General features: G+C 51.7%; 9 protein-coding genes across 10 annotated transcripts; 7 read left to right on the top strand and 2 right to left on the bottom strand.

Moving 5' to 3' along the window:
* Positions 1-380: 380 nt before the first annotated feature.
* Positions 381-41,571, top strand: MAN1C1 (mannosidase alpha class 1C member 1; the record flags this gene model as incomplete). Its single annotated transcript, XM_079545933.1, has 12 exons — positions 381-917; positions 13,364-13,460; positions 25,970-26,085; positions 27,663-27,743; positions 29,833-29,936; positions 33,277-33,400; positions 34,885-34,978; positions 37,330-37,445; positions 37,595-37,814; positions 39,764-39,936; positions 40,695-40,810; positions 41,448-41,571. The coding sequence occupies 12 exons, from the start codon at positions 381-383 to the stop codon at positions 41,569-41,571; spliced, it is 1,902 nt and encodes a 633-aa protein (XP_079402059.1).
* Positions 41,572-47,939: 6,368 nt separating this feature from the next.
* Positions 47,940-60,959, top strand: SELENON (selenoprotein N; the record flags this gene model as incomplete). Its single annotated transcript, XM_079546078.1, has 12 exons — positions 47,940-48,047; positions 50,715-50,832; positions 51,614-51,741; positions 52,392-52,604; positions 53,251-53,375; positions 54,424-54,561; positions 56,185-56,266; positions 57,222-57,410; positions 58,351-58,456; positions 59,315-59,427; positions 60,113-60,214; positions 60,789-60,959. 12 exons carry the CDS (start codon positions 47,940-47,942, stop codon positions 60,957-60,959), a joined length of 1,593 nt encoding a protein of 530 aa, XP_079402204.1.
* Positions 60,960-64,146: 3,187 nt separating this feature from the next.
* Positions 64,147-72,001, top strand: MTFR1L (mitochondrial fission regulator 1 like; the record flags this gene model as incomplete). The annotated part of the gene is made up of 6 exons (XM_079546151.1): positions 64,147-64,161; positions 65,045-65,149; positions 66,532-66,641; positions 67,646-67,857; positions 70,498-70,807; positions 71,888-72,001. 6 exons carry the CDS (start codon positions 64,147-64,149, stop codon positions 71,991-71,993), a joined length of 858 nt encoding a protein of 285 aa, XP_079402277.1. The 3' UTR covers positions 71,994-72,001.
* A 2,245-nt stretch (positions 72,002-74,246) lies between these two features.
* Positions 74,247-75,399, top strand: RAB42 (RAB42, member RAS oncogene family; the record flags this gene model as incomplete). Its single annotated transcript, XM_079546186.1, has 2 exons — positions 74,247-74,461; positions 74,982-75,399. The coding sequence occupies 2 exons, from the start codon at positions 74,247-74,249 to the stop codon at positions 75,397-75,399; spliced, it is 633 nt and encodes a 210-aa protein (XP_079402312.1).
* A 1,247-nt stretch (positions 75,400-76,646) lies between these two features.
* On the bottom strand, positions 76,647-81,117 carry TAF12 (TATA-box binding protein associated factor 12; the record flags this gene model as incomplete). Its single annotated transcript, XM_079546244.1, has 6 exons — positions 76,647-76,682; positions 78,158-78,246; positions 78,406-78,520; positions 78,781-78,858; positions 79,427-79,678; positions 81,049-81,117. The coding sequence occupies 6 exons, from the start codon at positions 81,115-81,117 to the stop codon at positions 76,647-76,649; spliced, it is 639 nt and encodes a 212-aa protein (XP_079402370.1).
* A 1,685-nt stretch (positions 81,118-82,802) lies between these two features.
* On the bottom strand, positions 82,803-89,411 carry LOC306954941 (discoidin, CUB and LCCL domain-containing protein 1-like; the record flags this gene model as incomplete). The annotated part of the gene is given in 16 exon segments (XM_079546149.1): positions 82,803-83,242; positions 83,486-83,602; positions 83,798-83,835; positions 83,973-84,063; positions 84,231-84,335; positions 84,413-84,581; positions 84,656-84,777; positions 85,293-85,487; positions 85,576-85,613; positions 85,729-85,862; positions 86,038-86,110; positions 86,216-86,267; positions 86,698-86,847; positions 86,850-86,864; positions 88,092-88,313; positions 89,321-89,411. Coding segments are annotated over 16 exon segments (2,052 nt in total).
* Positions 89,412-90,976: 1,565 nt separating this feature from the next.
* On the top strand, positions 90,977-99,159 carry GMEB1 (glucocorticoid modulatory element binding protein 1; the record flags this gene model as incomplete). Of its 2 annotated transcripts, none has more annotated exons than XM_079545993.1 (9): positions 90,977-91,109; positions 92,051-92,133; positions 93,018-93,142; positions 94,051-94,154; positions 94,520-94,674; positions 95,467-95,595; positions 96,253-96,390; positions 97,492-97,614; positions 98,453-99,159. In XM_079545993.1, 9 exons carry the CDS (start codon positions 90,982-90,984, stop codon positions 99,157-99,159), a joined length of 1,692 nt encoding a protein of 563 aa, XP_079402119.1. The 2 variants fall into 2 exon arrangements, with proteins under 2 accessions (XP_079402119.1, XP_079402118.1); XM_079545992.1 differs by having other exon boundaries at positions 90,982-91,109; positions 92,021-92,133.
* Positions 99,160-101,332: 2,173 nt separating this feature from the next.
* Positions 101,333-113,174, top strand: YTHDF2 (YTH N6-methyladenosine RNA binding protein F2; the record flags this gene model as incomplete). Its single annotated transcript, XM_079546125.1, has 5 exons — positions 101,333-101,359; positions 101,557-101,581; positions 101,852-101,931; positions 105,128-106,711; positions 113,053-113,174. The coding sequence occupies 5 exons, from the start codon at positions 101,333-101,335 to the stop codon at positions 113,074-113,076; spliced, it is 1,740 nt and encodes a 579-aa protein (XP_079402251.1). The 3' UTR covers positions 113,077-113,174.
* Positions 113,175-116,298: 3,124 nt separating this feature from the next.
* On the top strand, positions 116,299-118,045 carry LOC306954940 (peptide methionine sulfoxide reductase MsrA-like; the record flags this gene model as incomplete). Its single annotated transcript, XM_079546148.1, is given in 7 exon segments — positions 116,299-116,371; positions 116,478-116,546; positions 116,635-116,754; positions 116,926-117,030; positions 117,556-117,662; positions 117,888-117,996; positions 117,999-118,045. Coding segments are annotated over 7 exon segments (630 nt in total).
* Between the last annotated feature and the right edge of the window lie 2,516 nt (positions 118,046-120,561).

Here is a 120,561-nt window from a genome sequence, read left to right as displayed (position 1 = left end):
CCTCCTCCCCGCAGAAATGCCGCAGCATGAACCCACCGCCTAAAGGGACGGGATCGCGCCTGCCCGGCACCTCTCCGTGAGCCGAGTCTGGAAGCCGCCGTCCGGCGTCCGCCCCGGGATGCGCTGCCCGCCGCCTTCATGCCGGGCGGGGGGACCCTGAGCCGCCGCCCCGCGAACCTCTCGGGCAGCGCCGCCGCCCCGCCTCGCAGCGCCCGTCCGCCCGCAGGACCTCCGGGCAGCGGCGGAGCCCCGCGGCTCATCGCGCCCCGCACCCACCCACGTGCGGCCCCGTGAAGGCGTCCGCGGCGCCGCGTCTCTGAGCCCTTCGCTGCGGTGGTGGCGGCGGAGGGTCCCACCCGTCGGCCGCGATCCGCCACCCCATGGTGCTGCCGCGGAAGCTGCCGGGGATGCCGGGCTGGCCGGCGGCGTTGGGGCTGCGGCTGCCGCAGAAGTTCCTTTTCCTGCTCTTCCTCTCCGGCCTGCTCACGCTGTGTTTCGGGGCCCTTTTCCTCCTGCCTGACTCTTCTCGTTTCAAACGCCTCTTCCTGCCCCGCCGGGCCACCTCTTCGTCCTCCTCATCCTCCTCATCATCGTCATCCACGCGGGACACCGAGCTGCCCCGCAGCCCGCCCGCCGCCGCCGAGCCCCGCCACGCCAGCCCCGCCGCCCCGCGTCGCCTTCGGGAGAAGCTCCGAGCCCGCAACGCCGCCCCAGCGGCACACACGGCCCCGGCATCCCGCCCGCAGGGACCCGATGTCGAACGCCCGGCCGAGGTCGGCACCGGGGCTCCCCGCGAGTCGAGAGCTCCGTTCCACTTCGACTACGAGCGGTTCCGTCAAAGCCTTCGGCACCCGGTGCGGGGTGAGCGGCCCGACCAGGACCCCGACACCCGAGCCCGAAAGATGAAGATCAAAGAGGTGAGGACTGCACGAACCGCTCTCCTCACAGAATCGTGCCCCAGCCCTGCCCTCACCTCAGAGCCTCGTGTCCCCTGTGCTGGCTCCTACCCCTCATCCCCCTGCCGTGGGCACCCTCGCAGCCTTGCTTCTCCTCCTCCTCCTCCATCAGGCTTCATCCTCACCTCACAGCTGCGTTGTCCCGCTCACCGCCTTGCCCACTCAGTCGCTCCATGCATCCCTCCACTGTCCTGTCCTGATCATCCCTTGTCAGCCCATGCTCCTCACCTCTCTCATCTTGCAGTTCCCAAACCAGGCCCCATCGCCTTCACTTCTCCCTTCTCCATCCAGGGAGGGTGATGAGTTAGAGAAGGGAGAGCATCTCTGCCTGTGGGCTGCTCCCGTGACACGTTGGCAGGTGTGATGTTTGTGTACACACACACACCTCTTGGTCTTAGGGTAACGTAGGGTAATGTAACAGCGTGAGGCTGGAAAGCACTGAATTCAGGCAAAAGGGGAGATTTCAGCTTTAGTGTTATTCAAGGGGAAAAACGAAACGTGATTATGTGGTTGTTGAAGAGGTTCCCACCCGAGATGTGGTGTTTGAAAACGTGAAAGCTGGTGGGAGATGATGGAACTGTGCCCGACTGTGGGGATGTACAGATGGATGCGCCTTCGTGGTCACGGAGAAAAGGCTTTACTGGGAGATGAGCTCCTTGAGAGCAGCCCTGCGGAGAAGGATGTGGGGGTTCTGGTGGGGGAAAGCTGGATGTGAGCCAGCAGTGTGTGCTTGCAGCCCAGAAGGCTGGCAGTACCCTGGGCTGCATCAGCAGAGGGGTGGCAATGGGCAGGGGAGGATTTACCCTCTGCTCTGCCTTCATGAGGCCCCATCTGCAGTACTGTGCCCGTTTCTGGGCCCCCAGCACAGGAGGGATATGGAGCTGTTGGAGCAGGTCCAGAGGATGCCAGGAAGATGATCAGAGGGCTGGAGCACCTCCTATGAAGGAAGGCTGAGGGAGTTAGGCTTGTTTAGCTTGGAGAAGAGGAGGCTGTAGGGAGACCTCGCTGTGGCCTCTTCAGTACTGAAGGGAGGACAAGCCGGAGGGGCACTGACTTACACAGTCTGATAGTGACAGGACAAGTGAGAATGGCTTTAAACTGAAAGGTGGGAGATTTTGTTTTGGTGTTAGGAAGAAATTCCTTACTCAGAGGGCGGTGAGGCACTGGCACTGCTGCCCAGAGCTGTGGATGCCCCATCCCTGGAGGCACTCAAGGCCGTGTTAGATGGAATCCTGGGCAGCCTGAGCTGGTGGGATGCACCCAGCCCATGGCAGGGGTTGGAATTAGATGATCTTTAAGATTGCCTCCAACCTCAGACATTCTGTGATTCAATAAGGCTTGAGTCCGACTGTCCTGTAGGCTGTTCTGTCGCTTGGTACTGATGGAGTTGTCCTCAGGGCAATGCTTGCAGTCCTGAGCCTGTGCTCGTTCGGACCCCAACAAGGCTGGTACCGTCGTCAGCAGGGTGACGTGGGTGTGATGGAGGGGAGAGCTTGGCCCCGTGCCCACATTTGGTGCGTAAAAGCCTGGCAGCCTTACAGACATTGCACTGCAATCCGTGACCCAGTTAACCAAGAACTATAGATTCTGTTTTTTCACCACAGTGAAGGGGGGGGAAAAAAAAGAAAAGAAAAAAAAAAGAAAGTGATAATGCATGCTTGTTTTTGTTTCTCTTTCCTCTGTAGATTTCTTAGCGATATCCAATTGCAGCACTCCCATTCTGGCTTGAGATGAACAGGCACAATGACATAAGGCTACTGAAAACTTCCAGCAGGTTATTCTAGTCCATTGAACTAAAGAGTGCGGCCACGCACACGCGTGATTAAGATAAAAACTCATTGATTTAAGGTATTCTGATAGTATTTCTTCAGGAGGAAATGAAATGTGATGATGTAGCTTTGGGCACAGGAAATATGCAGGAAATGTGTTCAAATTGCTGGAAGAGCAGTTCTGTGTTGGAAGGGCAGAGTAATTTATAGCAAAAAAAGCCCTACGTGTTAAGTTATTGTCTCCAGAACAGGTTGTTATAAATCAAAATCATGGACAGGCGCAAAGCTGTGATGCAAGAAGTCCTGGGAATTCATCAGTAATGTAGCAGGGAGGGGTTTGGTCTCTTCTCATTTATCAAGACCCAATGAAACAGCCTCAGATTGCATCGGGGAGGTTTGCTTTGGGTATCGGGAAAGATTTCTTTGCAGAATGGGTGCTCAGGTGTTGGAACAGCCTGCCCAAAGAGGTGCTGGAGTCCAGCCTAGAGACGTGTGGCCATGGTGCTCAGGGATATGGTTTGGCAAACTGGGTAGCACTGGGTGATGGTTGGACTTAACGATCTTAAGGCTCTTTTCCAACCTGGGTAATGGAGTGATTTCAGATTGTCCTCCTCACCGCCCCACACCTAAACTTCATGGTGCTCTATGAAAGAAGAGGATGTGGTTGTCGTGTTGAGGCTATGTGTAAACTGCCAACTAATGTTGGCTAGATTACTGCTAGATTTTATTCTGCTTAAAATATAATGCTGTCTGGAGTGTAAAATTCACCTCTGCAGCATCTTCTACTTGGCTGCTGTCTGGGAGAGCTCTAGGCAGCAGTAGGAGCAGCAGAGCTGTCTGCAGATTGATTCTGAGTAGGGGGTACATATCCTCTTCGACTCTGTGCTTTGAGTGCTGTGTTTTTAATGGTGGTACAGAATGGAGAGGAAGTAGATTAGTAAGTTTAAATGAGGTGTTGAAGCCTGTTAGGAGAAAGTACTGCAATTAGCTGAGCTGACATGTGCATGTAAGTGTTCTCGTTTGCACTGGAGGGTAACTTAGCAGAGTTGTAGGCTTCTTAGGTTCAATTTGTCTTGATAAAGACAAGTCTGGCATCGATAAGCAGTTGTTTTCCTGAGAAGGAAAATGAAAGCACCTGTATTGCACAGACTGTTTTCTGCAAAAGGTTGTTGGTCACCTGGCGGATTGCCTGCGAGGTGCAGCTGTGAGAGAGGTGGGCACTCAGACTTCTTGCAGAAAACTTCCAGAGAAGCAAATAACCACCTCCCCACGTTGGAGGTTGGGAAATTTTAAAGAGGTCTTTGATTGTTCACCTCTTAAACTGATGTCCGAAAATGTATTAGTTCTGTAATCAGTCGTGCATGGCTTCAGAGGGAATAGCACATCATATGTGTCAACAGCATGTGCCAAAAACCAGCTAATAACAGGTATTCAAAAGACAACAACTACAACAGGCTGTTTGTAGTCAGAAAGTGACTGCAAAAACGCCACAGTGGGATTCCATATTTATTCACTCTCAACAATTTTCAGATCAAATTGCTTCAGTGAAAAGTCAGAATGATTTCCCCTCCGACTGCTGCTACTGCAAACTCGGCCTCAGATCTGGGAAAATCATACTGTGTGGTTTCTGCCTTTCGCATCATAACAAGTAATAAAGGTTTTGCTGTTGGAGCTGAGCTGACAGTTTTGCTGATGATGGATGAAGCAGAGCAGACTGTTTCCTGCAGTCGTGCTCCTGTGCGTCTCATAGGTGAGGAAGCGGTGGGGAGAGAGAACAGCATTACTGTAAAGTATTTTTATACCAACCCTGTTAATACCATCTAGTGCTTAAGAGCAACCACTGCAAGCAGCTGGACCAGAAAGTGTCTGTGGATGCCTTGGAACAAGCTGGCTTTCTTCCAGTCACGAAGATGGAGGAAAAAAAATGCGAGTGGCGAAGTAGATTGAATGGTTCTTTTACTCTTCAGGTACAAAAGGAAAGTTTCTTTGTCTGATGTCAGAGCATACCTCATACTTTAACCTGACAGTGTCCTTTCTCCCTTTTGAATGGGGAGACAGGCCAAACTCAGTCAGTTTTTCTACTCCTCCTCTGGAGTAGAGCTCTAGGGTTTGACACGTGCCTTCATGTCCTCCAGGACTGGTAATACTGAAACCCATTTGTTTTACGCAGCAATTCCTTTCATCCTGGCTTTTCTTCTCGTCCTCACCTGCATTTGCCTCCCCTTGCTGTCTGCTGGCCTCTTTTAACGCTGCTCTAAAGATGTGTTTGCTTTTGATAATCAGATCCCAGGGGAGAGAAAGCTGTCAGAGCCCATGCACGCAGTTATTCTGCATCGCTGCAGATTAGCAAGCACATACTAAGGTAGATCAGTCTTCTAAACGCAAATATCTTGACAGTTTGTCACTAGAGGTAATTGACAAAAATAGAAACGTTCTCAGGACTTGCATTTTGGTGGAAAGTGATTTGCTGTTGGTTTGCTGCCTTTCCAGCGTGTGGTTCTGACAGTCCTGAGCAGCGTTCCCTTCCTCGCCGCCGAAGAACATAAAAGAGGGCAATGTTGCTGTCAGGTGCTCCTTCAGCTGTTGTGTTTTTTCTGTTTGTTTGTTAGTGTGTGGAATGATGCAGGAGGAAAGCTGCAAAGATAATTGATGGAAGAGATTCAGAAATTCTACGGCATTTCTTTCTCCAGCAGCACTTGCATACTTGCATGGGGTGATGCTGTACAGTGAGGCTGTTTGGTCAGTTCCTCCCAGAGGACGTCTCCTCTCTAAGAGCATCTGCAGAAATCAGTGACCTAACTCCCATTTATGGAGAGCATTTTATGGAGCAAGATGGCTCTGGGCAGTCTGTGCTTAGAATTGGAGCCGCAGTAGTGTCTGTGCGATGCTTCAGAACAGGTGATTTCTCTAATTGCATTAACGTGATTTTTTTGGTGCTGTTTTGGCTTTCTTGAAAGCCTTACCATATTAAGGTGCCTCAGCCTTGAAATGTCATAATTGTGCTTGGTTATCTTATCTATCAGGCATTTGTTCTGAGTGTTGTGAGCCTTCCAACAACCAGGAGGTCGTTGCCTGCTGGGTTAGTGATGCTCGTGTGAGAGCTGACTGAGGCAGCGTTGGAATGGTGCTGGGGCCAAATCCGGGTCCCTCTTGTGATGGGAGGCTGTGTGAAAGTGATTCCTCTTCATCCTGCCAGCAGCATTCTAACATCCACTCCACCAACTCGGTTTCTATTAAAGATCCAGTCCTTGCAAGCTCATTTGTGTGATTTATTGTTGACTGAGGGTCTCTTGAAAGAGTTTATCAGCTTCTGGCTAATAAACTTGCTAAGAATTTCTTCAAGTACTTTTGCACAAGAAGCTGTAGGAAGGCTGTGACTGAGTTTCTTGTACGTTTTATTAGCTGTTACCTTTGATAAATCATTAGACTAATCTCTACTGACTACTTAATGCTTAAGAATTGCTCTGTTCCTATCTTCTGAAGTTCGAATCACAAGTAGTTCTTGAAAGGGGAGGAGGACAGCAAGACTTCAATCTGTCCCTCTGAGCAAGGACTGCAAAGACAGATGGACAGCAGGTGATCAAGCAAGAGATGGTGAAACTCAACTCTTCCTCCCAATCTCTCCTGTTAAGCCATCCCGTAGTGAGATAAAGCACCAGGTGTGCCAGCAGCTCTGCACTTCCCTCTTCTCTCCTTTTCCAGTGGCTGAGGCTGAGACGAAGACAGTTTTCAGACACGTTTCTTCTGTTCCTGTGTCAGTTCTCGCAGTGCAGAACATTGTGTGCAGTGATGCAGGGTACCTCTTGTATTTACCCTTTGTTTTTTTTCTTTCCTCCTTCAGCTCTCTCATCTGCTTATGACTCTGTGCTTTTTGGGCTTCTGAGTCATTTGTGTGTCAAGCAATTCACAATTTGTTAGTGTTGGGAGGAAAGATCAAATACTTGGTCCTGAAATGGAAATAATGAAATGTGTGTTGAGCCATTGAGTGAACCTGTGACTGTGCTAACCTTTCTTTTTATTCCCCTCAGTGTAGAAGGACTCCTTTCTTAGAGTGTGGATCAAAGCTCCATTCAAAGCTGTGATTTGCTTTTCCTGATTAAAGGATGGGAAAGGTTCAGTTATTTTAGATTGTCATTGGCTGAGGCTGCGCTTCAGGCTGTGACGTAAATCACTTCTGTTTATCACCTGGCTCCCTGTGCTGACTTCCACCTCTCTCCTGTTCAAAAGCGATTTGTTGTGTCCCAGGCTGAGAATCTCTTCTTCCTGAGAGAGGATGTGCTTAATTGTAAGGGCGGGTTTCACTTTTTACATATGAAAACACTTTGGATATGTTGGCTTCTGCTGCACTAGAGCTCTGGGCTGCTGATTTCAGAGCCTCCTGGTGCACTGTAATTTTCATAACCATGCTTCACAGTGACTGTATGGATATTTTTGCTGTGGGCAAGGAAGGCTTTATTGACTGACTTCAGTATGGCTCAGGGGCAGATTTATGCACAGATCCTGGCCCCTGTTCAGTCATTCTGGTGGCAATTATATTCCATACCAACAACGCACGCCAGTTGTGGTCGCACATCCAAAGCTCAGGAGTACAAAGCTTTGTATCTTCTGTTTCTTTTTGTAATTCATCTGTTTGACATCTGTCCCCCAGGCTGTCCAACAGACAGGCCTGATACCTTCTACAGATGAGTTTGTTTGTTTTGTTTCTTTTATTATTTTCCTTCTAGAAAGAAAATAAAAGCATCCCTGCCATTTTTTTTCCTTGCAATCTGCCCATTTTTGATTAGTGACGGCAACAGCATCTTTTAGAGCATCCCCTTGGGCTCTGGCTCTCCAGAAATGAGAATCTCTTTCAAATGGTGTCTTTAGGGAACGTGAAAATGGCTTGCCTTGTTGTAATGCATGTCTGGAAAAGCAATCTTGCTCAGTGTTTGTGGTTCCACCCACCTTGCCCATGAATGTGGGGGTACTTGGTGAGGAGCAGATGGATTCTGGCTTGGTTCAGCTGCTCGTTGTATGTAATCCATCTGGAATGTTGGTCACTTCTGAAGAGAATTTGTAGTCTTTGCGTGTAACTGGGATTTAGGAAGGCTGTGTGTGTGTGTGAAGGGATGAACTTGAGATGTAGGAAGCCTTAAGGCAGCCTGCGGGTACAGCGCAGAGCTGGGGGGTTCCTGCATGACTTGTACTGCATGCAGAGAGCTCCGGAGGGGAACTTCAAGGTGACATTTGTAGAAGTACAATCACTGCCCAACTCATTGCTCAGGTATTCCTCAAAGCATGCTGGAATCAAGTAGTAGTCACTAAGAAAAGCCATTACCGAGCGGTCCAACCTATAATTAAGAAAGGAACCCGTGGAACATCATCACACAAAGCACATTGCTCACTTTTGGGTTCTGCCTGCCTGCCTTTGTACATCCACCCCAGCAGCAGCAGTGGAAATAATCGTTGCTTGTTTGACAGGCATCTCCTGACACGTGACTGTTAGCAAAATAAGCTTGTGAGGTGAAGCATCACATTAGCCTGTAAAGGTAATGGTTTCTGACGTTGCAGTAGTGCTGGGCAAAACATTTGCTTGCTATGCCTCTTTGTCCATGAAAGTCTGTAGGCATTCATGTGGATATATGGCACCTTTCCTCTTGGAAACAGCAGCACACGCAGTAATTCCTGAGCCTAGCATCACAGGGAGGCATTGCACAGTGTGGTGTGGCTCATAGGTATGTTCTCACAATTTAAAATACCCTCTTGGTAATGGATGTCCTGCTTTCTGCTGTTACTTCTATGCATTCTGCTATCTTCTTCCTCTGAAAGCATTTTGTTGCGCTGCAGATGGGCACAACTAAGAGAGTTGGTTCCTCTGGGTGCAAACTGTACATCACAGAGTGCAATCTCATGCAAGTCCTCTGAACGTCCTGACAGCAAGTGTCTGAGCAGCAGCCTAAGCGCAGGGCCAGAGGAATCTTCATCACTGCTGTTTTTCATAGAATGGCCTGGGTTGCAAAGGAGCACAGTGCTCATCCAGCTCCAACCCCTGCTGTGTGCAGGTCGCCAACCAGCAGCCCAGGCTGCCCAGAGCCACATCCAGCCTGGCCTCGAATGCCTGCAGGGATGGGGATCCACAGCCTCCTTGGGCAGCCTGTGCCAGTGCTTCACCACCCTCTGGGTGAAAAACTTCCTCCTCATATCCAACCTGAACCTCCCCTGTCTCAGCTTAAAACCATTCCCCCTTGTCCTGTCACTATCCACGCTCATAAACAAAGTTTGCCTTTGTTGTTACAGCATCAGCTTTGATTGCATTGTGGAATATCAGGTGTTTGATCTGTTGTAGAAGCGTGGAGGAAATCAGCTGGTGGTATTGGAGGGGCCAAGAGCACAAGTAACTTTTGTTTCTATAAGCTTTCTTATAAGCTCTGATTCTGTGAAGTGAAGAAGGGGAGACTGCAGCTTTTCTCCTCTCTGTACGGTGCCCTGTGCTTTGGTCCAGGCTTGCAAATTTGTTTTCAAACCCATTGTCATCCTCTTACAGCCCGGCACCTCGTTAAGGGACTGTAACTGCAGAATCAGCTGCTCTTGCTGAGATGCTTCCAGATTTAGATGCAGCTGGATCCAGCTGGGTCTTAATGCCTGAGATAGTCCCATCAAATGGTGATTATTTTTTTTTCCCTCTTGACATGGTTAAATCTAGTTGCATTAAGAGTTTAATTAGGAGCTAGTTTGGTTCTGTTTTTCTGTTCTCCCTCCCATTCAGCTTTCCTAGCAGAAACTGTGCGTCAGGAAGAGACTCTTGAGTTCTATTTCTGTCCTTGTTGCTGACAGTAACAGCACTGGGCTACTCTGTGCTGTTCTCCCTTTCTTCCAGTGCAGAGCAGCCTGCTGGCCTTGCTTTTGTCCTGACTAAAGCAAATAAAATAGAATATCTGTTTACCATCCAGCATGAAATGACAGGCAGATAAATGTCCCTCGGTGAAGAAGGGTTTGAGTTGTGCTGTAGAACTATTAGGAGGAGCTGGAGCACCTGGCTGCAGTTGGGTACTCAGGCTGGGGCTCTGGGTATGGAAACGTGAGGTTTTGGTTCGTGTTTAAGGCCAAGCTGGGTAGAACGATGGCAAAAGCAGCTGTCTGAGAGGTAGCTCAGCTTTGTTGCGGATTTGCAGATAAATTCTAGCTGCCTTCCGACGTGGTTTTTATGTGGGTATTTTAAACTCTGAAGTAATACTGAAAAAACAGCAGATAAAAGTGGTCCCTGGAGACTTTCAAGGCTAGGCTGGATGTTCTCTGAGCAACCTAATGGGGCTGTGGATGTCCCTGCTCATGGCTAGGGAACTAGATGGCTGTTAAAGGTCCCTTCCCACTCTAAGGATTCTATGGATCTATTCTCATCGGTCAAATTACCTTTTTAACCCAGTTGGGGAATCTATTTGACATTGTATAGCAGGGTCTGAGCAGGGCTGTGGGGCAGCTGGCAGGGAGATGGGGAGGAAATAGGAAAGAGCAGGTCCTGGTTTTGGAGCTGGTGTGACAGCTGGCTTTTCTGCAGCTGCAGGGGAGGAAAGAAAAGCTGAAAGAGGGTTGGGGGTTAGGTTAGATGTTGGGAAGAAACTCCTCTCTGTGAGGATGGTGTGAGGCTGCCCAGGGGATCTGCTGATGCCCCATCCCTGGAAGTGTTCAGGGCCAGGTTGGATGGGGTGTTGGATGGGCAACCTAATGGAAGGTGTCTGCCTAGAGCTGGGGGTTGGCACAAGGGGATCTTTGCAGGTCTCTTCCACCCCCAGCCATTCTCTGATGATTCTGGAAGCTTCTGCTGTAAATCAGCTAAAAGCTGGGACTACTGCCTGTTAGATGGCAGGCAGCATAGTGAGAACAGAACCTAAAATTATGGATCAGTCTCTGTGATTTTTGTGGTCCTGGTGCCATTTTTCACATCTAAAATGGCATCATGTTAATGCTGTTGTGTGCTGATCTGTCATGATTAGAAAGGCATAAAATATACCTTGTTTATGAGGATGTACCATGCAGTTTTCCATCTTGCACATCTCAGCTCCATCCCCTTCTGTTTCAGCTTGATGCTTAGAGACTTGGCAGGAAAAAAATCCTGCAAAGCACATCTCAGTCCCCCTTAGAGCTTAGAAACGTGAAGTCCCCACTTGTATAAACGTGATGAATCTCGTTGGTGGTTTGGAAGATGTACTCCTGAATTTGCAATGGAAAGACAACTGCAGAAAGCAGAAGGAGCAGAATGACACGGATGCTTTTGTGCTTTTTAACTTTTCCAATTGCTGCTTCTGGATCACTTTGCCAGCAAAGTGAAAGCTGGATCCTGGAAAATGCAAGCGCCGTGTTGTGCATCTTGTCTCTCCAATGCATGGGGTTAAAAAGCAGTGAGCAAAGGAAAACTGACAGCCCTTTAGTACGAGTAGGCAGCACATCCAGCCTCATCCATCTCTGTGTGCCTGATCAGCAGTGCGGGACAGAACAGGGCAGGAAGGTTGAAGGCACTACAGCCCAGGGAACCATTTCGTAGTGGGACTTTTTGTACCTGAAAAATGCAGCTTGGGCTAATTGTGTGCTTTGAGGAAGGGCCTTCTGACCTTCTCAAATGAAGGGGTTAGAACTGGCGAGGGAAGGAAATAAGTTGAAATTTCCTACTTGGCTTAAAATGATGCTGACTCAGAATTACAGTGTGAGGAGTTCTGTGCAGCAAAGTAGTCGTTTCCACATCCTGTCCATGTGCGGGAAGGGTGAGTCCTTCCTAGGCTCTGATTTAGAAGAAAAATGACCCCAAAAGGTTGCCCACCTATTTCCTTTCTTGTGTGCAAGTCCTGTCATTTCTATGGAAGAAGACAAAACAACTTTCCTGCAGAAAGCTGCAGTGTGAAGCTGAGTCCAGGGTTCCTTACAGATTGGTTCTGTTGTGATGGTAAAGAAAGAAAGGTCCCCATTTGGAATAGTGCTGCCACTGAAGAAAAAAAAACGACAGAAAAACCAACCAAATCTATAGGAAATGAAATGAATATCCTGAGGCAGATGGTTGGTGTATATTCAAGTGCATTTTATGGAGGGTTTCTTCCTTTCCCCATCATTACTTCTTTTCCTCGGGGCAGTGAATGTGAGCGACTGATTGACACCCCTGTCAGAGGTGCTCAGAGCCCAGGCTGACTTGGTTTGTCCCCCATTCCTTTTCCTGGCATTGTGGGAGTCTGAATGTTGTCCATCAGTGCATGTTTTCCATGACTTCAGGTGAGCAGCTGGGTGGAATTCTGCTATGAAACCTGGAGATGGGCATTCTGTGCCTGTGCTGAAGAGGGAGGGCTGTGCCTGAGGCTGTGTTGGGTTTGTAGAACACACAGCCAGAGAGAAGGACAAAAGCAAGAGCTGAAATGACAATGGGAACCTCAGACCGAAGTTACCCGTGTGTTCTGGTCCTGAAATACAGCAGTGAATGCTGTTACAGCTGCTGGGCAGCATCACTCCAAGATTTGTTTTAAACTGTTGTGTTCTCTCACGTTTCTGTTTGCCTGAAGGATTTTGGAAAACTCTTTAACTTTGTTGAGTGATGCTGGAGAAGAATGCAGTTGGTTTTCTGAAGCTGCCTTCTTTCCTTTGCTATGTGAATCAAAGAATACGTGGGGCACTGAGATGCTAGGGCTGAACTTGCTCAGAGCTGAGCTGTGTGTTATAAAAGGGAGCTTTATTTGAAGCAGCCCTTAGAAGCTGACAAATCCTGGTCTCTCCTAGCTGAAGAGAGGTTTAATTTTTTCCACCGAGAGATGAAGCCAAAGGGGCAGGAGGAGAGGAAAAGCTGTGCTGGTGCGTGTGTTGGAACGCACACAAACCTTGCAGTCCTCCAGGGAAGGTTCATGTGCTGAGCGTGGGCAGGATGGCTCGTATAGCCCTGAAGGAGTTGCTTGAGTTGGAAGGGGTCCTCAGAAAACACCCAGCCCATCTGCAGGCCTCTGGAAAGAAAACACTTCTGAGTTTTGATGGGGAGATGCCCAAGTGCCCCGGATCTCTTCTTTCTTCCTTGTAAAAGTGCTCTGTTAATAGAAGGAAAGCTGCTCTGCAGTCCTTAAAGACCATTTTATTTTTCTGCTTGCTCGGTACTGGACACGTTGTGTCCCTCTTTGCCAAAGCTGTACGTGTCACTGCTGTCAGGAGGGCAGGGGTTGGGTGGGTTTACACTTCAGTTGACTTCTGTTGTCAGTATCATAAAGAAATGTGAAAACTCAGAAATGAACACCTCTGTATTTAGGTGTGCATCAGTTTCAGCCTTCCATTTTTAGTCCATTTTAATTACCATTCCAAAACGCCAGCGCTCCTCCAGTGCACACTGATCATTCAGAGCCTGAGGCACGTTTACAGAATTCCAGCTTGGTTTGCATGGCGTAGGGTAAAAGCAGGCTCTTGGTGTGTTAAACACTGCAGTGCTTCAGAAATGCATCAGGAGAGCTGAGTTTGAGACCGCTCAGCACAGTGCTGAATGCAGCCCCATTCATTCGGTGTTCCATGAGGATTAAGGATGTTATAATTAACGAGCCGTCGGCTGCCAGTTCAAGCAGCATCTGGGAAAATATCATTCCTTCCCAGAACTGAAGTTCTGAAAACTTTTAGTTCAGTGCTATAATTCAGTTTTTGTTTTTGCAGATGATGAAATTCGCTTGGGATAACTACAAGCAGTATGCGCTGGGAAAGAATGAGCTGCGACCTCTGACTAAGAATGGCCACATTGGCAACATGTTTGGTGAGTTCTGCATCCATTTCACTGTGAACTCGTCTCGTTTTTAAGGTCACACGTCCACGTCACTCCTTTCTCAGCGATGCAGTGAGGTGCTTCTTCCATTTTTATGAAGTGAAGCTCCTAGGAGTTCCCTGCCCATGCCTTTTTGCTGGCAATCTCCTTCCTATAAGCAGAGTGCTCAACCTGCATCATCTCCGTGTGCAGATCTGGCACCAAACGCATCCAGGAGTAATGTTAAAACCAAGCTGTATGTTTATTAAAGCATAAAGTCGGTCCAAATCTGTCAATGCTGCTGTTTGCTTAAGTTTATACACATCAGGACCTGACCAAACTGAGCATTTCTTCTGTCATTGCTCCGCTGCTGAGCAAGATGTGAATTCCATGAAATATTGAATGAGTGAATGAATATTTCAGGCTCTTTATGCCATGTGGTTGCTTGCATAATTCTACTCTTTAGCAAAGTACTTTTTTTCTTTGTGAGCCACTTGCATAACTGCAGTGCTGTTCTCATGCTCATTCTGACGTGATGCTCTCCAGGTGTCCCAGCCTTTCTCTAATGTGGGTCGTATGACATGCAGCCTCCTGTAGGAGCCTCATTAGCTTAGGGGAGCTTGAGATGTGTGTGAGTGGATGTCTGAAGGAGGAAATAGTTTCATGTGTCCCCCACGGTGTTCATAACATGAAGAGCAGCAGTGCTGCTTGGCTGAGGAGATCCCCTGGTGGAGATGGCAGAGGAAGAAGGGCTGCATTGCAGTTCAACCACAGCTCTGGGAGGAAAAACCTGTGGGTTCTGCTTGTGGCATCACTGTCAAGTCCTTCTGTTGCCGCAGATGAGGCATTTGTCTCTTTTGTTCCTGCAGAGATACCAGAAGAGTTAATTACATCTGGTTGTGGTGTCTGTAAGTTGCACGGAAGCTGTGTTAACAGTTGCTGGGGGGCCTGGAGAATGCGATTTGGGAAGTGAGTGCTGTGTTGCACAGGCTGCATGTGCCCAGATGCTGCACTTATACAGTCTCACTTCTGTCAGGAGCAGTGATTTGGGGTTTATTCTTTCTTTCCCTTCCTCTTTTTCCACCCCAAGAATACCCACAGTTGAGAATTTGCATTAACTTCAGCTCTTCGTTAAGTGCTTTGCAACTTCTTTCTTTGTGTCAAAATTCCTGAAGGAGCTCGAAGACAAAGCAGACGAAAATAGTGAAAGCTTTTACGTGTTTATTACAGCTTGAAATGCTCATCTGAAAAGTTGGAACAGGAGAAAAACAAAAGCACTATTAATGTCACATCCTGTCCTGTGGGCTTCTTCAAACACCTTTGCTATTAACATCCTTATTCTGGGGCTGACGTGGACCAGATCTGCTTTGCTGTGTTCAGCAGTTCCTGAAAACGTTTGATTTGGACCAAATAGATTCAAGTCCCTTCAGAGTTGAAGACTGAGATTTAAGTCTTAGAAAATAAAAGCAAAGTTGGGGGAAGAGTCCTGGCCTAAGATGCAAAGCACAGCTGCACGTTCCAGTGTCTGTGCTTGCATCTGCAGTCTCTCTTCAGCTCTTTGGATATGAAAACAGCTGCAAAGTTTGGATGGCAAAGGTTTGATCTGTTTTTGGTGAGAAGTGGAACAAATTTCACATTACCTCAGTAAAACTGTTAATCATCCCGTGCTCCTTCACGAATTTAATGAACTTCCCATTGACCCCGAGCACAGTTTTGAGTTTAATGAGGCCTGAAAGTAGGACAGCGTCTTGGGATCTGTCAGAACAGCAAAAGGGAGGATCAGGAAACAAACAAACAAACAAAAAATAGGAAAAACAGCCAATAGAGCATCAAATAAAAACAGAAGGGACAAAATCCTCTGGAGCTGTGCTTAGAGAGCGTTCTTTGGGCCCTCTCTTCAAGATGCTGAGGAGCACAGAGGAGCTGTGGAGGCAGCTTCCTCTCACTGTGTGGATGGGCTGGGACAGATTTCTCCTTTTTGCACTAACTGGAGAACATATTTAAGGATACAACGAGCTTGTCTTTAGGCTCTTTTTTAATGCTGCCCATATATGTGTTGTTTGCGCCTCGTTCCAGGCATTAATTATGCAGAAATAATTGTCTCATCTGCAGAGTTATTGAGTGTGTGATTAAAAGGCGGCCAACTGACAGTGAGCATTGCTGGCCTGCCCTGCTGCTTCTCTGGGTTATGGAGGTGTTGGTGGCAACCCTACAGCAAATGCAGGGTGGAGGTTGGCCTTTCCAGCTGGCTTGAGCTGACGTCCAGCATCCAGCCCAGGTATTTCCATGGCACCTCTCCGCGCCAGCTGGGTGGTGATGATATGCAGCACTGAATACAAACACTGCAGCTCCTCTGCCTTGGAAAGAACACGTCTTGCAGAAGAGCTGAGGGCATTTGGTCGTCTTGGTATCAACGTTGGATGCTACATGTAATTCCTGCTGCAGAGGTGAACCTGCAGACACGTTGCCACCAGCAGCAGAAGGAGTTAAAAATTAAAAGCCATGTTTTCAGTGGCATCTCTTTTATGTTTGAAGTATCCGGAGACTTCTGGCTTTCTTATCTTACCCTCCTGTGTTTGGTTTTTCCTCATTTATTCAGAGGGGATGGGCAGCTCTAAATTGTGTGGCAGAAAACCCATTTATTTTCTTTGTTTTTAATTCACTCTTGAAAGTTCTGAAGAGATGAGACAGGTTCAGACCTGGCTTTGCTGTGCTGGATTTCCCACTTAGAACTGAACTGCTTTATCACACACTTTCTCGTGCTGTTGCTGAAGTTTCTTGCCACCTTCATTACCAACCTCATCCGAATTACTGCTAAACTTTGACAGCTTTCTGTTTGCCTTTGGGAGGTTGCATTTAAAACAGTTTCTGCTGCAGAAATTCCTTTTCTGTAATTTTGCCAAGTTCTCATTTCTGATATTGTTAGTTTTTCATCTCTGCTCCTTTTGGGAGGAGGGAAGTCTCTTACCTCTCTTGATCAGCAGGGATACATCATCCTGTAGGGCATCAGCTTTCGGGTTTCAGTGTTCTCAGAGTTGGGTCTGTGTGTTGGGATGGGCATTTTTCATTTGAGGACCTTTATAATTTTTCAAAGTACTCTTTCAGCCCTCAAGATTGTTCTTCTCACCAGGGAGAATTTCTTTTTGGTAAGTTCAGGAAAACTGCTTAGCCTTCGCTGGAGGCATCAGTGTGCAAAAACTGGGAGGATCTTCAGGGCTTAGTAAAATCATTCATCCTTCTTGTGATGTTTGATTAACCAAAAAAACCCAACCTGCTACACCCCGAAACTGTATTTGCAGCTCCGGATAGAAATAATGAGAAAAAGATCAGTGCTGGAAAATAAAGGTGTTACATGAGAGAGTTCTAAAGGCAGAGATTGTTTCCGTACTAATTTAAATGTGCTCAGAATATCCCTGCTCTGATAGAGCCACGCAATGAAGGACACTGAAGTTATGCTTAATTCTACCCATAGTGCTTTAATTTGAGTGTCTGATTACATAGGAATTCCATTTCTTCATGGAGCTGGAGGGCAGGAAGGCAGCGGTCAGTGAGCACTGCAGGGCAGCGTGGTCCATGAGCGCAGCATTCCAGGTGATGCTCTTCACATCATGATTTCTCTGTGTCATACCTTGATTTCTGAACTCCAATCTGTGCTGTGTCCTGAAAGCAGGGGCTCAAGGAAACTAAGGATCAAGCTTTTCCCTACAGGTGAGAGCAGAGAACTTGCATTGCCCTCATTGAGGCCCTCCTTCAGGCACCTGGAAGTGGAAGCTGCCCCATGTGGGTGTTAAAATTATCACTTTCTGACTAGGCTGGAACATTCCTTCTCTCTTGGCAGGCTGCATCCTGGTTGCTGTGGGAACCAGCCCTTTTAATTTCCTGACTTCTGTGTACATCCAGAATTGTACTGCAGTGTGCTGTGTCACTAAGATAGCTTTGGGGGTTTGCGTGGATCAGAAAGCATTCTGTGTAGCACTTCCTTTCTTCAGCATCTCTTTGGTGCATCTCCAGGAGGGCACCTTCACGAGGTTTCCTGCTCACCTGCAATTCCCATCCACCTTAGTGAGTAATCACAGACTGAAAAGGAACATTCAGTCTTTCCCTTCTCAAGCCATTCCTAAGATACCAGCTGTTGGGAACTCAGTAGAGCCATTCTACCCCTATGCTTTGGTTTTAAGACCCCTGCTGGCGTCTGACCCTGCTCTCCTGCTTTTTGCTTCCCTCCAAACTCTCCACATGAGCCCCTGTGTTTCTTGACCTGGATTCTGTTCTAGCTGAGGCTCCACCAGCATGGAGTGTAAGAGCCCTTCCACACATCACTTGCAGCAAACACCAGTTACCCATCCTGAGGTGAGGCTTGTTCCTTTTGCAACATTACAACGTTGACTTGAGCTGAATTTGTTATTTGCTGTAGTCCTGGCATCGTTCTTTGCAGAGTGCTGTCTAACCATTTATTCCTTAGGCTTTGTTCTTCCCTCTGGGTGAGATACTTTGTGTTCCAGTCGGATGGCATCCTGGTTATTTCAGAAGATTTTCCCAGTTTTCAGGGCTATCTTGAAACATAATCCTGTTCTGTAAGACACTGACGAGCATTTGGAGCCCTTCAGCTGCAGTCTTCTTGGTGTGACTTTCCCCTAATGGGAGGAGAAAGGAATATGGACAGTTAGTTCCAAGTTGAAATGGCTTTGTGTGTTTCTGCTCATCAGCCTGGATGTGGTAATGGACCATGTGCATTCTCCAGACCCACTGCATTCACAAACAGTATGTATCTAGATCTTGCTCACCTAGCTCAACTCATGACCAGTAATGAGAGCTTCACTGTATCTGGTCTGAAAGCAGGTGTCCAGGTGCAGATCCTTCCATTCAGTTTCATAGTGAACAGCATAAGTAATCCTTTTAAACCCAAGTTTGAAACAAGAGGCAATTTCTTATCTCTCTGAAGCGTGCTCTCACAACTGGACTTTGTTAAGGGCCAGAGCGTTTCTGTGAGCACACCATGGGAAGTGATGGTTGTTCACCTGGGCTGTGTGTGAAAACCCAAACTGTAAGATTTCAGAGCCTTACATAAAGGCAGTGTCTGTTTTGCAGAGCCTCTCCAGGATGAGTCTCATCTGCTGAGGGAAAGTGCTGCCTTGTCTTACCTCTGACCATCTCCTCTTGTGTTGTCACAGTGCTTTGGCCATAGATGCTTTCTGGGCTGTGTGATGGGAAGGTAGAAGGGCACCTTCTCCTTTATTATAATGAAGTGTCTCACCTTTGAATTCTAACATCAATTAGTGGCCTCTGCTCATTAACTGCTGCCTATATCTCTCAAAGTTCATGGATAATAGTTGCAGGTAGAATGTGTGTGTTTATTTTAATAGGCCTGTTGGGGCCCCTCATGTAAATGATGCATGTCCTCAAGGAGGTATATGACAAAGCAATCAATAACACATAATCAGGTTACCTTTAATCAGCCTGAAATTAATTTCAAACATCCAGAAGAGAAGAGAGCAACAGTGTTTTTGCCCACTGGTATTGCTGCTGTCATCTTCCCTTTCACCTCTTTGAACTGTTTTACCCAGAATTTCTCCTTGCTTGTCAAATTACCTCTTTTTCCCCACAACAATCCCTGCCGGCTCACCAACAACCAAAACAAAGGAGAAAACCTCTTTTCCCAAAGGAGCATTTGAGCAAGTATTGCTTTCCATTTTCCACTGAGCTCTGTGTAGCCAACTTAGTCTGCCTGCAATAGAATCTGTGCCATGGGAAACTGAATACACACAGAGAGTGGATTTGCAGTAGCTCTTCTGAATTGAGAATTATATTCCTGAGGCTCAGGCAAACCACTTCTTGCTCTGTGGCACTCTCAAGCACACACAGTTTGATTTGAGCACTGGGGAATTTGGTGTTGCCTGATGATGGGATGTCACCTGTTGGTGGAGGATCACTAAATGTCAAAAAGTGCTTGGAGAAATCGGGGGAAAAATATTAAACTGGGTGCTGCCAGGTATTAAATGCTTAATGATCAGTTGGCAATAGATGCTTACTATGTCATTCTTTCCACTGGAGGAAGTAACTACCTGAAGGACCATTACAGTGATGAGCAATTCATTTTCATGCCAAACACCTTTATTTTCTTCTCCTCCTTTCTGTGAAGTCCAGGTGCAGCGCCTTATTTGGAAAGCAAAGAAAGATGAGGTTGTCTGAAGGCCTGAAGAACCTTTCATTTTTAAGCTGGTGCTGCTAAGGAACAGATCATTTCTAATTCTTGAACTAATTTCATGTCCCCTTTCTCTCTCTTTGCTGCTTCCTTGTTGCTCAGATTTAGTTCACCTGAAAGAAAATAAAGTTACTCTGTGTTACAGCTATCAGGTTTACAGGTTAAAAAATAACAGTGGATAATGAGAGTGGTCCAGAGCGGGTAGGGAGCGCTGACCTAAATACAGATCAATACCTCAGAAGGACCAGGCTTCCAACCATTCATTTTGTCTGATCCAGAGCATCCCACAGAGAGGACTGGTAAATGTGCACTGCAGAGCATGTTTTCAAGGAGCTGTTCACCGTGGATCTTGTTGCTGAGATCACCTTGAGATGTGTAGAAGCTTGCATGAAGGTTCCCCCAGAAATTCTGCCATTGTCCACAATCCAGAAGCTGTGTTGTGGGGAGTCAGCATCCCTGGAGGTGCTCAAGATGTTGTAGTGAGTGAGGGATGTGGTTTAGGGAGGGGATGGTGGTGGTCGATGGATGGTTGGACTGGGGAATCTTAGAGGTCTTCTCCATCCTTTGTGATGCTGTGTGGCCACAGCTCCCTGCCACCACAAACCTCCACATGGATGTCAGATGTTGAGTCTGGTCTCCAAGCAGTAGAAATGTTCAAAAAGAACCAAAGGGAACGAGAAAAGGAGCGCTCAGAGACCAGCGCTTGTCAGACTGCTGTTTTAACAAGGCACTGATGTTAATCAAAGCTGGTTCAATCTTTTGAAGCCTTCACCACCAGCATGATGAGAAGAAGAGATCTCAGTATTTTTCGTTCTTGTTTTGCCCTGTTTTGCCCTGTGTTGCCAACTCTCCGAGAGGTGGAAATAAATAGCCACTAATGACTGGAGTCTTCTGTGCCTGAATAGTTAACAGGTTTGTCATACTTGGTAAGAGCTGCATCCTAATTTTTATTCCTAACAAGATTTCAGCACTAATTTTTGTTCTGACAAATGTGATGTGACATGGGAACAGTGGGAGTCGGGGCCTTTCGTTTTCGATCTGGGTCTGCGTTGCACTGATCTGAGTTCCATCCCCTCTTGCTCTTGCCTTTCACTTGCAAACTCGGTGATTAAAATTAGCAGAAAGCTTTTTGACACTCTGTCCTGTAGCCCTTACACAACTCTGCTGTATGCAGGGTGAAGTACGATGGCTTCTTCATGATTTGTACCTTTCATTTCAAGCATTGGCACAATGCATTCCTGTATGGATATATATAATTGTAAATGGCTTTGTTGGAAATGAAGGAGCTGATTTTTCTTTGCTGAGAAGTTTCATAACGAATGATGTGCCACATGGCATGGCAGGGCCCCCTGGGCTCCAGCACTTTAGAGACAATGTTCTTCAGCTTCTTGGCTTGCTGTAGTGTCTTGGTGCATTGGCACTGCCTCCTGGGTGGCTGTGATGCTGAGGTTATCTGGGGCTTCCATCTGTCTCTGTGGCAGTTCGTAACAGTAGTGTGACTGTAGCATGGTTTGGGTTGGAAGAAACCTTAACCTGCTTCTGCTCTGCCCCTGGCAGGGACGCCTTCCACTCGATCAGGCTGCCCACGACCCCATCCAACCTGGTTTTACTTTTAATTCATTATCTTCTGTTCCATCCTTACGTTCCCTGAAAAAGAAGCCCCTACTCAGCTTTCCTGTATGCCCCATTGGACCACACCACCACTTGGTTGGGCTAGTGGCTGCTGTCTGACCCCCTGAATGTGCAACTGCAAAGCGGTGTCCATCAGCTAGGAGAGCTCTTTGGAGCTGGGAATCCCCTGGGGAGGAGAGCATGCAGGAATGTTTTATGCGATTCTGGAGAGAGATCCTGAAATGTTAGCTGCTGCACCAACTGTCTCTTCTCCTTGGGCCTGCTGTTGTCCATTCTGCTTAACACAGAGTCTTTGAGGAAGGATGGAGGTGAATGAATCATGCTTTGTTGCTGGTGAGTCACTCTGTTGCCTCAGGATCCTCTTTTCCCTTGTCAGTGAGTCACTGACACCTTGTTAGAGCAGCCATAGGCCGCAGGCCCTGCTCCCACTTACAGGTGTGCAGTGGGGCTTTTTTGGGATGGCAGCTGACAAGATGGTGTGAGGCTCAGGGTCCAACACCTGCAAGCTGAGAGGTTGCCTCACTTACAGGCAGCGCTTTGGTGGGTGGAAGTGATGGAGCAGCAGCACAGCCAGGGAAGGTGAACCACTTTCTGAACTCAGTCAGAACTGCTGTTTGTTTCCTGGTGCTCAGGGAATGCACTGAAAATATCCTGGATGCTTTTGCAAGTGCTCTGCAGTCTGTTTGTCATTTTTCTTTCTTCGGAATCCACTTCTGACCCTCTTCCCTGGCTTTTGTCCTTTGCTCTCTGCTCCTTGGTCACAAAGTTGCTGTTAAATCTGTGCAGTGCTGTGTGCTTCACCTTGCACTGTAGGCTGCAGAAGTGGAGACTGAGGTTGTTCTGAGCTGAAGGTTTTCACCTTGGCTGCAAGAAGCTGTATAAAAACTGGTGGCTGTCTCTGATGTGACTGTGTTCTGTTCTGCATAGCTTGCAGTGAGGCCGAAGGAGAGAAAAACCAAGGGTACGGTTTGCTGACAGGAGGTGATTCTTTGCCTTCTGTACAGTGGGTTGTCTTGCCTCTTAAAAACTTTAATCCTGCCCTCTTTGTAATGGAGCAGCTCTCCTGTGGTGTGAGAGCAGCACTTGGACCTATCCCAGCACAACCAGCAGCAGTCCCATGGTTGGTAAGCACAGGCAGGTGGGATGTGGTCGCTTCCGTTGGATTACACATGTGGAACTGGTGATTTTTGAAAGCTTCACCAAGTCAGATGTAAATCCTCATTAATCTGCTCATGATCAAACGTGAAGTTTCTGTTGTGGGTGTGTTTCACTTTGTGCAGGAGTTGGTGGGTTTGATTTGCTGATGATGGGTAGCTGTAAGGAGGTTCACAGATGCAACAGCAGTTGAGTTCCCACCGTTGGTGTAAGTCCCAGCTTGGTGCTTTGCAGTGCTTTTCAGGTTGTAATTGGTCTTTGCATGCTTGGCAGGTGGTGGGCTGGTGTTCCCCACCTCTGACTGCCTCTTATGGCCTCCCTTTAAACTACACATGGAGAAGGGTGTTGTTTCCTTTTCTCCTCCCCACAGGGGCTTGCTGGGAGCCTGAAAAAGGAGCAGGGCTGTGAGATGTGCAAGTGGGTGAAACCTGTGCATGTGCCAGGGGACCGTGTTTATTGAGATTTGATGCACGTCTTCCAAAGCATCGCCCTTCTGGTCTGCTGAGTGTGTGTTGAACCTCATAGCGAACCTTTGGGAGCGTGCTTTGTCCTGCAGACTCCTGCTGCTGGTGGCTTTAATGGGTACCTGAGCTAGCAGACACCAGAAAGGAGTCAGGGATAGAGTGGGAGCAGGGGATCCTGAGGCCTTCTATTCAGCTGATGGACCTCAAATTAGGAGGAGCTGCTGTGGGCTTTATGGGTGGTTTCAAAGGCCCCTCTGAGATAGTGTCAGTTGAACAGTCTGGCTTCTTTGGCTGACATCACAGTGTGTTCCCACAGAGGCTCCAGGGGGGACATACAATGCCTCCTTCTCTCTGCAGCACGCTCCATTCTGCACCTTTCACAGGCGTTATGTTAATTAATGTAACGTTTGTTCGTGATTGCTGTGGCAGTGCTCACAAGTGAGGGGATGGATGGTGATCGCCCTGGGTGGGTGGGAGTGGGAACAGAGCAGCCTTGTTGCATACATGGCTGTCTCCTTTCTTCTCGTGCATAAAAGAGCGAATGCTCGCAGCTTGGGACGCGGTGGTACGGGACCTCCTTCAGTCTGAGGGGCCGCAGAGATGAATGTCTGTGTTGCTTCCATGAGCTGCTGCATTCTCCCACAGATGGAGCTTCAGGCAGAGCCCCTGGTGCTTGCTGCCATACTGCAAAGTCCTTCAGTTAAAAATACCGTGATCTCCATGCAAGCCTCACCTTGTTCTGCCTGAGCTCCCAGTTTTCCCTTGGTCCTCACCAAAAGCTTCCTCCTCCCCATTCACGATGGCCATGCACTCTCATGCAGCAATGTAGGAGCTCATGAGGATCCCAGAGCTTTGTCTGCTGGGCACATGCTGTCCTGCTGGCCACCAGCTGTGCTGTGACCTGCCTCTTCCAAGCAAGGTGTAGCTCTGCTCTGAGCCAGCTGTGCAGCAGGATCAGCAGGGTGGGAGGATTTTATTGGCACACAGGAGATTCATAGAGGCAGACAGAAACTCAGACACAGAGTCTTGTTAAATGTCACTGCTACCTTTTCTGGGCACCTTTGTGAGGTTTGCATGTGAGGGTTTGTGCTTCAGAACCCTCTCAGCAGGAGTGCAATGAGGGTGGAAGCGGCTGCTGGGCAGGGAAGTGTCAGCAAAAGTCAGAAGTGATGCTGGGTTTTGATTCCTCCTCCTTCCAAACCCGCTTCCCCTTTGGTTATATCCATTGCATTGCATTGTATAGATCGTGAAAGGGGATTCTTTTTTAACATCTCTCAAAGTAATCAGCACGGCAGGCAAATATCCCTGCCATTACCAATGGCTGTGTGTGTGATCTAACAACCGTGCCAGGACGTGTGCAGCGCTGCCCTTGGGCAGCTGAGTGCAGCCCCAGCCATTGGACACTGTGTCATGAGCTCTGTCGTGATCTGATGAAACAAAGTCCAAGCAGAGACCTGGAAGGAATATCATCAAATTAAACAGACCCAATTAGTGTTATTGGAATGGTCGCAGTAACAGGCTGTGCCTCCGGCACTATTGCCCTTCCTTCTCTTTGTGAAACATTTTGCTTGTGTCCATGCTGTTTCTCTCCTTGATATATAAATATATATATGTATATGAAGACATAATCATTAATACTGAAGAAGCATTACAGTTGATAAAGAGAGCTCTGACTGCAGCAATGCTCTCATTGCTGCTTTTGGAAAACACACCACGCAAACCTCAGCTCAGTTGACTTTTTTCGTAACCATCAGTTGATGTAGTGGCTATTTGATTCCATCTATTGCATGCTGGAAGATAGCTTCAGTTAGATGAACATTTTGCAAGCCTGGTAGGAATAAATGGATTTCTAGAGACTGCCTTCATCTCTTCTCCACAGTCCCTGTTTTTTTTCATGCAGACAGCGTCCGAAATCCAGCAATCGGTAGCTGAGCAGTGAAGTCTTGGTTGGGTTTTTATTAAAGCAATGATGTGCTGACTGGCTGAAAAGTGTCAAAACTGCAGGCTTGTAACATCAACAAAATAAGGCAAGGATGCCTTTTGCACAGGATACGAGTGCTGAAAGCATAAATGAGCCCTGCAAGAGATGGGAGGGTCTGAGCCCTTCTTTGGGTGAGGGTGTGATGTATATCAGACACCGTCACTTTTTAGTGAGAAAAGCCAAATACTTAAGATTTATGACATGCCTCACCTTTGCCTTCCTCTCTTCTCTGCAGTCGTTCCTTAGTTGGGTTTTTTCTCAAACAAAACTACAGCTGAAGTAGAACTGAAGGTGTTGCAGAAGTGCCAGCCTGGTGTGGGCAGGCTGGGATTGCTGGCAGAATGCGGGGTGGTGTTTTAAAGTCAGGTAGGCAGACAAAGGAGCTGATGGGAGCCAAATCAAAACATCACCATGCTATGGCCCTGCTGCACTGCACCCACGGCGGGATGACAGCAAAGCTTCAAAGACAGCAAACTGCTGTCTTCCATGTCCTCTGTCATCCCCAGAGGCACCCACAGCTCAGGCTGTGGTTCGCATGTTGTGCTAATGGGAAACCCTGGGTTGTGATGTGGTGGAAAAGTACTTTGTGCCCTGGATAATGAACACTGCATCAGGACACAGTGATCAGAGTCCCGTCCTGGTGCTCCTGCACAGTGCAAATGTGGTTCTTTTTCCTCAGAAGAGGGCTGTGCTTAGGACCGAATTAGGAAGAGGCTGTATTGGGGTTTGCAGCTGAGCAAAGGTTAGAATTGGAATTGCCTGAACGTTTTGTCTGAGACGAGCTGAGAAACAAGTCCAAGGGTTGCAGCCATGACTGATGTTTAGAGTATGGATCATGAGCTGTTCTTTGGAGGTTATTTCTGAACAGGATCAGGCCTTTGAAAGTTGACTTCTCAGAGCAATATCTTTTGGGTGGCAGAGCTCACAGGTCCTCCCAGAAGATCTCAGCCGAGGCTGTGGTCACTCTGGGTCCCATCCAGAGATCCCCATTGCTGGGACTAGGAGCGCCTGCTTGTCTCAGCTCCTGCAGAATCATGTAGAGACAAAAAAAGAGCGCTTTCATCACACTGTTCTGCTTGCACTGCAGGAGGTCTTCGAGGAGCTACGGTGGTAGATGCCTTAGATACTCTGTACATCATGGAACTGGAGGAGGAATTCCAAGAAGCAAAAACATGGGTGGAGAAGAGTTTTGACTTGAATGTGGTGAGTCAATTGCTGGGAGTGCCCGTCTGCATCACAGAAGCCTCGGTGCGTGTTTGGCCAGTTCTAATTGCAGAGCCTTTTTAAGAGTCATTTCACAGAATCACAGAATTGTAGGGGTTGGAAGGGACCTCCAGAGATCATCGTGTCCAACCCCAATTTGAGGAGGGGAGCTTTGAAGGGGGCACTACTTTTGGAGCGAGCTCCATAGACGATCACTGCTGTCCTTTCCAACCCAAACCATTCTGTGATTCCCGGGAGAGCTGATGGAATCTCATCAGTGGAATACAGAGAGTGTTCAAATCAAACCACAGCTCCAGCTTTTCTGTTTGAATGCCAGCTTCGTTGTCTGCCACGGAGAAAAAATGCATGCAGCTGCCTCATCATGTGGGTGGGCACGACTGGCATTCTCACATGTTCATAAAAGGAAGACTGCATTTGATAAATCGGGTGGATGCTCTCAGCGTTACTAAATCGATAAACAAGGGACAAAATCAACTGGGAAATAATTCATCTGGATCTCATAAAAGCTTTTAATCTTAGTCTGTGGAATAGGCTGATCTGCAGAGACAAGGATGAATGCTGAGGGTTGATTGGTGGTGTCAGAAAGCCCAGCAGAGAGGAGCAGAGAGGTTAATTCAAAATTGTTCTGTGCAAGTGGCTCTGACAGTCCCAGAGAGTGAGGCAGGGACTCCCAAGGCCCAGTTGGAGACTGGGTGCCCTGCACTGCCTCCTGCCATTTCAGGTGTCATCTCGAGGGAGCGTTTGCTCTGGTTTGTAGCCTGCAGAGGGAACAGCCTGGTGCACAGGGCTGGGTGTCCCTTCACTTTGCCCTGCTCACTGAAAGTGCTGTGTTGGCAAAACATCTTTCCGTTTTGCGGCTTTACGCATTTGCATGTGGGTAGGAATCATTTATCACGCAGACCGACCAGCTGGGAGCCCGTGTTCTGTTTTGAATGCAGTCCTTCTGACATTTGCTGATCGTCGGTTGGGTGGGTAGAGCAACACTTGTTCCAGGTGAGTGGCTCTTGAGTGATTGATTCAGTGAACCGTATCCATCTCTGTCTGCTGTCTCTGGTGCAGTTGGCTGTCGTGCAGTTTGTCTCTCCCTAAGCATGCCCAAGACTGCATGCACACTGTGGGCCTTTCTGATCCTGCAAACTGGGCTGAGTCCTTGAATGACAGAACCTTCCTTGTGCAGGAAGTGCTTCAGTCTATTGAATGCAATGCAGTCTTCACCAAAAAGTAGAGAGCGTTCTTCCACGTGGCTGTGCAGTTTGTTCTTTAAAACACCTCTGGTAGAGTTTTGCAAAGTGTAATCCAAGACAGAGTTGAATGGCTGGACAATAAATCCTCCTTAACTGGTTTAGATATTGTTAGCAGGAGATGAATGGGCAGTTTGGGTGCTTCTCTTCCCCTTGGGCTCCTGCTATCGCTGTAGAGCGAACAAAGTGCATTGAGATGGGAAGGTGTGCTGCAGTAGGACTGGGAGACTTGGGGATCTGCCTGCAGTCTGCTCACCTCAGCTGCTGTTTCTGTGTGTGGCCTTGGCAGTCAGGTGTATCGTTTTGTGTTTTCAGAATGGAGAAGCATCCTTGTTCGAGGTGAACATCCGCTACATCGGAGGACTGCTGGCTGCGTACTACTTAACTGGAGAAGAGGTTTGTGCCAGCAGCTCTGTGTATCACACTGTTAGCAAGACTGAACTGAAAGGTTTCTCCAGCAGCTTTTCTCTGAGCACCGGATGATCTCACCATAACAGCAGGCTAAACCTGTTGTTTTTGTGTATATTGAAACGCCACTCATATTTAATTCTCGTGTAATTGCTTTGAATGGCTCATTTGCACAGACTTTTCCTGTTTTTGTTGGTGAGCAGTTTGGGTACGTTGCTCCCCACTGAAATGCCACTTGCAGTGATGGTGTGTTTATTGTTGTTCCTTTGTATTCTAAAGTGGGCAGTATTACATCAAACATCACTCCGAGTCCTGCTCCAACCAAAGGAAGGCAACTGGTCAGTGGCAATTGCTCCAAACTTTGTCTGAACAGTCTGCAGCATTTATTTGTCAGATGAAGTGCCTTGGGACACAGGGAAGGAGGGCCTGTCAAGCTGCCAGGCAGGGTTCCTGTGTTCTGCCAGCTCTTGTGACAGTGGTGCAGCTCCATGCAGTGTGCTGGTGCCCAGCAGGTGTGTGCTGGGGGCTGAGCCCACATTGTGCTGTGGTGGAGCGGCCATTCGTGGGTGCTGCCTTCCTCCTGCAGTGCTGGTTAAAGCAGGAGGCTCTCACTTCCACTTCCCTTCTTTCTCTCAATCCTGACAGAGGCGAGGACTTAGTGCTGTAATCTGTTTTGTAATACAACCAGACTGGAATTTTACATCTGGCTGTAGGGAGATTAAGAGGTCATTGCTTTGCTCCCGAAGTCTTAAGGAAGCAACAATTCTGTTCCATGGGGGGAGTTTTGTGAGTGAAAGAGCTGTAAGACTGGCTATTAAATGAGAGTTTAGCTCTTGTGCCATATGCTGACTGTGTTTCAGTAGGATGGGGCGGTTCATCACTGCAAAGTGGCACCATTGATCCTTGCAGCCACACTGTTAATTGGGTTGCATTTAAATGACTTTCAGGAATGACTTCTGTCTGTAATTCCTGTCTGGGCAAACTCTCAAAGTGCCCAAACTCTCTCGTGCCCTCACTCAAGGCCATGCCCAGTCACAGCTTCAGCAGGCTTCAGGTCAACAGCAAAAAGAAACCATGTTAAACTGTAGAACTCCAGCAGTGACCTCTGGGAATGCAGCCAGGGCAGCACCTGCGGTACACACACCAGGTTCAGCCTGGCAAAATGCAAGTCCCTGTCTTCTGGCTTTGACTTCTGAATCAAATCCCTACTTCCTTGTAAGCACATCAGTAAGCTGATAGCCCCCAAGAGAGCTCAGGTTTCCTCAGTGCTGTAATTTTGGAGCAGTAAATTCCTTCTTTCTTGGAATTACTGTGACAGCTTGGGCTGATACAGGAGGGGGGTAGAGGTAAAAGGCTTCTGTTTTATCTCTTAAGTCACCTACAAGCTTCTCTTGATCTGGACTAAGCTCTGGAGCAAAGATTAGTGCTTACAGCAGTTTGTTCCAAAATAATTATGTATGATGATTTCGTGCTGCAAGGCACCATAAGCTGTAATTTGATTTGAAAGCTCAAAAACTCAGGCATTATGAATGGGAAGGGAACAGCTTAGCCATAGAACTATGAATCCCTCATGGAACTGAGTTGCAAGCTAAAGATTGATCCTTGGAAATTGTGTTTTTTGTATCTAGAGTTAACAACAGGTAGACAAACATGTTGTAAATCTGACAGGGCTTCACCCTAGAAAGATGTATTTTGATTTTAATTCAGTGTGCACTTCCACACCGGGAAAATCATGGGATTTGTCCCAAAAGAACAGCCTTTGGGTCAGTTCAGATCACTGAAATTTGTTGCTGGGTATTTGGGGCATTCTGTGTGCTCTCATACAGCTTGAGGGTTTGGCAGGTGACTCGAGAACGGATTTTTTGGAGGATATTTCAGTAGACAGCTGAGTCCATCCACTTTTGGTTCAAATCCGTCACGCAGTGGATCTGTGAGTGAAGTGGTAGAGCTGTATGGTGTACAGTGCTGTTAGTTTATTATAATGGTTAGTTTGAACAGGTGGGCTTAAAAGAATCCAAGGTGACTGGTGTTCGTGAGCAGTCCATCAGACACTGATCCTCTCTTTTTCTCTTAACAGGTGTTCAAGAGTAAAGCTCTGGAACTCGGAGAGAAACTTCTGCCAGCTTTTAACACTCCCACTGGTATCCCACGTGGCGTCATAAATCTGGGCAGGCAAGACACGTGTCCTTACAAGCATGTCATTTTAGTATTGAATGTAAAAGACCAGCACCCAAGCAGGAGCAGCAGCACTTTCTCAGAGCTGCCCCCCCCTCTAGTGCAGATTCTTCGAGGTCATTTGTTTTGCCAGCTCAGAACCAAGAAGTGCCTTGGCAGAGATTGCAGGTGACTCCAAGCCAGCTGTGTTTTATTAATGTTGGACTATCCACAGTTTCTTCCTCTAATTCTTGGCAGGCCTCCCTGCTGCAGTAGCATTTTCTTCATTCTCATTTTCTTTGAAAGGTTATTTGTAGTCTGTTTTGCAGTGTACCCAATCAGATGCATATGAATTTATCCAGGTTCAGTTTTTGGAGAGATTTGGAAAGAAACAGGATGGGACTGACTGACTTTTTTGCTGCTAGAAAGGGCGGAGATACTGATCCTCTGCTTCTCTCCCTGCTGGCAGCACTCAGCCAGGTGTGTAGCCTTCAACAGCATTTGATTTGCCACAGCATTTGATTTCAGGTAGGTGGTGGCCTCCTGCTGGAGGGGAGCTTTAGGAGAACTGGGTTAAATGGCTTGTTGAAGGACGCTTGGAAAAGAGAGGCAAACTTGCAGGCTAGACTCCCAGTCTCTGATTCCCACCAGCAGACATTGTTCCCTGCCAATAAGGGCTCATTGGTTCTTGATGCCTACTGACAAATTCCCCTGGCTAAAAGCTGCATGCCAGCTGAGGCACAGACAGCAGGAAATGTGGGTTAACAAAACCTTTCATCCTCCCCTCTTGCAAAACTCAGAACAGCAGCCATGAAAATCGTTACTCATCTCTCAGCCCAGATCTCCTGTTTGGCTCCCATCTGTGAAGTGCAAGACTGTCAGATGTTTGGCTCGTGGTGATCCATTGCTTAAATCCCACTGTCACCCTGTGGTTGTTCCATCTGCATGTCGTTCTACTGAAAATTCAATCCACTGCCACCAGGACTTGGTCTCTTTTTACAGAAGAGACATTTTGCTTCTTCTGTAACTGATAAGGACTCGGCATAGACTAACCTTTCACAGAAATGCCAAATCCTCCCGTGCCCTTTGTGAAGACAATTGAAACCATCTGTGTCTGGCTAGACATTCCCCAAATGTTTTGCTGATGACCTTTTCTAAGTGCAGAGAAAATAAGAATGAAACCGAGCCTGCAATCCGCCATGTTACTGGCATGAGCTCTGGCATCAGGGCTACGAATCTGCTGTGAGGGCTTGGAGTGACAAGTGATTCAGCAGTAAGGATGACGTGAGCTAAATCTGTTGTCCTACTAGTGCTGGAACGTAATGAACAGCCAGAGGCCATGAGGGAGTTATTCAGTTTGAGATAGCGTGGGGAAATGGAAACTGAGCAAAGAAGTGATGCTGTGAGAACCCGAGTGTCAGGGCCAAGCCAGAGCCCAGAAGAGTTTGGCAAGAAGGGATTGCCTCACCAGTACGACATCTCCAAGCAGATCCTAATTGCAGAGATCTCATCAGCTCGAAAGCACAGGTCTTGTAGCATGTGTAGGCTTTTGTTGGTGGTAGCTTTCATAGGTGGGTAGGAACGGTGTTCAGAAATGTGAAACAAACAAAAGTTGGCTTTAAGTCAATTTTTGAGGACCCAGATAGAAAGATATCTCCATCCCCTCTTCCTGTAGCGAGCTGCCTTTCTCTGTTCCTACACCTCACAGGGCATTTTCCTCTTGTCCCCTCCCCAGTGCTGGGTTTCCCTATGGCCATGTGTTTTCACACGGGCTTCAGTATCGTATCCCATAGAGGATATTGGTTTACATCCTGGCATGATTGCCACGTTGTCTGCCAGCTCCTGGAGTACATCATCTTCTAAAAGCTGCTGTTCTGCACTGTGTGTTATGCTTTGATTTCTCTCCTGTTCCAGCTCCCTGGCTCCTCTTCTTCACAGCTTCCCTAAGCTCTCTGCGTTCCCAAATCCTTCCTCATCTCCCTCCTCTCCTGGTCTCTCTTTTGGCTTGGCACACTTTTGCTGCTTTGAATTGAGGGAAGATGGTACAGTCGCTTTTGGTGTTGCTGCACTGGGCAGTGTTTAAGGAAAAGGGGCTGAAGAAGCACCTTCCTTTGTCTTGCAGATGAGGATCCTTGAAAAGGTGGTTTCTTCTGAGATGCTGTAAAATAGGGCACGTATGAAGATCCAGTTTGTCTAGTCTAATGCTGAAAAAATGTTTTCCTGCACGGGGTCATTTTTAGGCTGTTCTTTAACCCCAGGGCAAATAGCAGACATACTCTGCTTCCTCCAGACCACTTCTCCCTGAGTTTTACTGTGATTTGTCACCCAGAGCTTGGATTCTTGGCAGCAGGGTCCCTGCAGGCAGTGGCTTGCTGCATTTTTTTGGGTGGAAGTTCCCAGGGGAGGGTTGTCAGCCACTGTGATCCCAGAGAGCTGCTGTTGCAATTAACACAGCCTCATTCAGCTGCTTCTGAACTCTCAACTAGCTCAGGAAGCAGTTTGCTCGTGAGGTTGTATTTGTTACAGTCTGCCTTCAGTGCAGAAATTGGTGATACATAAGAGAACACCAAGCAATTAGGGATCACTTAGTACACTCATTAGAACACTCATCCTAGGGACAGCACTGCCAGGTCCAGCAGTTTCCAACATGTCCCTCACACCAGTGTTACTCTGGGCAGAACTCTGAGCCTTTCAGCCCATCCACAAACGCTTTCATCCATTAATACCTGATGTTATTGGGGTACCCATTTTAGCCGTGATGTCTTCAAAGCAAAAATTGGTCATAGAGCATCCTGACCCTCCAGAGGGAAGCCTGATGGGTGGCAGTGAGTGACTGAGCTGCCTGAAGCTGGGAGCATATTGCTTATCTAATAGCTTTTTTTGCCTGGAGGTGAAACAAACTGCTCTGGACCTGGAATGGTTTTCTTTACATGACATGGAGGAGAAACCTTTTTTGCCTCAGAAAGATCGTTGGTTTTAGCCTCTCGTAAACAACATAAGCACTTCTGTTTTCATAGCCTGGCTTTTAGATGCTATCTGCTGCTCTCCCCCAGAAACACTGGAAATGTGCTGCCTCATCTGTACCAACCACAAGCAGTTCTTGCAAAGAGCAGTGAAAATAAAAGCCATGCTGCTTCTGAGGTAGCTCAGCCACACTTCCCTCAGCAAGAACCTGCAGAGGCTATTTTGACCCATGGGCCGTGAGGTCACCTTCAGGGTCTGTGCAGCTTTCAGAGAGGTGCAGAGCTGCAGTCTGGGGCAGTGGAGTACAAGAAGGAAAGGTGTGGTTTGCACTGGGGCAGCGGGGTGACCTCAGGCTTTGTCTGTGTTTTCCTGGCACTGAAGGCTTCCTTTTCTCTCCTTGCAGCGGCATGAGTTGGAGTTGGGGTTGGGCATCTGCCGGAAGCAGCATCTTAGCAGAATTTGGTACCTTGCACTTAGAATTCCTGCACCTCACCGAGCTCTCTGGCAACCCAGTGTTTGCAGAAAAGGCAAGTACTCCCAACCCCATCGTTGGAAACTTCATCCTTGTGGGGCAGGGTTGGAGTAGAGCAGCACTTTGGTTTGCCTGCAGCAGGGAGCATGGCAGCTCTCCCCTCTTCCCAACACCAATACAGCTTGCAGAGCAGAAACCTTCCAGAGTGGGACGTGAGTTTGGAAACCTCTATCCTGCAGGGTGCAAAGGTGACAAGACTCAGAGCATCCTATGCACCAGCTCCCTAAAAGGGTCACTAAGAGCTCTTCTCGTGGGTCCATCGCACCAATTGGCTCTGTAAGGCATTAACCCCAATGTTTCCTCTGAGCATTTACATTTGCTGCCAGCCCCTTCATCTGCCTCTTTCCATTACCTGTAAGGCAGGGAGAAGTGAGCACTGAACACACGAGTGCAAGAAGATGTGACACTGACAGCCAGAATTGCATCTGTATTCCAGGTTCAAACTGTGGTATTTTGAGCCAAACCAAGCCACTGTCCCCAGTGTAACATGTTTTCCTCTTTGTCTCTTACGCCCGTGGAGTTGTAAGGACAGAACTTTTCTATTGGACTCCCCTGAGCTGCCCATGTCTGCTGTGTGCTACAGAGATTGTGAGCCATTCATCTTTATACCCTCTGAGAGAGAAAACGTAGGATGATAGGGGCTCAAACAGCTCATCCTGTGGGAAATGACTTCAGAGAAACAGATCAACTCATTAATTTGCAGCTTGAGACTTGTGTGATTTTAGCAGGAATGAAATCCATCTGTGTCTTTATTCAAACACCGTGCTACAAAAATTCAGTAAATATGCAGCCTGACGACTTGGTTGGAAGCATCAACTGCAGTCTGCAGCCAGCTTTTACACACAGATTGTCTGATTTTATAAAAGGTTTATAGAGCATATTAGCTGCTCTGTGGGCTTTAGTAGAATATTTATGCTGCTTCTCATTTAATGATGTCCCTTATGGGAAAGGCTTGTTGGATTTAATTGGGGTGAAGCCAAGAGAGGCTTTGGAGTGTAAAACTTCTCGAGCATATAAAAGGGGCTGTTGGTTGTTGAAACTGAAGGCACCAGCTCATCTCATGGAGTGACCACATGGTGAATGTAAGTACTGTGTGAGTCACTCATCCCTGCTGCTCCTGTCCATTTGTGTCTTGAAAAATGAAATCACCTTCCACCTCCCATCCATTTCCTTTGGGATTCTTTCTGACCCAGTGCTGGGAAACTGCTTCTGATGGTTGCAGAACTGGGGCCTTGCAGGGTTTGTAGGACCACTGTTAGAATCCCACAGAACTGGACAGCACTGAGGAGTGCAGCAGGAAGGTCTCTCACTGCAGAACCACATCATGAGGTTCTGCTTGCATGGTTTGCAGTGCTGTGGGCTGTGTTCAGCCAAGGGTGACACTGGTGAGTGGCAGAACTCTCAGCGATGGTGAGAACTACTGACATTGTTTCTTTCCAGCAGAGAAGTAACACGGTTCCTGTCTCTGATCTCTCCTAGGTGCTCAACATCCGTAAAGTCCTGAAAAGGGTGGAGAAACCACAGGGCCTTTATCCCAACTTTCTCAGCCCAGTGACGGGGAACTGGGTGCAGCGTAGGTATCAGTTTGTGCTCATTTTGGTCTGTGCATTCTGTTTTAGGAAGCGATGGTCAGGGTCAGAGATTGGCTGAGCAGTGTCCCAGCAAAGTATCTTGAGTGAGTGCAGCTGTCTTGTTAAACCAGATCCGTCTGTGAAGAAAGAAAATAGGCTTCTGTGTTTGTCCCAAGGATTGATCTTCCCACTCATTCCAAAGCAGTTCAGCTTTCCCTCCACATTCGTCTCTGCAGAGCTGCTGTGAGATGTTGCACCTGAGAAACCAATTTCCAGTCTTCTACTTCACCCCTGCAGTGCTGCTTCCTTTGTGCTATTCCCAACAGCTGATGTGACACCTCCCCAGAAGCAGCCCTAATGCCTGCTATTCGTTGGTGCTGAGAGGAGGAGTGCCTGCCTCTTCGATCTGCTGTTGCCATAACTCATCATGATTGAATCCTTGGGAAACTGAAGAGCTGTGCTTTTAATTCAGATGTCTAAAATACTCAGCTTGATACTCAGGATTAATCTTTTCTACCACTAACTCTATTTCTGTCTGCGAATTTGGCCTCGCTGTTCTGAACTCCTGTTCCTTACTGTCATACAGATGGGTCCATTGCCTGCTGGTGCTCAGAGCTTATTAGAAGTAGCCTCTGATTATTTCTTTCTGGGGATGGAAACTTGCACAAAATGAGTATGGGTGTTCATTCTCTTAGGCTTTCACGTCATGGGGGCAGCTTACAGCACAGACTGCTGTGGCTGTTGCTCATAATGTGACATTTGTGGTCTGAATTCATATTCCAGTGAGAGAAAAGGCTAATCAGCCTCTTCTGCATCTACAACGTTGCTGATGCAAGATAGATTAGGGCCAAAGTGGGGAGGCAGCTGCTGTCTGCCACAGAGATGTTCCCTGTAGGTGCCAGACTCTCATTTTCTCTCATCATTAAAGCTCTTTGCAGGAAGATGTTTTTCTTGGAATTGCAGTGATTTTCTTAAGAGGCGAATCTTTGACCTGGCTGAGCAGCAACCCTACATGAAGAGGCAGTGCTGTACCTGCAGTTGTTACCTTCAGGATATCAGGGCGCAGTCCCCTGCTGAAAGGAAGGATTTGTTTGTGCACGGTGCCTCAGAGGGAAACGCTGGCAGAGCTGCTGCCATATGGAAAGTAATTATGTACCAGAGCTCCTGCTTTGGTGGTTTTATAGCGACACACTTAAGATCACAGAGATCTCTTTGGAGACGCACCGTGCAGCCGTTGTTTGTAAATACTCTGTCCTCTTTTGTTTCTTTTTTTTCCTCCTGGATCCATGTGCCTGATCTCACTGTTGTGCTATGGATTATTCCATGGATCGTTGGACATACTGTGGGAGGCGTGTTTGCTTTTAAGGTCAGGAAAACGCGTGGCTGTTGATCTCTCCTAGTGGCAGGACTTAGCAGTTAGAACAAGCCTGGGGGCATCAGATGTGTACAATAAAAGGAGAAATCAAAATCTGAGCAGCTAATTCCAAAACTCTGCTGCACCTGCTTACATTTAAAATGAGGAAGTGTGCAGGCACAGAGGTAGACACAGTTAATTAACAGGGACTGTTCAGTCCATGGGGGGCAATTTCTCTTGTTCTTCTAAGAAGGGGAGTTCTTGCCTGCTTCAGAGAATTGCTGTTGCTTTTTCCTCTGTGGTGTGGTTTAAAGATATAAATCCAGCAGTTCCCTGCCAGGCAGAAACCTGCAGCTGTCCTTCCTGTGTCAGTGTGCAGTTTGTTAGCGTCCTCTCGGCTGAGGTCAAAGCATCTAACAAGGTAGCCTTGAAAATTGGAGTTTTCCAGAAGAAAAATACCCTGTGCACATCCTTATACCTGACACTATCGTTTTAATGCTCAGCAGCCTTTCCCATCCAGCTATGAGACAGGAATACCAATGGCAGAACCTGGAGGTCCCTGCAGCAGCCCGTTTCTGGCATCTATAGCTCATCTAACAAGTGCTCTCCTTTTCCTGAGGCAGGCAGTCTGGCAGCTTTGTGTAGGTAGAGGTCTGTCAGTTCCTGCCATTGCACTTTGTTTATGGGACGGGGATTTATGATGATTGCTTCATAAACGAGAAGTATCTCCAAGTTGTAGTACCAATAACTTGGAAAACATGGCATCCGAATGGCTTCGGTGAACTTGTAAAATGTTTTATAAAGGCAAGGAATGGTTTTCTTTGGATTGCACTTCCCACCTTTCTTCCTTTCTTAAGAAGCGATGTCCAAACTCTTCTGAGAAAACTGGAAAGGAGGAAAGAAAAAGACAGCAACTAGGATGTGGTTATTTGCTCTTGTTAGCACAGCTATGCACTGCATGCCCTGAACCCGAGCTCTTTTTTGGCTTTCCCACCGCAGACCATGTCTCTATTGGAGGGCTTGGAGACAGCTTTTATGAGTATCTCATCAAATCGTGGCTGATGTCAGACAAGAAGGACTCTGAAGCAAAAAAGATGTATGATGATGCACTGGAGGTAAGGAGCAGGTTGGAGCGCTGGGTCTTTGGTGGGGGACGTCGTCCATCAGATTGCTTCTGCTGAGTGTTGTGTGTCTTTGGGTTCATCTGATATTCACTCCTCACCCGATCCAGAGTCTCCTACGGTCTTGCTTTTCATCTCCTTAGGCAATAGAAAAGCATTTGGTCAAAAAATCTGCGGGAGGATTGACCTACATCGCCGAATGGAGGGGCGGCATCTTGGACCACAAAATGGGCCACCTGGCTTGCTTCTCTGGGGGCATGATAGCACTGGGAGCTGAGCATGGTGGAGAAGAGAGGAAGCAACACTACATGGATCTTGCTGCAGAAATTACAAACACATGTCATGAGTCTTACGCACGCTCAGGTAAACCTGTGGGCTGCCTGAAAACCATTAGCAAGGAAGAGTCTGCAGCTTGAGAGACTCTGTTTTCATGTGGCAGAGGGTTGCAGCAGAGTTTGGTGCATCAGCAACATCTTCCTCCCTCCTTCTGATTTTCACTTTTTTTTATCTAGAAGAGAAAACTGTATGTTGCATAGCAGACAGCTGGAGCAGAGGGAGAGACAGATGTGTGCCCTTGTGGCAGAGCTGGGAGATGAAGCCAGAGCTGAATTGTAGGCCTGCCTCCCAGAACAGTCCCAGAACAGTCCCAGAACTAACCTTCTCCCAGCAAGACTACAGTTCAAGTCTATCCTTTCACATCCCTGTGCAAACAAAAATAGGAGATTAACAGTGATTAACTGCAAGGTGTCCCAGTATATGGAGCAGAGCAGCTGAGAAGACCAGCAGGAGACCTGCAGCTGCTGATAGGAACTGGAAAAATGAAATTACTTATCCCTTCCCTGCTGTTTAAGGAGAGACTGGTTAAGTCTTTCATTTTCACAAGTCCAGTACAATGTATTTCACCTACACAGAGTGCTTATCAGTCAGTGCTTTGGGAGAGCAGTGACTGGCAATGAATGAGAGACTGGGTAAATTTTCTGCCCACAGGGCTTTCAGCAAGATAAGCTTGCTTTGGACTCTACTCCTTTCTTTGAAAGCATCTCTGTAGCTCTTCTGAGCCTGCAGGCAGAAAAGCAGCAGTCACCTTTCCAAGACCTTGTCAAACACATCCTGTCTGCACTGTTTGCAAAGATTGTTCCACCAAATCAGCACGACTGTATTGGCAGTTGTGGTCTGGCACGCTTGCCTAACAAGCTTTAGGTTAACCTGAAATTATATTTGCAAATAAGGCAGGTGGTTGTTTTTTTTTTAGTGGTCTTTTTTTTCCCCCCAGCACTTAGAGAAATAAAGCAAATCACCCGAACTAAAAATCCTCTGGCTGTGAGTGCCTGGAGCCAATTTTCACCTTTTAACAGTATCCATCAGCATAAAAAGGACAATGGCAGGCCTGCCCACACTGATTACAGTGCTGTCATCTCTGCAGGGCTCATTGTGTGCAGAGTGTCTGTGCACCAGCTCTCAGCAAACAGCACAACTAGCAGACACCATTAGATCCCCATGTAGATAGGAGGGCCCAGAGAAAGTGTGCAAAGTATGTATAAAAATGAAATGACTGCCTGAAACACAGCCATGTGGTAAGTGTGTAGGTGCAGCAAGAGAAGCCTGATGTGGCATGATGATATAAGTAGGTCTTGAAGGCATGATTTGAATAGTAGATGATGTTTGTGAGAGATTGAGAGCTTTGCATAAGGGGCACTCGAAAAAAATCAAGGTACTTGTAATGTTTTATTCATGAAATATCGCTGAAATGGATTAAGCTTTCCCTATCCACATGATGTCCTTTTTCTAAGGCTGTCAGTAGACAAGAAAGAAAGGTAGAGAAAGTGGTTGCAGGTCCCAGGTGCTTCCCCTTATAGCTTCCATGCACCAGTGCAGTTGCAGTGTCTCAATCTGCTCTACTGGTGACTGTGAAACAACAGCTCTCCAGTCTGGGAGCAGTGCATCAGTGTCTCAGTGGTGGCAGGTCCAGTCACAGGGTTTGACTTTTCTCTTTGAAATGCTCAGCCTCTCTGTATGCTCTCACCTGGATCCTGACTTGTTTGCAGTGGTGAACTCTGCTCTCTCCCCTCAAATCTGGTCCAGGTCTTTGCTTTTTCAGTTGTATTCACCCTCAGAAACACTTCATCCTCAGCTTAAATGGTAGCCAGACTGTGAGCAGTAACTCTGACACGTGTACACAGGCATGATTGATCTTCTCTACTGACCTCACGCAAGCCCGAGTCAAATGTCTGCATCCTGAACAGCATAAAAGCACCTGAAGTCTGTTTACTTGCTTGCTCAAACTGATTATTACTGTGTGTGATTTTGTTTAGATACCAAACTTGGCCCTGAAGCCTTTCGTTTTGATGCTGGGACCGAAGCCATGGCAACCAGACTCAGCGAGCGCTACTACATCCTGCGCCCAGAAGTGGTGGAAAGCTACGTGTACATGTGGAGGCTGACACACGATGTCAAGTACAGGCAGTGGGGCTGGGAGGTCGTGAAGGTATGGCTGGGAAACTCCCTTTAGGCTGCTGGATTCTGACAAGAATCTCTCCTTCAAGTCAGGAAAAAGAGTAGAAGTTACTTAAAACGTGAGGGACTGAGAAACATTTGCAGTGGGGCAGAAGTAAGCAAAATAGCTCAATTCAGTGCAGCTTCTTTGCTGGTTGTAGCGAATGTAATCAGTCAAAGCAGCAGAAGTTCATGGAGAAGAGTGCTGCAGCCAGCAAAACATGATGTTGATGTGACAGCTTTCTGCAAAAAGGAGTCAGCCTTGTATCTGGAGTGCTCTGAACCATTGGTTTCGAGTTCACCAGGGAAAATCAGCAAACCTGGCTTTGCCCTTTGTCTTATTGTCTTCTTTCCTCTACAACTTCCCAGCCAGAAAGTCCTTCACCTCTTCCTAACTCGTGCCCTGCGTTGTAGCAGGGACTGCATTTCAGTGGCAGAACCATCATTCATCTGGTGCCCTGGAAAAGAGACTCTGCAAGCAGCTGGAGTTGCCACTTGAGATCTGTTTTTGTTGTGTGTAATATCAAGGTCAATCAGTCACCCAGCTCAGGCAGTTTATGTTTCTCTTGCTATTGCATTAGAGCTAGCTTTATTCCTGCAGGCTGGAGTAACCACCAGCTAACTTCAGTGACAGGCAGAAGCTGCTACAAACTCTGAATTTGATTTGTGAAGTGGGCTTTCAATGCAGCCCATGATTAACGTGTTGGTCCGTGCTGTCGCGTGTTACTGAGATTTCTTTTCCTTTCTCAGGCTCTGGAAAAACACTGCAGAGTAGAGGCTGGTTTTTCTGGCATCCGAGATGTTTACACCACGGTCCCAACCCATGACAACATGCAACAGAGTTTTTTCCTTGCAGAGACTCTGAAGTAAGTCTGGTATCACAAAGGTCATGTCAGAATACCACAGTTCTTGCAAGATCGACAATTTTGCCAGCATAAATCTCTATTAAGAAAAGTTTTTAACTTTCTGTGGGGAAATTTGAGCCAAGGATACGGGTGTGGCAGAGCTTTAGTAGCTTCCTCATGTCCAGCTATTGCTTTAGAGGCAGTCTGCAGGACTCTTACGTGCTAGGTTTAAAGAACTCTTCCTGCCATTCTTCCTGCCATTCGAGCTATTCTAAAAGGAGTGGGAAGCTGTGATGGTTTAAGTGGCAGCTGTCCCCTCAGTCAGGTTAGTGCCCTGCACAAAGGGGAGGTTTGACTGTGGCGTGGGTTTGCTGTTCCTTTGCTGCAGATCTGCCTCTGGTGGTGGCTTGAGGTAGCGTTTGTGGGGTGGCTGAGCACAGGTGCTCGCACCATTTTGCTGTGCTTCCTCCGGGGATGGCAGCTTTCAGCAAGAGAGTGAAGTGGGCTGTCAGGAAAGCTGTCACCACGCACTCTGGGAGCTGAGGCTAGCAGCAGCCCCATCGCATTCTGGCTCTCTTGCGCATGCTTAGCGTCCCACCTGAGCTCCTTTTAATCTGCCTTTGTGTCCATCTTCTTCCCCTTGCCCTGATGGCTGCAGGTACCTCTATCTTCTGTTCTGTGAAGATGACGTGCTGTCTCTGGATGACTGGGTGTTCAACACAGAGGCTCATCCCCTGCCAGTCAACCACTCAAACTTTAAAGCTAAAGCAAGCGTGCAATAGTGAGGCCATTGCCCAGCACCCTGCTCCCACAGCATCAGCAGGTTACTGCATTTCCTTTCCATTAAAGGAATTTGTGTTGTTCCTGAAATGGTATTTTGGGGCACTAGTCCAATTCCGGACAGTATTCTATTGGGAAGATGAAACCATGAAGTAAGCACCTTATTTTCCTCTGTGAGGAGCTCTAATAGCCTGATAATGAGATGTTTATTCTGGGCCATACTGAACACAGTTCATAGACATTCCTTTCTACAGAGAATTTATATGAAATCCACTGACTTTGCTTTATAGTGGCCAAAGGACTGGAAGTTTTCCATAGAACACACTTCCCCACAACACACACACGCTCCTCCTCTCATTTTTTGTTTCATTTTTGCCTTTTATATGCCGTTGGAATTATCACCTTTCTAATTAACAGTTTTCAATAGACTGTGCTTTCTAAGTGGTGTCAAAACTGTAACTGAAGCAAAACCTGTCAGCAAAATTCTTTATCCTGATGTATTTTTATACTCTTTTTTTTCCCTGTGTTCTTAAAACACATTTACCACCCATCCTATCTCATTTAACTCTCCATTATCATTTTTGTGCTTTTCTACTTTTATTTAGAACTAAGTGTTACGAATCACTTGTAATAATTCCACTGCTGTAATAGTCGAATCTGTGAAATGGAATATAAGTCTTGTAAAATAAAAAGCATTTCTGGGTTGATCCTACTTTAAAGCCATATGCCAAAGACTTGTTACATTGCTTGTTGAGATGGCTGACAATGCTGGTTGGTTTCAGGAATGTTTCTCCAGATATGTTGATTTCCAGTGTTACCTAGCCAGAATATGGACAGCAGTTCCCATCTGCACCACTCTTCAATTGCTTGTTTGCAGTCTGCTATCGGTTAGCAGGAGTTCTACTTGATACCTTATTTTCTAGCAAAAAAATAAATAATCCCCAGGTAAGTTGGCTTCTGGAATGAAGTAATAGGAGAAAAAGTGAGTAAAAAATTGAAGCCAGATTGTTCAGCGTGTCCCTGCTGTTCACCACGTGTGTCTTCAGTGTGAGACTGAGCAGAAGATGGCTGTGCAGAGTCCCTGGGAGCCCTTGCTTAGCAGTTTGGGGCTGGATGTGGGATGCTTGCTCCTGCCTGTCTTTCTTCTGGCCCCTGCAAAGCTGCACAGCCCTCGGAAGTTGGAGCATTTTCCCCCATTTGAAGTTGCTTGGAGCAAGTTGTGGGAACAAAAGACGTGTTTTGAAATCCATGGTTGTGAATTGCCCAGGAGAAATAAGGATATCAGATATTATCTCTGTTCCTTGGGTAACACTGTGGACTGGCAAGCTTGGCCCAGAGGAATGGTTATTGGTAAATAAACATCTTGGGAATTAATTGTCTTATCTGTGGGATTTGATTTTTGGGAAGTCAGCTGAGCCCAGATAATATTTATAATGGATTGAGGGAATTCCATACATTGAAACATGTGCTCTTGGAGCCTCTCACAGCAGTGTTAGGTAAAACATAACTCATAGGGTATTTCTGGCTTCCTTTAGGAACAGATCCTTGGTGCAGAGTTAAAACTGCTCTTCTCTTCCACATAAGTGAGCAGGGTTGGTATTAGTAAAGTTGCACACACTTAGGGAGGAAAGCTGCTGCTTTGTTGCAGTTCAGTGGCTGTATTGGCAATGAGTTTCCTCAGCTCAGGCCTGTTGATGTAAAGCTTACTGATGGCTAAGTTTGCTTACCACGACACTCGTATGGAGGTTGGCACCAGTCACACAAAAAAAAATAAAAGCTGTTTGTTGCAAACATCCTTAGAATTCATCCTTAGAATTTCCACTCCTGCAGACTGCAGTTCTGCAGGCACCTCTGGCCGTGCTTACAGACACTCACAGTCACTCAAGTCAGTGGATTAATCACAGGCATTGCATTGAGCATGCCTGCGTTTAGCAGGAATAAAGCCTGGTTCCAAGGATCAGCTTTGTTCTAAGGCATGGCCCTGAGCCACAACTGGGATTCTTCTGCCCTACAGCGATGCAGGTAATGGAAATGTTTGCCTCAGTGCTGTTCTGAAATGCTTCTGCTCTCTGCTCACTCCTTGGCGTGCCCTGAGCCTTGGATGCTTGCAGGACTCTCAGTTCTGGGCTTTCAGCTCTTATCCTGCACCCACTCTGTGTGCTTCCCTCTAGGTAGGAGTGGGAGGATTTTTTTGTGTTTGTCCACATGGGAAACCCTTCAATATTCATACTTCAAGTAGATTAATGGGGTGTTATGCACGAACCAGAGATCTCACTCTAAATGTCTAACAGAAACCATGTGGGAAAATAGGTGTCTTTGGGCTGCTTTCCTGCCTTCTGCTTTCATGCCCCACGTTGGGTGCATGATTTGGCTGTGCTTTAATGAGTGTGGTGGGGATTGGTTAATGGTTGGACTGCATGATCCTAAGGGTGTTTTCCAACCACTGTGATTCTGTGATTCAGTTATGCTGTTGATACATGGTGTTTTGTACTTTAGAGTCACCTTAGCAGGAAATGTATCAGCCCAGGTTCTTTCCTATTTCCTCTCTTGCATTCAGATTCAGGAACTGAGATGATTGTGTTGACTTTCAGCATCAGAACGTGATCCTGGTTTATGTCTGTAGGGAATGTCCTTTAAATGGAGTTCTGACAAAAGCTCCATCACGTGCTGGAGATGAAAACTAGTAACTGGTAGAATAGCTGGCTGTTGCCAATTGACTGCACAGAGGAATAAGACAAAGCAAACCAGAAAATAAATGCATATCTGATTGTTTCATGTGTGATGCATTGAGCTCCAGCTACCAGAGCTGGCAGTTACAAAGTTCTAGCTGTTACTTCTCCCTGCATTGGGTCTGTGGCTTCATTCTGTATGGAGACAGGTGATTAGAATGGAATCAGGAATGCTTTCAATAAGGATTGTCAATGCATTTTGCTGTTGTCAGTGCTGTTGACTAGAGAGCCCATGTGAGTGACTTGCTGGAATGGATTGAAAATGAAAGCGAGGAATGCAAGCACATGGGAATTTGGGAGGTGTTGGCTCATACTCTTCTACTTGTGAAATGTCTGAACCAAACTTCACACTGCAGCTTCACTGCCCATTCCTTTTCTAGGGTGAAATGTGTTTCCCACGTCTGCCTGTGTAGTTCTGTGCCACACTGCATCTACCGTGAGACGCAAGCTGCAATAAACGCATCTCAGTAATTCTTATTCCCTTTGAGAGGCCCCATGTGAAGCCAGACTTCAATGCTCCCCGTTCCTTCCTGCTTTCCAAAGGATTTTTTGGGCTGCAGGCTGACCAGCACTCACTGCCTCAGGGGCCGTTCTGTTTCCAGGTACTTTGTCCATTTGTGGGCAGAGCTCCGACTTCAGTGCTGCTTTCCATTACGTAAGGATCGCTTTGACTTTAGAACAGGCCAAGTTTCAGGCTATGGGAATGAGGCCATAAATTTAAACGAGGACAGGGTTTCTCTCCTCTCAGATCATGCCACTCTGGAACATGGAGGTGCTCTGTGTGTTCTGGAATAAGGAAAACCTGTTCTACTCCAAAAAAGCTCAATACAAGCTTTCCATTTCTCTACCAAGCTCTTCCTTTTTTCTTACTTTTGTCTGGACTCTCCGTGCTGGGAGCAGAGGAATGCAGGACAGTATTTTCCTGCTGGGTGAATTTTCATGATGCAAATCTTCCTCATTATTTCTCTATCAGGAGGATTTCCTTTGAAACAAGGGTGCCTGGGTGGGCCGCTGCGCAGATGTCTGAATATTTGAAATTCCTCCTCAGCACTGTAATGTGTGATCTCAAGAACCAGCAGCACACAGCCAGAAGTTGGTTTTGTTCTCCTTTGAGGAGAATTGGTTCCCAGCAGATGCCCTGAATTACTTCACCTTTTGTCTTTCGTTCTTCTTCCTACCAAATAATTCAACTCTGTCATTTTTTATATGCTTGCTGATGATGCTGGAAATGGTTCAGCTATAAAATGAGCCTCTCTGCTTCTTATCTACACGATACCATTTTGGCTCTGCCAGCCACTCCATCAGGTCTCCTTTTCCATCTGCAGGGTCTGTCATTTCTTGTCACCTCTTGCTCATTTCCCAGACACTCAGGTATATTTATCCTGTTTCAGAGCTGTCTCATCCTGTTATACTTTATGCTCTAAAAGCACTTGCTAGGTTATTTGAGGTAAACTAAAGCTCTCTACACCTCTCTGTCCAACCTGGTGAATCAAGGAAAGTTTAAAGCACAGCTTCTTAACTGGAGACCAACTCAATCAGCATCGTCTCTATTCCAATCCATTATTCAGTGCTTTGTTAATTCCATTCTTCCCATTTCTTCCCCATGGCCCAAGCAGTGCTCTTAGACTGATGGGGCAAAAAACAGTGATAGAGCTTTGTGAACACTTTTTTTCTATAGGGTGACAGAAGGAGCCCTCTGCTCCCTCCCTCTGCCATGCAGATGTAACAGCACTGATTTGAGTGGTAGATAATCTCTGTTTATGTGTTACTGGGTGCCCCATTCTAGTGCACTGTGTTTAGAATAGAATAGTTTCAGTTGGACTCAACAATCTTTGTTGGTAGGTCCCTTCCAGCTGGCAGGCTACCCTGGAACTGAACCAAAGTTAAATTACGTTGAAGGGCGTTCTCCAAATGCCTCTTAAATCGTGGACAGCCATCTCTCTATGAAGTCAGTTCTGGTATCTAACTACCCTCATAGTAAATAAGTTATTCCTGATGTCCAATCTGAACCTCTCCTAACACAGCTTTGTGCCATGCTATGCATCCTGCTGCTAATAACAGGGAGGAAAGATGAATGCTTCCCTTCCTCACAAAGTTGTGGAGAGCAGTGAGGTGATTCCTCAACCTCTCCTGCAAGCTTCACTCACATTGTCCTCAGATGCTTCTCATAGGACATTCATTCCTACCCTTTTACCAGCTTTGCTGTGTTCCTCTGGACACATGCAAGCATCTTAAAACCCTCTTTAAATCGAGAACAGCACACCGTATTCTAAGTGAGGCCAGACCAATGGTAAATGTGTGAGAATCTCCTCCTGAGTGGCTGGTTGTGCTGTGTTTAATGCACCCCAGAATAGATTCAGACTGAGACTGCTGTCAACCAGCTCCCCAGCCACTTATCTCCCAGTCCAAACCTGTGTGCAGCACTACTCTGTTCCTATGAAAACGCACTGCTTTTTTTGCTGGTCCTGGGGATTTCTCACAACTCCACGCTCATGGCTTTTGTTCAGGGTTACCGGCCTCCTCCTTGAGCAGCTCACACTGCCTTCTTCATGGCTTTCAGTCTCGCTCTCTAACCAAAACACTCCTTAGACAGAAATGATTAGGAAGGCTTACGAAACAGCAAAAGCTTCACAAGATTAAATACTACTGCTTCCTGCTGCCCTTAGGGAGCTCAACCAACCTGCAGTGCTAACCCTGCAGCACCAAAACACAGCACTAAATTTTCCTGAGCAATGAAGATTTCAGTGCAGTGCAGGACTGCATGTAGGGAAGAGCAGGAGATGACTGATAGGGAAAAGATTAAAATGACTAAATATATACCTCTTGGCCAATCGAGTGCTAAGGAGCAATGTGACAACCACCCAGAGGAGCACAAAGAACTCAGTGTGTCAAAGTTTGTGGTGTCACTGATGTCTGTAACAAGGGTGAGGGTGGTGGGAAGGACCCAAAGACGACCAAGGTGCAAGGAGCAGGGATGGCAGCAGCTCCATTCAGATTGCAGGTGAGAATTGTCCTGTGGCTGCAAAGTGACCGAGCCATTACAGCCATGGGCCTCCAATCCCTGTGAAAGCAACGCAAGTGAAACTTGTACTGACTGTTAAAAGGGACAGGAGCGCAGGTTTTATGATGAGCAGCTGTGGAAATTGGGATGGGTCAGGTTGGAAAAGAGGAGGCTGAGGGCAGAGCTTGTATCCTCAGCTATCTGTAAGGGGATTGCAGCGGGAGCCAGGCTGGGCTCTTATGCTGACAGGACACGGCCTCGAGTGTCGCCAGGGGAGGTTTAGGTTGGATATCAGGAAAATCTTTACAGAAAGGGTTGATGGGCACCGGAACGGGCGCCCCAGGGAGGCGGTGGAGTCACCATCCCGGACGCGTTCAAAATCCGTCTGGATGCGGTGCTCTGGGACACGGCTTAGCGGAGCGCCGTTCGTGTTACGTACGGTTAGGCTGCGGTTGGATCCGATCATCCGGAAGGTCTTTTCCAACCTGAGCAACCCGACAAAGCACAGCAGCTGCCAAGCACAAAGTTCCGTTTCTCCCTCTCACCCCCTCGGGGCCTCGCGCTGCGGGCGGAGCCCTTCCCTCAGCCCGGCTCCTCCCGCCGCGGCCATGGCGGAGCGGCGCCGCTGAGCGCTCGGCCCATGGCGGTTCCCGGCGCGGCTCCGTCGCGGCTGGCGCTGGCCCTGGCCGCCTTGGCAGCGCTGGCCGCCGTGAAGTATTACCGAGACGCCGAGGCCGCCCGGCAGCAGGTAACGGGACGGCGGGTCGGGCCGCTCCGGAAATGGAGGGCGGAGCGCATCCGCGATGGGGCTGAGGGGAAAGCGAGGCTTCGGTTGGCCGCCCCGCAGCTGTGGTGGGAGCTGAGCGAAGCGGGCTGAGGGGCGCTTGGACTGGAGTGAGCGAGCTGCGGGGCTGGGGGGTCCGCGATGGGGGAGAGTGGGACGTATGAAGTGGCCATAATGGGACTGAGGGGTCTGTCGTGGGGCTGAGGTGGCATTCACACAGTGAGGTGGCCATCATTGGGATGAGGGGTCCCTCATGGTGCCGACGTGACATTCGCACAGCTGAGGTGGCCATCACGAGGTTGAGGGGTCCATCACTGCCCTTCAGTTCAAGGACAGGGAACTGCTTGAGAGAGTCCAGCGCAGAGCCATGATAGTGATGAAGGGAGTGGAGCATCTCCCTTAGGAGGAAAGGCGGAGGGAGATGGGTCTCTTTAGCTTGTGGAAGCTGAAGGGTGACCTCACTGACGTTGATAAATATGTAAAGGGCGTCAGGAGGATGGAGCCAGGCTCTTCTCAGTGACATCCAGTGATGGGACAAGGGATGCAAGCTGGAACATAGGAGGTTCCACATAAAGACGAGAAAAAAAACTTCATCATAGTAAGGTTAATATCAGGATGCCCAGAGATACTGTGGGGTCTCCTTCTCTGGAAACATTTAAAACCCATCTGGGTGCATTCCTGTGTGACCTGATCCAGGTGCTCCTGCTTTCACAGGGAGATTGCACTAGATGATCTTTTGAGGTCCCTTCCAATCCCTGCCATTCTGTTGTTCTGTGATCACAGTGCTGAGGGCTCCATCATGGGGCTGAGAAGGCCACTGTGGTAGAGATGGTCACCAGGGTGATGATGGCAATGGTTGCCATGCTGAGGTGCTGTTGGCTCCCAGTGGGCTGTGAAGGCAGCCAGGGGTTGGTGGCCACAGAATCAGTGTTGTGGCAGGTTGTGACTGGGCAGTGCTGGAGATCAGAGAAAAAGTGAACAGAACAAAGTTTTTAACTTTTCTTCAGCTTGCTTAAAGCACGTGGTTCTGGTTATTGGAGTATGCTCTCCATTCTTATGGACTGACAGACGGTAACGTCTTAACACCTGGCACCCACATTCCCTTTGTCATATTCTGCTGCCTTTGCTGCTCAGAAATGTTCTGCATGTGTGGGGCATAACTGATCCTCCATAACTGATCCTCTTTCTGCCTCCAGCCCTGTTAAGCAAATTATCATGTCGTTTTCCTAAGCTACAGCAGCAGGTGGTCTCACCAGCTCAAATCTTTGTTGCTCATTTGCCTTCCATCCCTTGAGGTCCGTCTCTGTGAAGTGCAAAAGAAGAGGGAGGCTCTGAAAGATTCATCAGCAGGGAATCATCGATGGGCCTAGGATGCTCCCGTCTCGTTAGAGCTTAGCACACAGCCTAGATGGCCTCCCGTGCAGAGGAGGTTGCCACTGTGCACAGCCTGTGCACTTTGCGCTGTAAGGATGGTGCAGGATGTGCCATGCCCAAGCAAGCCCTGGAGCCTGGTCCAGCACTTCATGACAAAACCCTGTCACCTGGCTCTCAGCTAACAGGGCAGCTGCTCAGGAAAACGTTATGTAGAGCCCCGTGTTTGTTTGTCCCCATTCATCTGGGGAATAAAGGTGTGGTTTTGGCTTTAGAAACATGGGGATTCCTGAATGGGTTGCTCCTCTCAGTAGATAAATAACCCCCATGTTTCTTTACTCCTATTTGCAGCTGCGTAGTTCCTATGCTCTCTTCTCCACGTTCCATGTTCTGTATTTCTGCCTTTATGCAGTCATGTCTGAGTCCAGATCTCTGGTTTGTATTCCAGTATCTTTACTTTTTTATCTGCTCAGTCCTGAAACCACCCTGGCAGGCTCTTAAGTGCTTCTGTTGCTGCAGCTGATGGGAGCACAGCCTTCTGGGCTGCATTACTGCTGCTTCTGACTGGCAGGTAACAGACAGGAAAATAAACTAGTTCAGGAGCTGTGGGGATGGTAACGGTGCAGCAAACAATAAACAATTGAACAGCAGATGACAGTATTTGTCCTTTAGGTGTTTATTGGTGTGGCAGGGGAAGCTGCCCCAAAATGAGAGGCCAGGTGGGATCTGCTGGCTGTGATTGATGCCACTTGTCTGTCTTGCTGTCCTTTCCTTCTCAGCAATGTGGAGCTCTCTCGCCCTGCCTGCAAGTTGTTGTTTTTCCATCAATAACAAATGCTGCAGAGTGGAAAAGTCCATCAGAATCTAGCCTTTCTGTGGCCATTTCAAGTGAGACTTCGCATTTCAATGCATGTCATTGCTGTTTGCCATTGGGGCACCTTCATGTGGGCTTTGCAGGCTGTCCCACCAGGTGTTACAGAGAGACTGAGGCACGGGGATCTTAGAGAGTGTCTGGAGGAGGTGGTCGAGTTGTGGTTCCTGATGTATGGGTGGGTAGTGATACCTGTGGAGCAAGGAGCCAAAATCTTAGCCCAGTCATGACACAGGAGGCAAAATCCTGCCAAGGGATGTTAATCTGTTCATTTCATCACTGCTTGTGGCCTGGAAGGAATGCAAATTATCTCTGAAGCTGAGAGCACTCCGAAGGAGCCTCTGGGAGAGGTAGGGGTGATCCTCACTTCCCCTTTCTTCCCAATGCAGGAGGTGGCGCTGAAGTCTTTGGGCAGTGAGGGGCTGTTTCTCTTTTCTTCTCTGGACACCAACAACGATCTGTACCTCAGCCCAGAAGAGTTCAAGCCGATAGCTGAGAAGCTGACAGGTGCGTTCCTGCCCGCCATGCAGAGCTCGCTCTGCACAGACTGAGCAGAAGCAATTTTTAGGGACGCCTTTATTTTTTTTTTTCTGGGTGCTGTTTTGGATCTTGCTTACATGAAGAGAGACTGCTCATGAAGAGGCTTGAGCATTAGATGCTACTTTCACAAAGTTCAGTTTTTATAAGACTAAGGGTCCAGTTTCTGGCCTAGCAGAGCATGTAAGTTACTTTGTCTGGAGCTTATAGGAGATTTGGGATGGATAAATGCAACAAATACAGCTCAGCCCAGGCTAGGCCAATACTGTTAGTGAATCCTATTTCAATCATATGCTTCTCTTGCTGCAGCATTCTCTCTCATAGCAGCTGTGAGAGGTCGTGTTTGGAGCTGTATCAGCACATAGCAAATGTCTCTTGGTGGTGCCAAGCAGGGGGTGATGATAACATCCAGCAGAACTTAACAGTACAATTGAAATGCAGAGAGTTGCTTGCTTATGTTTAATGAATTGACTGAAGCACGTGTCTTTTCCCTCCTAGATTAGATGAGAGTGTTTAACAGCTGTGGAGTTTAAAGTGTCACCCGCTGGAAGAAGGGCTCCCCTTTAAGTCATGTAGCAAAAGCCAGGTGTGGCTGCAAGTTCTGGTGGGTTCCCCATTGCACGCAGTGTAGTGACTGCTGGGGAGCTCCCAGTGCTCCTAGATTAGCCAGGAAAAATGTATAATCACTTCACCATGGTTTAAGAGGGGAGGGAGGGGAAACAGCTGCTTGAATTCCTGTCTCCTTGTCTAGGAATTACTCCGGTCTCAGACTTTGAAGAGGATGTGCCTGATCCAAATGGGGAGACGTTGTCCATTGTGGCTAAATTCCAGCCTTTGGTCATGGAAACGATGACGAAGAGCAAAGATGGTTTCTTGGGAGTATGTATCCTGCAGGATGTGTAGGGCCAGAAATACCAGTGTAACCATGTACTGTGGGCTGGTAGCATCTCCAGGAATGAGCACGGACAGTCAGCATCTTCTCTCAGTTCAGTGCCACCCGCAGACTCACTCAGTTAGCTTCAAGTCCTGCACCCAAGTCAGTGATTGAAACAATGGGAACTGGCCCTAAAATGGAGCCCTATGGAACTCCACCAGTGATTGACCACCAGCCCAGTGTGACCCCATTTCCTGGAGCCCTTTGTCAGCCACTTGTTCACCCATCACGTTGTTTTTGTCCAGCTGTGTGCTTTGACCAGGAAGCTTGCAGCTTTCTGCAGTGCTGTACTGTTTTCAGTGCATTCAGCCCCACTGTGTCCCAAGGAATGAATGCTCTGCTCTTCCTGGGAAGCTTGAAGCAGACACCAGAGGTGGCTCCACCACAAGCAGTGATGTTGTGCCCTGTTCACTGCCTCCCATTTTGCTCACGTAGTTGAAAGCTGACAGAACTATTTGATGGTGTTCAGGGTGGTGCAAGGAATTGAAAATATGATTATTATTATTTTTTCTTTCTCCTCTTAAGCACAGTTACATCCATCAGCATTGCTGTGTGTGAGGGCTGTAGGCTGGGCTCTGATGCTGTCTTTTAACAGATCTCTCACGTCGCTCTTTCTGGGCTGAGGAATTGGACTGCTCCTGCGTCCCTTAGGAGTGTGATGCTTGCCAGACAGTTTAAAGCCTTTCTTCCTCCGAAGAATAAACTGGATCTTGGTGATCCGTGGTGGATAATTCCTAGCGAATTGAACATCTTCACTGGATATCTTTCCAACAACAGGTTTTACCCTCCACCTCCCAAAGGCAAAGAGGTGAGATACGAAATTTGATTCCCGTACATCTGAGAGGTGGCTTGTATGAATGTGTACTGCTTTATAGCCCAGATAAATTGAATGGACAAGGCTATTGCTTGTCTCCCTGGACTTTCCAAGGCAGCAAAAGGGCTGCAGGGTACAGCCAGGAGCACTGTCTTCTAAATCAGAGGTAAAAACTGAAAGCAGGCAACATCTCAGGGTATCTGTCATTTGTAAGGCTGACTGGAGGAACTCCATTTTGCTTTATGACTTCTTAGTCTAGCTGTAAAGCCAGTGTGGGTGCCCCAATAGGTGTCCCCGATCACACAGCTGATACATCTTCACAGTCTGTGTTTATTGATTGCTTACTCACTCTTAAGGAGTATTGATTAGATACGTGGATCAGTTTAGCATGCTTATTCACCCAGTTGGGATAATGGAATCTCGTGAACAACAGGAATAGCTTTAAAAAACATGGACGATGGATTTATTTTTAAAGAAAGCCTCTATTTTGTGGCTAGGTAGGACCCCAAGCTAATTTCCAAGTCACAGCAAGTCTCCTGTCTTGCTGATCTGATGGGGGGTTGTTTTGGGGCTGCATCTGACCTGTTATCTGCGATAGGCAAGGTGCTGTCATTCTTATCTGTTACAATTCTTGCCATAGATCATAATCCACAGGCTTCTGAGCATGTTCCACCCGCGCCCCTTCGTCAAAACCCGCTTTGCTCCCCAAGGATCCGTGGCCTGTATCCAAGCCATCAGCACCTACTACTACACCATAGCATTCAGGTAAGGGCACGGGGCCAGCCTTTACAGAACTTGTGTTTTGTAGCGTATCTCAGGGGAGTGGAGAAGGCTGCGATGTGCCAGAGAGCGTGCGTGTGCTCTGCGTGTGCTCTGCGTGTGCTCTGTGTGCTCTGTGTGTGCTCTGTGTGCTCTGTGTGCTCTGTGTGCTCTGCGTGTGCTCTGCGTGTGCTCTGCGTGTGCTCTGTGTGCTCTGCGTGTGCTCTGTGTGCTCTGCGTGTGCTCTGTGTGCTCTGTGTGCTCTGCGTGTGCTCTGCGTGTGCTCTGCGTGTGCTCTGCGTGTGCTCTGTGTGCTCTGTGTGCTCTGTGTGTGCTCTGCGTGTGCTCTGCGTGTGCTCTGCGTGTGCTCTGCGTGCTCTGTGTGCCCTGTGTGTGCCCTGTGTGTGCCCTGTGTGTGCCCTGTGTGTGCCCTGTGTGTGCTCTGTGTGTGCTCTGTGTGCAGTGCTGTGTCCAGACTAGAGATGTGCCCTGGCTGGAGTTGGGTGGGAGCAGCTGTGTGATGCTTTCCTGAGGCCTGAAGGTGACACCTGTGTTCTCCCAGGGTCACAGCATGCGTGGTGTTGCCCAGGTGCAGGACAGCAGCCAGTATGCTGTCACACTTAGCAGTGTTTGACTGAAATTCTGAGGAGGAAGAGGGGGGATGGAGCGTTTCTCCAGGGGAAGGGAGGATTCTATAGAATTGTTTTACTGTCTTTGTTAAATACAACTGCTACTTGCCCAATTAGACTGGAAGGCAGACTGAGGGCATCTGAGTTTGTTTCTGTGTTTCAGGGGCTCATAATGTAATTCATCCTTGCTGGGTGTACACTTATTGCCCACTTCCAAAAGTTATCAGTACCCACGACACTGCTGACCCTGGGAATCTGCTCCAGTTTTACCTTCTTTGTTGTGTGACATGAAAAGCTTTTTGAACCGAGCCTCTCTCCTGCAGCTGTACTTTCTGGTGCCTGCAGATCACTTCTCTCTGCTGTTGTTTACAGTGCACGATCCCTTCCTCCCAGCTCTGGAGCTGATGGCTCCCATCTCGTTTCAGGATCCATGCTGAGTTCCAGCTGAACGAGCCACCAGACTTCCCCTTCTGGTTTTCCCCAGGCCAGTTCACAGGTTACATTGTCCTCTCCAAGGATTCTTCCCATGTGCGAGAGTTTAAGCTCTTCGTCCCTAACAAGAGGTACAGCAGTTTATTTTGTGTGCTGAGCAGACCTGAGGGTTGTGGTAAATGAAGCCCAGGGACTCTGGGATCCTGTCCTGTACAAAGCAGAGGTGGAGACTGTGCATGGAAGGAGGCTGGTGGACTCTTTTTATTTGAAGATATGGGTGTAGTGACAGCCCTGAGCAAAGCACTGCAGTGCATGGTTGTCCTGGCCTGTGCAGGAAAGGCAAATCTGCAGTCTGAGCTCTATGCCTGATAGTTTTGCTGTTTGCTTCTGTTTTGTTTGCACATCCTTCTCTGCTAGTGTTGTCGTGTTTTCTGTAGGTAGAACCAAACTATCAGTTCCCTAAACTGGATCTGATGCAGTTTTTTCAGGAATACTTCTGCTTATCAACAGGTGTGAGGGGAGAGCATCAGGCCTGGGAGAGGCAGAGAAGGACAAGGACTGAGGAGGGAGGGAGGGACAAGCTGGGCAGAGATCACAGGAGACACAGGGCGTAAATGGGGCTGGGGATTGATGTCTTTGTATAACCTGACTGTAATGAGAATCCAAGTCTGAGCTGTACTGTGCCACACCAGCTCAGAAGGGAGGTATCTGCAGCTACTTGGGAAGACACAAGGGAATGGTGAGTTTAAGTTTTCCTAGAGATATTGCCCTAGAGACAGACAGCAACCTCTTCATTGTCTGCACTGCTTCAGGCTGGCTGTGATCCTCTGCCCTGTCCCTGCAGCCCCCGCTTGGCCAGGACACTTGGAGAAGTCAAATGCTTGTTGTAAGCTGCAAAGGCTCCTTGGGTGTCAGCTGGATGAGCTGATGCTTTTCAGCCAACTCCTTGGAAAATCTGAGTGAAATGAGCTTTACAGTTGCCTGTAATACCAGCAAATGCATCTCTGCAGTTACTGAGAATCCCTGACTTATTTTAGGGTCTGATTCATTCACCAGGAACTGTCCCTTTGTACTTGGAGCGTGGGGAGAGCTGGAAGGGGTCTGAAGAGGCAGCAGCCCCTGATGATCTCAGTGCCTGGCTGAAAGCCCTGAAGTTCAGGGTCTGATGCACACGCTTCAAAACATTTCTGCTTGTCATTTCATTTTATGGTGTAGTTTCACACCAGCTCATTCCTGCTCTCTGGCAAGCAGCTGGAAGTGTTCTAGGGGAAAGGAGCCTCAATTCTCTTTGCCTGTGATGGCAGGAGAGAAAATTACTTTTTAAAATCCTGGTGTCTCTGTCCTTATGGCTCTGTCAGCACATTCAGCAGAGCAAGTAGACACTTACAGCTCTGCCAGAACTCCTTACAAAAAGCCTTTTGCTTCCAAAAAAAAAAAAAAAACCACTTTTAAAAGTTCAGAGAGATCAGAAGGTGCAAGTTAAGTGCTGGCAGGGAAGGATGTGCAGATATACCTCTATCTTCTTTAGTCTGATGCTACTCAAATGTATGAATGCATTTGCCTGAAATGTTGGGTGGGTGTTTGGGCCCTGAGCCAGCAGGGATCCACCATCACTGGTCCTGTGCAGGAAACACTGTGATCTCTAGGAACCTCCAGGTTCTGAGCCTCAGTGCGGGCCGTTGAAGAAGAGCATCAGGATTTACCATGCACAGCTTTAGCCTTGGGTGGCTGAACGTTCTGGGTTCACCTTGCAGGTCTCTGAATGTTGATATGGAGTGGCTGTATGGAGCGAGTGAAGGCAGCAACATGGAAGTGGATATAGGTTACCTGCCTCAGGTCTGTAACCACACTCGGTCCTCTGTGTGCATGCTGGATCTTGGCAAGGATTTGTGCTGCCGTGTGCCTGAGCTGCATAACCTCAGTTATCCCTGCTAGTTGGAGCTTTCTGTTGAATGCTTCCATATAATAATATATTCTCTGTTGATCTGTGTATGTCCTTTGCAGCAACGTGACTGTACACCCCCTGTTGGTCCCTGTGGGTTGAATCTTAACCTCCTGGACTCACATGAACTTTTCTATTTTTAAAGAGCTGGCTGACAGGCAGAAGGGGCGAGGGAGCTGGACGCAGGCTCTGAGCCCAGAGGGCTGTGTGTACAACAGTGTGTCTGGATTCAGACACTGCGTGAGCTTATTCCTCTGTTCTGTGGTAATCCCAGTTCTTGGGACAGGAAACATGAGTCAGAATTTTGAATACCTGAATTGAACAGTCCCATTTTCTCCTGAACTCAATTCCATATTTATTTTTAATCAGCAAAATTAGTGAAAACAGACTTAGAGAATAGTTTCCATTGTACCAGGAGTCGGAGCTACAGGGCAGCTCCTGAACAGCTTTCTTTGTTGCACTTCCTTGTGCCTATAGGCACAGACTGTATAAGGGCTTTGCTGACCGTGTGAACAAGATTAGCTCTGCAGATTCTAATCATTTTGAGGGTCTGATATGCCACAGTCAATAATCTCCACTCAGAAGATGGCAGCACATGATGAACAAGTCTCATGCATTTCCAATCTAGATAGCACAGGCAAACAATAACTGACAGAAATGAAGTTGCCTTCTTGTTATTCCCCAGTAAAACAAATCTACGGTTGTTCAGGTGCAGCTCCAGGATAGATGGGTCTCTGTCTTCATTAGGAGCTGTGAAGTCTTAATTTGCATCTTTATCCTGTCCTGGTGTACAGAAAAACCCATAGCTGAATATCTACAGCGTCTGACTCTGAGCCTCTTCTCCTGCAGATGGAGCTGGAATCCACGGGGCCCTCAATCCCCTCTGTGATCTATGATGAGAATGGAAATGTGATTGACAGCAGGGATCCCTCAGGGGAGCCTATTCAGTTTGTGTTTGAAGAGATAACCTGGCAGCAGGAAATCTCCTGGGAAGAGGCAGCCCAGAAGCTGGAGGTGGCCATGTATCCATTTAAGAAGGTGAGGAACAGGCTGTGCTTTTCACTGGCATGTTTCACTGAGGCAGGTCACTTCTACTGAGATGTTCAGTCACTTTGAGGACCAGCAGAAACCAGAGGCCACAACCTGCTCAGCATTCAGAGTGGTATGAGCAACTCAGTGTGTGCTCCCTATGCTGCTGCATCCTACAGTGATTTATAGCACTGGGTTATATATAGAAACTATTTAATATGACAATAGCCTGTGGAGCAGATGGCAGCTGCCTGTCACTCCTTCCTTGGCTAAGGAATGCTCCCCTGACTGTCTCCTTGAGCTTGCAAGTCTCACTTTCACCTGCTCAGTTGGTGATAAAATTCCCTTCATTTGAGTAATTGGAGCATTTTCTGTGCAGGGTCCTTCTCAGACATTTTTTAAGCTGTTTCAGTGAGACTTTGTGATAAATATCTCAAGTTCAGGTTTCCCAGCCTGCAGAGGCACATCTGGAGGCTGTCTGCAATGTGTGAAGTTGGCTGTGCAAATAAAAGCCCACTTGCTGTGAGGGGTTTGTTACAGTCTCACTGTATCCTCAGCTGTTTGTCAGACCTGAGGGTAATTCTATCTTCCTGAAGGTTTCCTAAAGGAATGGAATGGGTAACATGGTAACACAGTTAATGCTTCAGACTTGCTATGCCTTGCTGCGTTCTACTTGAGCAGCAGTAACAAGATGACCAGCTGAAAGTCAGCAGGAAAAGAGGTTGCTCTTGCCATGGAAGTGCCTCCCTGCTTCGTGTTGACTCTGTGGTGAGGAAGGATAAAAATCCCCCTTGGGGAGAGCACCACAGTTAGAATTGCTTTGGTTTACAGGAACTGCTGCAGCTCATTGTAGGCCATCTCTGGGGTGTGGAAGATTTGGTTCCTTCAGATCCCGTTTGTATTTGGGATAAGCTGTTCTTTGTTTCTCAAGTCTCCTATCTGTCTCCAGGTCTCCTATCTTCCCTTCACAGAAGCTTTTGAGAGAGCAAAAGCAGAAAAGAAGCTGGTGCACTCAATCCTGCTGTGGGGTGCCCTGGATGACCAGTCCTGCTGAGGTGAGGGACTCTCCCACAGCAGCTGGAGGAATGATGTACCTCATTCTGGGTCTGAGGAGGGCTGAGTGTCAGGAAGCTGGTAGGGAGCCAGTGGTAAATGTTATGTTACTTATTTTGGTACTGAATATGCCTGGATAGAAAAGGGCCGGAAGTGGGGAATTATTGATCAGAGCTTTGATACCAGTGGTAAAATTAGATGTATTAGAGAAAAGCCTTAGGTGACTCAGTCATTTAGGTGCCTTTGTTGAGGGGAAGTTGTGGATTTGATCTTCCCTCTTCCCTTCTCAGTCTGCTGAGGTAGAGGCAGCATCTGCAGAGTTAAAGAGACACTGCTCTCTGCTTTGTCCCTGACACCTGCATGGGAGAAGCCAGAGCCAGGCGTGGGCCTGCAATTGTGCTGCTGTGAGACTGTTCCTCTGGACTGTGCCCAATAACTTGTGCTACAGAAGAGGGGAGAAACATCTGGGAGAGGTGTGGAAATCTTTGTCCTGCCTGCCCTTAAAAGCTCTCTAGGCAGATTGCTCTGCTTAGTGTGAAAAGCAGGAGGCACTCAGGGTGAGTGTGCAGGCTCTGATCTTTTCTGAAAAGCACCAGCCCTGTCAGCCCCCGTGACATTCTTGCCCCAGTCCTTATGCTGTTTTGCAGGTGGGTGGGATCTGCTCTGGTGAGTCTTCTTTACCAGCAGTGTATGCTGGAAGCAGTAAGCTATGGAAAACTGTCAGCAGAGGGGAAATAAGACCGTGTGCCAGGTTAGGGGGAGCCTAAGGCAGCTGCTGCAACAGCTCAGCAGTGGCATGAATCGTGGCAATAATCAGCCTGGAAGCTGCAAACAACTCTGTGCCCCTCTTTGTGTGCCAGGTTCGGGGCGAACTCTCCGGGAGACTGTCCTGGAAAGTTCGCCCATCCTCGCCCTGCTGAATGAGAGCTTCATTAGCAGCTGGTCACTTGTAAAGGAGCTGGAAGAGCTGCAGGTGAGTGTCACAGCCCCTCTGCTTTCTTTGTGTTTGGTGCTGGTGAACGCAGGTGGTGCTTGGCACAGAGGTGCTGGCAGAAGAGGGGAGATCACACCTGTGTAGATGAGGGATTTTGGTTCCAAGCCTTGTGTGTTCTAGTAACCAGTGGCAGAACAAACACCAGATAGAGGCTGGCTAAGAAAATAGCACAGTCATCCCTTTCACTCTGTCATGGTGGCAGTACAAAAAACCAAACCAGATGTTTCACTGCTCCCAGATGCTTCAAGCCTTGTCCAGGGCTTGTTGTGCTATTGGCAGGCTGACTTCTCTGTAACTCAGGCACTAACCAAATACTCTCTGACTCCTGGATCTCCTGACTGCACCTTTCCCCACTCATGAGTCTATCCCTCGGCCTTTGCTGAAAGCAGGGGTCAGTTACAGAGCTGGAGATGCTGGGAAAAGCTGGGGTTGGACTGTTGATGTGCCTGGGAACTGCCAGTAATGGGATGATTTTGTTTTTGGAGGAGAAAAGCTTAGCAGAAGTGTGAGGGCAGGGGGACACTTGCAAGGGAATAATAAAGCAGATCATGAAAATGGAGGCAGCTACCGTGTTACAGAGTGGCTCTCATGTTAGGATTGCTCCTCCTGCTTTCTTCTGCTAGTTTCGGTGTATGCAGTGTGTTTCTTTGGGGTTCCTTTACAGACAAACAGGGAGAACGAGTTCTACAGCAAGCTGGCTGACCTGCACCTTGAAAAATACAACTTCCCTGTGGAGATGATCATCTGCCTTCCCAATGGCACGGTGGTACGATCGTTATCTCTTCAGTTTTCCTTGGTTCTCCCCACCTGAATGTACTCTCATCTGCAGAGCCTGAATGCCATGCTCCTTCAGCCATTCTGTGGCTCCTCAATGCTTTGTAGGACTGTGTGTTGTTCTCGTGGATGATGCAGTGACTCTGTGGGCCCCTCTCCTATTTCCTTTGGGGAATGGAAGGCATTGTAAACACATGTGCTGGTTTTGCATGTAGGCTGGTCTGATAGCATGCACCCCAGCAAGTCAGCATGGCTGGGCTGCCATGTGCTGACTTGCACTCATTGCTAAGTTTCACACCTGTGTGATTTCTCCCAAATCACCTTCATATTTTTCTTAACCTAAATGAGGGGTCAGCACTCTCAAGGGAAAGAATGGACCGTTGTCTTTTGCTCATCTTTGTCTGACTGTGAAATAGAAACCCAAATCCTCGATGCTGAATTAGCATTTGCAAAGTGTTTGAGATTCTTTCAGAGTTGTTGCAGTCTTGTGTCATGGCTAGAGGCCAAGGCAGTGGATGGGAGATTGTGCTGGCCTTTAAAGTCTTCTCATCTGTTTTCTCTCCTAGATTCACCATATCAATGCCAACTACTTCCTGGATATTACTTCTATGAAGCCTGAAGATGTTGAAAGTAGTATCTTTAGTTTCTCATCCAATTTTGATGACCCTTCTACTGCAACTTACCTCCAGTTTCTTAAGGAAGGACTGCAAAGAGCAAAAGCTTATTTGCAAAACTAAAACCAAAGGCACCCGAATGCCTCATGGAGTTGGCCAAACACTTCAGACATCCATTTCGATTGCAGCAGTTCTTCCTCATCTTTGTGCCATGCACTGATGTTAAGATGCAGACAATTCCAGAACGGGGGCTTTTCCATGGATGATCTGGAGATGTTGGTTCAAGGCTAAACTTTCAAGTGATACCAGTTTATGTCATCTGCCCTTCTGAGTTCAGGCAAGTTTTTACAGGAGTGAAAACACTTGGATCTATAAACATTCTTTGTGCATACATCTTGCCACCCACCCCCATACTCTTCCTCCTCCTGCTCAGACTCTGGGATGAAACTCTTTTTACAGCCATACCAAGCATCACCAGGAAACATCTGATCTCAAGGACTGTGTGTTGAGTTACGGAGAACAGCACTGCTGTGATGACTGAACAATCATGATGCACATCCGTGCTGTGTGGGCAAGTGCACAAAATCCAGTGCAAACAGCAAGCTCTTCCCTGGGCAGCTGGTGTGTGCCGAGCTTCCTGCCAGCAGCACTGAGCTGTAAGCTGCTCTGTAGCGTGGATCCCAGTTCTTTGTGACAGCATTCTTGACAGCAGTGGCAACCTGTGTGTAAAGGACTGTAGCTGATAATGTGTAGGCGTGGAAGTAGGAAGATCTAGCTTGATCTCTGAAGTAGCCTCCTCCCAGCTTCCTGGGATGGTTATCCTGAGCGACGTGGTGCAAGAGCTGTATCACTCACAGTCTTTGCAGCTGATGGAGATGGTGAGGTTGATGTGGTGCAACTAGGAGTGGAGAAGGGGGCATTGGAGGTGTGGTGCAGCTCGGAGATGTCAGGTATGGGTTAACTTGGGGACTAAGGGCCAGAGCCTCTGGCAGTGAGCTCCACCTGTCCTAGGGTGTGCCTACAGGCGATGGGACGCTGTACTGAACTGTGCCCCCATCCTATTCAGACCAAAGCTACTCCCACCCCACCTGTTTTGAGAGCTTTGTTCTCCCAGTGTGTCGGCAGCAGTGACAAAATACTCAGTGCATGTTTGCTCTGATTTCTCAAGTCATACTGAATAATGAACCGTGATAAAGTTACCTTTAGGAAGGGGAGGTTCAGCCTTATCCTGAGAGTTCTGGATGGTTTAGAATGGACCAGTTTTAAAGAAACTGCCAGGAGCATTTTCCAGGGAGGGAACTGTTCGGACAGAGTGCCAATTGCTCTTGTCTATAAACATCCTGAGCAGTTGTTCCTCCTCTGTACCAATGGCTGACTGCACAGTGAGTGAAATTTAGGGAAGGAAAAGTAAAAGAAACGGTGTTTTAAGCACATTCCTGTAAATAGGTGAGACAAACCATCTTCAAAAGATGCCTGCAAGCAGCCCTTTCAATTGATACTTTTTCTGCTCTCTGAAGCACAGTTTTGTTCGTCCAAATCCAGAGTTAGGGGAAAGGGGGGTACTTTCATTCTGGGCATCAGGACCTGGAAGGGATGCTGGGGTCATGATTCACAGAACCACAGACGGGAAAAGGTTGGAAGGGATCTCTGAAGGTCATCAGGCTGAGTTTAGATGGACCTCTGAACAACTCAGTGTAGCGTAGCTAATTGCTCTAAGTGAGATTAATTACCTGTGGGATGTTTCCTAGTATTGGCTTTTTAACTATGCATTAGTTCCACACTTTTCTAGCCCTCCAAGTGGCCTGCAGTAATTACAGGTTTGGATTACATACAGGCAGTGCTTTCAGTGGTGGCTGTGGAAAGCGTCAAAGCCTCCAGACAGCGTTAAAGAGACCAGGAGTCAAGTCACCATGGCAGCTCAGCCTTCTGGGGACTTTGAATCAAGGCAAGAGCAACAGAGCACAGTGCCTACCTCCATCCAGCACCTTGGGAAGCACTGCTTTAGTGTTACCTGCTCTTACAGCTTTTACAGCAGGAGCTTCACCTGAGGGTTTCTGTTCGTTTCTCACTTTTTGTTAGCCTCTTAGTCTGGAGCTGCAGACTTCAAAGCAGCACACGTGTATTCATTCCATTTATTTCTCTTTTGACTGGTTTTACAGCAGAAGGGGCCAGAGAGAGCAGTGGCTGAAACAACTCAGGGTTGTCTCCTCAAGGCTTGGGGAATCAGGTACAGGAGCAGTTCTGCAAAGCTAGGGAGCAGCAGGAAGAGGAGGGACCGGAGTCTCTCCCTGGTGCTGTGAGCACGGCAAGAAGGGATTCGGCTGAATTGAAGCAGGAGCCCAAACAGCCATCCTTAGCCTGGAGCAATCTGGAGAATCCTGGATTCAGCAGTGTCCTCGTGTTATCTCATGAACCACAAGACATCCCGATCAACCTGTCACCTTCCATCCACTGCTGTGAATGGGCTCTGGACAGAAACTGTTAGCTGAGGACTTTTTTTTTTAATACGTGCCAAGCGTTTTCTCTTATATTTGTAATCTTACTATATTTTTCAGTAAGCTTGTGATATTCCAAAGGGGGAGGGCGATGCTGCTTTTCACGATCTCCTGTGCTTCGTGACGCTCTGGCCTTAAATCCACAAACGGGTCAGAGCTGATGTCTGCCAGCAGCACTTCGTGGGAAAGCAGCGCTGCTCCGCCTCTGGATCTGCGTGCGCCGGTGCCGCTCGGTGTGACGGGCTGTCCGGGCCGCCTGTAGCCGCGTTCCTTAAACCGATCCCACCAGCTCAGCCTCGCTCAGTCCTTGCCTGCAGAACGCCGGGTGGGGTGTTGGGGGTGCGCTCCATCCCACGTGCTGCCTACGGGCCCGCGGCGCATGCGCGCGGAGCCGCAGCGGAAGTGCGCGGAGGAGTTTCGCTTCCGGTGCGCATTCTACTTCCGGGCGGTGAAGGGGCGGTGCTGGGCGCGGCGCGGCTCCGCTCTCAGGTAGCGCTGGGCGAGGGCGGGGCGGCGGGCGGGAGCGGCGCGTTCTGCTCCATCGGGTTGGGTGACTTCGCCGCTTCGTGCCGGCAGCGGCCAGGCGGCACCGCCGGAGCTCGGCAGCGCGCAGGAGACGCTCTTGGCCCGGCTCGGTCGCTGCTGGCGCGGCCCCGGTGCGGGAGAGCGCAGCGCTGCAGCGCAATGACCGCTGTCTTGTAGCGAGAAGCCCGCGGCGCGGTCCCGAGCGGCGTGCCATGAGGCCGGAGCGCGTCCCCGGGATCCGCAGCACGCAGCCCTGATCCCGCCCCGCTGACGAGCTGCCGGTGCCCGATATGGCAACGGAGTCCGTAAGTACCGCCATCACCGATCCATCAGCTCCGCGGTGCTCTTGGCGCCGCTCCCCGCGCGCTGCCCTGCCGGGCGTTCAGTTGAAGCGCGGGGACTTTTCAGTACAGTGATGTAACTGCTATTTTAAGGTTAGCTTGTAGGCTTTGTGCGCGTAGCAAATGGCAGTGATAAATTGTTAATGGGTTTGGTGGTGAGCTGAGCAAAATAAGCTGTTTGGATTCCTGGCTTTCGTGGTGGTGTTTGATGCCCGGTGCTGTGCAGTGTCCTGTCAGAAAGCCAATGGTAAAACTGGGGGAGGGAGAACAACCAAAGAGAGACAGAACTTGTTTTGAATCAGTTTAATTAGTAGCCAGCAATTGCAAAAACACCGATTCTGGAAATTCTCCCTGTGACTGTTATTGAGGGCCCTCAGTTTGGATAGACATTGAATGGACTTGATGCTTTGTTCAAGAATTGTTCACAGTTCTGTCAGCACTGCTTTTAAAGGTTGTGGAATTAAAGGTACTTCCTTTAAATGTGATTTCTGGCTTCATTTTTCTTCTGGGCCATTCGCATAACAGTGTTTTCCTCCTTTCAGCATGTTTTTATGTATTGCTCAGTGTCTGTTCCTGAACACTTGCTTTCAGTCCTGAAATAGTGCACTTGTGTTTAAAATGCCTCTCAGTAACTGACTCACTGCTCAACTAAAGCACAGTTTGATGGCAAAAGAACCTTAGCTGTTGGTAGGTTCTCATATTCCTAATTAAAACTATCTTTAAAGATAAACTATCTTAAGCAAATCGAAAATCAGAGATCAGGTTACGTATGACAGCTCCCAATTGAATAGGTCATAAAGAGGACAGCTGACTTTGAATGTTAATTGTGCAATACGGCTTCTTTCAGACAATCCCCATTTGGCAGAACAAACCCCACGGCTCGGCGCGCAGCGTCGTCAGGAGGATTGGATCCAACCTCCCTTTAAAGCCCTGTCCCAGAGCGACCTTCGAGGTAAGCGTGCTCACAAGGAGTTTGGTGGTTGTGGGTAGGGAGCAAAACAAGGCACTCTCACAGGATCACAGGATGGCCAGGGTTAGAAGGGATCTCAAGGATGATGAATCTCCAACCCCCTGCTGCACGCAGGGCCACCAACCTCCACATTCAATACCAGCCCAGGCTGCCCAGGGCCCCATCCAACCTGGCCTTGAACACCTCCAGCATAGTTTCCACCAGGAGAAACTTCCATGTTGTATACCAAAAGCACACTGCAGGCAGAAGCAATGTTCAGTTAATGGTGTCTCAAAAAAAACAACCAAACAAATGGAAGATATGACTTACATTATTCCCCCTTCATACTCACTGGCATAGAAGACAAATCAAAGCAGCTTCTTTTCTCCTCCTTCTTTCAAATAAATAAATAAAAATAAATAAAGCTTAATGAAAATAAGGCAACCACACGCTATGGGGGCATGACTAAGTAGAAGAAAACATCAGGATAATTTTCAGCCAGCATAAATTGACGTCGTGCTACGGACATAAGATAGAGCCTCTGGAGAAATGTACATGCAGCTGTTTCCAGATGTCAGTCCCCATTCTCTTAACAGATTGTGGATCAGGTCTTCATTTTTTGATGTGTCTTTGTGCTCAGTGCCAGCACACCATTCAGACAGAAAAAAATAAGGGTAATTTGTGGCAAGCTTGCTTGCTGGGACAATATGCTTAACGTGTTCTGGGTGCAGATGAGCACTTATTTACTATAAGTGGAGTGTATCTGAACTACTTTTACATGTTGATCTCATTGTGTCACTCATGAACTGCTGAACCATGAACCAGGTGTGTGCAGACCAACACTTGCAAAACTTTTGTGTAGCTGCATAGTTAACTTTAAGGTTTTTTTTCTCTTTTAGTGTAATTCCTGTGCTTGTAAATGACCATTGGTAAACGTTGAGGAAAGCACCTCCTACAATAATGCCTGTGCAGAGTTGGAGAACTGGTAGCTAGGAAGGCAGAAACGTGCTGCTGAACCTCTGCTTTGTGTTGTGGCCTCGTGCAGCTGCTGAGCCTGTTTCCTAAGCAGTAAGGAAGGCTAATGGAAGCACTTGTGTAACTGTTTGAGGTCAAGGACGTGTAATGACAAAGTGTTGCACGTGGCCTAGGCAGCGTGTTCAGCAGTATCAAATATCCCTTGGCTGCTTTGCTGTTTAGACTCAGAGCACAGTAACACTGGGGCACACGTTGGCAGTGGAGCACTGCATCTCCATAGGATGAACAGTGTTGCAAACTTGTTGGCTGGCTTGGTGTAGAGGAGAAAGGCTCTGACAGAGTGTAACAAATCTGGAGTGGCTTCAGGAGACAGGACCATCATTTCCTTCATGTGATTTTCTTCTTTGTAGGTTCTACCTAATGTTTCAGAGCTCTATTTAAATGATGCCCCTCCTGTCCCCACCCTGGCAGACATTGGGTGGATAGCAGCAGATGATGAAGAAACGTATGCCCGAGTCAGGTTGGTTTCATCTTTGTGTCTGTTGACCCTTATTTTGATAAAGTGGTTTCTTTTGTGTAGCACAGGCCAGAAATTGATCTGCTCTCATGATCTCTGGTCACCTTGAGGGCTGATGTGATGCCTGTTCAAAGATGTTTTTCTCAAGGGACAAGAAAAACACAGAGGTTTCCTGGAGGAATGCTCACAAAGCATTAAGGGCTTGTGCTGCGTTTTACTCACTGAAACATCTGAGCAGAGCAAGGCTCCAGCTCATGGTATTTTTCAGCCTAGGGAGTTGAAGGGTTGAGCTCACAGGATCACAGAGTAGTTAAGATTGGAAAGGACCTCTGGAGGTCATCCCTTGCTCAGGCAGGGATTTCCAGCAGTGTACCCCAGATGGCTTTTGCACATCTCCAAGAAGGGAGGCTCCACAAGTTCTGTGTGCAGCCCATTCCAGTGCTCCGTCTCCCACACAGTAAAGAAGTGCTTCCTGATGTTTAGATGGAGCCTCCTGTGTTCCAATTAGTGCCCACTGCCTCTTGTTGTAGCACTGTGCACTCCAAGTGAGTCCTGGTTTTCCTGGGACATTTAGAGTTTGGTGCTGTTCAGTGAAACCTGTGTCCTTTAAGCAGGACAACAGCAGTGGTTATCCTGTGAGAGATTAAATCAGAGGCAGAAGTTAATGGGTAAGTGGTGCTTGATCTTGTGCACCCAGCACACTGCCCAGCACGGGGATACAGTTAGCAGGAGGGATGGGATCTGAAGCTGTGGGAGCACACAGAGACTTCTGTCCCTGTGCCACTTCGCCTTGTCTGTGCTGTTTGATTGTGATTTCTTTGACTTTCCATTCCTTGCAACACACAGAGACAGCAGTGTGATGGCACAACACATCCAAACAGGGTGTGGAGCACGGTTTGATTTATTGTGCTGAACTGCTTTGCCATCCCAAGGGAGGGGCAGGGAGATTGAGCACTGCTGCGGAGGGGCTCGGGTCCATCAGTGACTGGCAGGTCTTTGTCTCGTAGAAGCGACACTCGCCCTCTGAAACACAAATGGAAACCGAGTCCCTTCACGGTCATACAGCGAAATGCTTCAGTCCCCAACCTGAGGAAGCAAGAAGAGAAGCTGCTGGCCTTGAAGAAGCCTGGTTTACCTGCACTGAGCCGAACGACGGAGCTCCAGGATGAGCTGAGTCACCTTCGGAGTCAGATAGCTAAAATTGTCGCTGCGGGGCCAGGTAGGAGCACAGGAGTTTTCTTCTGCCGAATGAGAAGGGCTGCATGAGTGAAGCATGTCATTTCCTCCATAGGGAGCAGACGTGTTACCGTTCAGCAGGCCTGTCACCCTTACTGGTGTGATGCCAACTCAGTGCTGGTTCTTTGTCTGTATTTATTTCGTTAGAGGAATCTTGTTTCTTTTTCAGAAGGACCAGGTGTTGCTTTGTGACTGCATGTGTTCTGCAGGCTGTTTCATCCCAACGACTTTGCTCCGTGGCAGTTCATGGGGGATTCTTGCCAAGCTGACTATGAGTGTGAGGGGAGGAGAGACCAACAGCACTTGGTTCTGTTGTGAGCGTAGCCCTATTTATGTAACAAAGAAAGTACTTGGGGAAGAGCGTGGTTGATCTGATCTATTATTTTTTTTATTATTAATTATTATTTCTTTTAGGAAACGTGATAAAATTCATGTTTTGGCCATGAAACTGAGCTGTGAGTTCATTCTTCCTTTCGTGGCCTTCCTTGTGTGGGTATACAGGGTGCATACAGTTCATATAAGCTCTGGAAATGAGAAGATATTTGCTAGAACCCAAATCCTAGTAGTTGCACGAGGTGTGTTGCTGCAGTGGCTGCTTGAGTGTGGAAGCCAGCAAGGCCAGAAGTGCTTGGGTGTATTTGTGGAGCAGTCAGAAAGTGGGATAGTTGGTCTCACAGCTTGGAACACACTGGTAAACAAACAGTTCTGCGAGCTGCAGGAATTGAACTGGAGGCAGTTCTTAAAGGCTGCATCTCATGTATGCAGAATATTTTGGCCAGTGACCAAGATGCCAGTTGTGTTACAGCTGCGAGGAAAAGAAGGATCTGTAATTTTTCCATTACTTTAAAGCAGCAAAACAAGGTCGTGCACCACTTGAGCTGATGTCCTGCAGCTGTTGGTGGGGGAGACAGTGGCTCAGAACCATCCTTACCTGCATCCAGCAGCAGACAGGTCCCAGGTTCCTCTCAGCACCAGGGCTCACTGTGTGCTGGAGCTGCATCTGGTGATGTGTGGAATGCAGGCGGCTGATGGCTGGAGCCCCAGGGACTCACAGCTCTGATGGTTGGTCATTTTCAGTTCTGTTCTCTGCGGCTGAGAAGCTCTGAACGTGGAGCAGAGCTGTGGGGCTCGTGGTGGAATGCTGCTTTGTGCATGGGAGCGAGGAGCCGCGCTGCCCTCAGCTCTGCAGGCTGTCAGGCTGTCACAGATGCGTGCTTCACAGGGGCTGCGTGTCCCCTTCCCTCACTGCTCTGATTCGGAGCAACAAAGAAATAGAAACTAAGAGCAGGGCAGATTCCCTGCTGTTCCCCTCCCCAGGCTCTCAGCCGTCCAGCATGCAAGTTAGAAAAGCTCTTTTTCACAGAATCACAAGGTTGGAAACGACCTGCAAGATCATCCAGTCCAACCCCCCTCCCATTCCTATCAGTACCACAAGCACCAAACCATATCTTGTAGCTCCTCATCCAGGCGCCTCTTGAACACCACCAGGGACGGCGACTCCACCATCTCCCTGGGCAGCCATTGCAGTGCCTGACCACCCTCTGAGAGAAAAAGTTTCTCCTCATATCCAACCTAAACCTCCTCTGGTATAACTTCTTGCCATTTCCTCGGGTCCTACTATTTGCCTGGGAGAAGAGGCCAGAGCCTTTTGCACCACAGCCTCCCTTCAGGAAGTTGTAGAGAGCAAGGAGGTCTCCCCTGAGCTCCTCTTCTCCACACTGAACAATCCCAGCTCCCTCAGCTGCTCCTCATAAGATTTGTGCTCCAGACCCCTCACCAGTTTCGTTGCCCTTCTCTGCACACGTTGCAGGGCCTCAAGGTCTTTCCTGCAGTGAGGGGCCCAAAACTGAACACAGCACTCGAGGTGCGGCCTCACCAGTGCTGAGTAGAGGGGATGCTCACCTCCCTGCTCCTGCTGGCCACACCATTTCTAATGCAGGCCAGGATGCTGTTGGCCCTCTTGGCCACCTGGGCACACTGTGGGCCAAAATTCACCAAAAGTAATGATGAGGAAGATTAGAGATCTGGATGGGAGAAAACTCGTTTAATCACTCAGTTCCTCTCTGCCCTCAACTCAGCAACGTGCCTGCTTAGCAGATGGCACGTGAGAACTGTTCTGATCAGTGTCTTCTGAGTTGATGTGGGCAGGAATGGGTTAGGGCTGAACTGGAGCTCAGGGATCCGGAGTGCACAGCAGGCTCCTTTCAGAAAGATTGATGTCAAAAAAGAAACGTCGTGCAATCTGCTTTTGCACTGTTAGAGAAATCTCTCAGCTGGCAATTAATAACTACTGACAAGTGTAGTGTTGAGGCCACGGGTGTCAGGGCATTAAACTGCAGGGTTGTTTTGTTGGGGTTTTTTTCAGTGCAGGAAGGTTCTTTCAGTGAGAAATAAACCAAGCACATCTCTGTCTTGCGCTGCAGTGCCATGCCATAAGAAATGGAGTGGCCATGGAGAGTAACACACAGGCTGTGATGATTTCCTTACTTTTATTCTGTGAATAACAGAAGGCTGGGTGGCTCGTGGTGCCCCTGGTTTGTGCTCTGTTGTTTTGAGAAAACAAAACCAAAGTAAAATATAAAATACTATTTAATCTTTTCGCCTGTCTTGTTTTCTCTTTCAGCTTCTGCTTCCTTCACCCCTGATGTATTGTCTCCAGGAAGTTCAAATGCATCTTCTCCTTTGCATTGTTTTGGACCCTCTTTCCAATCCACGACATCCTTTGTCATCAGTGACATCACAGAGGAGGAGGCAGAACTCGAGAGCCCCGAGCTTCCCTCAGTCTCCATGCTCTGTTCTGCATCTGAGTGCTACAAAGCAGAACCAAAGGATCCCGATGAGGAGGATTCTGTGTCTCTTTCCAAGGCCAGCAGTTTTGCAGACATGATGGGCATTCTAAAAGACATTCATAGGATGAAGCAGAGCAAAGACTTGTAAGTTTGATTGTATTTTCTCTTTCAAAGTTTGGCATCCTTTTTTTTTTTCTTTTTTTTCTGCTTTTGTTTGTCAGATCATTGCAGACACCTGTGTGAGGATTGCTGGGTCACAGCCTGAACCAGTGATTGAGCACCAGGTGAGAAGGCATGGCTGACAGAGCTCAGGTGCAAGCAGTGTGTCTGAGTGACTGGAAGGGCTGGACCCTGGGTCCTCCTTACCCTCATTTAAGTGTTAGCAGCCAAGGGGGCAACGTCTCTCTTCAGAGACTGTGCTGACTGCGCTCTTCTTGAGCTGTCACCAGCCTTTAGAAAGGGTGAGCCACATTCTCTATTGCTTTCTAGGCTAAATCTTAACAAATACCCTTATAACTGTGCTCTTGTCCTGGTAGAGGGCATTATCATTGTTATCATTGCCTTCCATTGCTCCCCAGCACCAGCTGTTGTATTCACCTGCCTGTTGGTGCTGCTGTATGCCCACAATTCGGGGGGCAGCATCCCTTTGTAGTGTCATATCTGCCCATGAGGGGTGCAGGGGGTGAGCAGGGCTGTGAACAGCCCAGGTGGGTTAAGATAAAACACTGCTCACAAGGCTGGAGGCCAACAACAGCAGCTGTGTACTACAGGTACCTCCAAAATATTGGCACTTCAACTTTTACAGTCTGTCTTAAACCATGTGGATAGACTGCATGGCCCTAAGGAATCAAAATAAGCTTAATGGCTTTACAGCTTAATGGCTTTATGAGAGATAACAGCTTTTAAGAAACCGAAATAGGCCTTGCAATTACATGATCTATTTGTAAGAGAAAAGGAACAAAAAGACAAAATAAGCAGCACTTGTTTGTACTGAGGGGACAGAGCTTGTTAATAATGGGCAAATTTGTATTTTGCTTTTGGTGCCATGAACACAACTGACCAAAAATGCTGAGGTTTGCAGAATGCCCCCTTCATCCAACACAAGGAGCTGCAGGTGATGGAAGCCAACGCAGAATGCTGCAGAGAAATACCTGCAGGTGTCAGGGCTGCCAGCCAGCAGCTGGGCCCTTCTCCTTCCTGACCCTGTGTTTGTCTTCCGTGTAGAAACCGAAGTTCTGCGAAGGAGGAAGACCCTGCTGTTCTGATAGCAGAAGTCTTGAGAAGAAAATTTGCCCTAAAGGAGGAAGATCTGACTCTGAAGGAGAAATGATGTTACGGTCATTCGGCTCCGTAAGCAAAAGTGTTAAGCTCACAAAATTTCCTCTACAGTAGCTGCCTTCCTAAGGATTGAACCTTTTGCCACTTTTATTTATTAGGAATTTTCTGCACTGGACACTTAAGAAAGACCCTCTGGATTTGACATGTTTTCCAGGTGTTGTTACATTTAAGAAAAAAAAACCCTTTTTAAGATGGAAGTTCCTTTTCCTCTGTATTTTGGTGTTGATGGCTGGCTAAGGATCTTCTACAGAGTGCAGTGAGTGCTGCTGGATGATGTTCTTTCTGTCTACTCAAAGTCACATTAAAACTTACTTTTTTTGTTGCAATATAAATGATCACCATTTCCACAGAGGTCACACGTGCAATTCTTCCTGTTTGGAGCGTGGTGCAGAGCTGCTGAGAAGGCTGAGCAATGCTTCCCAGGTCTTCTGTGCTTGGCAGGCCGTGGGTTCACAGTGCTGAAGGATGTCTTCCTGATAACTTTGCCTAACCTGATGGGAGAATCAAATGGAAGGAAGTGACAAAACCCTGCAGTTGCATCCGAAGGCTGCTGGCTGGTTTTACTCTCTCCTGGGTATTTCTTAGCTCACTAATTATCATGATTGCATGACAGAATGGCCTTTGTTTCTTGCCATAAATTTAAGACTTCATGGATGGACCTCGTATCATTCAACGTGTTTTATTTGGCGCTGAGGAGGTATTTCTCTGGGAATCTCTATGAACTCTGCTGCACTCTAGAATGCACTGGGGGGAACGCTGGGAAGCTGCTGGGGCACCTGGGGGCACCCTGAGGAGCTGTGACAGTGCCCTGGAACATGGTGTGTGGCTCTGGGAGGCCTCCAGGGTCTCTAGGAAGCCTCTGGAGCTCACTGGTGAGCTGTGGGAGCACTGGAGGATTTCCTGGAGCACACTGGGTGGTTCTTGGAGATTGCTAGATTGTGCTGAGGAGCATCTTGGGCACTGAGGAGTTCTGAAGGTATTCTAGTGGGGCCTCGGGTACCATGGGGGTCTTGAGAGTCCTTTAGGGCACACTGGAAGGTCTGTAGGGTGCCCTAAATGCCACGGAGCTCTGGGTGTAGTCTGCTGTGGCCTACAGTACAAAGGGGAGTCCTTGGAGTAGTGGGACGCCCTGGAAAGCCTGTGGTGCACCCTGGAGGAACTGAGGCTCAGGCACAGAGAGAGCTGTGTTCTGAATGGAAGCCAGGACTTCAAGTCAGCTCCAGTTCTCAGTTTGACCAGTGCTTTGCTGCTGGCTTTAGAACGCAAGGGATAATGAGTTTTTTCTGTCACTGGGTGAAGATGGTGGTGATTTTGCTTCAGTAGATTTCCAGGAAATAAAGATAAACTGAGGCTGAGCCATTGCTACAGCCCTTACAGCTGTAGGACTGAAATGGCTGTCACAGCAGCAGCCTGCTCCTCTGAATCTGCGCTCTGTGTACCAGAGTGACTTTGGAAAACGATTGTGAGATATCATGAAAGACAGGTTTGCACTTCCTTCATTAATACTGAATCATAAAGAGCCACCTTTGTACACGACAGCTGCCCACAATGGTTGCATTCCTTCATTGTGTGTCTCTGTGCAGCCCTGGAGCACAGGAGGGGGTTGTGTTGGTGGTATGATTGGCTGGGAAGAGATGCCAATGGAAGGCTCCCTAAAGAATGCTGAGGGGCCCCAGGACTCCCTGTGCAGCAGAGGTGAGCGTGGCTGCCTGGCAGGGATACGTGGAGGCTTTGTGGGTCCGTGCAGACAACTTTTGGGTGTTGTGGAGTTGAGGCTGAGCTCCTGACCGTGCTTTAGCATCCTCCCAGTGGCGGTGAGAGGCTTGGCAGGGCCAGGCTTTGTAGTGTGGGACTCCCTGAAGTGCTGGCAAAAGGTCAGCACCCAAAACCAAATGTTTCCTGCATGGCGATAAAGGTTCTGCCAAGTGCTGGTGCCCCACAGCTGTGACTGTGGGGGGGGGAGATGCTCTGCTTTAGGAGGTGCTGAGAGAGAATCACCCACTGCACTGCGCGCATCTCCACATCAGTTAAAGACCCACAGCATTCCAGGGCTGCGCCCCACAGCACGGCTGGCACCAAACACCCCCTGGTGCCTACAGCTGGATGGAGCTGAGCAAAGTGGGAGGTGATCCTCAGCCCCCCCCCCCCCTCCCGTGCCACCCATCCCCAGGAACGCCTCCCACACCCCAGGGAGGAGCAGCAGCGCCTGCCCCAGCACGCAGTGGGTGCGGGGTGCTGGGAGCCGATGGAGCCGCGGTGGCATTACCAGTTCCGGGTGATCATGCTGGGGGATTCGACGGTGGGCAAATCGTCCCTGCTGCGGCGTTACACCGAGGGGGTTTTCCTGGATGCCGTCAATCAGACGGTGGGGGTGGATTTCTACGTTCAGTTCGTGGAGTTGGAGCCGGGGCTGCAGGTCAAACTGCAGTTCTGGGACACGGCTGGGCAGGAGCGCTTCAGGTGGGTCCTGCTTTGCTCGTGGGGAGGCAGGGGGAGGTGGATTCCTGTGGGCTGGGATCCCGAGGACGCCCTGCTAGGGCTGTGTCTCCATTGCTAAAGGCATTGCCCTCAGGTGGCCCTTAGGGTTCTCTTCCGAGCCCCGCATCCAAGTGCAGAGGACCCAAAGGAGCCCGTGGGCCCCTGGAGCTGCAGGGGGACGGGGGAGAGGCTGGGGATCCTGCTGGGATCAGGGCAGAGCAGCTTCCCTGCACCCCAGAGTCCATGGGCAGAGCGTGGCGCCGGTTTCCCTTTTGTCCCACTGGGAAACAGAGCAAATTGGTGCTGCTGGCTGCACCCCCTGAAAAATACATCTGAGATAGGAATGCTCCCATTCCACGTGCGCCACGTTGTGATGGAGCTGCCTGGGGCGATCGGTACAGCGAAGGATCCGGTTCTCCTTGGTCGTAGGGGGGCAGGGCGGTGGGGCAGGGATGCTCCAACCGAAGGGGATCCCTTCACCCCACCTCTGGTCGCGCTCCAGGTCTGTCACCCGTTCCTATTACCGCAACTCTGCGGGTGCAATGCTGCTCTTCGACCTCACCAACCGCGCGTCCTTCGAGAGCGTCCGGCGGTGGCACCGGGAGGTGACAGACACCATCCAACCTTTCCACGTGGTTTTCCTGCTGGTGGGACACAAAAGCGACCTGGTGGGGGAACGTAAGGTGGGCAGGAGGGAGGCGGAGCGGCTGGCGGCCTCGTTGGGCGTGCAGTACGTCGAGACCTCAGCCAAGGACGGCAGCGATGTGACGCGGGCGTTCCAGATGCTGACCGTGGCCATCTACCGGGCGCTGCAGAGCGGGCTGCTGGCACCGTGCGAGGCGTGGGACGGGGTGAAGAGCAGCGTGCCGCTGCCAGCAGCGTGCCCGAAGAAGGAGAAGCAGAAGAAATGCGCGTGCTAAGGAGGGCATTGAGGTGCTGGGCTCTGCCGGGTGCCGAGGAAGGAGGAGCAGCGAGTGATGGCGTTAAACAGCCCCCTGCTCACCCCACCGCCTGCCCCGTTTCCTGAGGAAAGGGAGGTGCCAGGGCCCCGTTCTTCTGTTCTCCCCCCTTACAAAGCGGTTCCCAGACAGCGAGCGCAGCCCCTCCCTGCGCCCTCGGGTCCCAAACCCGTTTTACTACGGAGCAGAGAATGCTATGGCGTCCTGCGCCCAGCAGCACCCAGCCACGCTTTGGGCAGAGCCCTGGGAACAGACGGCAGCTCTGTGCCCCAGGAGCTGCCTCTCCCTCCCGAGCACCAGTCAGACCGGCCCCAGCCGCACTTACTGCATGCCCCGGGCTGCCCAGCTGCACGGAGCCCTCAAGTATCAACAAAGGGGGTTTCACTCGTGGGTGCTGGCAGCCCTGGAGCCCCAGCAGCGAGCTCTGCAGTGAGGCAGTGTCCACAACCTCCCTTTCTTTGGAGGGAGCCTGCAGAGCTGCCCTTTCCCTCCCCACCACATCCCACAGCAGCCGTAGTTTCTCTGCTGCGTGCCAGTTTGGGCAGAACGGATGCTGGGATGTGACTCTTCATGTCATGAATGCACTCATCTCTTATCCACAGCCACCACTTTCCTCCTACCTGCAGCCAAGAAGAGGCTGAACCACATCAGGAGCCCTTGGCACAGTGAGCACAGGGTGGGCGCAGCCCCGCCTGCAGAGCAGAGACCATCAGCTCAAAGCCCAGCACAGATCTCACACGCAGACACCAGGCAAACCCCACAGCTGCCTCTTTCCCTTGGTTTTAGATTAATAATTTCTTTATTCATGTAAAACAAACGCAAGTATTTATATAAACACTGACATTACAAAGTACTGGAGCGGAGAGGGGCAGAAGAAGGAAACAAAAACCTCTACAGATGCTTCTAATACTGTCCCACACACACCATCAAATGCTCTGTTCCTCAGATAATCACTTATACGATAAACCACTTTCAAGTCACAAATAAAAGTCTTTGCTTTGAGATACGCTGCGCTCTTACGGGGGAACGAGGACAGAATGTTTTTGGCAGATCTCCTCACAAAGTCAGATATTGCTGCACCATTAATAAAAATATATGCTTCTCTGTAAAGCATTAACAAAAATATCCCATGGGTGGCATCGCAGAGGCTGCAGTGAGAGGCAGAGATCCCAAAATGCACCGGTGTCACCTCGAGCTTTTCCCAGGCGTTATTTCTTGGTGGTTTTGCGAATCAGTGCCATTCTCTGTAAGAAGAAAGAGAAGAATGTGAGAAGCTGAGTCTCAGGTGAGGTTGCTGCAAAACGACCTGAGAGCAGCTGTGCACAACAACCCATCTCGGGTTCTCTCAGGGCGCTGCCTGTCTTGTTTCCGCACAGGTCTGTCGGCTCCATTTGAATCTCAGAGTCCTGGAGGAAAAGGAAACGTCTGCGTGTCCCCACTCAGCCCCCCAGGCTGCAAAGGCTGTGTGACAAAGCAGAGCAGCAGCAGCAGGGGAGGGACCAGAGCCCAGCCGAGCTCCAGGAGGAGAGCTGCAATACCAGCCATGAACTCCAACAGCTCCTGCAGGGCTCCTCCTGCACCACCTCTGGCCTCGTGGTTCAAAAGCAGTCACCCAGTTCAGTCAAAGCAAAATTAAGGGGGGGAAAAACCAGCTGCCCAGCTGCAGTCACAGCTGAAATCACAGATGACTGCAGGTTCTCTGCTGCAGCTGTTTAACCTTACGGTCACAGGCAGCTGAGACCTGCGACACAAGGACACAGCAGGTGCCCTGTGCTGCTCACAGCGTATGAGTGCAGCCTTGGCCTGTGGGTACAAAGAAGCCCAAGGAAGCTGAGCCAAAGCCTGCCGTAAAGCACTGATTCCTGTGTGTGACACCACATCCAGCCACCGTGACTCTGCACCATGCAGCATGGGTCTGCAAACGCAGGGTGGCAGTTCTGGTTACTCGCACCACATGCTGCATCCCAGATAGGACTGGCCACAAGACTTCTCCCAGGCAGTCCCTCAGGTATCCTGCCTCCTCCAGTCCTTCCCATCCTGGGAAGAAAACCCCAGGCCTTGCCTTGATTTCTAACCACCTGCACAGGAAGCATCAGGCCAGGAGGGGCAGGGCAAGCTCTCAGCATTGTGCTCATTTGTGGCCTTTGCAGACCTACAATTATTCCTATGGTGTCTGTGCAAGCCACAGTTGTAGTGGAAATGCAAGTCATGGCTTGAAGCAGTGACTGAGCACCTGGTGCAAGGCAGGGCCAGCCCAGGGAAGCTCAGCTGCACGCAATGCACCTGAGTGACTGGAAGATCCACCCCTTCCCAGAGCTCATTTAAAGGTTAGCAGTGGAGGTGAGGGTGTCTCACTGCAGATCCGTGCATACCTGAGGCCTTCTGAACGTAAGCAGCTTCTTTCCTTTGTTGCTGTGCCCGTAGCTGTTGCATTTGTTGCAACCTAGGACTTGGCTACTCTGCTGTCACTGCCGTGCTTTCCATCGCATTGCATCATTCCAACAACCAAAAATGCTCTCAGCTGCTTTTTAACCCTTCCCACCCAGGCTGCCACACTCAATCCCCTCTGCACAAACCAATGAGGAAACTCCAGAAGTTACTTCAAGTCCAAACCACTTGGAAGAGGCTACAGATTCACCACTGCCAGGAGCCCAAAGGCACCTTACCTGCACCAGGCTTCTACCAGGCGATTCTCAGCACGTTCCTGAGGGCTCCTTACCTGTTTGTGAGCTTCTGTAGTGCAGGCTTTTTTGTAGGGCCTGATTTCTTCTGAACCAAAGCCCGGGATCCACATGTTCCACTGACGCTCTGGAACAGAGAGAACGTGCCAGCACACCTCACCCACTTGGAGAGGATGGGGTTGGGGGCAGATTTCCCCCTTATTACGAGGGCAATGGATCTTCTCGTGGGTTTTCTCCCCAGCAGTGGGGTGTGAGCCCACCTCTCAGGTGAGGGGAAGCTCCTTACCAAGGTGCAACTGGACATCTTTCACTTCCAGGGTGTTGGACTTGCGGTGCCGCGCGAGCTGGCAGGCAGCTGTCACCACACTCTCTATGAAGTCATCGGCGATCTGCAACAGCATCTGCCACAGAGCGAGGACAAAAAGAGCTCTTAGCAGCACTGAACAGCTGAAACGATGAAAACAAAGCCTCGGAAGATAATGTCTCAAGGGTGTTTGCCATGCTTCCCTGAAACCTTTCTGGGCGCTGGGAAGCAGAGACGTGGATGGCTGAAGGCAGTGCAATATAAACCAACCCTCCCAGCTTTGGGCAAAGGGTCACCGGACTGTGGAAAACCCCAGATGTGCTCTTTCTGCAGCCCCTGCCATGGGTTGGTACCTACTTCCTCCACGTCTTCATCCAGCTGCTCATTTGGATCCACCTCACGCACCAGGTCCTGCAATTTCTTCTTGGTTAAAACCTGAGTACGTGAGAGAGGAAAGAGGAACCATTTACTGAGCTGCTTCAGCAAACAACTGCCCATTCTGCACGGCCACGAAAGACCTCCTCCCCCACAAAGCAGAGACCCCAGTCACACGTGTTGACACAGCTCAGGAAGGGCAGATAAGAAACATCAAGTGCTAAGGAGTCATTTTCAAGCACCAGTGGCTGCTCTGAACAGAAAGCAGAGAGCAGCAGGCCAGGATGACTAAATTCCTGCACTAAACCAGCACTACAATGCCCCTGGCTGAAGTGTGGCTGCTGGCAAGAGAGGACAAAGGCATAATGAGAAATCTTAAAAGGCAAATGCAAGCAACGTTCCAGTGACTAATTTTGTGCCCAGGACACAAAGGAAGTATTTCCATCGCTCCAGTGCTCATCACCTTTAGCATTTCAAGTGGCAAACAGACACACGTGAGTGCTGGATTATTGCAGGGCAGAAGGCAGCATCCTCCCAGCCCAAATGTGTCAAAAGATCGGGAATTTCACCACTGCTGAGCAGCTGTAAGAGCTGTGAGCATCTCCCCTGCAGCTGGGGCTGAGTTTACCTGGTTGCTCTCAGGACTGAGCCGCCCTCCTCCGCTGGGCGTGCCGGGCATCTTTGCCACGGCGGTGCTGTTTGCCATGGAGCTCTGAGGGGGGGTGCTGGCAGGTTCAGGCTTTATGGAGGAGAAGTTGGAGAGGTTGATCAAGGTAGATGGGCCAAACTGGTTCATAATCTGTTGGGCTTTAGCTTTTAGATCATAAAGCTTGTCAAGGTCCTGCTTCTTCTTGGGGTTGTGGGGGCCCAAACCGATCAACTGCAGAGAGAAACAGAAGACAGTCAGCAAACAGAGCAGGGACCCAAAGGGGGCTACTGACAGGACCCAGAGTTTACAGAGCAGGTCTCTAGACACAGTAAGGAAGAGGAATGTTTAGAAAACATTCCCTGGTATCTGGGGAATTAATTTTTCCCTGAGAAGCACAGCAGCTGCATGCAGCACACTGACCACAGTGGCTCCTCACCCTGCTGGGTCCTGCATGCATTCAGCCTCATAGCAGGGCCTGCCTGAACCACTTCACACGTACTGCAGGCAGCTCTGAGGGTGAAACTGTGCTCAGAGTCCCCTAAGGACACGGCCCAGCCTGCAATGCACAGCAGGCTTGAGCCCCATTCATGGTCACTCTCCATCCTCCACAAACCCAGGAGGCAGAAGCCCAAACCAGAAGACAACCAAGCTCAGGCTCTCTATGCTGCAGGTCTCGGTTCCAGCAGTGCTTTGTTCCAAACCTGCTCTGCAGCAATCCCCCCTCCTGAAATCCAGAACCATCTTCACAACACAGAGCTCAGCCCCAGTTCTAAGGAGCAGTGACAAGAAAGGAAACACGCATGAGGCTTCCCACAGCAGGACACCAAAAGCCACAGTGAGGGAACCTAACAGGCAGCCAGAGGGGGTTCTGGCAGCACAACCTGCAGCTCAGATCTCGTGGTGGGGTCACCACCACGTGCCTGTGGTTGCTCACACTGTCAGCTGCAAGCGACTGCACGGACAGACCAGAGCTGCTGTATGTAATACACTCACGTACAGGCTGATGAGCAGAGTGTCTCCTGTCTCAGCTACAAACAGAGATTTTCCCTTCAGCACAGCAAGCTGTTAGTTTGGATTAATTCATACAGAAAACAAAAATCACGCTCAGACGGTGGCTGTTTTAGTGCTTCACTGCAACACAACCCCATGCACTGCTGCACTGCAGAGCTCTTCTAGAAGAATTTACGTGGAGACACATTTCTGTAGGGCTCTCAGCAAATTCCCGGCTCACCCAGTTTGAACCCAGTCAATGGCAGAAGGCCCATATGCTCAAATCTCAGCACCCTCAGTGGTGTTTCATTGCACGCCAGGGTTTGCACAGAGGCTGGCTGGAGGCCATTTGCTCCCATGCTTCATTTACGCATCCACCAAGCAGGAATCCTCACCTGCCATGCAGGGGAGCAGGCGATGCCTGTGCAGTGCTTTGAATCCCTGGGGCAGGATGCACTTTATTGGTATAAAGTCGTTTTGCACATTTCTCTCTCGATCTTATTGGCACCTTTTGTGTGCCTTTAAGATCACCAAAGGCAAAACACCCAGGATGAGGAGTTCCCCACCAGTCCTGCATGCCAACTCAAGGCAAGCTCACGCAGTTTACTTACAGCTATCTGCGTGTCTAGATCTTTAATTACATCAGCCACTGCTGTGGGCCCAGCGAACGGAGAGGCCATTTCCCAAAGCCTTCCCGGGGTCAGCAGCCAGCGTTAACCTACTCTCTCTTCCTCCTCTTCCACATCACTCTCATTCCTACAGGAACACCAGATATTTCCCGTGTCACCCATTCCCTCGTAACATCTCAACAGGAAACAGTTTCACCACACTGCAGCACACATTCCATCCGTGAATTTCTTTTGCAGCTGTTTGGGACGTGCTGCTCACCCAACCTAATTCTCTCTTTCAGTTTAAAGCCACTCCCCTCTGTCCTATCGTTATCTACCCACGTCAGAAGCCGCTCTCTCTCCTGTCTACGATCTCCCTCCAAGCTCTGGCAGGCTGCACTGTGCTCTCCCAGAGCCTTCTCTTCTCCAGGCTGAACACCCCATAGGAACACGCAGCAGAGGAGCTCCAGCCCCCGGAATACATCAGCAGACGCTGGGTTTGGGGCTCCAGCTGGGAGCACTGCAGGGCAGCTCCGTGCTTTCCTTACAGCGGGTGGCGTGGCCTCAATTAACACCACGATTCGCTTCCTGGCGATCCTCCGCAGCTCGTTAAGCGTGGCTGCAGCAGCGCGGAGCCGCTCGCAGCTGTAATTAGCGTCTAGAATCAAACGAAGCTCTCAGTGCCCCCGTCCCGCTTTAGGACTTACATCCCGGGCACACGGGAGGCCAGCGCTGCCCCTCACGGCCAGCCTCAGCCCCACCAGTACCGGCTGCAGCTCGGCCGGCTGCGCCACGCACTCACCCCGCACCGCTCCCGGCCCCTTCGCCCCGTACCTCCCCATGCCCCGCGGGCGGACCGAGGCCCCGCCGCCGGCTGCGCTCCCTTCGCCGCGCACACCGGATGCCCTTCTGGGGCACCACCCGGAAGTACTGTCGGTACCGCCAATCAGAAGACGAGGCGCTCTGCGCGTGAGCGGAGTCGTGGCGGGGAAGGGAGCGGCCCAGCATGCCCCGCGCGATTTGCATAGCGCTCCGAGGCCGACGGGGCGGGGGGAGAAACGGTATTTTAAGGAAAAAAGACGCAGAAGCGGCCAAAAGCGCAGCGAAATTCGAAGGGGAAAAGGTAGGGAATAACGCATTCGAGCATGTCTTCTGAAGGAATACAACGAGACTCGCCGCGAGCTAGAGAGGAGCCTGTTGCTCCTCAGCGGCCGCAGCGCGGAAACTCGGCTTTAAAAAGGGCTTCTGCCGTGCGTGGCACGGGGGGGCTTCGGCCGCCTCCGCGGAATCGACATCAAGAGATTTCGGAAGCACAATTTTTGGGGGAGGGGCCGCCGGTAACCGGCTGTTCTGGCGCCCCGGGGTGGCGGTGCGAAGAGCAGCAGGACGGCAGGGGGTCACGTGGGGTGCCGTTACGGGAAGCGCGCACCCGGGTGCGGGGCCGCGTGGCGGCGGTAGCCGCTCCTGTGGGGGCGGGGCGTCGCGTGCGCGCGCTGCTCGCCGCCGTAGCGCCCTGTGGGCCGGGTTCCCCGTGGCGGTTGCGCGCTGTGCGCCCCGAGCTTCTGCCCAGCTCTGAGCCCTGCGTGAGCGCGCTCGCACAGCAGCTGACGGAGCAGCTCACGTACGTGTATGTATGTATATATATATATATGTATGTATGTATGTATTTAAATAAAAGTGCGGATTCAGGTATAAAACCCCCCCAGGTCCCAGGGCGGGGCTCCATCCCCGAGGGTGGGCAGCTCTCCTCTGCCGCCTCACCAGGCCTCGTGGTACACGTGAGAGAAGGGACGGTCTGCGAGCTGCTGAGCGTCGGACCCCTCCGCAGGGAGCCCCTCCCCGTGGGGGCTGGCAGTCCGCTCCACCCGGGGGGCTGCGCTCATCCCAGGCGGCTGCAACGGGGGAGCAACGTACCGTGCTGGGGGGGAGCCTGGGGAGCCGGCACGGCTCGGGGAGGCGGGGAGCCCTGCGGTGTCGCTGGGGTTCCGGCGGGTGCCGACGTGCTCGGGTTCACCAAACGGTGTGGCGTATTCGGGTTCCGGTGGCAGAGGCTCTGCGTATTCGTGGTGTTTTCCCGGCACGTCGTAGTGGCTCACAACCAGCGGCAGGGTGTAGCTCTCGTCAGGGGGAGGCTTGAAGGTGGACGAGGCCAACTGGCCGCTGGGGCTCACCTGCACCACATCCGGCTCGGCGTAGTCTGCAGCGGGGGAACGCGGCTCTGAGATGGGGACAGAGCAGAGGGAACGGCCCCACAGAGGGACGTGGCCCCATGTCCACCCCCGGCTGGGCACACACCCCACACTTCCCTCTGGCCACCTTTAATGCCCACGCGCTCCCAGGCTCTCCCTTTGCAAAGGTTCGGGATCCCGGGCAGGGGCTGGAGCAGGGTGCAGTGGGAGGGATGTGGGTCCGTTCTGCCCCATCACTGTGCTCCCATTACCTGGTGAGTGGGTCTGGCTGAGGTCCCCCAGCACCACAGGGAAGGAGGGCAGCGTGGATCCGGGGGGTGGCAGGCTCCCCAGGGAGCACACCTGGCTTGCCTCCAGCTTGGGTTGCCCTGGGCAGAGAGCAGAAACCCCCATTTATCACACGCCTGCCTCCCCCACCCCTGGATGCCCTTGGGGATGGAGGTGCCCCCAGAGTGGGACATTAGGAGGAGCAGGAAGGAGCCTGAGCTCAAGCCTTCAACCAGCTGCATCTGACCTGAACCCAGCACCTCTCTGAGCCCCCCAAGGTGAGTGGGGGTTGTTACCTTTCGTGAGCCCGCAGTTCAGCTCGCTGGCTGGCTTCCTGCAAGGGGAGAGAGCACAACACGGGTGAGGGGCTGCCTGTGATAGAGGCATCCACCAGGAAGCAGCCAGCAGCCTAACAGAGCCCCCCACAAACCCCATGATTTGTGGGGAGGGGGGGGATAGGCTGGGACCCACCTCCTCCTGCGGCAGAGGAAAGCCAGCAGCAGGAAGCTGGAGCACAGGAGGACAAAGATGCCGATGAGCAGCATCACCAGCAGTGTGGAGTCTGGGAAGAGAACAGCATCAGCACCTGGGTCCACCATCCGAAACCTCCACACCTTTGGTTCCCCTGGGTGCTGAGAGCCCACCCTGGGTAAGCCGAGCTGCACAATTAACATGACTGCCCAGAGCCAACAACGGGATGAGGATCAGCCCCTGTGTGCTGGCACCCACCTGCCTTCTCAGGGTCCAGGGCGATGCCAGGGATGGGTGTGCGGCCAGGCGGGCGGCTGGTGGGGATGGGGATGTGGGCAGGGACCTCCTTTGGGACGCTGGGCACTGCAGGGCAGAGCGGGTGCTGTCAGTGCTGGGAGCATTGGGAGCTGGAGGTCCCCGGGGGCACAAGGGATGCTCACCATAGGGCCGTGCTGCACGGACTCGTGCCATCTGGCAGCCCAGCAGGGCCACCTTCAAGGCAGCACGTTGATGCCAGCTCTGGGGTGTGATGCGCAGGTAGCGGGTCGTGATGGGGGGGATGAAGGCATTGGAGACCTCCCCGAGGCTGTCCACGTTTCCTTCAAAGACCTACTGGGGAGGGCAGGGATGGCCGCAGAGCTGCAGGCTGAGGGTTGCTCCCACCCTGCTGCCCCCGTGCCCACCTTGTCCTCCCGGCCACTGCTGCCCCTGTAGGGTCTCCAGTTCTTCCCATCACGGCTGGAGGACACCCGGTAGGACGTCACGTAGAAGTCATATATCTCAGCAGATCCCTTTGTGATGATCCCTGTTGGGCAGGATGCGCCCTTATGTCACCCCAACCCCCCCAGAGCTCCTTCCTGGGCACCCGCATCCCCCACTCTGCCCCAAGGAGCCGATAAACCCCGGCTGCATTCCTCCCTCCTCCGGCCCCCGGTCTCACAATGTCCCCATTTTCTTCCTGCCGGCCTCTGCACAAAGCCCCCGTTGGCGGCGGGTTTGGCTGAACAAAAGGCGCTCGCTGGCACCAGATGCAAGAGCATAATATTGACTTGTTCATCCCAGAAATGGCTGCAGTGGGGAAGGAAGAAAATGGGGACAGGAAAAAGCCACGAAGGACCGATGCTGTCCGGATCCCAATTTGCACCGGTACAACCAGAGCAGGGGGTGGCACGAGGAGCCCCCAAACTCTCCTGGGAGTCACAGGTTGGGGGGGAGGGGATCTGCAGCCTCTTTGGGCAGTTTGGACAGGTGACAGACAACCCAACTGAGCAGTGATCCAGGCGGCATGGGGACAACAACCAGCCCCATCCACCAGCTGACCTGTGACATTCCTGCGGGTGCCCAGGTCCAGCTCCAGCCAGGCAGTGTCGGTGCTGGGTTCGGCTGCCCAGGAGGGGCTGGGGGTGCCCAGGGCTGCCCGCTCAGCTGCCCAGCTCCGCTCCTGCCCCAGCGTGTCCACCTCCTGCCACCAGGATGAGGCGTTGAAGGCGGCCACCTCCAGGGCATCGCCGCAGGCTGCAAGGTGAGGTGACAGCTGGGGACCTGGACAGCAGCACGGCCTCCTCGTGCAGCCAAAATGATGGCTTAATGCATGGGAAAATACCTTTGTGGAATAGGAGACGCTTCTCAGAGAGGGAGCCCCTGCGAGAAGGGAAGGAGGGGATGTCAGGAATGGTCCTGTAGGGCAAAGACCCAGCAAAACCCAGCTGGGGGGCTCTGACACTGAGAGGGTGGCAGCTGGGACCCCTGTGCCCACCTTTTGGAGTGCAGCCCATTGGCGAAGGCCGACTCGTAGAGCGTGATCCCCTTCTCACGGGACAGGGTGACCTGCCCACCCGCCTCGTCGGCGACCACCCCGGCGTGCACAGCTGCCTTGCACAGCACTGAGGTCTGCAGGGAGCCTGGGGTCAGAGCAGCCAGGCCCCCCCCAAGGTGAACCTGTCCTCCCTCCACCTACTGGCAGCAGGATGGAGGTGACAGGTGACAGACAGCCACCTGCTGGGGACAGTCCCCAGCAGGGCACCCACGGGGGACGCCTCCCAGGAGAGCAGGGCTCTGTACGTACATCCCGGTAGCCGTCCTTCGTGCTGCCCCAGATGTCCCCCTCGATGTCCTTGCAGCCAGCAGGGCAGTACACACTGAAATGTACGGGATGAGTGGGATGGGGAAAGGACTGATGGAGACAGGTAGTGATGCTGGGCCGTGGTCTGCTCAGACAGGCTGCTGGTGGGCCAGCTGCTCACCTGACGTGCTCCTGGGAGAAGTGGGTACCTCTGACCAAGCAGGAGATCAGGTCTGCAAGGCAGGGATGCCCCAGGGTGAGGGGCTGCGTGGGACCCCCACAGCACCCAGCTCTCCCTGGGGCACCCCCCATCTCTGTCCCCTTCCCAACCAAATCCTGTTCCAGGGGTGGGTTTTTCCCCTTGGGTCTGCAGGAACAGGGTACAGTGTCTCTTTGGTCACAGTGCTGTCTGCAGCAGAGCTTGATATTGTGGCCCCAGCTGTCCTGGGGGCGCCAAGTCTGAGGGTTCCCAGTTCCCTGCCATTCCCTCTCTCACATCCACAGCTTTCAGGCAAGGAAAATGGGGGCTATAGGGGACTGGGGGCAATGAGAGCCACGCTGGGGTGAGCACAGACCTCCCTGCACCCCTATCTGTGCCCCTGATACAGACAGGGACACAGCCAAGGGGGTTCAGCACCTTCAAGGGACAACCCCCTTCCCTACCTGGGTGCTGCGAGCTGGCATAGGACAGGAGGAGGCCTCGTCCTGAGCGATGGCTGGTGCTGTTGAACAGGACGGTGATGGCACTGGAGTTGGTGACCAGCAGCGGGGCGGCAGGGACAGCATTCCTGCAGTAGGGCCCTGCAGGAGGGATGGGGCTTTGGGGAGGACTGGGGTCCCTGGGAGGGGACACAGGGACCCGGATTGAGGGCTTCACCTCCCCGGATGTGTGTGCTGGGAAGGATGCTCAGGGTGGCCCCATCAATGTCCCCACAGCCACAAAGTGACAATGTGCTGACGTCACGTCTTCCAGCTGGGTCATCTCCTGCTGCTTCCCGGCAAACTTCTCCTAAGAGCTTCTTAATTGCACCCAGCTGGGATGGAGCAAGCAGCCGTGGGGCCAGCAGCCCTTGTTGAGGCAATGGCTGTGGGTCTGGCACGCACGGTTGGGCTGCAGAATGGGTCCACATCCCCTCCCCACTGCCACCCGTCCCCCTTCCACAGGAGCCACCAAAGCTTTCTCCTAAATCCCCCAGAGCAGCGACCCATTTAATCCAAATTGATTTGCAGTCTCCATCTCTCTGATTAAAACTTCAGCTTAGCGGGGAAGATGGGTTCCTTGGGGACATCCCTAGGCCTAGATGGGGACAAGAGGTATCCCTGGGGACAAGAGGTGTCACCTCTTTTTGTCCACCCTTCCCGATGGACGGAGGGCACAACAGGACAGGCTGTGCTGCTGCTCTGCATTGCTTCCATCTCCAGGCGCCCAGAGATGCTCCCAGCAGCACTGCTGTTGTCCCAGGGATGGGGACGGTCCCCAGGACCCCAGCATGTCCCCGAGGGGAGGGCAGCAGGGTCAGGCTGTGATGCTGGTTGGGCGCCAGGAGCCGGCTCTGAGTCAGCCACTTCCCGACAACCAGCTGGGATCACTCCAGGGACAGCAGCAGATACTGGTGGGACCCTGCCTGGCCCCATCCCAATGGCAAAGGCACTGAAAGAGGCTGGGGGTCCGGAATGCTGGGTGGGTGGGTGGGCAGCGTGCTGCTGGGAATGGGGCCGCGTGGCTGACCCCCTCTCTGCAACCCCATCCCGTCCCATTGGGGCCGTCCCACCCTACTGCCACTTCTCCCCCCTGGAAATGTTTCCCCACCGGGTGCTGTCAAATTGTTCAATCTCTCCAGGAAAATCCTGGAAACGTTTGGGCAAAGTTACTTAATCAGCAGCTGCATCTGCTCCCATCTGGGTCGCCTTGGCTATCTCCCCCCCCACCACCCCTCCCTCAATCCTCCTCAGGATGAAATCAGCTAAAAAGCCGGATTTCCTCTGATCCCCTCCTTAGCGAAGGCTTTATGTAACGCGATCTGCACCCCTCTGTGCTGCCTCAGTTTCCCCCTTACCATAAGCAGTGCCTCTCTCAGGGTCGGCCAGCAGCAGGGAGCTGTGGGTGCAGTGCTCCGAGGACTCCAAGTCGACGTCCCCAAAGGCCACGATGAGGGAGGTGCCCGGGGGGGCCCGCAGCTGCCAATGGCACGCTGTGTGGTTGGGGTACGTGCCGGGGTAATTCCTGGAGCTCAGCGTCCCACTCTGTGCTGTCAGCACTGTGTGGCCACAGCCGTCCCCTAAATGAAGGCAAAGGAGTGGGGTTGTTCTCTGTGCCTCAGTTTCCCCATGCTGCGCTGCCCCATAGGGATATGGATCCTTTTTCAAACCCCTCTGGGGATGGCCCCCAAGACCACGACAGCCCCAGTTTCCCTTCTGCAGACATCACTGTGCCACCCCTTTACTTTTAGGACCCTGATTTGGGGGGGGGGATCTGGGGGAAATAACCCCACAGGGCTGTACAGCGCCCAGCCACCACTGTGTCCCTCGTGTCCTCAAAGTGACACCCGCCACAAAGGGGCTTTACATGGCAGAATACCCCCAAAATCCAGATACAAAAGCGTTAGAGGGGTTTTCACTGGGTCGTGTCAACCAAAGCGCTCAGTTCCTGCCCCAGAAATGGACAAAGCCGTGTCTGGATGCGGCTCGAAAGCTCACAGCAGCACGGAGACCCCGGGCAAAGTCTGCTCTGTGCGTTGCCATGTGCGTGTGGGGGGGACAGCACCTCTAGGGTACGAAGATGGGGGGAGCAGCGCTGAGCCCCCCAAGGGCTCTGTGGGGAGGGGGGGGGGGGGGGGACACCGCTCATCTTCTGGGAAACGAAACCCCAAACCTCAGCCGTGCCAAATCCTGCGGGGAGGGGAAACTGCAGGACGGGACGGGAAGGCGGCCAAAGCGGGAGCACCGAATGGGATGCGGGGCAGGGAGGGTGGGAAAGGGGGGCTGCAAAGGCAATGCCATCAATGGGGAACGTCAACGGGTCACCCCCCAAAAAAGTGAACCCCGAACGCAATATGAATGGAGACACCAACGGGGACATCAATGGGTCACCTCCCAAAAAGTAAACCCCGAACCCGACCTCAACAGGAGCATCAATGGGGGATCTCAGTGGGGACACCGACGGGCCACCCCCAAAGAAAGAAACCCCAAAGTGCGGCGGGATCGCCGGCACCGACATCGAAGCCGTTGCGGGACGGCACCGCCGGGAGTCCATCCCGGTTCTGCCTCCGCTCCCGCCCGCACTCACCGTGCTGCCCCGCGACCGGGCGCGCTCCCATCAGAAGGCAGCGGGGCAGCAGCAGCACGAGCAGCGCCCGCGCCCCTCCGCCCGCCCGCATCCTCCCGGCGCCGCCGCCGCCGCCGCCGCCGCCACCGGCCGCGCCGCCCCGCCCCCTCGCTCCTATTGGCCGCCGCCCTCCAGCCCCGCGCCGCCATTGGCTAGCTTCGGCGCCACTCGGACGGGGCAGAGCGGGCATTCCGCCGGTTGGGGGCGGCCGAGAGCCTCGCTCGGCTCGGGGCGGCGCGGCCCCTTTAAGACAGGCGGCGGCCGGAAGTGCTGGCGGCCGAGGCCGCGGCGCTCAGTGCGCATGCTCCCCTCTGCCCGGCCCCGCTTCCCCCACCCCTCCCCCCCTCGGCTCCCAGCCCCCGGACTCGGCCGCTCGGGCGACGACGGTAAGGGCCGACCCGGCGGCGACGCTACGGGAGCCGGGAGGGGCCACGCGACGGCGGAGGCGGCGGCGGCGCGACGGGGCGGGGCGGGGGCGCGTGCGTCGCGCCGTACGTGCCGCCGCCGGCGCGAGGGCGGGCGCCGCGCGCCGCGGGGGGGTGGAGGGGGGGGGGGGGGGAATTGCGCCGCTGCGTCCGCGTGCGGGGGGGTTGGGGGGAGAGGAGGGGGGGCGAGGCCACGCCCCTCCCGCGGGCGGCCACGCCCCGCTGCGTCCGCGCGTCGCCCCCCAGCCCCCAGCCCCGAGCTGAGGGGCGCCGCCGTTTGCTGCGGGCCCGGGGTTACCGGGGTTACCTCGCCCCGGGGGGGGGAGGCGGCACGGAGGGCTCGGCCATGTGTGGCCGCGGAGGGTCCCCGGGCTCTCTGAGCCCCCCCCCCCGGGTTTGGATGGGTTGGGCGCTGAGGGGTCCCGAGGGTCGCGTCCCCGCCTGCCCTCGTGTCGCGGCGCGGAGCCGCAGCGCGCCCTGCGTTCGTCCTCGCCTCCTCGGTGCGGATCGGGTTTGGCCCCGCGTGGCCCCGAGCTGCGACGCGTCGCTCGTGATGCTGGGGGCTGCGGAGGGAACGCTGCCCCTCCCGCGAGGAGCCGGGCTCGGCCGTGGGGCTGGACGGTGGGACGCGGCTCTGAGCCGGGTGCGCGGGGCCGAGCTGCTCCCGCTGCAACAAAACCACCTTTGTGCTTTGCTGTGAAGCAGTCTGTAAGAACGCAGCCAACATCCGCACCGCTCCAACCCGCAGCGGGGGCCGTCCCGGCACGATGCTCGGAGCGTTTCCCTGCAGGAGAAGCCCGGCCCTGGGGTTTGTCCTTCCCGTACCGCTGCCAGAACCTCACGTGCGGTTTGCGGGGCTGGGCTGTTCCCTAGCTGGGGAAGTTCTGCTTTAGTGGCCGCCTGACTGCACGGTGCTGCCGGATGCGATGATCCCAGCAATGGTGCTCGACAGGCGGGGAGAAATCCTCGCGTGCATTGACAGGCACCTGCTGTCTCTCTGGTGGTGAATTTAAAACGCCTGCTTCCATTCTTCAGGCTGCTCCGCCAGCCCGGAGCCACGCCGTGTGCCGCGGTGGGACCCGGGGATGATGCTTACAGGGTTTTTCCCCCTTGGCACACAGGCGGTGGTGCTCGGGAGGCTGCTGCAGTCCAGCCCCCCCTTCTGCTTGCCCCCCGCTGGTGGGCTTCATGTGAGAGATGGCGAATGCCGAAGTGAGCGTCCCGGTGGGTGATGTGGTGGTTGTACCAAGTGACAACAACGAAGGGGAGAACCCGGAGGATACCAAAACCCAAGTGATCCTTCAGCTCCAGCCGGTGCAGCAGGGGTGAGTCAAGCGCCGGCGTGGTGATGGTTGGGGTTTAGGGGGGGCGCTTAAGAGGGGGGGCTGCAATTCGATGCATTTTCCAGCTCCGTGCCGATAACGGAGGGGAATAAACCATCTGCAGCCTCGCCAGGCGTAACTCAAAAAGGGTTTTTGTGTATGAGCACTGCAGAGCCTCCGAGGGCTGAAGTCGTCCTGCAGAGACACGGCTGCACGGTGCCACCCCTGCGTACTGCAGCTGCATGGCTTTGGCAGTGGGGAGCGGGCGTGGGGCAGCCCAGCCCCGTGTCTGTCCTTTCCTGTCACCCTTTCTCAGCTCCAGGTGGGATTTTGCAGCATTGCAGCTGGTTGACGCGGTGGTCTGTGCCCTGCAAATCTGCATGCACCTCTGTGCTGGTTTTTATTGATCCTTTCAAATGCAATGATGCCAGGGTGTCGGGGGGAATCTTGCAGCACTCTAAAGCAGCTGCCAGCAGGCACTTCTTCCTATAGGGTGGAAATACACGGATCTGGTTTGGCAGTATATGCAAAACAGGGTTGCTGTGGGACTGACAGCAGCCCTGTGTGATCACCAGGGGAAGTCACCGATGCTACAGAATGTCACACAGGGTTGGAGGGGAAATCCTGGACCATTGAGCTCTGCTTCCTGTTGTTGTGGTAACTGCTTGTGTCGGGAATCGAAGGAAAAGGCCGAGGGAAGCGTCCTGCAGGGCTGTGTCAGTGGTGCTGGCAGTGCCTCTGCCTGTGTCGGTCCCTGGGACTGTCATCGTGCCTTTGTGCCAAAAAATGACTGTGATTGAATCCGCATCAAGCACAGAATGCACGTCCCTCGAGGAAAGAAACAAGCCAGATTTTTAGCCCTGCGCCATGAATCTTAATTTTCCACGAACCTTAAATTCCCATGATCTGAATAACTTGTTTATCCATGGATGCTCTCCCAACAGGATTTACCAGGAGGGCTCAGAGGCAAGTGCTGCTGTTGTGGCCGTGGAAACGCACACCATACACAAACTAGAGGAAGGGATCGGTGAGTGGCTGCGTGGCGTGGGACAGTCCCTGCTTTGCAGGGCTGAGCGGGTGTCCCTGCTTCGTGGGGCTTCCCTCTGGCTCTGCCCTTGCAGATGCTGTTCCCTAGGCTCTTGTTGTGGATGTGGGTGCAGGGTCTGGGCATGCTCTGGAATAAGAGAGCTGTTACTGCTTGGCCTTGGAGCTGAGATCCTGGCTATCTTGCAGTGCATGGTAAGGGCTCCCATGGGGTCACGGGGAGCCAAGATGTTGCTGTAGCCTCGGTGTGCAGATTCTAGCAGCTGGGATGAGGGCTGTCAGGGTAGTGGCTGTGTCTGCACTGCGCTCTGATTGCTGTGCTTTGCAGAACAAATACCTGTACAGGTTTGGGTTGAGCGTTCTAAAGAGGCTCTGTGTGCACCCTGCCCTCCTGAGGAGCAGTGGGAAAAGCCCCCTGGCCTTCGGTGCTGGATCTTCACTGCTGTTGTGCTTCCTGTGTGGCTGGGGCTCTTCTGGCAGCGTTAGCAAAATCTAGCAGTGGAGAACTTCTGATGAGCACGTAGCTGATGTCTCTGCTAGAGAAACCAGGGCTCCAAGAGATCTGTGAGATGCGTGTTTCAGATTTTGGAGCGTTTTTTTCCATATGGTTGTTCTCACTGACCTTCCCCTTACAGATGTGATCCTGCTTTTTCCAAATAGACGAGCTTCCTTTTTGTATTAAAAAGCAGATGTCACTTGCTGTTAGAGCCACAGGAGAAGGCTAAAACAGGACTGATCCTGAGCTAGGAATGTCCCTTCTTTTGGTCACAAGAGCGTAGGTCTCTCAGCCTGTGGGCTTTCAGCTCTCAATGTGTGGGGTTGGAGCCTCTTGGGTGGCAAGTTTCATCTGTCCCTTTCTTCCCTCAGACCCCAGCACCATTGAAACAAACGAGGAAATTGAGATTGCCTATCCCATCACCTGCGGGGAGAGCAAAGCCATCCTGCTCTGGAAGAAGTTCGTCTGTCCAGGAATTAATGTCAAGTGTGTGAAGGTAATGGAGTTTTCACAGCAGATTCCTTCTCTGCTCTCCAGGACTGGCACTGAATCTCCACAGCACTTCCTTACTGTTTGTTTTTCATCTGAGCCTTGGAGCTGAGCGACTTTACCTTTGCAGCGTGCTGGATTGTTGGTGCTGAAGTTGTTTTTAGCATGAGCAGAAGGAGAGAAAGAGTGGGATAAGGGGTGAAGGTCTCGTTCACTTCATATTTCTTGGCTACTGCTTAAAGCAGAGTTGTATTTGGCTCTCGTTGAGGGACTTGGAGCTGAAGGCAGGAATGCATAGTGAGATCTGCCAGAGCTTTTCTTCCTTGTTTCTTTCCCTTGGTGCCCTGATACTCCACTCCTGTCAGCTCCTCAGTGAGCAGGCTGCACCAAGAAGAGGAATCGTGCTGCTACCTTTCCCCATTTGACAGTGTGCTCACATAACAGCTGATGCACCGAGGCTGAGTCACAGGGCTCTGCAGTGACAGCAGTCCAGGGCTGACCCTCACCAGGAGCTCAGGTGCTGGAATAGGATGGAACAGATGCCCAAGCGAATACCAAGTGTCTGCTGGTCGATTTGATTTCGTAGGAAGCTCCCATAACAATCTCTGAGATGACTGTGTGTTCTCACAGAAGGAGACCATTTGGTTCGTGCTCTGTACAAAAGCCTGCAGGGCTGTTCCTGGCTAGGGCTGTGTGGTTTGAATGCCAATGACTGGCAGGCTGTCCTCACAAACATGGAGTTAGAATCATTGATGTGTTTAGGCACTCAAAACTGGTAAGAATTTGAAAGCAGCTTCTCTTTCTGAGCAGAAGTAAGGGCTTAGATGAACTGGACTGGCTCTAGTTATATGTCCACAGTTTTCTGAAGCAATGCTGCTCTGAGTTTGCTGAGCTTTTTTTTTCTCTCGTTGTCAGTTCAATGACCAACTGATCAGCCCGAAGCATTTTGTTCACCTGGCTGGGAAGTCTACCCTAAAGGACTGGAAGAGGGCTATCCGTCTCGGAGGAATCATGCTGAGGTGACTTGCACCACTGTGTCCAATTGCAGGATCCCAAGCAGGCACTTTGTCAGGAAACCTCCTGGGGGCTCTTGTTCCCTGCAGCATCTCTGGGGGAGAGATCCTGCTCTACAGGGCAGGATTCTTCATCCTGAGTAGTAACAGCCCCGCCTGGGGGATGTGGGGGTGGGAGGGGGATGGCTGGAGATGTGTGTGAAGCTGGGGGTTGGCTTGTGCATCCCATCTGAAAGCTGTGCAGTTTTGTGTGGAAGAATGGCACAGGGTTCCCCTTTCTCCATCTTTCCCGTGGCCAAAGTGGAAAACTCCCTTTCATCTCCAGTCTGAGCTTTTAGCTGAGTCTTGATTCTCCCCCACTCCCTGCACAGGAAGATGATGGACTCGGGGCAGATCGACTTCTACCAGCATGACAAGGTTTGCACCAACACCTGCCGAAGCACCAAGTTTGATCTCCTGATCAGCAGCGCCAGAGCACCGATGCCGGGGCAGCAGAGCGTGGTGCAGACCCCAACCTCAGCTGATGGTAGGCTCTCTAACAAAGCCATGGCATGGGCTAATGCTGGTGACTCCAGGCAGCCTGTTCCACGTCATCTGGAGCTCAGCAAATAGAGTACAGTGGCTGAAGGCTTGATTTGACTGCCATTCCAGCTACAAATTCTCAGCTAATCACATGCTTTGCAACAGGAAATGATCTCTTTGCAGAGGTCAAAGGAGAAGAATACCACATCATTCATGTGGGTGGGTGACTTTTTTATAAGGCTGAGGGGGGGTGGGATGGCAGAGTTGTCTGTAAGCTAAGGAAGATCTCCTGGAAAGCTCTGTGAGCACATGAGAAAACATCGCAGTGGCTGGATATTGCCTTAGGTGTCTGAAATTTGATCCAAAAACTTAAGATCAAGTTGGATACGTTTCATGTGTGTGAACTAGCATGGACTCAGGCTGTGTCATTTCCTAAGAGATAAGGGCATGTCTGAGGTGCAGAGCACTCTATTGGTGATGCAGAAGGGGAAAGGTGGCTGGGCTGAGACTTGCTCTCTGTCTCTCTATTCTGATCCCTTTCTCCTTTATTACAAAAGCTCCAGTTTGTTTTTTTGGGGCATGTGGTTTTCCCTCCAGAAGCCCCAGAGCCTTTCACAATCGTACTTCCAATGAGAAACAGCATTACTTGCTTCTAGCTGATTTGTTTGAAAGAGGCCAGGCAGAACCAACCTGACCAAGAGAGTGAAAAGGAGCCTGAGAAGGGCAGGGGAGCGGAATGCCAAGCAGGGATTCCAGGCTGGTGCTGCAGAGAGGGCTGATGTTGCCTGTTTGGCAGGGAGCATCACCCAGATTGCACTGTCCGAGGAAAGCATGGAGGAGGGGATCGAGTGGAACTCTGCTCTGACAGCTGCTGTCACCATGGCCACTGAGGAGGGCATGAAAAAGGACACGGATGAGATCTCAGGTAAGCTCTGGCTGCTCCTCGGGTGTTTTCTCTCCCTCTGCTCACATTTTGAAGGTGAAAATCCTGGAAATAAGGAGAGCTGAGGTAATGCTGGAGCTGTCCCACTGCCCCTTGGCCATCCCAGAACTCCCTGCCAAGCAGAGCTCCCAGCCCCTTGCAGGCAGTGTGGAACTTCAGCCTCGACCTTGGGGCTGATCCCTCAGATCGGTTGCTACCAGTTACAGTGAGGATTGTGGGGGTTTTGTTCATTCAGAGGATGTAAATGTCTGCCAGCCCGGAGCTACACTGCAACCATCAGCGAGCAGAGTCTTGTTGGTACCCTGTCAGCTCTCTTGGCTTCTCTGGCTGCAGCGCTTTGCTCTCCCTCTCAGGATCAGTACAGAAGCTGAGGAGGAATTTCCTCAAAAGATTTTAAGCTCTGCATCTTGGGAAGATGAATAGAAGCAACGAAACGTTGCCTTGGAGGTCTTGGTGCCGTTTGAAAACGTGTTAGTGAATTGCTTCCTGGATCTGTCCACCCCAAATGGCCAAATTAGAAATCGTTTTGCAAAGTTATTCTTGCCAAAAAGCTTGCTGCACATGGCATAGGTTTAAGGTGGTCCTGTGGGGAAATGCCAACTCCTTGTATGTTTGACTTCTGCCTTCTCTCTGTGCCAGAGGACACGCTGATGTTCTGGAAGGGAATAGCTGATGTGGGGTTGATGGAAGAGGTTGTGTGCAACATCCAGAAGGAGATAGAAGAAGTGCTGAGAGGTGTCCAGCAGAGGCTGGGGCAATCTCCCTTCCAGATGACAGGTAGGTGATGAGCCAGAGCCTCATCATGGGGAAGAATGCTCGAAAGGGAGCTGCAGGAAAACAGGTGAAAGAGTCCAGCCATGGCATGTAGAGCAATTGAGTCAGGATGGTGAGTTCCTTCCTGCCGGCTGGGCTCTGTAAGCTGAGCCTGAGCATGGTTTCAGCCTTCCCAGCCATGAGGTGCATTCATTTACCCCACTGCGAGGCAGAAGGACTCAATGTGCTGCCCTGCTCCTGCAGCATGCTGACTGGCAGCTTGAGGAGCCCATTGGATGACTGTCCTCAGCTCCAGGTGCTTGTTAAAGCCTGCCTGGATGTGCTGCTTGGGCTGGAGTTACTCAAACACTTTTTCTTCATGACTGTGAATTTAAACAGGTCTTGCAGTCTCACTTCTTGTTCCATCCTCACCTGTGCCAAAAAAGCTTGTTTTGGGGCTGAACCAGATGAGGGAACAGGTTCAAAATAGCTTCCCTCCCCTTTTGAGGCTTATTTCTGACTTGGATCCGTTCCCTTATCCAGTTCAGCTCCTGGCCCTGTGAGCACAGGGTTGGCAGCACGGCCTGTTGATGCTCTAGGAGAACACCCATGCAACCTCAAACTTCATTTTACCCAAGATGGTTTTTTTTGCTTCTCATGTAGCTTTGGGCTGGTGAATCTTTGTGTCAGGTAGGTGGCAGCTTTTGGAAGCTGTGAGTGGTTGAAGTCAGTGGATTATAATAGAAATTTTGCACAGCTTTTGGTGGAGCTGGCACATTAATGACACCGTCAGCTGCATGGGGTGATGGTTTGTAGGTGGAGATCTGGTCTGGATCTGTGTGATTGCAAATTATGCTTTCACTTTGCAGCAATTTTGAGCCGCTTGGGTGACACGTTTGTTTCCTTTTCATTATCATGTGAATGAATTTATTTAGTCCTTGGATATCTGAAGGATGAAGGAGAGATGGCTCTGCCCTTGTCAGCCGGCACATGTGGAAGAACAGAAATGGTTTACAAAAAGCAGCAGAAAAGTTTTGGTTTGATCACAGCACCTTTTGAGTTCCTGACTGAGGCCCTTGGCCCCCTGTGGGATCAGGCACTCATTCCCCTGCACTTTCCTTGCAGATGCTGCAGTTTTAAACAACGTTGCTCACACGTTTGGCCTGATGGACACAGTCAAGAAGGTTCTGGACAACAGGAAAAACCAGACAGAGCAAGGAGAAGAACAGTTTCTTTACACACTTGCAGGTAAAGTCAGTGCCCTGGCTTCTCATCCCACCCTTGGGAACCAATGTGACCTTTCCTCAACACAGCACCTAACAAACTGTATTTGCATTCTTGTTCAATCCACGTAGCCCTCAAACAAATGTACCCCAACCAACCCCTTTCCATCCTAAGGCTGGAGTGGAATTTCACGTATCCTTTCCTAGGAGAGATGAGGTGCTCAGGGCATTCAGCACCCCAAAGCACGATCTGATTCAGCTGGCATTAGCAGATAGGTGCTGCTGCTAGCTGTGAGCTGTGCTGCAGTCATCTGAGCCGCAGGCAGTGCAGTGCTGCACCCAAGCTCATAAAACTCTTTGTGTGCGTGGTGCTGAGCTGTCTGCTTGTCTCGCTGTGGAGCTCTCCTGTGTCTCCCCTGAGCTGAAGCCAATAACCTGACCTGGATTCCCCAGAGCTGCTTGGTGGATGTGTCTCCCTCCTGTCTGTGTCCTGTAGGACTTACCTGGGGTGTTCTAGTCCCCTACTGCCCTGGATAAATGAAATTACTGTGCTGCTTTTGGCTTCTGATGTTGATACGGATGAGGGCGGAGGAGGATGTCTGAGCTCTGCTCCTTGTTCCAGGCACAGGGCTTGGCTTCTGGGGGACCCAGCCGTGCTCAGTCACCAGTTCCTGCTGCCTGGAGGGGATGTCCATTCCCCGTGGGTGGGTTTCCCCTGGAGACAGAAGTGCCTGTCCTTTTGGCAGTGGGAGTAGCTGAGCGGTGCGGGGCAGTGCCTGCTCCTCCTTGGGGCGGGCTGGCTGTTGGTGGAGCCCCTCGGAGCGCTCCCAGCCCCACGCACAGCTTCCCCGTTCTCTTTGCAGACCTGGAACGGCAGCTGGAAGAGCAGAAGAAACTCGCCAAGGACCAGAAGGCCAAGTCCCAAACCATCCAGAACGTGGTGCTGATGCCCGTCAGCGCTCCAAAGCCCCCCAAACGACCCCGCCTGCAGCGCCCGGCCTCTGCCACCGTCCTCAGCCCCTCGACCCCCATCCAGCAGCCTCAGTTCACGGTCATCTCTCCCATCGCCATCGCTCCCGTCGGCCAGCAGTTCTCAGTGGGCAACATCCCCGTGGCGACCATCAGCCAAGGCTCCAGCCCGGTGACTGTCCACACTTTGCCTTCAGGCTCTCAGCTCTTTCGATACGCCACCGTGGTGTCCTCCTCTAAGACCAGCTCCTCCGACACCGTCACCCTCCATCCGTCCTCCAGCCTGGCGCTGCTGAGCTCCGCTGCCATGCAGGATGGAGGTGCCCTGGCCAACGTGGCGGCCGTGGTCAACCCCGTGGAACTGGTGGCCATGGAATCCGGCCTCACCTCCACCATCCAGGCTGTGGAAGGCACCTCAGACGACGGGCAGACCATCATTGAGATCGACCCGGCGCCCGACCCCGAGGCGGATGCAGATGAGTCAGAGGGCAAAGCTGTGATCCTGGAAACAGAGCTGAGAACTGAGGAGAAAGTGGTAGGAGATGTGGAGGACCACCAGCACCACGTGCATAACGTGGAGATCGTGGTTTTGGAGGACTAGTAGGAAAAGCGAGCGTCAGCTCAGGAAAGAGTTGGGAATCTGTTTTATTTTGGGCTTTTTTTTTGTTGTTCAGCATACTTTCCAGCCACCCCATTTGTTTCCATGGATATTTTCATTGTACTGTATATATTATATATATATATATATATAATTTTTTTTTTTTAAACAAAAAAAAGCTGGAGAAACGCGTGAGACCTGGAAAAGGCTCCACCTCCACGGAGCACTGAACATTACTGCCTGTTTGTAGGGTCGTGGAGAGACTGGATCTCTGCTGAAAACCCCACCGGGAGGGATGGGACAGGGCTCCCGGTGCTGGGAGCGTGGTGCTTCTGCCCCAGGGCTGCTGCAGCCCGGATGGTTTCGTGTCACAGAGACAATACCCAGTGGCTGAGTGCTGGTGGCACTGCGGGAAGGGGTGGCACAGGTACCTCATTTGTATTTTTATTTTTGCCCAGGGAAGGGAATTCTTTTGGACTTTTCACTGTCACCTCAGCTGGGATTTTTTTTTTTTTAATTATTATTATTATTATTTTATTATTATTTTTGCTTGGGGGAAGAAGACAGGAATCCTGACTTCGCTGGCTGTGTTTTCCTCCACACACGTTGTTTTTATATCTCTATTTTTTTGTATTTGTTTGCTTTCCCTTCCCATGCCCACATTCGCCAGCTGCAGAGCCCCGGTCCCGCTCTGGGTTGCACTTCTCTCCCCGCAGCACTTCTGCCCTTCCCTCTCCCCGCCTGGCTGAGCTCGGTGCTACACACACTGCTTGGAGACTTCCGATCACTTCACTTGCTTAAAGGCAAAAAGAACAACTCAAGCTTAAAACCACAGCCTCCCCACGGTGGGGCGTGCAAAGCATGTCGTGCTGTCGCTTTCCAGGAGCGCCGGCCTCCGGATCGGATCGGGGCGGTCCCGTTTACACTCCGTGCTGGGGCCGCTCCGTGCTTGTCGCTACTCGTTTGGTGGTTTTATTTTTGTATTATTATTATTTTTTCCTATAATCTCTCTGCAGGATTAGGAGCGGTGCATCGCCAGGACAGTGCGTGCACCTCTGCGGTCCCTCCTTCCTCCTCTTCCCAGCAGAAGGCAATAGGGATAGCTGGGGGATTGGATGGGGGGGGGGTGAGGGGAGCTGTTTGGTTGGAAATGTGAAAAGCAAAACAACAGCGAAGGAAACACACCTGGGGAGGGCGGGGGGGGGGGGGGGGGGGGGGAGGAAGATGTGTTTGGCTATTTTTTGCATTAAAAGGAAAAACGGCACTGGGCTCAGGTGGTTTGTTTGGAGGCAGCAGTAGTGCAGAGTTTGCACTACTCTTTACTGAGCTGCAGGTGCAGCACAGAGAAGCTCCTCGGGCTGGGGAGGGGAGGGGGACTGGGTTCCTCTATGGGGCTTCAGGGCCCCTATCTGGCAGGAGGGGTGCAGGGTCTGTGTGTGCTGCAGGTGCAACCCATCACTGTGGGTGCAGTTGCTGCACTGAGTTTGCAGGGGCTCTGCATGCAGTCTCCCACCCCCTTAACCCTGCACCAAGGCCCCACCGTGGCCCCCCATCACTGCCTTCCTCCCTCCCCCCGGAAACTTGGGTTGCTGCAGGAGCAGGGCTGAGGGCATTGAGTGGGGGGCAGCCCCTGCACATTCCGGAGTAGGGATGGAGTGAGCTCAGGGAACTTAAATCATAGGGTGATGAATCGCTGGACCCGAGAGAGATGTCTGTAGCAGGATTTGGGATTTGCTGCTTTGGGGCTGGCAAAGCGCATCCCTTCATGGCGTGCGTGGCCCTTTAAGAGCGCCTCGTACCGCACGGCCCGCTCTCCCCCGCCCATCCACGAGGGGGCGCTGTGCCGGTCCTCCTCCCGCCCGGCATGCGCCGCGCTCGCTCTCCTTCCCCCCCCCTCCACGCCATTGTGCCTGGGAGCGCGGCGCGCGCGCGGTGCCGCGTGACGCCCGGGGAGCGCGTGTGGGCGCGAGGCGGCGGGCCTGGGCCATAGACGCGGGCCGGAAGGAGAGGCGAGGCGGGGGGAGCGGGCTAGAGCGTCGCCTCAACCAGGCAGCCGCCGCGGGCGAGTCGGAGTCCGCCAAGCAGCCGCGCCGCGCCCGCTCCCGGACAAAGCCGCCACTGCCGCCCGCCGCCCCGCCCCGCCCCGCCCCGGCAGCAGCCGCTCCGCCGCGGAGCCATGTCGGCCAGCAGCCTCCTGGAGCAGGTAGGGGCCTCGCCGCCGCCCCCCGGCCTCCCCTTGGTGGCTCCGGGCCTGGCCCGCTAGGCGAGGCCGCGGCTGAGGCCTAGCTGCGGGGCGCGGGCCGGGCCGGGCCTTCCTCCTCTTCCTTCCCTTCCCGCCGACTGTGGCCGCCCCTCCCCTCACTCACCGCTCTCCCTTCTCTTTCCATGCCGCCTCCGCAGAGACCGAAAGGCCAAGGCAACAAAGGTGAGACGGGGCCGGGCGGTGCGGATGGGCGCGGGGGGAGCAGAGCCGGGAAAAGGGCCGAGAAAATAACGTTAAAAAACAACAAAAAAAAACCACCTTAAAAGTGCTCACGGGGAGAGTTTGTGTGCGGAGGAGAGCTTGGCTTGGCTTTGCCCGCCGTGTGGTGGCACAGCGCGGTCCCGGGGCCGGCCCGGAGGAGGAGGAGGAGGAGGCGGTCGGTCGTGTTGCTGCTTGTTGAGCGCTTCCTAACGCCGCGCATCTCTTCCTCAGTGCAAAACGGCTCCGTGCATCAGAAGGATGGGCTGAACGACGACGACTTCGAGCCTTACTTGAGCCCTCAGGCCCGGCCGGTGAGTGAGCTGAGCTGCTGGAGCTCTGCCGTGCCCGCTGCGCTCTGCTGCTTGCCAGCTTTCCCCTCGTCGCCCCCTGTTTGTGTCCCCGTGCTTCTCCCAGCAAAAGCTGCGCTCGTGGGTGAGGGCTGGAGCTGTTGGCGACTTCTTGTGTCTTCCTTTTTGGGGCTTCCTATGGTTGAGGTTCAGCCCGCTGTCGGCTGTCTTGAAATTGCTGCTTCTGGTCTTTCAGTTGTGTTGCTTTGGCTTTGTTTCTTTGCTTGTGTGTGGCTCTTTGTGGAGCAGATGCGCTGTGCAGCGTTGTGAAATTGGTTCATGGGATGCAGCCGTGCTGTGGAGGCATTTGGAAGATGCTATCTGTGCTCTCCTGTCTCTGCCAAGGAAACAGAAAATGCGTGCCATGGGGTTTTCTCCATTTCTCACCCCCCAGAACACTCTTGTCATCAAGGCTGATGGGACTTTCTTAGAACTTCAGTTAGGAGTTGAGGAGTTTGTGAGCAGCTCCTGAAAGTCAGGTTTCCAGATACTTTTTAGTTGTTGTTTGAGATTAGCTCCATTGCTGACTGCTCTGTCTCGTGAGCAGTAGGAGAGTGACACACAACAGATGGAGTTCAGCTGATTAGATGTTACAAGCATTACAGATAAACATCTGTAGTAAGGCTGAAGCAGTTCGTTCTCTTGGCTTCTTTTCCCTTTACTGTTGGGACTGGTTAAAAAAAAAAAAAAGCTGCTTTGTTTCTCCCTTTCTGTATTTTTTAATCACTTTTCCTAGTCAGTGCATCGTTTCAGATACTTGTGATTCATGTTTTGTTGGAACGTATGAGCAGGTTTCTGTCTCAGTTAAACGCTCAACAGGTATTTTCCTTGCTTGTGCTCTGTAAGGACCTGTTAGCTGTTGCACAATCTTGGGCATTCCACCTGTCCGTTAAGTAACTCTGCTCTATTTAGCTCCCTAAAAAAAGTCACAGGCCTGAATTTGAGTTGCACAGGGAGAGAGGTGTGATTGCTTTCTCCACCCCTGAATAAAGCGAGCTGCTTCCTTTTCCCAGTGGTATTTTACTCCATTTTGGGCCACATCTCAACATTTAGTTTCTTCTTGTGCACGCCTGTCACAAACTGGTCAGGGTGTCGTGAGAAAGGACAGCAGCTGAGGAGGGGGAGCCGAGCTGTGGGAATGCAGCAGCAGTGAGGGAAAACCTCTGTGTTCACGTTGGGTGAAACTTGAGGGTGACTTTGCCTCCTTTTCTCTCACTGCACTGCGTTGCCCGTCGCTCTCATCCGTCCTTTGATGCCTCAGTGGGCAGCAAACAAAAAGCTGGGGTTCAGTCTGGATGGCGGAGCTGCCGAGCCCACGAGCTGGGCTGTGACAGCAGCGTCACACGTGTGCCTTTCTGGCGAGGGGAAGGGAGCTGAGGCTCTGAATTAAACGCAGCCAACTGTTGCAGAGTAATGCAGGTGCTTTCAGAGCTGCTACCTGAGCTGCCTGCGCTCACGCCAGGTGACACCTGGTAAAGTTTCTTGGCTCTTTGCTGGAGAGCTGCAGTTTCAGGTGTGACTCTTAGCTGTCAGCCCTGCAGAATCACGTTGCTGTGTGTTCATAAGGCTCAGGAACACAGAGATTCCTCAGCTCCAGGAGTCAGTAAGCTTAAACCCTCCTTGTCTGAGGTGCAGATGCAGAGGAATAGTGAGTTTGAGGAATCAACTGCACGAGAAGTCTTAATGAAGAGAGTTAAAAGGCTTATTTGCATACCGATCAGTCTTTGTGCCAGTGCAGCAGGGCGAGGTGTGCTTGACAGCAAAGCATAGCTGCAGAAATTGGAAACTACAGCTGTACCCTGCTAAGAGTTGATTGTTTTACTTCTGTGCCATCTTCCCTGGGAAAACAAAGGCTGCAGTAACTCTGAGCTTCACGCAGCGCAGGAGGTTTTCCAGCGTGTCGTGCGATGAACCAAGCAGCGTTACCGTAATTCCTGCTGATTTTCTGGAAGGACTGAGGCTGCCCAGCCCCAAACCTGTTGCTTTCCTTTGGCTCAGTGGATGGTGGAGAGGTAAAACTGTTTCTGGAGGAGGCCAGAGCCATCTTGAGAGCCTCCATAGGCTTCAGTGTGGTGTGAAGTCCTGTGGGAGCTGCGCCTGGCGCACGAAAACGTGATTCAACAAAAAATGGAGCAGAGCTGCTGCGAGCCAGGCTCTTAAGTGGGAACCCAAGCTGACTTTTCATCTCATCTGCATCGGGTTGGCATGTAAGCTGCTGTGTAGCACAAGGCTGTCTGCACACGGGTTCACGTTACTGGATGATAATGTCCATTAGTGTGGCTTGAACAGCTCCCCGGGGGGATGTTGGTTTGAATGCTGAATGACAGATGTTTTTCATGTAAGTGAACCTTAGTCATGTCTGAGAGTTTCCTAATTGTAAAATTAAACATTTGTTTTCGTAACCTGAAGGCTATTTGGATGTTAAAAGGGAGACCAAAGCCTGCTTTGCTGTGCTGCAGAGGTCCCTGTGCTGCAAAGGGCTCCCAGTGCAGCACTACTGACTGCTCTCTGTTTTCAGGTATTTTTGAGTGTGTGCTTGCAGCGCTGGAGCAGCTGGCGTTCTGGCATTAAATCCTGTTTTGTTTGCAAGTTCTTGGGTATTTGGAGCTCTCAAATTGTGGATTGTCAGGATAAAGCTGTAGGAAGTGCAAGGAAGGGGCTTGTGCTAAGAGCAGCGAGGGATGTTTGTGGTTTTGGCAGTGCAGTGCCACTGGACCTTTGCCCTCCGTATTGCCCTTCTCCACCTCCTTCCTCCAAGCCCTTCATCAAACACCCAGCAAAATAAGCTCTGAGACGTGCATTACCCAGGTGAGAAAAGCCTTCTTTTGTAGAGAGAGGAAAAGCAGAAGATGATATCCGTGCGTGAGGTAAGGTGCTGTTCTCAGAGGGCAGCCCAGTGTGCGCACTGCATGGCGCACTAAAACTGTGCTCTGATCTCAGTGTGAGGAGCGTGCTGAGCCTTTGTGCTTCGTACTGGGGGCAGCGAAGCCGTTGTGGGAGCACCCCTAGCAGCAGAGGTGCTTGGGGCCAGGCCTGTTTGTGGGCTCAGCCCCGGGGTGGGAAGGCTAGGGCCCGGGAAGCCAGAGGTGGCCCTTAGTCCTGGTCCCTGCCTGCTTGTTCTCCTCATCCTAACTGTTCAGTGCTCGTTTTTCTCTTGCAGAACAATGCATACACTGCAATGTCCGATTCCTACTTACCAAACTACTACAGCCCCTCCATTGGATTCTCCTACTCGCTGGGTGAGGCTGCCTGGTCCACAGGGGGCGATCCCCCCATGCCCTACCTAACCTCTTACGGACAGCTGAGCAACGGGGAGCCTCACTTCCTCCCAGATGCCATGTTTGGGCAGCCAGGGGCCCTTGGCAGCACTCCGTTCCTCGGGCAGCACGGCTTTAACTTCTTTCCAAGCGGGATTGACTTTTCGGCTTGGGGGAATAACAGTTCTCAGGGACAATCCACTCAAAGCTCCGGCTACAGCAGCAATTACGCCTATGCCCCCAGTTCCCTGGGGGGGGCCATGATCGACGGACAGTCCGCTTTTGCCAGCGAGACTCTCAACAAGGCTCCGGGGATGAACACCATCGACCAGGGGATGGCAGCCCTGAAGCTGGGCAGCACGGACGTGGCCAGCAACGTCCCCAAGGTTGTGGGTTCGGCCGTCGGGAGCGGATCCATGACCAGCAACATGGTGGCATCTAACAGCTTGCCTCCGGCCACGATCGCTCCCCCGAAGCCGACGTCCTGGGCTGACATCGCTAGCAAGCCAGCTAAGCAGCAGCCCAAGCTGAAGACCAAGAACGGCATGGCAGGTTCGAGTCTTCCCCCGCCTCCGATCAAACACAACATGGATATAGGAACTTGGGATAACAAAGGGCCAGTGACGAAAGCCCCCTCGCAGACCTTAGTGCAGAACGTGGCCCAGCAGCCCCCCCAGGCCTCCCCCCAGCCCGCGGCTCAGCAGATGAACAGCAGCCCTCCCGCGGCCCAGGCTCCCGGTGGGCAGCAGTCCCAGCCTCTGCCCCCTCCGCCGCCCGCCCCGCTGCCCGTCCCGCAGCCAGCAGCTCAGCCCGCACGTTGGGTCGCGCCCCGCAACCGCGGCGGCGGCGCCTTCGGCCAGAACGGCACGGAGGGCAGCGGGGTGGCAACGGCGCAGCCCGGCGCTGGGACGGCTCCTTCGGAACCTCACCCGGTGCTGGAGAAGTTGAGGTCCATCAACAACTACAACCCCAAGGATTTTGATTGGAACCCGAAGCACGGCCGGGTTTTCATCATTAAGAGTTACTCTGAGGACGATATCCACCGTTCCATTAAATACAACATCTGGTGCAGCACAGAGCACGGCAACAAGAGACTGGACGCTGCCTACCGCTCCATGAATGGGAAGGGCCCCGTTTACTTACTGTTCAGCGTCAACGGTAGCGGTCACTTCTGCGGAGTAGCAGAAATGAAATCTGCTGTGGACTACAACACGTGTGCGGGTGTGTGGTCCCAGGACAAGTGGAAGGGACGTTTTGATGTCAGGTGGATTTTTGTGAAGGACGTTCCCAACAGCCAGCTGCGGCACATCCGCCTAGAGAACAACGAGAATAAACCAGTGACCAACTCCAGGGACACTCAGGAGGTGCCTCTGGAAAAGGCTAAGCAGGTGTTGAAAATCATTGCCACCTACAAGCACACCACGTCCATCTTCGATGACTTCTCACACTATGAGAAACGCCAGGAGGAGGAGGAAACTGTTAAAAAGGTAAGGGGGGTGTTTGTGAGAGGGGGGGGAGGTCTGAAGGGCTGGTGGGTGGGTTTGGGGCTGGCTGTGTGCTGCCCAAGCAGGAGCTCCTTTTGGGGTGCAGTGTGTGCTGCCAGAGCTGGGCGCTGTCCTGGCTGGCAGAGCTCATAGCAGCTTGCCCTTGGGTTGCTGTAAATCCCAGACTTGTCAGTGTTGCGTTCAGTTCTATGAACTCCTGCAGCTCCTGGTTCAGAGATCCTGGGCTTACAGAGCGGTGGGGACTCCGGGCAATGGCTGAGAAACAGAGCTGGGCTCTGGCAAGCTGTCTCATCCACCCCCTACCTCGAGCAGGATCAGTGTGACAGATGTTTCCCACTGCTTGTAAAACCTTCAGGCACAGCAGTTCCTGTCCCTCCCCGGGCAATCTAGCCCCGTGCTTAATTATCCTTCCTGTTAGAAGGCTTTGTCTAATGCCCAACCTCAATCTCCCTTGCAGCAATTTAAGTCTATGACTGCTGGTGCTCCCCTCTGGATGCAGAGCAGGTCATTGTGTTCCTGCTGGCAGTGAGCTGCTCCTGGCTGAGCCCTCAGCTGGGCTGCGTCGCATCAGAGCCCACCGTCCCCCTCTGTCTGTTCTCTGGAGGGCTGAAAATTCTGCCCAAACTCAGTGACCGTTCAAACCACCCGAGCCCCTCTGCCGTATTTTGGTCAGAACAGTCATTACAAATTAGCATTAGCACAGCTTTCTGGGAGCTGGCCAAGTTTCCTGATCATCTCCTTAGTTTCAGCAGCGGGGAATTTTCCACGCAGCAGTTGAGGAACGGAGTCAGGAGCTGCAGCTGCTCACCTCAGCAGCTCGGTTCTTCATTTTTGTCATGCAGTTTGCATGGAACGTTGCGTGCACAGACATTCCCACCAAAGGCAGTCGTGTGCTGCAGCTGATACTCGAGCATTTGTGGTGTGTGCAGGAAGCCTGTAAGGCAGAATTCGCTGCAAGGTGTGCAGAGGGAAGGTTCTCCTTCTGTTTTACATGTAAACTTGATCTCTGTGTGACCTCACGTGGTTTCACGTGCTCTCCAGCCTGTCCCAAAGTGGTGATTTCTCCTTTATCAGCTGAGGTTTTGAACGTGATCCGAAATCTGCTCTGTGTGGGATGCTGTAGGAAGTGGGATTTGTGGTGTGCTGTGCATCTGACAGTGAGAGAAAGGGGCAGATCCCAGTGAGGGGAGAAGCACGGCAGGATGGAGGGGGAGGGGGATGAAAGCAATGAAAATGGTGAATGGAAATGGGAGAGAAGAAGGGAGAGTGACAGAATGGGGGAGACGTGGGGGAAGGAAGGAGGCAGACGGGTGGCCTTGCTGGAGAGCAGGTGGCCCTAAAGTGGGCAGGATATGAAAACAGGCAACACAGCAGTTCTGTTCAAATGTAGAACATCTTTGCTCATCTCTCCAGTTGCATTTTGAAGGCTCCTCCCCAGAGATGCTCGGCTTCTCTGCAGTGTGCTGAGGGTCAGCAGCAGGCACAGCGTGCCCAAACCTCCTCCTAGTGCAGCATCGGAGTGTGACCCCACGGTGCAGGAGTTTTGAGTAGGAAAGCATTTATTCTCTCAAAGGAAACTTAGTCATCCATCTCTGGAATTCACAGGCAAGGAGGGATTCTTGTAGATAGACAAAGCAAACGCCAGCTTTGCTGTTGACTCAGTGTTACATGCAGAGGGCCCCTGCCCTGTCACATCCGCCGGGGAGGAAATGAGTTGGGCTTTCTGCTGCAGTTTGACCTCTCTGGTGGCTCTCTGAGGATGGCTGGAGTTTCTCACTGCTGTTTGGTGGCTTCACTGAGAAGCAGCTGAGTGAGTGCTGCAGCCTTGGGATGGTGGCGATGCATTCGTGTCCTGCATTCCTGTCCCCTGAAGCTGAAATGTCTCAGGGTTTGGCTTGTTTGGAACTCAAGCTGCAGTTGTTTCACTTGGCTCTCAGCTTGCCTGAAGCTTTGTCTGCTTTACAGTTTGGTTCCTGCTCGCTGTCCAGGCAGATGGACGAGCTCTTGTGAAAGTCTGGGAACTCCTGAATGTTCTTTTGTGCTGCTTGCTGTGAGAGTCACTTCTGTAGAATGCCCAGAAATAGTTCCAAGAAATCAGTCGAGAAATATCTTGCTTGGTGCTGTGCTGTTCGCTCTGGCCAGCAGAGGGAGGCTGAATGGTTCAGAGCTGAAAGCGCTGCCGTCCTGCTGCTGTCTGCTCTGCCTGTGCCCACAGGCTCTCCAGTTCTTCCCAGTGCCTTTCTCCACTGAATGCACTTTTATGAGAGGTCTGGGTGTTTTTGCTCAAACTGATGCAGCTGATCACTGGCTTGATCCCAGCTGAAGGAACGTGGGAGTGCTGGAAGCTGCTGTGTGTGGAGCGTGGCAGCAGTGCCTTCCTTGGGAGGCCTGCTTTATCCTTGTGGAACAAACAGCCCTTGGGAAGCCTGTGTGTTTCTAGGAACGTTGCAGTGACCTCAGCATGAAGGTCTGGATAGCAGAGGGACGTGCAGCTTGCGTGTGCAGGGCAGCAGCTTGCCTCGTCTGGAAGCAGCATCTATAAGCTGTGGAGGATCTCATTTTCTGTCTCGCTGCCTCCCCAGGAGGAGCTGGGAAGGATGCTGCTTGGGTGCAGTCGTGTCCTGTCCCATCCCAGGGCTGCAGCACCACGTGGGTCGGCCTCCTCGCTGAGCTCAGACCCTCTGGAAGCAGAGATGGAAGGAGTATTGCTGCCCCTCGAGGGAGCTGGGGTGAGGGTGAGCAGAGTGGTGCAGTGTGAGCCTGCTGGGGACCATCCACAGCCCCTGTGAAGAGGGAATGCTTTCTGATGCGTTCTGCAGAGCTCTTTTTTTCCTTCTCCATTTGTCCTACAGCCCAGACTGGCACTGCTGTACCCCTCTGCTCGCTGTCCTGGCTGACACCGCACTCACATTTCATTTTACCATACCCACAGTGTTTCCAAGCAGAGGATAACACGCCTTGTTTCTCCCAGTTCAGTTCCAGGCCTCCTAAATCTGCCTGTCTGTGCCCTTCTGTTTGTCACAGCTCCATAACACACAAACCATGCTGCATGTTCCAGCAGCTCATTGCTGCCTTCAGCTTCAGGTTCCCTTTGGCCTCAGCATTGCAGCTCCGAGTCGCAGGATGCCCTGAGCTGCTCTTTCCTACCAAAGCATTGATTGCATTCATTGTGAACCAGAATTTCCCCCTTTCAAGGGAAAGTCTTTAACAAACACAACAAGACTTTGTTCCCTCTTCAGCCGACTTGAATTGCGAGTGTGGTTGGCGAATTCCCTGGGAACCACATGGAGGTTTTGGTATGCGAGGAGGAAAAGGAGGGAGTGAGGAAGATGTCATCGCTGGTGGCTTTTATTGTGAGTGTTTGGGGTAAGCTGCTGGCACCGAGGTTAAGAGCTGCTGACACAGGCTGTGTTCTGGGTTATTTTATTAGCAGAGGCTTCTCCATAGGGAGTAGCTTGCCTTTGAAGCAGAGCATCTATCATCCATTTAGTGATGCTGGGCTTTCTGCCTGCTGCAGGACGTTGCCTAAAGCTGACCAGGATGCTGAGGAGCTCCAGAGGCGCGGTGATGCGAGGCCCTGCTGCTGTGCAGGGTGTGAGGAGGCTGAGGGCATGGTGCTGCAGTGCCCTTCGTCTGCAAGATGCTGCTTTCTCCTGTCCTTTCCATTTGGAAATGGAGGCAGCATTTCTGGTTCCGTGCCTTTAGAGGCTCTGTATTCAAAGCACAGTGCTGAGCTTTCTTTTCTGTGGTTGACAGCAGGGTCATTTCTTACAATGATACCCGATGTCAGCTTAAACTTAAGGTGAAATCTAAGTAGAACTTTGTCCCAGGGCTCTGAGGAAGGGTCTGCAGCACTTGCTTTGTGTGTGTGAGGAAGGCAGCATCTTCACCTTGGTTTTGGAGGCCTGCTGGGCGCATGCAAACTGCTCCTCGCTCCTCTTCCCCAAGCAGCTCTGTGTGCAGCACGATGGAGTGCTAGGAGCAGATCTCTGCAAGGAGAGCGCGAGCACACGTTTGTCCATCTCTGAAAGCAGTCCTTCCTTGGGACAACTTGTGTCTCAGGAGCTCCTTGACCCAGAGGACCTCATCCAGGAGGAGGTGGGGAGCAGTAGGTTTCAGTGCACTCTGTGTCTGCTTTGCTTCTTCCCATCTGCATCACTTCATTTCTCTAACCAAGCAGGCCAAACTCGCTGCGTTTTCTTGCAGGTTCCTCCATTTCTTCACACTTGGCTGCTGTTTTGATTAGCTCGGATGCCTTAGGGCCATCAGAGCTTTGCTGGCTTCCTTATGACCACGTCAAACCACCAATTCCAGTGAAGGCCCTCAAGCTCCCCCCTGTGCCCAAGGTTTTGCAGTCCTTAGCACTGCACTCGCGTGGTGAGGCAGAGCACAGAGGTGTTCATGCCTTGATTCTGCCTTGAAACAGCCAGGTGGGCTTCTGCCTTTTCCAAAGAGCCAAGGGGAAAAGCAGGAGGATGATCAGCGTCCTGGGAATTGGGTGCTTTGTTTGTGCAATCCGAGGTGATGGTTGAGCAAGAAGAGGCTCATCCTTTGCAATCAGTATTGCAGGCAAGAGGGAGGATGAAGCTTTCTGGCTGCAGCCAGAGCAACATGTCTGATTTTGTCCTCTTTCGTAGGTGAGGCAGGCCGGGGTGGAACTTTCCTCTATAGCTCTGATGGCTTTTCTCATGCTGGCAGGAGAAAAACCTGGTGTTTGGTTTGTAAATCAGGACTGGGGGCTGTTTGTGGAGCACAGTGGAAGTGATGCCCAGTCTGTTGGCTGTGGCTGTGCCTCGAGCTGAGTCTGTTGAGAAGGGAAAGCTCTGCAGGGCGACCCTGAGGCAGTGATGGCTGTGATGTAGGTCCAGGGTGGGTCTGAAGCCCATCTTGGGAGCGGGCACCTGGCAGTGCTGTGCTGTGCTGTGCTGTGCTGGGGGGGCATCCGTTGTGCAGCAGGACTGGGGAAGCAGAGCTGGGGGCTGGGTGTGTTGCTGGGTGAGGGGTTGGGTGGCTGAGCTCAGCCCTGCAGGAGCACTGCTGGCAGCATGCAGCCGTTGTGCTGGGAAGCAGGCTGATCCCAGTGAAGCTGGGAGCCCCGTGCTGCCTCCTTCTGCCCTCTGATGGCCTTCTGCTGCCCCACAGGAGCGCTGCAGTCAGGTGTGTGTTGCAGGTGAGAGCGCACAGACGTTGCCATCCTGAGCTGCAGAGCCTGTGGTTGGGGCTGGATAACGAGATCTGCCATCAGCCTTCCACACTGTTAGCAGGACAGGGCCGTGGTGCCACCACAGCCCCAAGGACATGGTGTGTGCAGAGCAGGGCCACCACTGAGTGCTCCTGGCTGCTGCTGCTTCCCTGCAGAGCTCAGTGCCTCCGAGTGCTGTTGCTGCTGCCTCTCTGGTGCCTTCTGAGCCGTTCCCTTGCACTGTGGGGCCGCAGCCCCGTGCCCTTGTTGTCTTTCCATCTGGGGTTTGGCTTCAGCGACTCACGTGGATCCCTGGCAGCTGGGGAGGTGTGATGTGCAGCTGCCCCTCTGCCCACCCTCAGCCACCTCCTGGGTTCCTGTGCTGCCCACCCAGAGCAGCACACCGTGTCCCTGTCCTCACCCAGACCTTTCAGGCTGCCCAGAGAGGCTGTGATGCCCCGTCCATCCCTGGAGGTGTTCAAGGCCAGGTTCAATGGGGCCCTGGGCAGCCTGGGCTGGTATTGAATGTGGAGGTTGGTGGCCCTGTATGTGGCAGTGGGGTTGGAGCTTCATGATCCTTGAGGTCCCTTCCAACCCTGACCATTCTGCGATTCCCTTTGTCATAGTTGTTTTTTTCCTTGTTCTTCCTCCCTTTGCTGCTCAGTTCTTCTCCCATTCCTCCCTTTGGTGTGGCGATGCCCTGCTGGCACTTAGCTGGAGGCACAGAGAGGAGGGGGACGCAAGCAGGTGTCTGAATCCCAATGGATGGATCCAAGTTGAAGGAGGGAAGATTGAGGTTGGATGTTAGGGGGAAGTTCTTTACAAGGAGAGTGGTCGGGCCCTGGAACGGGCTGCCCAGGGAGGCTGTGGATGCCCCGTCCTTGGACGTGTTCAAGGCCAGGTTGGACGGGGTCCTGGGCAACCTGATCTAAATGTGGATGTTGGGTGGCCCTGCTAGGCAGGGGGTTGGAACTACATGATCCTTGAGGTCCCTTCCAACCCGGGTGATTCTGTGATTCTGTGATCCCACATCCCTGGAAGGAGTGAGGTGGCACCCATGGGTGAAGGCAGGCAGCTCCTGCCTTCCTCCTGCTTCCCCTCATGGGACACCACTGATGCCTTCTCTCTTTTCCCCCCGCAGGAACGCCAGGGCCGTGTCAAATAGAAGGGCCTCTCCTCCCCCGGACACTGCAGCAGAGATTGCATCGCGCCGTCTGTCGGAGAAAGGAAAGAAAGAGCAAAAAAATCCCAGAGAGAAATTAGGACTTGGTTGGGTTTTGGTTTATTTTTGGTTTATTTTTGGTTTATTTTTCTTCATTTCAGTGACTTCAAATGGAGGAGGAAAAAAAAAAAAAAAGAAAAAGGACTCTGACAAACTCGAGGAAAAACAAGAGAAAAGCATTGGAATTTCACAAGACATAGGACTGAAAAAAAGGAAAAAAAGGAAAAAAATACAGAAAAAAAAAAAGTCCCTTCTAGGTTATAGAGCATAGCTGAAACCGTTCCCTTTCCTTTTGGCTTTGGTTGTGATTTCAGAGCATACGCTTTGGTTTTTGTCTTTCTACTACGTTTTTTTTTTATTTTAAGGCCCATAAGGGGCATTTTTGCCTTTTCCCTCCCCTTCCCCCCCCCTTTAATTTTTAACCCCACGCCTCCTCCCCTGGGTTTGACATTTGCACTTGGAACACCGAGCCGCTGTGCAAAGCGGAGGAACTTTCTGTTATTCCCCCCCCCTCCCATCTGGCCTGGAAGAGGAGGAGCAGCCCGAGCACAGGGGGGCTTTGGGGCCTGGGATCCAGCAGATGTTGCCCACGAGGTTCAGTCACAGTGGTTCCTTTTCCTCTGCCCCTTTGGCTGCTCAGAAGCACTGGGAGCCCAAAGCGATGCTCTGCTCTGCGGCGCTGCGTGGCTCGCGGATGAGGTTTGTGTTGATTGGATTGGAAAGGTGGGGATGGCCGTTGGAATAAGAAAAGAAGAAACCAAAAACCTCCTGTTTTTTTGTTTACAGGAAAAAGAAAGAAAAAAAAAAAAAATCTTTTTTTTTTTTTTTTTTTTTTTTTTTTGGACAAAAAACAAAAATATTGTAAAATGTGTAGTGATGAACTTGTTCCTTCAGTTCTTGTTAAGCCAATGAGGAATTGGGCGTCGCCTTTCTTTTCACCATTAATCACTTCTCAGTAATAAACGTGAGATCCTGTTGAGCATCACTGGTGTTTGCTGCTCCCTTTTTGCCTCCCTGTGCCCTGAGTGCAGCAATGCAGCAGCGTTCGGAGCCCCCTGTGGGGTGAGATGGGCTGAGGTGCAGCACCCATGGGTGCCATCCAGCCCGGTTTTGGGGGCTGGGTGCAAGAAAACTGCACTGGATTCCACTGCGATCGCAGCATCTGTGCGTGGTTTGGATTTGGAGAGAAGCGCAGCGGAACGCACTGCATTGCTGCCCTGCTTCCAGACCTCAGGGCAGGGGCTGTTCTGGGGCTGGGGTTGTTGTGTGAGGGCTGCTGTGCACTGCTGGGCTGGGCTCTGTGGGGCTGTGCATCACAACACAGGGCTGTGCATCGCAATGCAGGGCTGTGCATCACAGTGCAGGGCTGTGGATTGCAATGCAGGGCTGTGCATCGCAACCAGGGCTGTGCATTGCAATGCAGGGCCGTGCATCTCAACCAGGGCTGTGCATCACAGTGCAGGGCTGTGCATCACAACCAGGGCTGTGCATTGCAATGCAGGGCTGTGCATCACAACCAGGGCTGTGCACCTCAACGCAGGGCTGTGCATTGCAACGCAGGGCTGTGGATTGCAATGCAGGGCTGTGCATCACAACCAGAGCTGTGCATCTCAACGCAGGGCTGTGCATCACAACCAGGGCTGTGCATTGCAATGCAGGGCTGTGCATCACAACAGGGCTGTGCATCACAACCAGGGCTGTGCATCACAACTAGGGCTGTGCATTGCAATGCAGAGCTGTGCATCACAACAGGGCTGTGCATCTCAACCAGAGCTGTGCATCTCAACCAGGGCTGTGCATTGCAATGCAGGGCTGTGCATTGCAACCAGGGCTGTGCATTGCAACCTGGGCTGTGCACACCGCTCTGCTCTGTGAGGTTGTGCATTGCTGCCCACTGCTGTGTGTATTCGTGCATCGCTGTGCTGTGTGGGGTTGCGCACTGGTTTGTAGCTGTGCGATGCTCTATGAGCTTCCCCCCACCTGCTTTGGGGCTGCAGAGCTTTGTGCTGATTTCTGGGGTCCCCTCTGCCTCCTGTCATTCCCCCCCTTTCAGTGTGTGCTGCCCCCACCTTGGGAACCAGGGGTCTCAATGGGCCCTGGCTGCATCCCCTTACCTGGGGTGTCGTAGGGCTGCTCCTTCTGGCTGTGGTTTTAGCATCTCCCAGCCTGGGCTGCCCCCCCACTTTGGCATTCGCTGCGTGCCTTAATGGTGTGACATGAAATCAAGGTCTGCAGCAAACACGAAACGCTGGGGCTGATGGCTGGGGGAGCAAGGTGCTGCTGGGGGGGTCGTGGGGTGTCCGGAAGAGGGGGAGATTTGGGGATGCTGCTTCCTTTGTGGTCTCCCTTGGGGGGGTGATTTGCTGTGAACCTCCTGTCCATGAGGATGCCATGTGAGGTGGGGTGGGGATGTGGGGGAGGGGGACAGACCACAATGGTGAGGGTCTGTGGGGATCCGTGGGGAATAGGAGACCCCCAGAGGTAGGGAAATGTGGGAATGGGGGATGATGGGGATGTGACCCGTAGGGATGGGGATACACAGGGATGGGAACCTGCGGGGACGAGGTTGGGGGGGTTAGGAGACCCATGGGGATGAGGGGTCTGTGGGGACAGATCTACAGCAACATGGGGAATGCAGGACACGTGGAGACCCATGGGGACAGGGGTGATGTGGGTGGGGGCCTCAGCAGCACTTCTTTCCCTTCTCCTTCTTTGCTGGGAGCTGGGGCTGGGCTCCAGACCCCAATCCTGCATGGGGTACAGGGCGCTGGGTTGTCCCACGGTGACCCCGGGGCACATTAATGGTTGACAGAGGACCCGGTTTGGGTCCACTGCCCCATGCGATGGATTCTCTGCTGTCTGTAGGGGTTGTGCAACAGCCACCGTGCTGCGTCCATTCCCCTCAACAGGGCACGAAAACCCCGCTGTCCCCAAAGGGAAGGAGGGCACGGCAGCCCCATGCGCACAAGACACGCACGCTGTCCCCAGCTCCGTCCCCATGTCACACATCAGCCCTTTTTGTAGCCCCGTGTGCTCGCACAGCTCCTGGCTCTGCCTGCGGTGCCCCGTCCCTCCCAGTGCTCCCAGTGCTCCCAGTGCTCCCAGTGCCAGGGCTCAGCCCAGTCCAAAGTCACAGCGGTGGCACAGCACAGCTCTGGGGTGGCCATGCTGGATCCCCAGGCGCTCCCCAGCCCCAGCGCGGCTCTGGCAGGCAGAGCAGAGCGGCTGCACGTGGAGGGTACCCAGAGGGTTCCTTGGGGTTGGGTTGGGGGGTCCCAGATCCCAAATCCCAGGGAGAGGAGATGCGACCCCTCCGGGGAGCCCTGACCCCCATCCCTACGCAGCCACTCACGCCGTCACCGGGAATCCCACGCTGCCTCCGTTCCCCCCTGAGATGCAGACGGCGATTTTTGGTGAGTGCTGCCCCCAGCCCCAAATTGGGAACCCCATGACCTCTGTGGGCTCACCCCACTGCCTTCCTCCCCCCTTCCCTCCCCGCAGGCATGGGTTGCTTCTGGGGAGTGGAGCGGCTCTTCTGGGAGATGCCGGGGGTCTTCTCTACCCAGGTGGGATATGCGGGGGGCTTCACCCCCAATCCCACCTATGAGGAAGTGCGCTCAGGTACCGGGGGGTTCTGTCCCCAAAATGTCCCCATAGTGGCTGTCATTTACCTTGGTGCCCCTGTGATTTGGGTGTGGGATTTCTGTGGGGTGGGGAGGTTTGTCCCTCTGTCCCCTCGGTCCCCAGAAGGGGGGGGACTTTGGGGTGGAGGGGACTGGAGTGTCCCTGCAGGGCAGACGGGGCACGCTGAGGTGGTGCGGGTGGTGTTCAACCCCAACAAGATCAGCTACGAGGAACTGCTGAAGGCTTTCTGGGAGAACCACGACCCCACACAGGGTATGGGAGAGAGATGGGATGGGGTGAGATGGGATGGGATGGGATGGGATGGGATGGGATGGGTGTGGGAATGGGATTGGGGTGGGATAGGAATGGGAGTGGAATGGGATGGGATTGGGATGGGATAAAATGGGAATGGGGTGGGGATTGACATAGGATGGAAATGGAAATGGGATGTGTTGGGATGGGGATGGGGATGGGGATGGGGATGGGATGGGATGGGATGGGATGGGATGGGATGGGATGGGATGGGATGGGATGGGATGGGATGGGATGGGGATGAGGATGGGACTTCAGCCCTGGTGCCATTTCTGGAGCCCTGGCCAGGCAGTTCAACACCAACCACCACACCAGCCCCATCCGAACTCCTTTGCACCCCCATCCCTCAGTGCTCACGTAAACCCATTTTGCAGCCTCTGCCTTCCCTGTGCCTCGGTTTCCCCATCTCCATCAGCATAAGCTGAGGCCCCACAGTGCCTGTCAGGGTCATTGGTGCCCCATAACCCCCCCGGCGCTGTCCCCCAGGGATGCAGCAGCAGGAGGACGTGGGCACCCAGTACCGCTCCATCATCCTCACACTGAACCCCCAGCAGCAGGCGGCCGCGCTCCGCAGCAGGGATGCTTACCAGCAGGTAGGTGGGACGTGGGGACCCCCCTTGGGGACACCAGAACCCCCCCTTGGGGACAGCAGGACCTCTCTTGGGGACATTGGGACACCTCTCCGGGAACACAGGCTGCCATCCCCTGTCTCAGGTGTGGGGCAAAGCCCCGCTATGGCAATGCCACGCTATGGGGCAGTGGGATGGAGAGGTCTGTCCCGGTGTCCCCAACTTGTCCCCACCGTGGGGCTGTGCCAGGAGCTGAGCCAGCAGCACCGAGGGGACATCACCACCACCATCGAGCCAGCAGGTGACTTCTACTACGCCGAGGACCACCACCAGCAGTACCTGCACAAAGTGCCCGGGGGTACTGCGGCCTGAAGGGCACCGGGGTCCCCTGCCCCATTGTGCCCTGAATTCACCGTGCATCCCCAGCACGATGTCCCCGTGTCCCCGCAGTGCCACCCAAGCTCCTTGCTGGGAGATTAAAGCTGCATCCCCTCCATCACCCGGTCCTGTGCTGTCCCACGTGTGCCTGGGGGCAGGGGACAGTGCTGGGGGGTCCGTGTTTGTGGGGCTGGGGGGTGATGGGGGGCGGGGGTCCATAGCCGTGGGGCTGATGCTGGGGGGCGGTGGGTCACCGTCTGTGGGGTTGGGTTCCGTTGGGGGGGTGCAGTTCCGATGTTCGCCACCAGAGGGCGGCACCAGCGCGGGTTCTTAGCGGGTGGGAGATGCGGGGGTCCCAGCTCCGTTGTCGCCGCGGTTCTCACGCGCAGGGGGACGCGGGGCTGCGTGCGGGGAGACACGGACACAACACACGGAACCGTCGGGACGGTGAGGGGATGAGAAAGGACGGTGGTAATGTCCTGTGCTGGTGGGGGGGGGAGGGGGCAACGGTGTGACACGGGACGTTCGGACGCACGGACACACGGCCGGGCTGCTGTCCCCACGCTGTCCCACGTCGCAGGGCTGGAATTGAGCCCAGCATGGGGCGGCTGAGCAGTACGTCCCCAAAAAAGGGGGCTGGAGGAGGGGGAAGGGAGTGGGGGGTGCGATGGCACCTCTTGTTTAGAAAGTGAAGTTCCCGGGTCAGTGGAGAATGAACAAAACAACAAAATAAAAGAGGAGAGAAAGCGAGGGCAGGTCGGCATCCGGCCCCGGCACCTGGCCTGCAGCTGTGGCACCGCCTGTGTGTGCTGAGAGCTGAGCTGGGGACCGGGGGGGCGAGGGGACAGGGGTGGGGATGGGGACAGGGGTGGGGACAGAACGGGTACAGGGGTGGGGATGAGAAAAGGGGTAGGGATGGGGAGAGGGATGGGAATGGGGACAGGGATGGGGACAGAGATGGGGACCAAATGGGGACAGGGATGGGGACAGAGATGGGGACCAAATGGGGACAGGGGTGGGAACAGGATGGGGATAGGGGTGAGGACAGAATGGGGACAGGGATGGGGATGGGAACAGGGGTAGGGATGGGGACAGGGAAAGGGATGGGAATGGGGACAGGGATGGGGACAGAACATGGATAGGGATGGGGATGGGGACAGAGATGAGGACGGAGATGGGGATGGGGTCAGGGATAGGGATGTGGACACGAGACCTGTAGCCTGCGTGAGCCCCCGGCTCGTGGTGGGGTTTGGCACACGGGGTGACGGATGGGGCTGAGCACTCAAATACGAGCATCTTCATCCCCAGCTGCGGTGCTCAGGGGGACGGGGGCCAAAGGGTCTCAGCCCCCACCCCGCTGCCCCTCACCTGGCACCTGCTGGGCCGGATGGAAATTCTGCGTCACAGGAAGCGGGGAGGGGGGACAAACCCACTGCCCCCCATCCCTGCACCCCCATCACCCCCCCACCCCACACTTTGCTGCCCGTCGTACCCTTGCCGCGTCCCCCATCTCTGCCTTAAGGGGGTTTGGGGTTTGTGGGGGGGGGGTTTGGGGACGAATGCAGCTCTGGGAGGGGCTGCAGCGTTATTTATACCGAGAGGAGATGCGAAGGGTTCTCTCTGCCGAGCGAAAGAAATAACAATTCAGGTTCGAAAAGAGCCGAAAACCACACGACAGGAAACCCAAATTGTACAAATGCAGATGCGAGTGGAAAATGCTCCGCGCCGGGCGAGCTGCCTTTCACCTCTGCTAAAAATAAAGCTGCCTCATTAGGGTCGATGGGGCCGCGATAACGCCGTGCCTTCGCCCCATCTTTTTCCATGGGACGCAGCTTTCCGGGGGAGGGGGGGGAAGGGATTCGGCCCTTTTTGGGGTGAATTCGGGTGATTTGAGGCCGATGGAGGGGTGAGTTTGGAGGCGGGGTTTGTGTGGGTGCTTCCCTCCCTCACCCATGCTGGGGTTGGGGTGATTTTGGGTGGGCAGCGTGGGCCAAAGGGGTGCTGGGGGGGGGGGGGGGGGCGTTTTAAGGGTGTCTGTGGGTGGAAAGAGGCAAAGCCACATCCTGCGGCTGTGTGGGATGAGGGGGGAGGAAGGTGGGAGCTGAGCATGGTGGGGATGGAGGGGGGTACAAGCAGAGCCACCCCCCCACCCCCCCCAGATCTGCCCACCCCCTTGTCGCACCCATCCCCCTCAGCCTCAGTTTCCCCACTCGGAGCCGCAGTGCCCCACATGTGTGGGGATGGGGGAGGTTATGGGGCAGGCCGTGCCCCCCCCCCCCCCCCCCCCAGCCACCCTCACCGCCTCCCTGGGAGGATATCGTGGGAGGAGGGTGGCAGCGAGGCCTGTGAGTCACCCATGTCCTCACCCCACACCTGCAGACCCTGCTGAGTGCACCTGCACCAACCCCATCCCCCCCCCCCAAATCCCCCCACTTTTGCAATGGGGAACGACGGGCAAGAGAAAAAGGAAGGGAGATCCATGGGATTCAGGTGGGGGGGTGAAGGAATGCTGAGTTTTGGGTGCAGCCCAAAGGGTGGTGGATGT

This window comes from Tetrao urogallus, assembly GCF_951394365.1.
Source record: "Tetrao urogallus genome assembly, chromosome: 23".
Classification (NCBI taxonomy): Eukaryota; Metazoa; Chordata; class Aves; order Galliformes; family Phasianidae; genus Tetrao; species Tetrao urogallus.
This window is presented reverse-complemented; position numbering and strand designations above follow the sequence as displayed.